The 142716-nt window shown below is 47.5% G+C and overlaps 3 protein-coding genes and 1 long non-coding RNA gene across 8 annotated transcripts; 2 read left to right on the top strand and 2 right to left on the bottom strand.

Moving 5' to 3' along the window:
- Window positions 1-6834: 6834 nt before the first annotated feature.
- MAGIX (MAGI family member, X-linked) lies at window positions 6835-41265 on the top strand. 4 transcript variants are annotated; one of them, XM_081845087.1, is made up of 10 exons: window positions 6835-7065; window positions 13706-13881; window positions 14008-14084; window positions 17985-18530; window positions 23790-24119; window positions 33210-33359; window positions 33608-33690; window positions 35744-35887; window positions 36664-36802; window positions 40065-41265. In XM_081845087.1, the coding sequence occupies exons 2-10, from the start codon at window positions 13817-13819 to the stop codon at window positions 40562-40564; spliced, it is 2034 nt and encodes a 677-aa protein (XP_081701213.1). In that variant the 5' UTR covers window positions 6835-7065; window positions 13706-13816; the 3' UTR covers window positions 40565-41265. The 4 variants fall into 4 exon arrangements, with proteins under 4 accessions (XP_081701213.1, XP_081701215.1, XP_081701214.1 ...); XM_081845089.1 differs by lacking the exon at window positions 17985-18530; XM_081845088.1 differs by lacking the exons at window positions 6835-7065; window positions 13706-13881; window positions 14008-14084 and adding an exon at window positions 37498-37612 and having other exon boundaries at window positions 16734-18530; window positions 40065-40201.
- On the bottom strand, window positions 30594-32855 carry LOC309332620. Its single transcript, XR_014152252.1, has 2 exons — window positions 32047-32855; window positions 30594-31785 (listed from the first exon to the last, which is right to left on the bottom strand). It is a non-coding gene; the product is annotated as an uncharacterized lncRNA (long non-coding RNA).
- A 19049-nt stretch (window positions 41266-60314) lies between the features above and the next one.
- Window positions 60315-87505, top strand: PLP2 (proteolipid protein 2). The gene is made up of 5 exons (XM_081845699.1): window positions 60315-60495; window positions 73228-73383; window positions 82894-82989; window positions 84478-84568; window positions 86785-87505. Exons 1-5 carry the CDS (start codon window positions 60406-60408, stop codon window positions 86802-86804), a joined length of 453 nt encoding a protein of 150 aa, XP_081701825.1. The 5' UTR covers window positions 60315-60405; the 3' UTR covers window positions 86805-87505.
- A 4187-nt stretch (window positions 87506-91692) lies between these two features.
- PRICKLE3 (prickle planar cell polarity protein 3) lies at window positions 91693-136488 on the bottom strand. 2 transcript variants are annotated; one of them, XM_081845083.1, is made up of 9 exons: window positions 136342-136488; window positions 126138-126223; window positions 124049-124232; window positions 118774-118887; window positions 110078-110215; window positions 107072-107275; window positions 104943-105129; window positions 94309-94824; window positions 91693-93196 (listed from the first exon to the last, which is right to left on the bottom strand). In XM_081845083.1, exons 1-9 carry the CDS (start codon window positions 136381-136383, stop codon window positions 92544-92546), a joined length of 2124 nt encoding a protein of 707 aa, XP_081701209.1. In that variant the 5' UTR covers window positions 136384-136488; the 3' UTR covers window positions 91693-92543. The 2 variants fall into 2 exon arrangements, with proteins under 2 accessions (XP_081701209.1, XP_081701210.1); XM_081845084.1 differs by lacking the exon at window positions 136342-136488 and adding an exon at window positions 132062-132752.
- Between the last annotated feature and the right edge of the window lie 6228 nt (window positions 136489-142716).

The following is a 142716-nucleotide window of genomic DNA, read 5'->3' as shown; positions in this document are numbered from 1 at the left end:
ACCAACGTCATTCTGGATCTACAGAAAAGAGATCTTGTAAGAGGTTTGCAGGTAAAGCAGAGCAACAAAGCTCCAGCAAAGTGCATAAGCTGTATTACTGAGAAGGCTGTAAAACCTTCATTTCCACGTTGTGCAGAACAAAGAAGCAACAAAGTGCTTGACATAGTGCACACTGACATATGTGGACCCATGAATGTTCCCTCACTGGGAAAGAATAGATATATTTTAATATTTCTGGATGACTTTTCAAGATTTTGTGTTGTATATTTCCTCAAAGAGAAGAGTGAGACAGTGGACAAGCTCCAGGAATACATTGCCATGGTCAAGAATAAATTCCAAAGAGCTCCAGCTGTGCTAATGAGCGACAATGGAGGTGAGTACTGCTCAAAATGAAATGCAGGCTCTCCTGGCCAAGGAAGGAATTGCACATGTAACCACAATTCCTTACACACCACAGCAGAATGCCATTGCTGAGAGAAAGTTTAGGTCCATTATGGACATGACAAGGTGCATGCTAAAGGATGCATGTTTGCCACAGAAGCTGTGGGCCGAAGGAGTGTACACGTCGGTCTATTTGCAGAATAGACTGCCAACTAAAGGTGCAGAGCGCACACCATTTGAACTTTGGCATGGGAAAGCTCCCAATCTGTCGCACATACGTGTGTTTGGAAGTCCGTGTTACTTCCACGTGCCCAAGGAACACAGACACAAGCTTGACTCCAGGGCAAAAGCAGGTATCCTTGTGGGATACGCCTCTGGAGGCAAAGGATATAGAATTATGGACTTACAAACTGGTAAGACAAATGCATACCATGCGGTTTATGTTGATGAATATGGAAAGGTAGACACTAAGAACACTGTTGTGGATTCTTCAGATGAGTCAGAAAGGACTCAAGAGTTTGTATATTTCCCTTTTGAGACCCCACAAAGTACTAATCTGCCTTCGAGTGTTACAGCGCCCCCTACAGGCGACGCACCAGAAGACGCAGAGGACCAGAACCCTGGCGGCACCAGAGACGAAGATGAGGACTCAGATGGGGACATGCCTGCGTTGGAGGAGGATGAGGAAGCTGATGCGGTCGCAGAACCAGAGGTCAGGCGCTCGTCCAGAACCAACAAAGGTGTCCCACCATTACGGTTGTCCTACTTTGCAGGGTCGGCGTTTCCACAAGAACCTTCCACTTGGGAAGAGATACAGGAGATGCCAGCTGCAGAAGCCAGTCTCTGGAGGAAGGCCGCGCAGGAGGAGATGGATGCACTGCATCAGAACAAGACCTGGACACTCACTGAGCTGCCTCCCGGTAAGAAGGCCATTGGCAGTAAATGGGTTTTCAAGGTTAAGAAGGGGTCAGAAGGAGAAGTGCAGCGCTACAAAGCTAGACTTGTAGCACAGGGATTTTCACAGCATTTTGGTGAAGACTATGATGAAGTTTTTGCACCAACCGTGAGGTACAGCAGCGTAAGAATGCTTTTAAGCATTGCAGCCTCCAAGAAAATGAGAGTGAAACACATAGACATTGCTACCGCTTTTCTACACGGGCAGATTTCTGAAGAAATCTATATGAAACAGCCCAAAGGTTTTGTGAAACCACATGAGGCACATTTAGTGTGCAAACTGCAGAAAGGACTTTATGGACTTAAACAGGCTGCTAGAGCCTGGAACCAGAAGTTGCATAAAATGCTGACGCAACTTGGGTACAAGCAAGGCGACGCTGACAAGTGCTTGTACAGTAAGTCAAATAATGGACAATTCTCATATATCTTAGCATTTGTTGATGACCTGATTATTGCCACAGCAAGTGAGAAAGACTATACACAGATAGTAAAACACCTTAGCAAAGAGGTGGAGGTCAAGGAGCTAGGAGATGTCCAGTACTACCTCGGGATCCAGGTGGAAAGAGAAGAGGACGGCTCATTTCTTCTCAGCCAAAGACAGAAGATCCACGAGCTGATTGAGCACATGCAGATGCAAGACGCACATCCAGTTGCTACACCGATGGCTACTGACTTCCTGAAGAATCAGCAGGATTCGAAGCAGTTGCCAGACAACAATGACTACAGGTCGGCGATTGGTAAACTTTTGTATTTAGTTACCACATGTAGACCTGACTTAGCAAATGCTGTGGGGATTCTTAGCAGAAAAGTGAATTCTCCCACTGAGCATGATTGGGCAGGTGTAAAGAGGGTGGTGCGATATTTGAAGGGTACCATGAATTGTAAATTAAGGTTACCAGCCGTCAGAGACCCTAAGTTGGTTGGGTATACTGATGCGGATTGGGCTGGGGATAATGCTGATTATAAATCAACAAGTGGTCATGTTTTCATGTTTGGTGATGGACCTGTTTCATGGGGCAGTTATAAACAGAGCTGTGTAGCATTATCTTCCACAGAATCAGAATACGTTGCAGCAACAGAAGCCTGCAGAGAGATCGCCTGGCTTGATCAACTCATAAAGGACTTTGGGTTGGTGAGAAAAGGGCCTGTCAGCTTGCTAGAGGACAATCAAAGTTGCCTGAAGCTGACGCAGAGTGAGAAGTTCCTGGCCAGAACAAAACACATTGGGGTTAAATACCACTACATACGCCAGATGATCCAGGATGGACTTGTGGAACTATCCTACTGCAGCACCCAAGAGATGACTGCTGACATCCTGACGAAACCCCTACCAAGAGAGAGTTTCCAGAATCTACGTGTCAAGCTGGGACTCTGGGTGGTTGAATAAAGTTGTTTATGTTTTGTGTATGTTGTATTGCCTGAGAAGGGGTATGTGGGATGTAAACACAGGAGCAGTCAATGACAACATTCCTAGAGTGTACATGTTAGAACATGGGGAGGGATGTCTGTCCAGCAAGCAGGTAAACTTCCTGGGGACGGACTTCCTCCGCATGTGACCAGAGGTGGGTGTGGCCTCACCTGTGCAGGTAATGATAAAAGCACAGGGCAGGCAGCCACTCTCTCTCTTGCCTCTTGCCTCTTGCCTCTCTGCCATCTTCATCTTCTGAAGGAGCAACATGACCTCTTGGCTCCCAGCCAAGAGAGGACAGTAATATCTTGCTACAAGATAGATTCTAACTGCATGTAACCTTTTTAAGCCTGCCTACCTTCTGGGATCATATTGTGAACAGAACGTGAGTAAACTCTTTTATACTTTTATAAAGACTGTGTCGTGTCTTGTATTTTAAGAGGGAACAAAGGGGAAATTACCAGAGTAATTATTATAGAGGTTCTAGCGAACCTGTGCAAGCGTTACCGTTGCGAACTTAAAGGGGAATGTCTATAAACTCTGCTGATATTTTGGGAACTTGTTAGCACAAGTTGGATAAGGATATAATTAGTCAATATATCCTCTCCTGCACCCCAGAACATTCCCACAATCTCAAAATTCATTTTTGGGGTAGGAACCACACAAAGTTTCTAATGACCAGGTGATGTGCTGTTTCCCCCGGAGCTAAAATCTGCTTTCCAACTAATGCAAAAAGGCTTTCTAAATTGGTTACATGTGCATTTGCCATATCATGTTTTGGGGTTTATCCAATTCCCCCAATCTCTTCACTCCTCCTCTGGTTGGTTGTGAGGGATCTTAGAAGGAATGGGGGGGGGCCTCTCACCACTGTCCATGAAGCAGATGTCTAAATTTGCCTAATGAAGGGACATTTTATCATGCTTGGTGGACCTGTTTAAAAAAAGCTTTTTTAGCAAAACTGACTGGAAAAATTAGAGGAGTGTCAAACCAGAAGATTTATAGGGAATGGAAAATATTTGAAGAATATTTAAAATCGTACTGTATGAACAGTAAGATACTTGCAGAAATAGAGCCATACTGGTAAGCAAGAATTACATAAAATATAATATTGGATTATATGGATTAAATACACACACACACACACACACACACACACACACACACACAATGGTACCTCGGGTCAAGAACTTAATTCGTTCTGGAGGTCCATTCTTAACCTGAAACTGTTCTTAACCTGAAGCAGCACTTTAGCTAACGGGGCCTCCCGCTGCTGCAGCATGATTTCTGTTCTCATCCTGAAGCAAAGTTCTTAACCCGAGGTGAGAGCCAGTGTGGTGTAGTGGTTAAGAGCAGTGGACTCGTAATCTGGTGAACCGGGTTCGAGTCTCCGCTCCTCCACCTGCAGCTGCTGGGTGACCTTGGGCCAGTCACACCTCTCTGAAGTCTCTCAGCCCCACTCACCTCACAGATACAGATAGGTAGCCGTGTTGGTCTGCCATAGTCAAAACAAAACAAATTCCTTCCAGTAGCACCTTAAAGACCAACTAAGTCAGTTCTTGGTATGAGCTTTTCGTGTGCATGCACACTTCTTCAGATACCAGAAGAAGAAGTGTGCATGCACACGAAAGCTCATACCAAGAACTGACTTAGTTGGTCTTTAAGGTGCTACTGGAAGGAATTTGTTTTGTTTCACCTCACAGAGTGTTTGTTGTGGGGGAGGAAGGGAAAGGAGAATGTCAGCCGCTTTGAGACTCCTTCTGGTAGTGATAAAGCAGGATATCAAATCCAAACTCTTCTTCTTCTTCTTCTTAACCCGAGGTACTATTTCTGGGTTAGTGGAGTCTGTAACCTGAAGCATTTGTAACCCAAGGTACCACTGCAATATGAACCTGTGCAAGGAATACAGATAATCTAATTATCTGTATTCTAATCTAATCTGTAGTATAATGAGAATTATTGGAAGTTATATATTTTAATTTGTCATGTAAGTGTAATATATTGTATTTGTTTATGTTTATTTCTTTATGTTTTCATCTTTTATTGTTTCTAGCCATTTGTAGTGTTTTCTGTTTTGTATGTTATGTAATTCATGTATATTTGTCTATGTGAAAATTAATAAAGAAATTCTTTTTTAAAAAAAGCTTTAAAAATGTGATCCAAATGCACACATTGATACAGAAAAATTTGAAGGTTAATGTTCAACTGAAACCAGAACTCCTGCTGGGATTAATTAGTCCTGCTGGGACAAATAGTTATACAACTAGAAAAAAAGTATAAAAGATTACTGCAATATATGATCACAGTGGTGAGACTCTTTTATGCATAAACATGGAAGGACTTAATATTACCTACTAGGGAAGAATGGTTACTGAAATTAATGGATTTGACTGTGATGGCAAAGCTGACATGTTTAATTAGAGAAAAATCATTGTTGACATTTATTAATGATTGGAAGCCCCTTGTGCACTTCTTAAGTAAAAAGGAAAATGAGCTTGTAATATCTGGGTTTAAAGTCTGAAAAAAGGTTGGTTTATGGAAAGTAGGAGAGTTTGATGCTATTATGGAGCAAGGGGTTTGCATATATTTATAAAGCTGATAGACATGCAAGTCTTTTCTTTCTCTTTTCTTTTATTCCTTTTTATTTATTTTCTTTCTTTTAGTTCAGGCTTCCTCAACCTCGGCCCTCCAGATGTTTTGAGACTACAATTCCCATCTTCCCTGACCACTGGTCCTGCTAGCTAGGGATCATGGGAGTTGTAGGCCAAAAACATCTGGAAGGCCGAGGTTGAAGCCTGTTTTAGTTTTTATGTTTAAAAAATGTTTGGTATTTGATGTTAACTTTTGTATACTGCTTTTTCTTTGTTGGTTCTTCATGTGTTGATAAAAATAACTTTCAGTGAAGAAGAAAAAAGATCATTCATTCTGATTTGTTTGTTTCCCATTATTTGTGCTTTCCACACTTTTTAGTCCATTTTCCCCTTCACTTTTCACATTGCAAAAAGTCCATTTTTAAAACAGTGGATTTTTCATGCTAATATGGCAGAGTTCTTTCATCCCCATTAACTGCACAAACCTAAAGACCTGGTCACTTGAAGGCCTCCTGCAAAATAGTGATATATACTTCCTTTAAAAAAAAATTATTTTATTTTATTAACATATAAAACACATACATATACATTTACACAATACACGTACACAACACACTACCTAATTTTCATAACATAAAACATACCTACATTACTCTATGCCACAACTGCTGCTTGAATTTTACTAGCTAAAAAGTGGAAAACGCAAGAATTACCAGCTGTGGAAGAATGGCAGATGAAGATGATGGATTTTGCGGAGCTAGCTGACCTAACTGGAAGAGTCCATGACCAGAAGGAGGAGGAGTATCAGGAAGAATGGACAAAATTTAATGATTATTTAGTTAAAGTTGTTAAGTTAAACTAATTGGAAATAGCTTGCAGGTGTTTGATTGGCTTAGGATTTTATATAAGTTAAGTTTAATTTAGAATTGAAAAGATGTAAGGATGTTAAATGATTAAGTTTATAAGAACTCTGATTTGGAAAACCATTAAAAGGATACGCATTGAAATTCAACCAAGGGGAAGCGAGGAAGTCACTGAACAATGTTAATAAGTGTAATTTTAATAAGGTTATGATTTTTGTTTGTTTGCTTATAATTTTGTGAAAATCAATGAAAATATTTTTGGAAAACTAATAATAATAACCTTGCCGCCGTAGCTGCATACATAAATATTGGTCTGATCCTTCCTGTCCTTTACTTCCACCCAGCATCACAAAGCAACGCACGCAACGCGGGTCTGGGAAGCGGGAAATTAATTCGTGCTCGTACCCAAGAAAGCGTTTGCAACCCGAGGCCGCTGCTCACGACGCGCCCCCTAGAGGCTAGAAGACGCGCTGCAGCGACGGGGAGGGATGCGCGCAGGGTGCGGGGGGGGGGGGGGGCTCCTGTCCCACAGCCTTGCGGATTATCCTCTGCTGCGCTCTGCCATTGGCCAGCGTCTCTGTCTGTCTCTCTCTCCCCTCGCCCTCCGCATCACTTTCTGCCGGGCAGGAGGAGGAGGAGGAGGAGGAGGGTAGCAATTCGCGTTGCCTTGGCAACGGCCCATGGTCCCTCCTCTTGCTAACTGCTGCTATTTCGGGCAGCATCAGCATCCAAGGTTGCTCCCTAACCTCCTTGGCTCTGGCTGCTGCTGCTGCCGCCGCTGCTTGGCAGGGCCCGCCTGGGAGGTTAGGGGAGCCGAGGCCGGGGGCTGCTGCGAGCCAGAACAGCGCTGGCGGCGGGGGCATCCACAGAGGTAAGGAAAGGGCGCCCCCTCCTCTTCCTCCTCCTCCTCCTCCTCGCTTCTCTTCCCCCAGCATGGCGATGATGGATGGAGGATCAGCCCTTCTAAGAGGATTCCCGGGTCTACCCTGCAGGGGTGGGGAGGGAAGGGGTAGCGGGAGGACGAGGAGGAGATAAGTAGCCGGCCTGTAGTGCAGTGGGTTAAAGTTGGTTGTGGGGTTGTGGGGGGAGGGGGGAGAACCAGGTGGCTGCCTGCGGGGAGGGTGATGGATGGAGATGGGCTGGCTGGGGGTGGCTGCTGATGGGAGAGAAGGGATGAGAGCCAGGGGGGGGGCGGGGAGGCGGGAGCAGGTGAGTGGATGATGTCAAGAGATGGATAGGACCTGACAGCCGGGCCGGGGAGGGGTGCTGGGAACGAGCAGAGAAGGATGTGACAGGCCAGCGAAGAGACGGGTGACTCGTTGGGTGCTGAGTGGAAGTGACAGGGCACTTTCCGGCAGCGGGTTCAGTGGGCAGCAACCCCCCACCCCCACGAAACCACCTGCTTAGTACCTGCTGCAACCCCACTAACCAACAAGGGGGTTAACTAGGCAGACAGCTCTGGGTGGAGAGTGGGGGGTGGGGTGACCTTTACTCCAGGAGCATGGCCTTTATTCAGGTAAGGAGCAGATCCTGACATGGAGTGATGCTGGGATTTCCCACTCCATATCCTAGGATCCTTTAACTGCTGATCCTGGAACAAGGGAAAGAGAGGGGCTATGATTTTTCAGCAGAGCATTCACTCCCTGTTTCCATCCTTCCACCTGACTAAAGCTAAAGGTAAAGGGACCCCTGACCATTAGGTCCAGTCATGGCTGACTCTGGGGTTGCAGCGCTCATCTCGCTTTATTGGCCGAGGGAGCCGGCGTACAGCTTCCGGGTCATGTGGCCAGCAGGACTAAGCCGCTTCTGGTGAACCAGAGCAGCGCATGGAAACGCCGTTTACCTTCCCGCCGGAGCGGTACCTATTTATCTACTTGCACTTTTGACGTGCTTTCGAACTGCTAGGATGGCAGGAGCAGGGACCAAGCAACCTGAGCTCACCTCGTCATGGGGATTCGAACCGCTGACCTTCTGATCGGCAAGTCCTAGGCTCTGTGATTTATCCCACAGTGCCACCCGCGTCATGACTAGTTAGGTGCTAAACCCAATCTCTGTTTTCCACTGCTCAGAGTGTTTCCTTTCCTGGGTCTCCTGGGATCCAACTGCTTTCTAGAGTGTTCCCCTTATAAATTCTGACAGGAACCCCTTCCTTTTGCAGAGGTCCCAGGACCCAGCAGTAAAACTCTTTCTCCCCTCTCCACTTCCCCCAAAACAATTGCCTCAGTTCTGAAAAGGGACCAGTGATGTTTGCCCTTCGCATGATGATATATGACTCAAGAGGATGAAATCCAAATGCACTGTGGTGGTCTTGCAGGAGATGGTCTTTCTCTCTGAGCTCTCACCATACATTTGAAGTGCATTTAAATCGCACACACCCAAAAAACCATGGGAACTGTAGTTATTCCAAGGGTACTGGGAATTGTAGCTCTGTGAGGGGCGATCTACGTTTCCCAGGATTCTTGGGGGGGGGGTGTACATAGGTGATCAGCCAGTAAAATGGCAGATGTAGCACAGCACTGGTGAGAAGACATGCATGTTGAGACAAAATATTATTAGATGTAGTGTTGGAACTGATTGTTGTAGTAGCCACTAAAGAAAGAGATTTGTGATTTTAGATACAGATAGGTAGCCGTGTTGGTCTGCCATAGTCAAAACAAAACAAATTCCTTCCAGTAGCACCTTAAAGACCAACTAAGTCAGTTCTTGGTATGAGCTTTCGTGTGCATGCACACTTCTTCAGATACACAGACTGATTTTAGAATCACTGTAAAACTGATAACATTCAAGATACTGCAGTATTTGCTGTCAGAACCTCAGAGAGAATCTTAGAAATCAGGTATCAGTGCAGATATTATCCCATGGGTTCTAGAGACAGAGAAGAAGTGAATTTGTGTGTTATTGTTGTTTTACATGAATCAGCTATGTGGGGGTTTAATGCCCATTTTGCATCAAACATACTCTGGCCTCAGGCAGGCTTTCTAGTAACACATAACTCTTCAGCAAGCATTCTGCAGGGTAGTTCATACAGCTCTACTTTATGGGGATTCAAAATGGGCATTTAAATTTCAAATGGTTCAGTCTTAGTGGGTTCAACAATAGGTTGTTAATAATAATAATAATAATAATAATAATAATAATAATAATAATAATAATAATTTATTTATACCCCACCCATCTGGCTGGGTTTCCCCAGCCACTCTGAGTGGCTTCCAACAGAATATTAAAATACAATAGCCTGTTAAACATTAAAAGCTTCCCTAAACAGGGCTGCCTTTAGATATAAGGTTTAACCTTATAAATATAATAATATTACTTAGCCTATGAATAATTCCCATGCATTATCAGTAATCCTTACAACAGCCTTGTCCAGTAAAATTGTGTCATTATTATTCTCATATTGCCAGTGGGGTGGTACTTAACTGTGTTTTATGGCAGAGGTAGAAGAAGAAGAAGAGTTTGGATTTGATATCCCGCCTTTCACTCCCTTTAAGGAGTCTCAAAGCGGCTAACATTCTCCTTTCCCTTCCTCCCCCACAACAAACACTCTGTGAGGTGAGTGGGGCTGAGAGACTTCAGAGAAGTGTGACTGGCCTAAGGTCACCCAGCAGCTGCGTGTGGATGAGCGGGGAAGCGAACCCGGTTCACCAGATTAGGAGACTACCGCTCTTAACCACTACACCACACCTGAGCAAAATATTTCCAGGATCAGGGCTTTGTCTCATGGCCACACATGAGCTCTCTCAGAAGGTGATCTAACCAAAGATACCATCTACTACTGAGCATGCTCCAAAAAGAGATAGTAAGCCATTCAGAAAATATTGTCATATTGTATAAAACATAGCATGTTTTGTCTCTCATACTATATGTACTTTTACCATTTTAAATACTCCCCTCCAACTCCCTTCACACAAAAAACGTAGCCATTGGAATTTTGGCTTCTCCCAGACATGCTAGCTTTCAGTGTGCAGGGTTGAGAATTATTTCAGTGAGAGAGCAGTCCAGTCCTGACAAAAGTTTCCCACTTGACTCTGCTGATTGTACCGCCCCTTTCAGATGTTATTTCAGATGCGTAAAGGTAAAGGTAAAGGGACCCCTGACCATTAGGTCCAGTCGTGACCGACTCTGGGGTTGTGGCGCTCATCTCGCTTTATTGGCCGAGGGAGCCAGCGTACAGCGTACATGTGGCCAGCATGACTAAGCCGCTTCTGGCGAACCAGAGCAGCGCACGGAAACGCCGTTTACCTTCCCGCCGGAGCGGTACCTATTTATCTACTTGCACTTTGACATGCTTTTGAACTGCTAGGTTGGCAGGAGCAGGGACTGAGCAACGGGAGCTCACCCCGTTGCGGGGATTCAAACCGCCGACCTTCTGATCGGCAAGTCCTAGGCTCTGTGGATTAACCCACAGTGCCACCGGCGTCCCTCGATTTTAATGCGTAGAGAGGGGGAAAGTGAGATTGTGTGTACTCAGCTGTGCCACACTTTTCACAGGGCACTTCCAAATACCCTGTGTCAGGGGTTCAGGAGCAGAGACACAGGAGATGGAGCAAATGGAGAGTGAGGAGGAGGAATCCGAGGGGGGTGTAGGCAGTGACAGTGGTCAGAGAAATTCCACGAGTCTCTCCAGCGAATCGGAAGATTCACAGAGAGGAGCGCCGATGGCCAGGGCAAGGGGGGTGCCAAGGGGAAAACCCCAGAAGGAAGGGGCCAGCGGGGACTCCCTGAGCAGCAGTTGGAAATCAGGACCAGCTTCCCCACCAGAGCGCAGTGGGGGGGAGGAGTCCCAGGCATCGGGACCAGTGTTCTCACCACCAGAGAGAGGAGATGAGTCAGGAGTGACCACGCCTCCATCGGAGAGCGGGGAAACGGTCAAGGGGAAAGTCACCGGCTGGGCGCGTGCGCCAAGTTCAAATGTACAGGCGAGCGGCACAGCAGGTAGCCCGGATAGGGAGCCAGGTCCTAAAGCCCGCCGGAAGGAAGGGCAAGACTCAGGGGGGTCAGCGTCAGAAGAGTCCAGGAAGGAGGAAACCCCAGGGGGCAGAAGGACCCAGAGGAGGAAGGAACAGCGCAGGAGGTGGAGCCGGGCTAGGATCTTAAACTGGTGCGGAAGGGGTAGTGACTCAGAGGGGACTTCGCCGATCTAGAGCCAAGACGTAGGGCTGCACGCTCTGGGGTTTGAAATGGAAACTAAACTTCAATAAAGACTTTTGTACATTACATCAACCGGGCGTTGGTCCTCTGTGAGCTGGGACCTAGAGGCAGCTCTGACACCCTGTTTATTGAGCATTCATCCTGATTTGTTTACAGGGCGATTTGACAACACCCGCTATTTCATGAACAGTCTTTCTGGGTTTTTTGTGGGGAGGTTAGATGAGGTGGTCTCAAAACCTCTGAAGCGGTAACAGTGATAATGCCTCTGCAATTTGCCCCACCCCCAAAACAACTTGGGGAAATATAAGAAAAATGAGATAATAGTGCCTCTGCACTGGCCTTTCTGCACCAACAGCTTTGGAACAATTCCTGCTGTATGATATGCAACATAAACAAAAAGGATTTCCACATCTCCTCCTTACCCTTCTATTCAAGGAATGCTCTTCTCTGGTTGCTGCCTGCTCAGTGTTCAAAATTAGCCAGGTGCCAGGTGTATTTCGCACCTGACTATCGGCCATTGGAACCAAGTGAAGATTCCTGGTGCCAGGAGGGCACCTGACATCTCCACTGTCTGGAGATCCTTGGATCTGGACTGTTTTCACACACTAATACCCCATCCTGTCAAATTCTATCCATTATATTTTATCCACACAATCGGAATGAATTTCTGGAAAAAAACGCTTTTTCTGTGCAGTCTGTGTAGGAGCAGTCACTGTTAAGAAAAAGGGGTTGATATATATGTGAACTGTCATTGGATCAATTAACTTTTCTTCTTTAAGTGCTCAAAGCTCTTAACCGAGCTCAAGATTGTCATCAGAACAAGCCAGATGTTTAACTGATAATCACAATCAGACCATCATTTGAAAAATAAAACTTCAGAGCCATCTTGCCCCAAAATGGCAACTAGACATTCTGTTTTGGCAGCTACAACCTTGGTTTAAGGAGACATTTGGCGCCTACCTTATATATCTGAGTTTCTAACACTGTGTCTGCTGCATGTGGCAGCAAACAAAGCAAACATAGCAGCAATGGGTTTCATTTCTTCCTGCAACCCCACCTTTTCAAAATGTCCATCAGGCAGCTGCCTGCCACATGGCTGACAGGCAGCAAAATGTGCCAACAGGCCGTTGCCATGCTTGCCCCTGACACACACACCCCACACTTTTTTTAAAAAAGTAGTTGCTGACCTACCACTTCATGTGGCTGGCAGAGAGCAAAACAAAACAAGCAGAGCAGAGCAGCAAAAGGATGGCTCCTGCGCTTCACACCCACTTTCCAAAAACTGCTCCAGGGACAGGACCGCTGCTTGCTCCACAAGGCCAGCAGGCAGCAAAGCAAAGAGGAAGCAAACAGGCTGCAGCACTTCTTCTCCCTCTGCTTTTTAAAAAAGTCCCCTCCCATGGACAAGAAAGCTTCTCCCCTTTTCAATAAGCCCTTCCGTGTACATTTTCTTTTTCATGGTTTGATTCATTTTTTCTGAAACACTTTACAGTTGGGTTGATTTTACTGAGCGGAGTAATTTCAGGTTTCGTTTGTAATTGTTTATATTTGCGATATAAGGTAATGTAACAATACCAGTCTGATATGATTTCTTTTTTGTGCTCTTCGGCTATCTCAATCCCAGTTTTGTTGGTAATAACCTTGTAAATGTTGCAAACAAACAAATAAGCCATACCTTTCACTTCTCTGAAGGTAGAGGGCAGGGCAAGAACCTCCTCATATTCAGGAGAGTGTGTCACCAGGCTAGGCACAGACCACCTGCTTTATAGGGCAGCCTGTCAGGGGCTTGAGAAGCCCCCTCTTCCCCCTGCTTTTCTGTGGTTGCACAAACAAGAGCAGAACTCAAGGCGGGAATATCAAGCACTTGGCGGTCAGGAGAAAGTGTTCCCACAAGCACCCATTTGAAGCTGGACTAGCCAGAACCTCTCTTTCATGGGGCCTTTCAGTGCTCTCTGGGCCATGGGGACTCCACGCCACATCATCTTTCCCCAGCCACACTGCTTGGTGACCTTGCTTCACATCCTCCTTGAGTGCTTTTTGTTGAGCGACCCTTGCTTGCAACTTTCAAAGGTGGAATTTATACTCATTGCTCTGCCCATTTTTGCCTCTGGCCCTTTACACAACCGATGTGCGGCCCCTGGGAGATTGTACCAAAGGGAAGGTGGCCCTCCAGCTGAAAAAGGTTCCCCACCCTCTGATGTTATGGCTCTCACTGGGTGGTTTTCAGCTAAGCAGGCCTATTGGGGTTAAGGCGCCTCAATCACATTTATTTCAGTGGGTCTAGTCTGAGTAAAAACTTAGTCAATGCACAAACCATCCTGGAATCTGAGCTGTATGTCAACATTTGTGTCTTTGCACAGGACAAAGTGAGGCAACCTCTGGGGACCCTACGAAGCTCCCCTATTGGATGTGGGGGACTGAGCTTGGGTCCCCGGAGTGAGATCCCTGGCTGCGCTGACTGTGGGGCAGTCATGGGGGGTGCTGGCCCCCATGTCCACGACTGGGGTTCAGAGAGGATCGAGCCCTGTGGCATCAGGTCAGTCCAATGCGCTACTCATCCTCCACCTGAGAGGGCTGATCAACTGAAGTGGGGAGCGAGGGAATGGAGGAGTCTGCCATCCTGAGAAATACTCACCTCTTGTTGTTGTCCCCCTTCCAAAAGCTGCAGCACAAGACAAAGCCCCCAGGTGACTTGTGAGGCTCGTATTCCTGCAACAGAGACCACCCCAGCTGCAGGAGGTGAGTGTGGAGGGTTTTTGGGGTGTTGTTATAAATAGGACGCCCTACGGTGGGGATTGCAATTGGCAATTGATTTTAATGGGGTCCTTTTCAGCCCAGTAAGTGCAGAATGATCAGCAATATTGGCTCTCTAAGACCCCATCTGCATTGCACATTTAAAGCAACATTATAGCACTTTAAACAGTAATGGCTTCCTCCAAAGTAACCTGGAAACTGCACTTTCTTAAGGGTGCTAGGAGACCATTATGCCCCTCACAGAGATACAATTATCAGAGTGGGGGAACAATCAATCCCTCCTTTGTAGGAAACTCTGGAATTTGTTGCTCTTTGAGGGGAATAGGAATCGCCTAAAATTTCTCAACACTCTTAGCAAACTACAACTCGCAGGGTTCTTTGTGGGAAGCCATGATTGTTTGAAGTGATATGATACCAGACCCTCCGAGTGTCCCTCTTTTTCCAGGGACATCCCTGATTTAGAGAAGCCGTCCCGGTTTCCGATTTGATCCCAGAATATCTCACTTTTCCTTAGGATGTCCCTATTTTCATCGGAGAAATGTTGGAGGTTATGGAGTTTCCCAGCCCCCGAACTATCTGAAGGCAATCCTGTATAGGGAGGGATTTTTTAAATGTTTGATGTTTTATTATATTTTTATATATGTTGGAAGCTGCCCAGAGTATCTGGGGCAACCCAGTCAGATGTGTGGGGTATAAATAGTAAAAATTTCATAATGGAATGGGATGTCCCTATTTTCATCGGAGAAATGTTGGAGGGTATGTGATACTGCTTTGAATGTGATAGTGCAGATGGAGCCTTTTCCCACTCAAACCAAGATGGAGGCAAAGGACTGTATTCCCTCCACCTTGCAGGCTTTGGTAGAGCTCTTCCTTTTGAACCCGGGTCTGCAAAGTAGAACCTGTGTGTGAGAAACAAAATGCTTTCTTGAGACTTGCTCCTCCTAGTATATTTTAAATCGAGGAGTGAGCTTTGTTTTGTTTTTGATTCTTTTGTTTTTTGGGGGGGTTATCGCTTGTTTTTCCCCTCTGCGTGTTTTATTTGTTTTGAGGGGGTGTGTGGTTGCGGTTTTTTGTGGGGGGGGGGAGTCTAAGCATTGCCAGTTTTTCTTCTGTGAAATGGGTATGTCTGTGGTGCCCACAACCATTTCTTGGATTTTGGGTCCCTGTCCCCCCAAAGGCTGAGTGAGGACCTCTGCTTGAGAGCCTTCTCTTTACCATTTCCTTGTATCTTGGCTTCAATGTGATAATGAGGAGCTGAGGTGATTTAAGGAAGAGCACTGCCAAAGCCACTTCTGCTGCCCAAGCTGAAAGGAAGGACTTCGAATCCCTCACCTGCCTCTCAGCTTGGGAGAACATCAGGGCCTACTCTGGGAACCAGAAGTAAAGTGGATTGCAGGGGGTGGAGATTTGTCCCCTGTGTTTCCTGTTGCTGATCCCTGAGTTAGAGTTTGTGTGAATGCCACCATTAAGTCATGCTAGCAGGAGAACCTACTCTCCTCCAGTTGAAGCATTCTTGTCAATAACGGGTTGCCTGTGGCGAACAAGAATTCCCTGAAGCCTTTAGAAAAGACCGTGCACACATTTTTAAAGCACATCCATGGCAGGTTCTTTTCCTCTAATAATTCTGGGCCCTCTAGTTTAACCTCACAGGAGTCACAGTTCCCAGCGACCCTTAACAAGCTATTCCCAGAATTCTTTGAGGGAAAGAATGTGCTTCAAACGTCCAACAAGCCTTTGGACATCAGATATGACAGGCAGGCTAGGGAGACATTTTGTGGACTTGTGCGCAGGGCTGTGCCAGGGCTGAACTTTGCTGTATGTTCCAAAACGTAGTGTTGCCGTTCCTGCCCAGCTTCACCAAACGAAGCACTGTAGGGCTTTCTTAAGAACATGTGCCCATTGCACATGCTACAACGTGACCTCCTTGTCAGAGCTATGGCGGCTTCTCCTACCCTTGCAAAGTTTGTACACCCCAAATGTAACGGCCAGAATTGCAGCCTCTCTCCTGAAACACAGGCAAAAAGAGAGAGAAGCCTGAAACATTGAAAGTTTCATCTTGTGGAATAAAACCCATGCTTTTTGACTTAAAAAATATTTTTCTGGCAGTAGAGTCAAGACCAGGCATGGGCAAACTGGGCCCTCCAGATGTTTTGAGACTACAATTCCCATCATCTCTTATCACTGGTCCTGTTTGCTAGGGATGATGGGAGTTGTAGTCCTAAAACATCTGGAGGGCTGAGTTTACCTATGCCTGGTCAAGACGGTCTGTTTTAATGAAAGAGAACTGTCTGGGAACCATTCTGTAGAAGCATAGGTGCCAACTCCCTGGAGTCCCAAAGTGCCCAAGCACCCACAAAATTCCCCATGAAGGGACCGGGCACCCCCAAATTTCAGTCCCAAGGCCATGCACACTGCATGGCACCCACAGCCCCGGGCACCCATGGTGGCAGGGCCAAGCTGGCACTCCTGTGTAGAAGAATCATATCTGTTTATTACAACACAGCACAACTGCCGTATTTTTCGCTCCATAAGACGCACCAGACCACAAGTTTTTGGAGGAGGAAAACAAGAAAAGAAATATATTCTGAATCTCAGAAGCCAGAACAGCAAGAGGAATTGCTGCGCAGTAAAACAGCAATCCCTCTTGCTGTTCTGGCTTCTGTGATAGCTGCGCAGCCTGCATTCGCCCCATAAGATGCACACACATTTCCCCTTACTTTTTAGGAGGGAAAAAGTGAGTCTTATAGAGCAAAAAATACAGTACATTCCACATTATTTAGGATTATTTGGAACAGTTCCTTCATAGCCACAAATACGGCAATGTGTTGCAATCCCAAACCAGTGACCTCGAGCCTATCCCCAGGGGAAAATCACAACACCTCATCTTCAACTGTGGTCATGTCTGATGCTCCTGAGGAAGGATTAAAAATATCCAAGGTCTTTGTGGCAAGGGGAGAACTTCTCTGAACCCAAAGGGCCCCAATGAGATATCAGAGTAGGAAATCATGATATACCTGTTACCAATGTATCCAATTCTGTTTTGCAGTCAATGGGTATCTTGGCTCCTGCAACTGCTCCAAGCAGACGATTCCAGAATATTAGTCCTTCTAAATGTATGAATGGCTAGTTTATAACGAGTTTATGGCCTTGCATTCCATAGCAATGCCTCATCTTGCCTAGAGCTGAAATGGGTATTTGAAATTCACTGAAATTTCCAATTTCACCATTTTTACATGTGCATTTGGAATGTGACATTGTGCCTCTGAATTAGAACTGTTTAGATTTGCTGGCATCTCTTGGTGCTTTTGGCAGGCATTTCTTTGTTTATTTACACATATATACTTCGTTAAAACCAGCTCCACTAGATTATTAAAGCTGCTCATGACATACATCCATAATACAGTATAAAGAAATACGAAACCACATAAGCTGTCAGCTGTCAAATACTTAACACCACAGCATGCCATCTATCAAATGTTATTAAATACTAAATCCCATTACATGTCACTTACCAAATACAATCAGATACTAAATACTATTGCTTGCCAACCATCAAATACTAAATCCCATTGCTTATTAGCTGTTAAATATTATTGACTACTAAAAAAAAATAAATTAAAATGTTGCATGCCAGTTATTAAATGAAGTACTAAATACCATTACATGTCACCTAGTTCCAAATAATGCCAAGCAGCGTCAAATATCATAGGACGTCAAATGCAGATATCAAATATCGGGTGACTTGTTTGGCAAATGAATATTTGACTAGATTTCTGCAGAATCTGGAAGAGATTTTGTATGGCGGAAAATTTGTTTCAGCCCTAATCTTGGCACTGAAAGGTACTGTCTTGCTGCCTCTCTTTTATTTTCCTTCCACCTTTTCAGTGAATGTCGTAGTGGTGGTGGACGGGAACTGCATCCTGCAATATACCCATCGCCAGTCACCCTGCTCCTGCCTTTCTGATGGGGAGCCTCTCCTGTCCCGACGCCCTCCGCCAACGTATGGGGCTGTGCCCCCCAGCCCCACTGTCCCCAGGGGTCCAGCTTGCGGCCAAGAAGCTGGCCCGCCCCCATCCCGCAGGACCCGTGGACTCAGCGTCCGCTGTTGCACCAAAGCCTGCCTGGGCGACGAAGAAGAACATGCCGAGCGGCACCTCCACCGGGGGCCACCCTGCAGCCGCCTCACCCCAGTGCCCTTGCCCTGCAGCCCCTCTGGCCCGTGGTTTGGAGTGGGGTCTCTCAGTGGGGGCAGGCCGGGGGCTCGGGTGGTGAAGATTTGGGACCGACAGCGATGCCCCTTGCTGGAGGAAGGGGATGTCATTGCAAAGGTGAATGGGGCGGACGTGCGGGACCTGAGCCCGGGAGAAGTGGAAAGTGCCTTGCAGGAGCATACGCGGACAGGAGATGTGATCCTTCTGGTGGAAAGGAAAGGTGAGCCATGACAGCAGGCAGGGCCACCACGAGGTTTTGTCACAGCCCTGGGCAGATTCAAGTTTCCCACCATCCTCCCTCATCTTATCCACCTGCTGGGCATCTTGCTTCGCAACATTAGCGCATGAATGGCCAAGGGTTCGCCAGGATTATCTTGGTTTGCCAATTCCAACGGCTCCTATAGCAATGCTGTGCTTGTAACCCGTTGGAAATCGATAAAAAAATCAGACTGTCTGGCCAGAGTGGTGCATGCTCTAGTTATCTCTCGCTTGGACTACTGCAATGCGCTCTCTGTGGGGCTACCTTTGAAGGTGACCCAGAAACTACAACTAATCCAGAATGCGGCAGCTAGACTGGTGACTGGGAGCAGCCGCCGAGACCACATAACGTAGGTCTTGAAAGACCTACCTTGGCTCCCAGTACATTTCCGGTCACCAAAGTGTTGGTGCTGATCTTTAAAGCCCTAAACAGCCTTGGTCCAGTATACCTGAAGGAGCGTCTCCACCTCCATTGTTCTGCCCGGACCCTGCGGACCAGTGCTGAGGGCCTTCTGGCGGTTCCCTCACTGCGAGAAGCCAAGTTACAGGGAACCAGGCAGAGGGCCTTCTCGGTAGTGGCACCCTCCCTGTGGAACGCCCTCCCAGCAGATGTCAAAGAGAAAAATAACTTTTAGAAGACATCTGAAGGCAGCCCTGTTTAGGGAAGCTTTTAATGTTTAATAGGTTATTGTATTTTAGTGTTTTGTTGGCAGCCACCCAGAGTGGCTGGGGAAACCCAGCCAGATGGGCGGGGTATAAATAATAAATTATTATTATTAGTATTAGTATTAGTATTAGTATTAGTATTAGTATTAGTATTAGTATTAGTATTATTAGTATTAGTATTATTAGTATTATTAGTATTATTAGTATTATTAGTATTATTAGTATTATTAGTATTATTAGTATTAATTTTAAAAAACAACTTGCAGGACAACGGAAAGGGATTAGAAGCAAGGCACTCATCTATGAATGTCTGCCCTGCCCTCTGCTGCTGGTTGAGGTGCTCAGGTATGTCCTCAAAAATGCAGCAGACACCCCCCCCCCCGGTGTCTTTGTGCCCCTCCGCCAGGAAGAGAGGCCGTGGCTCTTCTTCCAAGAGTTTTGCCTCGCTGAGACAGGCGCTGCTCCTTCAGCAAGAGAGGCAGGTTCCGAGTTTGCCTTCATGGCTAACTTGGCCGCGGCAGCCAGGGAGCAGCATTTCGGGTCATTGGATGCTGTGTGACAGCAGGATAGAATTCAAAGCCCCTGTTGCATAAGAGGCAGTAGATAGACCTTAAATAAATGATTAAAATAAACAAATAGTTGTATTAATTTTTTTAAAAATCACGGAAATGTCTGCAAGCGTGAGATAATGGTGCTAATGATAATAATAAGCTGGTGTTGTCAAGTGACTTCAGTGCTAGCCGTGGGAGCAGGGTCCCTCAGTTCAAACTGGACCTGTAGTCACGAAACCATAGGATGGGGCAGAGCAGATACACACTTTATATGGCACTGAGTATCAGAGACTCTCCAAGTGTCCCTATTTTCCAGGGAAGTCCTTGATTTAGAGAAGCTGTCCCGGTTTCTAAATTGATCCCAGAATGTCCCCCTTTTCCTTAAAAAGGCAAAGGTAAAGGTACCCCTGACCGTTAGGTCCAGTTGCAGGTCATGTGGCCAGCATGACTAAGTTTTGGTAAACCAGAGCAGCTCACAGAAACACCGTTTACCTTCCCGCCAGAGTGGTACCTATTTATCTACTTGCACTTTTTGGCATGCTTTCGAACTGCTAGATTGGCAGGAGCAGGGACCGAGCAACGGGAGCTCACCCCGTCGCGGGGATTTGAACCGCCGACCTTCTGATCGGCAAGCCCAAGAGGCTCAGGAGTTTAGACCACAGCTCCACCCGAGTCCCTTTTCCTTAGAATGTCCCTATTTTCACTGGAGAAATGTTGGAGGGTATGGAGCTATCCGACTCCTGAACCACCTGAAGGCAATCCTGTAAAGGGAAGTTTTCTGAATGTTTAATGTTTTGTGGTGTTTTTATATATGTTGCAAGCCACCCAGAGTGGCTGGGGCAACCCAGTAAGATGTGTGGGGTATAAATAGTAAAATTATCATTATGGAATGGGACGTCCCTATTTCCATCAGAGAAATGTTTGAGGGTGTGAGTGCCACAGTATTATCTCCTCTCTCCCCTCCCCCAGTAGCAAATTCATGGCAGATGTTGATGGCAGATGCACTGGGTTGAAAGACCTGTTACTCAGGACTCAAGCAGGTATATGGTTGTTTAAGTGTGAAAAACCAGGGCTGACCCAAAACATGTTGCTGCCCAAAGCATAGCAGCAAATGGTGCACCTCACCCCCCACCCCTCCAAGTCAAAGTGTATAATACCCAAGGCAAGCTAAGTTAAAGATAAAAATGCAATGATAATACATTAGGGGATAATGAGGGGAGATGGTTTTGTTTGCAAGCTGAAACGATTGCACTGACGGAACGATCAGAAAAATGCAATGTTAAATTCTCTCGAAATGTACTTCCTGAGACGTTTCACCTCACTCCATCAAATGGTTGAGCTTGCCCTACAAACAACCAAATGATCTTTAACAAAAAAAAAAAAAACAACCCCAAACTTTTATACATGGAGTGAAGGGGGGGAATCAGAATCCTTTCTTACAATAAAGAGGGATCGCATATACAAACACTCCAGTCATAAATCCTTCTTAGGCCAAATCCTGTGTACCCTATTTTTCAACACAAGCCATAAGCCCATCAGGATGGGGCAGGGCAGGTGGTTAGGTATGTGGTATTATTATTATTATTATTATTATTATTATTATTATTATTATTATTGAAGTGCTGATTTCATGAATTTTTTTATTTTATTTTATAGATTTGCTATGTTTAGTTTTTTGTTCTGATATCATATTTGGCCACTGATGAAGACCTTTGTGCCAAAATGCGCTTGGTTTATGTTGCAATATAAAGTCCAGGATTTGGTGTGTTAAGGATTTGTTATTGGAGTGTTTAAGTAGGCACATCTATTGTGATTCATGTTTAGCGTATTTATAGCAGGAAGCCGCCATGTAAATCCTGCACTTGCAGTCTGTGGTTTAGAAAGTATGAGGCCACTGTTCCCTTAACCTCAAACACCATCTTAGCATAGGAATAACAATACAGTACCAGCTTGTTGTTGTAATGCTTGCAGAGATATTCTCTCTGTAAGTGCTATAAAAATGCTTTATTTGTGTATACAGGCAGCAGAGATCAGATCCAATATTTGATTGTAAGCCATCTTAATTTGATTGTGAGTGTTGACCTCACAGGCTTGTGGGAAAGGTGGGGCATAGATGTGGGAAATAAATAAACATCTTGCCTGTGGCACTTGCACCATCTCATTCCATGCACTAATCGCAATCGCAACCAATAGTGATTTCTGAAGGAGGCTCACATTTTCCCAGGTACAAAGTAGTAAATGCTCAGGAAATGAGACAGCCCCAAAGTAGCACCTTGAAAGAAAGATGTGCAGCGAGACCAATGAGAATTTGCTGGGCAAAAAAACCAAAAACCATCATCATCATCATCTGATTATACAGAAAGCATTGCAATTTTTTTTTCTTCTTAACTGAAGTTCAACAAATCTAAAAATGCTGACTTCAACATCTGATTCCCTCCCCCCAATCAACATTTGAATTTCAAACTCAATTTTTTACATCAACATTTGCAATTAAACTGTTTTGCTTAGCGTGTATGTGTTTTTTAACCTATTGAAGGATGGGATTTTTTTCCATGCTTGGGTAAATAAATGAATTATTTTAGTACAAAATGTATTAAATGCCACTGCACACTAACTGTTAGATACTGTCAGATATTGATTGGTACATGTAAGATGCTGTCAAAGCGCTGTCTCTTCCTGCATGTCAGCTGCCAAATACTGATGGATACTGTAAGTCTGACAGCTACTGAAAAGATCACTGGATGATGAACACTAATGTGGAATATCAAATATTCAGTGAGCGTGCATACATGCAGAGGGCTGTGATCTGAACAGGCATGAAGTCATAAACTTTGCTGAGACAGGCCTGGGTCTGGTCACTGTTAGATGGATTTAGATGAGTAGGAGAGGATATTCTATTTAATAACTACCCTTCCTTTTTTCATTTTTGTGAGCATGCAAATATCTATTTTAGCAGAGTTAAAATCACCATCCGTCCACAGCTTATCTCTAGAAGCTATTAGGACAAGGTTGCATAATCTTCTAGAACAATTATGATATCCAAGTTTGCTATAGGCAGGCTTGGATTATCTTTTTTCCTGTTTTATGTTTCCCTGTTAAGAAAGAAATCACTCTCAGACCATTTAGTAAACAAGAAAAATACAAGGTTTACTCACATCAAAAGTCTTGTCAGGATTCAACACATGCAGTCAGGCAGGCAACAATCCTTAAACATCCTAGAGTCCCTTGTGTGTGGCTGTTTAGCCACCATGCAATCTGTGATTTGCCTGCAGATCCACAGTCAGTACCTGGATGACAGACACTTGGGATCCACATAGATCCCACCTTAATTGAAGAAAAGTGGGCTATAAATGTAATGAAGGAACTCTTGCCTGTCAAAATTCACACAGGATAATTTTAGAGGTGCAAATTCATTTCAGCTGTAACAAAAAGACACTACCTCTAACAAAATGAATGTCATGCTTAGTTGCATTGTTGAAAGCCACGACCTGTTTTTTCCTAGCAATTTGCCAAATGGACAGACCAGTTACACACAAAAAATACCTGTAGCTGAAACAAATGTGAATTACCAGAAATAGGATGTGATTCTGATAGCTAGAAGTGGATATACAGTCATACCTCTTGTCACGTCAATCTCCGGTCGCATTTTTTCAGGATATGAACACGACGAACCCAGAAGTGTATACTTCTGGGTTTCGCCGCACACGTATGTGCAGAAGCGCTCTGCACATCTCACACATGCGCAGAAGTGCTCTGCGACCTCGTGCATGCACAGAAGCGCTCTATCGCGCCCGCACACATGCACAGAAGCGGTGCTCTAGTTGCGGACTTTTCGGGATGTGAACAGCACCCCAGAGGGAACGAGTCTGTAACTAGAGGTACCACTGTACAAGTTTGAGGTGAGGGCTTGCTAAGCACTGCAAACCCCAGAGAGACCACTGTGGTATGTGACAGGGTCTGGTGTCAATTCAGACCTAATCAACCCTACCTTCTTGTCCCTGCAGGTCATCATTCCCGGAGACATCCCCAGGAAAACTGCTCTTTCAGACGAGAACATCTCTTGCCTGATTCTTGCCACAACAAAGGAGTTTCCCGAGATACTCCTAACACTTGGGGTGCTCCTCCAGCTGACACTTTGGCTGTGACCAGTTTTGTGGGCCCCGAGCCCCGGGATGTACTTGTGTGTCCTGCTCGTTGTTCCCAGAGGCTGAGGAGGCCCCGGCCAGCGGGAGGGGCTGGGGAGCCCACAGGAGGTGTGGATGGCCCCAAAGAAGACCATGGATGCAACAGCGGTGTCGCTATAGCAACAGATGGAAGTGGAGCTGTGAGAGCAGGTGAGGCTGTGGGAAAAGGCACACCCCCTTGCAGCAGGGAAGAGCAGTGGTGACGGGTGCCCATTGGGACTGGTTGGGTGGAAGGGGAGGAGCCCAAACAGTAGGTGGAGCCAGGCAGAGCCAACTCATTCTGGCTTTGGCCCCATCCTCTTACCCACTGAGTTCCACAAAGTCAACACTGAGACTAAAGACTCAGATATACAGCTGCAAATAAAACGCTTTAAGTGTGTCTGAAGCGCAATATACAACGTGACACTAGACGGCGATGGTGAGCCTTATAGAAAATTCAATGTATTTTTAAAAACACTTTTAGAAAAAAAGCATTTTCAGAACGGTTTTTATATGTGTGTAAAAAAGGTAAAGGGACCCCTGACCATTAGGTCCAGTCGTGGCCGACTCGGGTTGCGGTGCTCATCTTGCTTTATTGGCCGAGGGAGCCGGCATACAGCTTCCGGGTCATGTGGCCAGCATGACTAAGCTGCTTCTGGCGAACCAGAGCAGCGCACGGAAACGCCATTTACCTTCCCGCCGGAGCAGTACCTTTTTATCTACTTGCACTTTGACGTGCTTTGAAACTGCTAGGTTGGCAGGAGCAGGGACCGAGCAACGGGAGCTCACCCCGTCGCGGGGATTCGAACCACCGACCTTCTGATTGGGAAGTCCTAGGCTCTCTGGTTTAACCCACAGTGCCACCCGCGTCCCACTATATGTATGTAGATTCCACCTAAAAAGGAGGATGCAAACCGGCAGAGCCACTCTCTGGGGTGACTGTAAGAAAGAAGGCAGGCAGGTGGGGGCTTGCTGAGGGCAGAAACATGTTGGTGGGGCCCCATTCACCATAATGGACCTATCTCTACTGAGGAATAGTTTGCGCCTACCACTGCCCCCACCATTCCAAATTGTGCATTCAGTCTGCTTCAAATGGGTTCTGTATATCTGAATGACATGTTTTAATGTGCTATTCATTTAAATGCCATATTTTTCGCTCTACAAGGGGAAGTGTGTGTGCGTCTTATGGAGCGAATGCAGGCTGCGCAGCTATCCCAGAAGCCAGAACAGCAAGAGGGATTGCTGCTTTCACTGCGCAGCGATCCTTCTTGCAGCGATCCCTCTTGCTGTTCTGGCTTCTGGGATTCAGAATATTTTTTTTCTTGTTTTCGTTCTCCAAAAACTAGGTGCGTCTTATGGTCTGGTGCGTCTTATAGAGTGAAAAATGCGGTAATTACTTTAATACAGAATCAGTAAAATAGCACGTTTGCTCTTTTATCTTTATTTTTTAAGCCCACTGTGTTGTTCTACCAATCCCTCAGGGTGGTTCACAACATGCCGAGAGCAAAGGTGAATGTAGGGGAATGTGGCCAGTTTGGGTGCACCGGGTGCAGAGCTTCTGGGCTGGGGGACCACAGCTATGACATCCAGCAGAAGGCAAGAGGCAGTGGGGCACCGGATGTTGGTGTCAGGCCGATTGAAATTTGAGACGCCAAGGTCCGCCGCTGCCAAGAGACATGGGAGAACACAAGATCGCAAAATCCCATGTCAAATTCAGCTGCTTAAAGGCAGCATGCTAAAGAAAATTAAATAACCTAAAAGCAGCCCAACCACATCGCCTCAAATTGAAATCAGCCATCCTCACTCTCTCTTGCTTCGAAAGGCAGCTGAAATAAAAAGCTGCCCCCCCTCTGAATCAGACTGAAAGTCAAAACACAGCAAGTCTTTGGGAGGGAGTGCCATTCAGAGCGTTCTGTGCTGCAAAGGGCCTTCTCAGAGCGGTCTGTGCCTTCTCCTCGTTGCCATCAGTCTAGTTGGGTAGAAAGGGGGGTTAAAACAGGGTCCCATCTAGAAGATATTGTACTGTGATCAATGGTAAAAGGCTGAACAGAAAACAGTGAATGAAGGGACGTGGGTGGTGCTGTGGTCTAAACTACTGAGCCTAGGGCTTGCCAATCGGAAGGTCGGTGGTTCGAATCCCTGTGATGGGGTGAGCTCCTGTTGCTTGGTCCCAGCTCCTGCCAACCTAGCAGTTCGAAAGCACGTCAAAGTGCAAGTAGATAAATAGGTACCGCTCCAGCGGGAAGGTAAACGGTGTTTCCATTCGCTGCTCTGGTTTCACCAGAAGTGGCTTAGTCATGCTGGCCACATGACCCGGAAAAACTGTCTGTGGACAAACGCCAGGTCCCTCAGCCAGTAAAGCGGGATGAGCGCCGCAACCCCAGAGTCGTTGTGACTAGACTTCACTGTCAGAGGTCCTTTATGCACTGAATAGAATCCCTATTCAGTGGAAACTTCCAAACTCCCCTTTGATTTGTGGGTCAGCAGACACAGCCTGTGCCTTTCCAAATTTCCCTGCTATTCAGTTTCAGAAAGCTGTACAGCTACAGTGTCAGATGCTATGGATTATGTGGACTGTTTCATACACCCTTTCTTTAGATCTTCCTGAGCATTTAAGGATCATGCCCCTCATCGAAACTACATCATACATTACACTGGAAGCCTACCAGGGCTATGTAGGGATTTAGGCTTTTAATGATGCCCATAGAAAGGAAAGGGTCAGAGTTCAGTGGTAGAGAATTGGCTTTACCTGCAGAAGCTACCAGGTTCAATCCTGGCCGTCTCCAGGTCTGAAACCCTGGAGCTGCGGCCAATCAGTGTAGACAATACTGACACAGTATGAGGCAGCGGTTTCCTGCACTCCTATAAAGGAACTGCTTACGTGAACATATGGATAAGGTCTGAAAACTAAAATTTATTGGATAATTTATTCAAAATAGGACAATGCGAAGAGTCACCCACAAAGCAGAATATGAAGCTTCTCCTGAACAAAAGTGTGGCAAGTGATCTCACACTTGCCAACATTAACACCAATATATAACTACAACTTGTTAATGTCTGCGTCCATGTGGGTGTGGGACGCGGATGGCACTGTGGGTTAAACCACAGAGCCTATCAGAAGGTCGGTGGTTCGAATCCCCGCGACGGGGTGAGCTCCCGTTGCTCGGTCCCTCCTCCTGCCAACCTAGCAGTTTGAAAGCACGTCAAAATGCAAGTAGATAAATAGGTACTGCTCCGGCGGGAAGGTAAATGGTATGGTTCACCAGAAGCGCCTTAGTCATGCTGGCCACATGACCCAGAAAATCTGTCTGCTGGCCACATGATCCAGAAAAACTGTCTGCGGACAAACGTCGGCTCCCTCAGCCAGTAAAGCAAGATGACCACCGCAACCCCAGTCGGCCAAGACTGGACCTAATGGTCAGGGGTCCCTTTACCTTTTACCATGGGGGTGTAACTCCTGGTTTGCCATCCCCGTTGGGCATATATATGTTACAGATTTTAAAACTGGTGCCATTTTCCAGCGTGTTTGGATGCACCTGACAAATGAGCCTGTTTGTCTTTAAGATGCCACAAAACCCTTTGATGGACTGATTTTGACATCCATTCCTTTTCCCCGCGGAACTCGGAGAACTCCAGCTCTTGGGTGCTGGGATCAGATAGCTAAGGATTGTCAGGCACCTTTTTCACAACTCCCAGAAACTGATATAAAAGCTTATGCAACAGTATAGACATACATTTTTGTCTCCTGTCTGCATAGAATAAAGGCAGAGTTCTCTCCTCCACAGTTCTTGATGGGGAAATGGCAGCTTCTGCTGCTTTTGAAGAAGCACCTGTCTCTCACACTGCCTTGCGCTTGGAGAAACTGGAGCAGGAACTGTTGTAAGTGGCGCAACCAGGAACTCTCATTGTACGCCCAGGGAACAAAATGTCCCTCGTGGCTCTGAACAGGTTAAGCTTCAGCCACTCCGCCCCCACCCCCAAAAGCCCTTGGCTTATCAGGCAAAGCCTTGTGCGGAGGAATTCCTGTGAAGGGGGCAGAGGAGAGGGGTGGGGAAGGGCTGCTGGAAAAGCAGGCGCAGCCTTGGGGTGGGAGGGTGGCAGTGGATTTTAACCCACTCCCCACTCTGCACCTGGACCTGGCCGCTTCCCTCCTGCATCTACCCTGAAAATGTTTGAGCAAGTCCAAACCTTCCTGCGCCATATCCAGGACTTCAAGCGTAAATACCTAACTCCTGCCTCCGCTTTCTGCTTTGTAGTCGAAGGATGGGAGGGAAGTGTTACCTTGTAGAAAGTGTGGCGGGGGTGCGCAGCGGGGAGGAATACTTAAAAGTGATTTAGTCTCTCCTGCCAAAGGGGGGGGGGGGGCTCTTTACTTATAAGGGTGAGACCGGGGTGTTGTGGTTTGTTGTGCGGGAGAGGAAGGAATTGGGCAGGTTGGGGTGGTTGCATATTGTTCACATTGCAAATGTGTGTGTATGGGTGATGTTTATCTGTAAGGAACCGGAGTCACGACTTTAGCCTTGCGAAAGCCCTTTGGTCTTTCTAGTTCAGGCAAGTCAACTAATTTTTTTGGGGGGGGGGGAGGTGAAGCTGAAGAGCCAGTGAGGGTGTTATGTGAACCCACCTAAGAATGGAGGATATGCTAGAGGCCAGATGAGACTGAAAGCTTTTTCGAGGGGGGAGTTGTGGGCATGGTGCCCATAGCATTTCTGACTTCTATCATTAAAGCTACATTGTTCAGCAGAATATGGCTTTGATGTGAACTTGGGTCTCGTCCACTTTCTCTTGGCAAAGTTCATCAGCATCACCTGTTGTGTGGATGAGAAAGCAGCCGGAACCATCCTGGAGAATCCCTTTAGTGTTTAAAGGTTGTATGAAGTTTGTACTGAAGACAAGAGAGAGAGTGACTGTGTCTTAGGTTGTGTGTGTGTACGTGCATATACTATGTGAATTAAGGACATGAAACCAATGGATTTGAGTTGCAAGAAAGGAGATCTATCAGGTATATCTTTCTGATAGTAAGAGCTGTTTGACAGTGGAGTTGTCTCCCTCAGGAAGTGATGGACTCTCTTTCCTTGGTGGTTTTTAAGCAGAGGATGAATGGCTTTAGCTGAGATTTCTGTAGTGCAGCGGGTTGGTCTAGATGACCCTCAGGGTCCCTTCCAACTCTGCAACTCTTCAGTTCTATGATTCCATGACATAAGTGTGTCTGCTTGTGAGAGAGCCCCAGCACTGAGTTAAATTTTCAGGTTCTGGCAAGTAAACATTGACTGGAACAACACCCAGGGCAGGGTATGTGGAAAGGGGAAGCACATTTTTGGAACATGCTTGTGTTTTTGTTTCAAAGGCAGCTCTTGTTTTCAGTATTTTGGGGAGAGAAGAACTACAGGTATGTTCACCTTTCCCCATACTCCACATCCTGTGTGCTCCCACTGCCTTTTTTTGAAGCTCCACACTCATGATGTGAGCCACAGTCCACACCAATCCTGTAGTTCATGGGTAAGCAAACTAAAGCCCGGGGGTTGGATCTGGCCCAATCACCTTCTAAATCCGGCCCGCGAATGTTCCGGGAATCAGCATGTTTTTACATGAGTAGAATGTGTGCTTTTATTTAAAATGCACCTCTGGGTTATTTGTGGGGCATAGGAATTTGTTCTTTTTTCCCCCTTCAAAATACAGTCCGGCCACTCACAAGGTCAAGTTTGCTTACCCCTGCTGTAGTTCCTTGGAAAACACAGCTTTTTAAGCCACATTCATTTTGTATTTAAGAATGGCACATACATTTTAGTCTACTCTGAGTGGGCAATTTAAGAAAACAAACAATATTTTTTGTTCCTGAAACACATTTTAACTTTTATCTCCCTATAAACTAGATAGTGTTCCAGCTATCCTGATTTCTTTCACTTTTCCCCAATCTGCTCTCCCAGGAACTGGACAAGACTGGAGGAATAGCCTTGTCACTCACCTGCTTTCCACCCCTTTCCCTGCCACCGTTGTGGCTGTCATCCCCAGGAGGACGGGGAGGGGGGTTGACCCTTCAAGGACATGCATGCGTAACCTTGCTGGTGCACACAGTATTGCACAGATTTTTTAAAAAGAAAAAAAAAGTCTTCAGGCATCAGTGAAGCTGCCAAGTCCCTCTCCTGTTCCTGCCAGTTTCGATGGAGAACAGAGAGTCCGATTGCATCTGGGTCAAGTCACATGGCAGTGGAGATCAGCATCCAGAGCAGGCAGATTGGGGAGAATCTTCTTCCACATAAGCTCAAGGGGATGTAAAGATATTTAAAGTGAGAAAAGCACGATTTGTGAGCTTTGGTGATGCAAGGGAAGATTCCCGAGTGATAAGTGAGGTGATTCAAAATGCATGTATGATTAGCAGCTTTGGGTGAGAAAATTTCCTGGCAGACTGAGACCAATGTTATTGGGCGGACGCAGTGCAATGCTAGACTATGGAACTCACTGCCACAACAGGCAGCAATGGCCAACTGGAATGTCTTTAAAATAGGCAGGTTCTTGAAGGAGAGGGCTATTGAAGGCTACTAGCCATGGGAGCTGTGTTCTGCCTCCCCTGCCAGAGTCATGATGCCTCTTTATACCAGTTACTGGGGGCCGTTCCATCGGTTAAGTTGTCTTGCTTCTAATGAATTTCTTTTTCTTTTGTTAAATCGTTTTTATTAATTTTCCAATAAAAAACATCCAATTAACATATCAAAACATAATCCAATAAAACTAAAAAACTAAAATAAAAAGGGTCAAATTATCTTCCAAATTATAATTATTAATTTTGGGGGGTTTCCCATAGTCTGGACCTTGAAGCATATTTCCAAATCTCGGCCCTGCCTCTCCTCGTTGTTTCCATATTTTCCACATCTCGATTTTAACGCTTTAAACTTCTCTGTCTCTGGCGCATCTGATGAATTTCTTAAGTGAATTCCCCTCTCGAACTCCCAGTCTGGCACTCAACTCATGTGACTTCATGGGCAGAAGATTCTGGTGTGGGGGCCATAATCCATGGGGCAGCTGGGTCATAGCTGCAGTCGTCTTCAGCTGGTGGTTTAGCACTCACTGCTGCTTCACAGCCTAACCCAAAGCAGGCCTGTATAAGGGAGTCATTGGCACACCCCACAATTGCCTAACCTTGATTCCCACAGGTTCAGGTTGGGGGGGTCACAAGTGTTATAAGAATTTTAAGGTCTTATATATAAAATGTTCATAAATGTACCAAGCAAACACGTATATAAATATATAAACCACATGTCTGAAGCAGCACGGGAAGACAGTCCTGAAACCATCTTAACTCCCAAACTGACCAAATGTTTCTCTGCAAGGAGGGGAGGAAATGGAAAAAAAAACCTTCCCATTGTCTCAGGAATTAAGTAATTACTATCTCAGAGGAATGGCCAAACTCCCAGAAAAGGCAATCAGATAAGGCATTATCAGATAACCTGGCAGACAGGAAAAACAACAACATTCAAATTTCTGTTGTAGACTGTCTTTTCTGTGATGTAGGTATGATGTTTGTGGGGGGTGTCTTGGGCTACACCCCTTCTGTGATGTATGTATGATGTATGGAGGGGTGGTCTGGAGCTCGATGGCAGGGAATTTCAAAATGAATATATAAGGCCTTGCACACCATTGTTCAAGGTCCTCCTCCTTTCCTGCGTGTGAGGGAGCACCCTGTTGCAACAGTTTAATAAAGATCAGGCTTACTAGCTGCTTTGCTTCTCAATATTCTCTGGTTGGTCTCTGTTAGTTTCTCCTACCGATAGAGAACCTACAAAAGGACTCTATTTGGGCTCTTGGGTACCCCATAAGGGAAAAGGAGCAGGTCTTTTTACTTACCGTATTTTTCGCTCTATAGGACGCACCAGACCACAAGACGCACCTAGTTTTTGGAAGAGGAAAACGATTAAAAAAATATTCTGAATATCAGAAGCCAGAACAGCAAGAGGGATCCCTGTGCAGTGAAAGTAGCAATCCCTCTTGCTGTTCTGGCTTCTCTGATAGCTGCGCAGCCTGCATTCACTCCATAAGATGCACACACATTTCCCCTTACTTTTTAGGAGGGAAAAAGTGAGTCTTATAGAGCAAAAAATACGGTATATCACAAGCAAGAGACCTCAGCCAGGAGATAGAAGCAAAACAGCGGCCTGTAGGCATGATCTTTGTTGCTGCAACAAGGCTTTCCAGTACCGTAGAGATGAAGCAGCCAGAAGCCCCGCGCAATGGTTACATCCGTATTTTAAAGTTTCCCAAAGTTTCCCATAATACCCCTCAGGATGCATCATCAAGACATCATAGGTATGTGACAGAAAAGGTTTGGCCTCAGGTAGAACCTGAGATCCAGGCTTGCCCCTGAGACTCAAATATAGTCTTTCACACATACGTGAGTTAAGTCAAATACACCCCTTTGTCTTGTTTTCATCCCACTACGGGGTGGGTAGGCATTGTGATTGAAATGGTTGTGATTGAGATGGTCTGACACTCATCATGGCAGGATATCATCTGCCATGACTCCTTGGGAAGGTCCTGCTGATGTTGGGATTATGGTGGGCTCACTAACCTCCCCTTAGACATCACCTGGGTCCTAAATGCCATTGGAACTGAGAAGATTGATACAACGATGTGATTTCTGATGAATTTCTAAAGTTTTCCTCCTGAGGCAGTACGTAGATACGTTTATCAGTGAATTGCTACATTTGGTAATAGGCAGCAGAGGCTCCTTTTCTTTGCCTTGTGCTGTGCTGTGGAGAGGCAAGGTTCATGGGAGGAGGTTTCTCACCCCACTTCCAATTCCAATAACAGCTACACCAGCAGCGCTGTGGCTGAAGAATGAGTCCCCAAATGGACCTTGGGGCTAATCGTGTCTCCTAGGTCTGAAAAAGTCAAGTAAGGTAAAGGTAAAGGGACCCCGGACCATTAGGTCCAGTTGTGGTTGACTCTGGGGTTGTGGCGCTCATCTCGCTTTACTGGCCAAGGGAGCCGGCATACAGCTTCCGTGTCATGTGGCCAGCATGACTAAGTAATGGTAAACACCATTTACCTTCCTGCCGGAGTGGTACCTATTTATCTACTTGCATTTTGACATGCTTTCAAACTGCTAGGTTGGCAGGAGCAGGGACTGAGCAACGGGAGCTCACCCCGTTGCGGGGATTCGAACCACCGACCTTCTGATCGGCAAGTCCTAGGCTCTGTGGTTTAGACCACAGCTCCAAAGAGTGGGAGGCCGTGCTTTGATCCATCTGCTCTCTCTCCTCCCAGCCAGCTCCCTGTTGCCCCATCCAGAAGAGGGTCCCTCTCATCAGGAAGATGGTGGGCTCTTAGCACGGCTATCCCACGGCGATGTCGGGGGCATCTTCCGGCAGGCGGGGAGCCGGGTGCGAATGAGGGTCCGGAACCGCAAGGATGCGGGTAAGCAATTGCAGTGGGCATTTGGGGGAGGGGATGGTGAGTGGCATAAAGTGAGGAGCAAAGGAGCCTGGGAAAGGTGAGCAAGGGTAGAAAATGGGGGTTGGTGGGAGCATTGTAGAAGGAGGCCTGAGGGAGGAGGAAGGGCAGGCGCAGAGGGATGGATGGATGGATGGAAGGAAGGAAGGAAGGAAGGAAGGAAGGAAGGGGAGAAAAGGTGACTCATGCTGACTCTTTCGATTCACTTCCAGGAGTTTCCAGCGATTTGAACACAGCTGATATTGATGTAGGCGAATGTCCCCGGAGCCCCACCTACCGCCTCTCCCAGCCCCAGGTATTGAAGACCCTGGGAATGGGTAGCTGGGGACCCTGGATGGGGAAGGGGCCTTCTGGGTGCTAGGTTTGAAAGGTGCTCAGAAGTGGGGGAAGATGGAGCTAGAGCGAAGGGTGAGTCAGGGCTGGCTGGCAGGTCTATGCCCCAGGCAAGGACTGGCCCTGCAACCCTTTTCCGATTCCACCCTTGGCGCCTTGCAATTATATCCCTGCTGGCCTGTGCCACTCAGTTTCTTGTGTCTGCAGTGACCTGTGGGCTCCATTGTCTTTGCCCGCTCCACTGTTGCTGCCTGTGAGAGATCCAGGATTGGTGGAGACTTCACTTTGCATAGGGGAAAGGCAGACCTATGGTTATTGTGAAGAAAAACGGTGTCGCTCAGTCAAGGAGCACATGCCTCCTGACAGTAGTTATAATAACCACAAATTAATGTAATAAAGATGGGGCAGGTCAGACAAACAGAAGTACCGTATTTTTCGCCCTATAGGGCGCACTGGCCCATAGGGCGACCTAGTTTTTTTTTGGGGGGGGGGGAATAAAGAAAAAAAAAAATTACCTCCTCCAGGCACGGGGCTGGGGCGGGGGAAGCCCAAGCTTCCCCCGACCCCAGCCCCCAGAACAGGCTGCTATCCGCAAGCCTTGGGAGCCCGGCGGGACCCCCGCCGGGCCCCCAAGGCTTGCGGATAGCTTCCTGAAGCCTGGAGAGCGAGAGGGGTCAGTGCGCACCGACCCCTCTCGCTCTCCAGGCTTCAGCGAAAGCCTGCATTCGCCCCATAGGACGCACACACATTTCCCCTTCATTTTTGGAGGGGAAAAAGTGCGTTCTATAGGGCGAAAAATATGGTACTTATTTATGCTACGACACAATGCAGTAATAGCCACCTTGGAGGGCTTTAAAGGGAGGTGAGAATGGCTACAGGTTGACCCGATGGCTTTGTTCTACCTCCAGGATGATGGGCAGGGAAGAGATGAGCTAGAAAATCTAGTACGTTGAGAGATGAAGTGACCTGATTGGGTGTTGTGCCACCCTAAACCATAGTCAGCTCATCTCTTTCAAGAATTGGACACAGTTCCTTATCCTGGGTCATATTTTACAAGGGATGCCTGCCCCTCACTTCCTTCTATCTGGGTTGTGAAAGAGAAAGCTTCTCTTGTGATACCTCTGCATCCTAATCTGTAGAAGAAAGGAGCAAATGGCTTCGTTTTAACATAATGACTCACGAGCCACTAAATTCTAGTTTGGATTAGGTTGCTGGGTGTCACCCTAATTCTGGTTCAGTTCTGAGCCAAGTGGGAACGCCGCCACAAGGTATGGCGATGCCTTGGCATTGGCCCCTCACACGTAACTGCACTGGTGACTTGCAGGTGTGAATGTACCATTGCAAACCTATTGCCACAGTCAGGCACCTTCCATCAACTCCTGCATTCAGGTGTCAACAGGCCCTTTAGATAGTTTTGAAAAAGGACTGGGGAAATTTGCAACTATTCACACCTGTTGCCCATGTGAACCAAGTGGAAGCAGCCGTGATCTAGGGCAGTATTCCTCTTTGAGTATCAGATGAGGGGAGGCTACAAGAAGGGGGATGATTACCACCCTCAAACCCTCCTTGTGAGCATAGGGGCCAACTCTATGGGGCTGATGACACCTCAGCTCCCCCCAAAAGTATGTGAGGACTGGGCTGCGATGGTGGAAAGCCCTGTCGGGACTCCCCACAGTGGTGGAGGACCCAACCAGGCCTTCCAACACACAATAAGCCCCCAAAGTCAGCCGTAACTTGGCGCATACACTTGTGAGCGCTCAAAAGCACCCATGGCTGCCGCAGTTGGAGACAGTTTGCTTCACTACAGAGATGGGGAAGCTGTGTCCCTGCAGATGTTGCTTGGCTGCAGCTCCCACCATCCCTGACTATTTATTGTGCTGGCTGGGGCTGATGGACTCCAACAACACCTGGAAGAGCCACTGCTTCCCTGCCCTTGCTGTACCCCATAGTCTGATACAATAACTCGGGGCAATCCTTATACCTGCCTTTGTGGTTTCTCGCTCTCTGCTCTTCAGGAGACTGGCCAATATTCTGTGGAGCTGCAACGAGGACCCAGCGGCTTTGGCTTCAGTTTGAGAGGCGGAAGTGAATATAACATGGACATCTATGTCTTGGCCCTCATGGAGGGTGGACCAGCCCAGCAGTGTGGCAAGATTCAGGTATGTGATGTGGTCTGGGAACACCCAGTGCTGCGAGCAAGTGTGAACCTGGCTGGTTCCTTGAATGCGAAACCACTAGGAGAGCCTCACCCCAGAACATGACAGAAATGTGGTTCTGCTCTAAAAATGAGATCTGTGAATCAGGTAGTGCCCAGTTACCATCACCCACGAACTTGCTAAGTACCCTTAAGCAAGACACTAATCCTCAACACACATTTTTCCCCCCACCAGGGATAATTATATTGGCCTACCAGACACACTTTAAAAAGAATACACAAGAATAATGCATGTGGAGCATTCTGAACACTCAAAAAGTGTTACTTTAATGCTGCAAAATGAGATTATCAGGTTCCCCTGAATGGGCACCAATATGTGTGTGTTCTGTGTGGAGCTGTGCATATTCTATATTCAGCATATTCTGCATTCAGCATTATTATTATTATTATTATTATTATTATTATTATTATTATACCCCACCCATCTGGCTGGGTTTCCCCAGCCACTCTAGGCAGCTTACAGCACATAGAAGATAGTAAAACATTAGACATTAAAAAATTCCCGCTATAGGGCTGCCTTCAGATGTCTTATAAAAGTCAGATAGTTGTTTATTTCCTTGACATCTGATGGGAAGGCGTTCCACAGGACGGGCGCCACTACCGAGAAGGCCCATTATTGTCATGCCTATCCAATGGGTGGAAACACATTGTGAAATCTCCAGAACAAAGCAAAACCCCAGCCAGCTCTTGGCAGTGATGGTGAGTTTTACACCATGGCAGGTGAGCGACCAGCTGGTAGAGATCAACGGAGAGCCTACAGCAGGAATGACGCATGCTCAAGCTGTGGAGCACATCCGCAACGGGGGGAGCCGGATACGCCTGGTGCTGAAGAGGGGCAACGGGTTTGTTCCTGATTATGGTACGTCCATGGTCTTTTCTGCCCATCCCTCTCTTCCTCCACAGTAGAGATAGGTTCAAGCCGACCCCACGGTTAATGCAACACGTGAGAACTGATCACAGGGGAGATGGGATGGCTCAGGTGGAAATTTCAGGTGGAAATAGTCTGGCACGCTCCCTGCCCCACCAGCAAATTTTCCCCTGACCCTTAAGGGAGAGGAGGAAAACCACAATTAGTTTCTCTGTTTCTAGAGAGGTGCCGTAACCCAGGATGATAGGCCTTGTAATGGACTTCTCCCAGTTTCTTTAAAAATATGCTTACATGCTGCTTTTCTGAGCAAAGTCTGTCCAAAGGGGCTTACAACAATAAAAAGTATACATACTAACACTAAGGACAAAACAGATTTTCAAAACTCCCCGCCTTTTCTCTGCAGAGAGGCAGGTTCTGGGTCTGCAATATTCACCCCCTCTCTCCTCTTCTTTTTTCTTTCCTGCCCTGCCGTCCTTCGTCCGTCTGACCCACCATACACCACCCCGACCCACTCATGGTGTTGTCTGACCCCCCTCCCCCCCCCACTTCTCTCCCTAATCTGTGCCAACCTCACCTTAACCTTTTCTGGTCTGCTTTGCCTTCCTGGTCTGTGATGGCTCCATCCCCTACTCCCGGTCTGTGCTGGCCTTGTAACTTCCCTATCACTTCCTCTCTCTCCCCCAAAGTCTCCATCTGTCTCCGCCCCACAGGGCAGCCGCTGGCCAGTCTGGCTCTCTGCGTGACCAACTCCCCCCGGGGGGAGCCCTGCTTCTGCCTCGTGGGACGGGTCGAACATAAATGGTGGGTGTCCAGCCCCCAGCCGGACCAGCAGAACCACTCAGCCCAGTCCCTTTCTCTCCCATAGTCTCCCAGGGAATCATCCTCAAACAACAAGAGCAACGAGAACTTTGCAACAGGTGGAGCCACCTCTCCTTCTTCCCCTCACTTCCCACCACCACATTAGGACCCTTCCCTGGTCTCCCTGGTCCTGTTTCCCCAGCAGCACCCCAACAGACCTCCCCCCCCCAAGCCAAAGCTGTGTGTATTCTGCAGTTCTGCACAAGTACAGAAAAGGAGCAGAATTTTGGTATGAGCTGCATAATGCAGCCTCTTCAGACTCCCGGGCTGAAGACAGACGTGCCCTTTTCATAGCAAGGGGGCACGTGTGCATTCTGTCCAAACATTCTTCCATTTTGCAGGGCTGATTGCTAAAATAGCAGAAGCCAGCCGCGAGAAGTAGTGCTTGGTTGGTGGTTGTAATGTCACAGAGCCAATTCCCCGCTTGCAATCACTTGTTAAATTGCAAGTCTTGGCTGAGTGACACATTATAATTTCTCTTTTAATAGCAAATTCCTTACCCTTGGGGTTTTGAAGACCGTCTTTAAAGCATGCGGATAGTGCTTGCTAAAAAAAACCTTAAAAGGCAGATACTTCTGTGCCTTGCGGAGGCCATTGGCTAGTAGAAACAGAATAAATTATGCAATCTAAATATTCACGCTTGCATAATTCAGCTTTCACAGTGCAGAATTGTGATTTTTTCCCCGTGTGCCCTGGCCATAGCTACCATTGACTCTGGTTGCCTCCCCCATTTTCCATTTCTCACTGATTTGTCTGGAATTCCTCCTCCACATATTAGCACGTTGTGAAACGTTCTAGACCTGTCTATGTAATACTGGATTCCTCCCCAAACCTCTTTCCAACTTGCTGTACCCACCTAGCTCCTCCCCCGCCCCTAGAAGCCTCCCTCCAGCCCAGCTAGGACATACACAAACCGCCCAAGTGCCATGTTGCCAAGCTGGCCTGTGGTTGCCAAGCTGACCCCAAGGCAGAAGGAAAGCTTGGATAGGATCCTGCCTCTAGAAGCCCAAAGGGCAGGAAAGCAGCCTGGGAAGTGTGAGGACGCTTCCCAGGGTTTCTTGGAGGGAAGCCACAACAGCTGAACCACTTTAAACTGGTAGGGCAGAGAGGCCTCCTCAGTGGAAAACATTGCAGAGGCAAGTTCTCATACTCCTAGAGCCTAGATCTAATCTGGAGACCTCAAGGGGCAGTAGAAGAAACCCAAGGGAGCGCTCAGGGAGATCCCAGAAAACAGCAGATCTCTCCCCCCCCCAATAAAGCAGCCTTCCCCAATCTTGAGTACCCATATATTGTTTGTGGTGCTGTGGATTAAACCACAGAGCCTAGGACTTGCCCATTGGAAGGTCGGCGGTTTTAATCCCCGCGACGGAGCGAACTCCCGTTGCTCGGTCCCTGCTCCTGCCAACCTAGCAGTTCAAAAGTACGTCAAAGTACCTCCTGCGGGAAGGTAAACGGCGTTTCCGTGTGCTGCTCTGGTTCGCCACATGACCCGGAAGCTGTACGCTGGCTCCCTCGGCCAATAAAGCGGGATGAGCGCCGCAACCCCAGAGTCAGCCACAACTGGACCTAATGATCAGGGGTTCCTTTACCTTTTTACAACCCCCATCATCCCCAGCCAGCATGGCCGCATGGTCAAGGATGATGGGAGATGTAGTCCAACAACACCTGGGGACCAAAGGTCAAGGAAGGCTGCCCTAAGGTTTCAGAGATGAGGGGTCGTATCAGAGTATCCTGAGGGATGTGGATTCCTGGGCAGAATTCGACGCTGGAGCTCCACAGCGTTGCTCCAAGGCAAGCTTCCTCAAACGCAGCCCTCCAGATGTTTTGAGACTACAGTTCCCATCATCCCTGACCACTGGTCCTGCTAGCTATGGATCATGGGAGTTGTAGGCCAAAAACATCTGGAGCGCCGAGTTTGAGGAAGCCTGCTTCAAGGAGTATTTTTTAAATATAGCTGGTGATTATTTTAGGTAATGGAGAGGCAGCCGCATTCCACATTCTGTCCTGTCTCCACCCCACCAGTATCTGCCCGCCCTGGCGCTACCTGCCTGGCCTTGCCCAGAATGCCAGCATTTTGAAATCAAACCTTGGCAACTTTACCCCCAAGGCAGGGTGTAGCTTGGGATGAGAGGTTTTTCTTTTGTCTCCTTTCTTTTTCAAAACAAAACCTGCACTCCATGCAGCCCACCTTGCCTTATACCAGGCGTAGGCAAACTCGGCCCTGCAGATGTTTTGGGACTACAACTCCCATCATCCCTGACCACTGGTCCTGTTAGCTGAGGATCATGGGAGTTGTAGTCCCAAAACACCTGGAGGGCCGAAGTTTGCCTATGCCTGCTGAGGAAGGATGTCTTCAGGGTCTAATCTCTCCTGTTCTGTGTTTTTCTCCCCCCAGACCGAGAGTACAGTCAGAGCCCTGCCAGGTTGCAGCAGGCGCCGGAGACCGAGGACAAAGGCAGGCACCGGCACCGGAGAGCAAACCCGCCTGGGGGTCCCCAATATCTGGGTCAGCCCCCCTGTGACGGGGGCAGCCGGGAGGCATCGCCCAGCAACAAGCAGCGGCTCCAGCTCCAGCTCCCCAAAGCCCGCCAGCCTAGCTGGCCGCACCGCAGCTCCACCAAGGCTCCAGGGGAGGAAGACGAAGATGGAGAAGGGGGCTGGAGGCTGCGGGAGCAAGGGAAGGGCGTGGAGGGAGGAGGGGACAGCTGCAAGCTCCTCTCCCCCAGGCCGAGCAGGAAGCTGCGCTCAGACCTGGTCCCTGGTCCCTGGCTGGTGCCCAGCAAGGAGCGCCTGTCGCGGGCTCTCTGGGGCGTCTGCATGGGCCAGGGGGAGGAGGAAGAGCAAAAGGGGGACTCGGGAAGAGGGAAAAGCATGGAGGTGAAGAGGCGCAGCTAAACCCAGCACTCTTTGCGGCTCCACAACGCAGAACTACTCAGTGCCTGGGGCAATGGCCCTGTCCACCCCCATCCGGACTATGCAATATGATTTTCTTTTTTCCTTTCCTTTGCCCGCTCCCCGTATTCGTACTATGCAATGGCAGCTTCCGTCTTGCGCTCCCCGGCCCCCATCCATACTATGCAATGATTCAACACAAACACAAGCCTCCTTCCCCACCTTTCTTGGGATTCTGCAAGGCAATCTCCCGTTTTGCTGCTGCTTCTGCCGCTCCCAAGGACTGCGGTGGTAACATCCCTTATGCAACCCCCTACCCTGGGCAGTGCTACTGAAGCTGCGTTGTGAAGATCCCAGGGGGCGTTATGAGAAGTTTTCTCCAGGGAGAAGATCCATAATGGCAGACAGAAAATGGGCTTGCCTGCGATTGCCTACCCTGCAATGCCTAGCGCCAGAGGAGGGATGGTGGCCATGTCCCAGGGCAGTGGTGGCGAACCTGCGGCCTAATATGGGCAGCCAGGCCTATTTTATATATGATGTCAGGCACAGGAAACTTCAAACTATGGCTTACAGCGACAGAAGAAAGCACCAGGTTTTTAAAAGGTCAACTTTTGCCTGCAAAGGCAGGAATTGGAAGTGCACTTAGGGTACACTCCTTATTCTTCCTTTGTGGCCCCTGATCAAAATTTGTATGGGATTGTTCAGGAATGCAGGAGAGGATATGTTGTTTGATGATATCCTTTCCAACTTGTGTTTACAAGTTCTATAATTTAGCAGAGTAACATTCCCCTTTTAAACTTGCACAGCGGATGCGTTTGTTCAGGCTCGTTAAAGCCTCTAAAATAAGTTTCATTGGTAATTTCCCCTTTAGGCCCTCATAAAAAGATAGACATGACACAGTCTTCTTTAAATGTATAAAAAGAGTTTACTCACACATTCTGTTCACAAATGGATCCTAGAAGGCAGACTTAAGTTACAAAAGTAATATACAGCTGGAAACTATCCCATAAGGAGACAGCTCCTTTGTCCTCTCTTGGCTGCATCTTAGGCTAAGCAGATGTTGCTTCTTTGATTAATGTAGTCAGAGAGAGAGAGATGGCTGACCAGTCCTGCTCTTTTGTTACCTGGGCAGGTGAAGTGACGGCCACCTTTAGTCACATGCAGAGGAAGTCTGTCCCAGACTAGGAGAAACAGGAAGTTCCGACTGGCTGGTCCAGACATCCCCTTTTATGTCCACTCTAGGGATGTTGTACTTGACTGCTCTTGTGTTTCACATCCCACAATTTGTCTACTTGCACTGGCATGCTTTCGAACTGCTAGGTTGGCAGGAGCTGGGACAGAGCAATGGGAGCTCACCCCGTCATGGGGATTTGAACCACCGACCTTCCGATCAGCAAGCCCAAGAGGCTCAGTGGGTTAGACCACAGAGCCACCCGCATCCCTTCAAAATTAATATTACCAGACGTCAGGTGATTGACAGCAGGGTGGAGCTTGCCACTGTCAATGCGGCTGATGGAGGGGGCGTGTCACCTCTGGATCACCTGACACCAGGTGATTGACAGCTGCTGCGACTGGCCCTCCATCCACATCCATTGCTGCATCCAATGGGTCTCATTGGGACTTGGCACAAACCGAAGGTGCAACGCTGCCAACAACAAGCCCAGAATGTTCTGTGGGAGGCACACTGGAAGTCTGTCAGCAGTTAGTTAACGGGAAAGGGTTTCCCTGAGACTTGATCGTTTGAAAACCGCTGACTCAATGTTCCATTCACAAAATCCATTGAGGCTCGGTAGCAGTTAGATTGTTGGGGAGCCCAGGGTTCGAATCTCTGGGTGACCTTGGGCAACTAATTATCTTTCAACCTAACCTATCACTCAGGCTGGACACGGGTGGCACTGTGGGTTAAACCACAGAGCCTAGGACTTGCCGATCAGAAGGTCAGCGGTTTGAATCCCCGCGACGGGGTGAGCTCCCGTTGCTCAGTCCCAGCTCCTGCCAACCTAGCAGTTCGAAAGCACATCAAAGTGCAAGTAGATAAATAGGTACCGCTCGGGCGGGAAGGTAAACGGCATTTCCATGCGCTGCTCTGGTTTGCCAGAAGCGGCAGAGTCATGGTGGCCACATGACCCGGAAGCTGTACGCCGGCTCCCTCGGCCAATAAAGCGAGATGAGCGCCGCAACCCCAGAGTCGGCCACAACTGGACCTAATGGTCAGGGGTCCCTTTACCTTTACCTTTATCACTCAGGCTTGCTGTGAGGATGAAATAGCAGGGAGGAACTAGGTATGGTGCTTTGAGCTCCTTGGGTATAATTGCAACAGATTAACAAACAAACCCATTCCATAGTGACTCATCTACTAAGGAACCCCTAAGCACCTGTTGTTGTTTTTTTGAAAAGCCCACATGTTTCAGAGGATTCTATAGAATTACTTTAGGGCATGTAGTCAGTTACCCCACACAAGCAAAGCACATTGCTGGAACATGCCCAACACTCCTCCTTTGCAGGGAAGTTGACAGTTGGTTGGAGTGGGCAATTCAGGGGCAGCCTCTTCTGCCATGACTGATCTTCTCCCAGAAGACTCATGTGCTCTGAGGGAACCTCTGGAGCATGATTTGAAAACCACCGGTCTAGTGTCGCTTATCACATCACTTCCCATGACTGTGCAGTGTGGTCTGTGCCACTCTGCTGCTGAACCACCTCCCCTTCGCTGCCCCTTTGCCACAGTTCATTCTCCTTCTTCCCGCAGTCTGTGCAGTGGTCCACCAGCCTCACGGACCTTTCTACTCCACTGGTGCCTCAAGCCACCCTACGATTGCATGGGCTGGTGATCCTTGCCCAGCCGCTCAGAATGCAATGGTCCTCTTCACTCTGCTAGTGCCAACCATGGTGTGCATGAGAGCCCTCATGTGCTAAAACGCAGACTTCGCATGCCATACGGGATGCCTGTGGCTCAGAAGAGCCATGTATTTCTGTGCCATGTGCACACCCACACATGCCACCACCCATTGCTATGAAAAGAGTATAATATATAGATTCTTGTTAATTGGCGAAGGAAAATGTATTGTCCCAGGCAAGTTATTTCAGCTTCTCCTAATCAATCACGGGCACCGTTTGCTCCTACTAGTGAGCATTGTTTGGCCTTCTCTTCTGCAAAGGCACAGCAAACATGGGGTTGTTGTGTTGGTAAAGGATTGTGGGGTAAAGAAGTGAGACAGCACACTCCTAGGTTTTTTTTGCAGGTGGCGTGATGGAATAAAACGAGAGAAATTTACAATCTAAATTTCTCACTACTTTTTTTTTTAAAAAAACTGTGGTTTCACATTGCATCTCCTGTTTAGCTCTCAGTTCCTTCTCTGATATATATCTGTGCGCAGACACTTCACAGCATATCCGGAGGTGGTGCTAGCACAATCCTGGGGCACACAGGCCAAAATTGTGCCTTGTGTCACCACCCTTTGTCTGGGGAGGGTGGGGGGGTGGGAGGTCATACGCATTGCATGCTGTATGCAAAACATGAACTGACATGAAATGTGCATGTGTCCACAGGGTGCATTTGGATAAACTCTTGGCAGGGCTTCTGGCTTTATACAACACTGGGGAGGGGGATTCACATAAATGGGCACATGTAAGACAAACCCATGGGGAGATGCATGTCAAAGGCCATGGCACACCTAAGAAGCCCAGCCCCATTGCATTCAGGAGGCCTTCAGTGGACCCAGCATTCAAGCTTGAAACCCACCATGCAAAGCCCCAGAAGCTATCTTATCATGCAGTACTACCACCCACACAATGGGCAAAGAGGTGCTGGGTCACAATTCTTCCTGGAGAAGACCTCAGGATCAAAGTATCCTCCTGGCACCTATTTCCTGGTGCATTTTTAGGAGTGGGTCATCTCAGAGGTGAGAAGGAACGGCTCACTTCACGTGCTCAGAAGCATTCTGCAATCCCAACCCACAGTTTTAAGCAATGCATGACATGAGAGTCTTAAGGCTCTAGGACCTGCCCTGGTTGAACCCACACTTACAAGGACTGAAGTTGGTTCTTCTACTGTTCCACATGTGGAAATAGCTGGCTTTTGGCTCACCTGATAATTGTGCAGGTGCCATTTGGAGCCTTTTGGGTGTAGGTGGGAATGTCAGTGGCACAAGAAATTGCTTTAGATATTTCTGGCAGTGCAGTTATGCCATAGGAAATGTTCTTCTTTTTAAAAAAAATAAATAAAAATCTTATAAAATCTATCAATTAAAAGATTCTGATTTTGTTTTAAAAATTGCTTTTGGTTTATTGTCTTCGCTTCCTCAAACTCATAATTCATGATCAAGGTTCTGAACCCTTTTTAGGGATGCAAAAATCACTGCTTAGGCTTGGTGAACTCGCTGAATGAATCAAGAGCAATAAGGTGAGCTGTAGTTTGCAGAGGATAAGAAATCCCCCAATCCAGCTTCAATCCTGTGAAACAACAACAGCGACAACAACAACAACAACAGTTTTTATGTTATTATGTTTTAATATATGTTGGAAGCTGCCCAGAGTGACTGGGGCAACCCAGTTAGATGGGCAAGGTATACATAATAAGATTATTGTTATGGAATAGGACATCCCTATTTTCCTTGGAGAAATGTTGGAGGGTATGTAACTAGGCTTTGGGAAAGCGGTGGGAGGACTCTAGGACCCTGTCATCTTCCCAAAGCCCAGTGCCTCACCTGGCTTTCGCAATGAGGTATGAGGGCTGGGGCTGGGGGGCGTCAAATGTTGCCAAGGGCTGTCAAAAAGGCCCCAAGGGCCACATGTGGCCCTGAGACCACATGTTGCACCATCCTGGTCCAGACTAAAGAGTTGGCAAGGAAGTCAGAAGCCCTAAAGCATGGGTAGGCAAAGTAAGGCGGGAGAAAGGTTGTTTCCTGCTGCTCCAGAGAAGCGGACACGGAGCAATGGTTCCAAACTACAAGAAAGAAGATTCCACCTAAACATTAGGAATAACTTCCTGACAGTAAGAGCTGTTTGACAGTGGAATTTGCTGCCAAAGAGTGTGGTGGAGTCTCCTTCTTTGGAGGTCTTTAAGCAGAGGCTTGACAACCATATGTCAGGAGTGCTCTGATGGTGTTTCCTGCTTGGCAGGGGGTTGGACTCGATGGCCCTTGTGGTCTCCTCCAACTCTATGATTCTATGATTCTAAGGCCCGGGGGCCGGATCCGGCCCAATCACTTTCTCAATCCAGCCTACAGACGGTCCAGGAATCTATTTACATGAGTAGAGTGTGTCCTTTTACAGTCATACCTCGGGTTACAGACGCTTCGAGTTATGGACCGCTGAAACCCGAAAGTACTGGAACGGGTTATTTCCAGGCTTCGGCGGTCGCGCATGCGCAGAAGGCTAAATCATGCTTTGCGCATGCACAGAAGCACCGGATCATAACCCGCGCGTGCACAGACGTGCCACTGCGGGTTGTGAACGCTGCGGGTTGTGAACGTGCATCCCGCACAATCACATTCGCAACCCGAGCGCCCACTGTATTTAAAATGCATCTCTGGGTTATTTGTGGGGCCTGCCTGGTGTTTTTACATGAGCAGAATGTGTGCTTTTATTTAAAATGCATCTCTGGGTTATTTGTTGGGCATAGGAATTCATTCATTATATAATCCGGCCCCCCACAAGGTCTGAGGGACAGTGGACCGGCTCCCTGCTGAAAAAGATTGCTGGCCCCTGCCCTAAAGTGAAGATATGGAGAAGCGCTTCAGTTTCAACCTGCAGCCTGGAACACCCCATCGAAGGAAACACCACCTTACAAATCAGAACACAATTTCAATGGCCAGAGACAACTCCTGCTCTGCTGGTTAGATTGGTTTTCTAGGAAAGGCTCCTGCCTGCCACCTCATAAACTGGTTTATTCAGCATGAATTTCCATAGCCTTGGGAAGTACCATGTTGTTCCTTCCAACCCTAAAGGGTTCCCAGACGTCCTCGTTTCCCGGGGACAGTCCCTGGATTTGCAAATAAGTCACCAGACAAATTCCATCCCCAGAATGTCCCTGGATTTCATCTAATGTCCCTGGGAAACGCAGCAGCGGCGGTCTCACCAGCCCGGAGCAGTTGGCTCTGGCTGGCTTCAGGAGCTGCTCAGAAGTCCCCATATGATGGTGGTTCAGGGTCTCTAAGATGCAGCTGCCTCCACCTTCCCTGACCCCAGCAACTAAGCTGAGAAGGGAGGCTTCATGCTGCCTATCAGAACAGCCTCCCAACTCCGACTTGTGCAAGCAGGCGGGGCAGGGATCTCTCAGTTAGGCAGTGGGAAGCCTCCCTTCCCAGCTGAGGGATCCCCGTCCCCTCCCGCTTGCACGCAAGTAGGAATGGGATTGGGGCTGCTCCAATGGGAAGGGAGGTATCACGCTGCCAAAGCCTCGCCGCCACCGCTCTCGGCCCTCCTCCGCCTTCCATGCCTGACCCACTGCTTCCCCACCACCACCACCGAAGAACCAACAACTCAGGGGCTGCCCAGGCTCATGGAGAAAGGAGATAGAAGCCTCGGAGGAAGTGGCGCTTGAAGTCAAGGCAGCGGCCGCCCCTCTGCCACTGCCATAGCTGCAGCATCAACATCCCAAACGTGTATTTAGGAGTTCCCTTCCAGGACAGACTTTGCTCGTGTGCTCAAGACATCGATTCTATAAAACATATTTTGCTGCACTGTGCAAAATATGAGCAAGCCAGGGCTGAACTGATATTACCCTTGCTGGTACCTTTCCTGGGAAAATCAGAGGCTCACTATGTCAGGTTCCTACTGGAAGACCGGACAAACGCTAGAACATTAGCAGTGGCAAAGTTTTTATCGGTGGTTGCAAGAACCAATGATCCCTAACTTCAAGTCTGAAGTTTAACCTGGAAGTAGGCTGTCTGAATTGTGAATTGCTTTGTAACAATTTGTTGGGTCTCTGGACCGTAATAAAGATTGATTGATTGATTGATTGATTGATTGATTGATTGATTGATTGATTTAAAGTGTCCCCAGATTCATTGAAAAAAATCTGGTAACCTTATCCCAGAAATATATCTGAAGGGGATGCCTGCCAGGGGCCATCTTAGGCATATCTGGCACCGTGATGCAAAGATCCCTTTGGCGCCCCCCACCTCCACCCCCATGTTTCCCTCTGGGCGCGCAGCAGCTGGAGGGCAGCTCCTCCAGCAGGGCAGAGGCTCTGGGCACAGCACGGCATGGCAGAGGCGGGTGAGGGCACCGAGTTGATGCCAGGAGGTGCCGCGGCCAGACTCCACCTCTTCCCTGGCACCCTTCAGAACTTGGCGCCGTGGCGCTCCACTAGCCTCTATGGCTAAGACGGCCCTGATGCCTGCCCTGAAGCCCTCTGCTGCAGTGGCTGTCACAGATTTCAGGGGGACACAGATCCACTCGGCGCCACCAAGACAGCAGACTGTTTGAAACTGGCTGTGCAGGACACAGCAGAAACAACTCAGCCACTGCCTTGCCACTTGAAGTGCAGAGTACAATCTTAAACAAGAAAAAGAAGCCGCTCAGTCAGCACATATTTACCACCCAAGGATTAGTCCAATTAATCTATGAAGACCAATCCTTCCACTGTGTTCAGCCGTGTCCCTGATGCTTTGTTAGGGAGGTGGATCGATACTAGCTGGAGGTCAGACAGGCCCCCTCCCTGTTGAACTTCCAGCACTTGCTGAAGAATTCTTCTTTATTCCGGCAAGCATTTTAACAGAACTCAGATTATCATTTTAACTCAATTTTATATTCATTGTGCTGAGTTTTTTGTACACCGCCTTGAGGCACTGTAATTAGGCAGTGCATACATTGTCGAAACAAAATAGAATGAAGTGATCGGCTGATCTCTGCTCACTGGGTACTGCAGGATTTGACAACAACAACTCAATGTGTCTTAAACGTTGGAGAATCTCTCCCCTGCTTTCACAGGGTGACCTCTCAGAGGGAGGGAAAGGCAGACTGTTCAGAGCCAGATCTGATGGACTCATCTACACAGCTGCAAATAAGACGTTTTAAATGTGTTGTGAAGTGTAATACACAAATGTGATGTTAGGTGGCCACAGTGAGCTATGCAAATTTCAATATACTTTTCAAAACATTTTTTAAAAAAACACATTTTCACAGCGTTTTTTTATACGTGTGTAGATTCCACCTAGAGAAAGAGTAGGTCAGAGACAGGAGCTAGCCAAAGGTGAAAGCGCTTGGGGTGGCCCCTTTCTGGGAATTTGAGGATGGGTTAGTGGATCTACTTCCTGCTGTTAGGAGTCTTACATTGCTACCATTGCACTCCACTTTTAATTTTGTCAGTGAATCCACAACTATGGAAATGACAGCATAAATATCCAGTGCACTCTCACCCGTGGGAAACTAAATCCTGAACTGTAACTTCAGAGAAGTGAGTGTGTTCTGTTATTATTGCTGTTTTTAGGAGGGTTTGGGATGCCCAGGAACCAATGGCGTCTAAGTTTTAATGGCTAAGCTTTTGTGTCACTGGGGCAGTGAACTAATGAGAGGGGCAGAGGAGGAAGTTTAGTTGTTGGACACATTAACCATTAGGGAGAACCACATTTGAGATTAGGACTTTCCTAAAAAGTTAAAAAGACAGCCTCAGCTTGCTCCCCCACCTCTTCAGATCAGTTTTGTGGACTTGAGAGAGCTAGGTGTAAAATCTCATCTTGGTGTCATCTTCCCAGTTCAATCCCTACCCTGCCTCGCCCATTTGCTCTGCAGTGGAAAAATATTAACGCACCCATATATAGTACTAAGAATGCTTCCACTTGCAGGGCCCAAAGCAACTTGTGGTGAGAGCTTTAAATCAGGAGAATAAAAGATAGCTCAGTTGGTGAGAGTGCAGATTGATTTTGCCTGCCCTATGGCAGCTTTTAAGGTTGTTTTTTTACGGGGGGGGGGGCGATCTTGATCACCAATCTCTGGCATCTCATCTATTTTGCCCCTCTTACTGATACCCTGTGAACTCTTGCAATCCTTTCCCTACCTGCTTTTGTGAAATTTCATTCATCTTAGAAAACTGCCTAAGTAATTGGGCTTGGAGAGGGGGTTTGCAAGACATGGCCAACTCACACCTGCAAACAGTAAGAAGCAAGACGGGTAGCAAAAGATGTATTTTTTGCTCTATAAGACTCACTTTCTGCCTCCTAAAAAAGTAAGGGGAAATGTGTGTGCGTCTTATGGAGCGAATGCAGGCTGTGCAGCTATCCCAGAAGCCAGAACAGCAAGAGGGATTGCTGCTTTCACTGCGCAGTGATCCTCTTGCTGTTCTGGCTTCTGAGATTCAGAATATTTTTTTTCTTGTTTTCCTCCTCCAAAAACTAGGTGTGTCTTGTGGTCTGGTGCGTCTTATGGAGCAAAAAATACGGTACATCTGTTTTGTTGTACATGTGCTTGCCGCTGGGACAATGGTTTTGTCCAAGGGGCAAATAACTGCTTTGTTTTGCTTTTGCTAAGGACAAGATGATTGCATAATCATTTGAAGTGCTTGACAGGAAGATGAAGACAGACTTTGTAAACAACTAAACCATGTATCATCTTGACGTCAGTGTGTTGCATAGTAGTTATTGTCAGACTAGCACACATTCAAATCCCCACCAAGCCATGAAACTTCTTGCGTTGCCTTGAACCAGTCATAGTTTTGCAGCCTAACCTACCTCGCAGGCATGTTGTGAATAACCAGAGAGGGGACAGAATTATGTACACTCCCTTGAGCGCCTTGCAGGAAAGGTGAGATACAAATAAAATAAGAGTAATAATATTGTATGCTCTTAGTTCTTTGTAACCTTTTTTTCAATAGCTTATGACATATATTCTGCTCTTATGTGGCTGTCCCTGTGATCAAAGTGGCCAAGACGAAGTACAGCGGTACCTCGGGTTAAGTACTTAATTCGTTCCGGAGGTCCGTTCTTAACCTGAAACTGTTCTTAACCTGAAGCACCACCTTAGCTAATGGGGCCTCCTGCTGCTGCTGTGCTGCCAGAGCACGATTTCTGTTCTCATCCTGAAGCAAAGTTCTTAACCCAAGGTAATATTTCTGGGTTAGCAGTGTCTGTAACCTGAAGCGTATGTAACCTGAAGCGTATGTAACCCGAGGTACCACTGTAAATGGTCTTGTTTGGGATGCAGCCAGAAGAGGATTTGGAGGGCCAGACAGACAGTTTTTGAGGTTGCATTTGGCCCTGGGGCTTGAGGATTCCCACCCCTGCCAAAACATGGTCAGCCAGTATGAGTCCCAACACACCAGCATGCGCATGACATGCTTTTAACAGTGCAGAATTCTTTCTTCTGTGTAGCCCACAAACACAAACTAGATCTATTGCATATCTTTTGGTCCCCAAACAGCGCTTCTTGAGAAACTGGTTGCGATCCAAAAATAAAACCTTGTTGCGCATTGAGTCTGTATAGTGTGTCAGTTTGAAAACAGATGGAGGCAATCCCACCAATGGGGGGTTGAACCCCCACACCCTAAAGGCACTGGACACATACGGGAGAACGTTTTATAATTTTATTATTTATTAAATTTCTATACCGCCTTCATCTGAGGATCACAGGGCGGTTTACAATACAAAAACACAAAAATGCATCACATAGTAACAAACATAAACAATAACACCCAAAACCCTTTATAATTATAATTATTTAATATTTGAAGAGCCTGCTGGATGAGATCAATGGCCCGTCTAGTCCAGTATCCTGTCTTGCAGTGACCCAGCCAGCTGCCAAGATCAAAAGCACTCTTTTGAAAGCACACGAGACCATGTTGCATTTTCTTGGCAATTGCCCATCTACATGCCTAATCCATTTAACAGCACAATGTGACCATATTCCAAATTGCCTGGACAACACGGACATCTTTCTCCACTCAAGATGAAGTCCAGGGTCACTGTGGTCAGTTCCATGGCCAACTGCTCTGGGCATAGTCATTTAAGTATCTAGAAAAGGAAGGGTTGTCTCCTCTGCTTTTTCCAATTTCCTCGTGAGAGATGATCTGAAAACATTTGCGCGTACTTTATCTTCATCCGTTAACTAGCTGGTTAAAAGGCAGGTGACTAATCAACAAAAATGCTTGGCTAATCAACAAAAATGCTTTGCAGCACTCTGCAAAGACAGCTCCGTGTGATGCTCCCAGTGCCAGCTGCCAAATCCATACTGACTGCAGCAGCTAAGGAACAGCGAGCGGATGCCTCTGGGACTGTGTGGCAGATGGCACATTACAGCGCAGCCTCTGGGTGTAAATCAGGATAGAAACCGGCCTGCTGTTGATACATGGTGCAGCTCAGCCCTGCTTCATTCCACCCACATGTCCTCCGCTTTAGTTGTGTGAATTGGCCGTTACAGGATCAGAAGAGGGACCCACACAGGTCTTCCACTCTGAGCTCTGTGTTTCTTCTGTCTGTGCCGTTCTACTTTCGTTTCCTTTGCAACAGGCAAGCTACAGCATGCCAGCCCTGGCAGATTGCCGGTTCTTCCATGCCCCTCCCTTGCCAGAGTTGAGGGTTCCAGTGGAGTTCCAGGCAAGCGAGTTGGGACCCATCTGAGTCAAGGAGGAATGCAGTGCGGGGAATCCTGTTGGTCCTGGGAATGGAGAGTCCTGGAGGGAGTGTCTGAGGAACCAGCGCACCTAGGCTGAGTCATTGCACGGAGACAGGATTTAACAAGAGATGGGGCAAGGTTGTAGCTTTTTCCATTCTGCATAAATATACTGAAGTAGATACACATTCAGGGCCAACTGGCCTTGAGCTCAAAGGGGCCCTCAGATTTAGACACTTGTGGGTTTTCCTGCATTTGATATGTTTTGCAACATGTGTTTTTATGCACATCAGACTAAAATGTGATATTCACTGCTTAGAGATGCAAATTTATGCAAATAATGTAATTTGACAGAAGATATACTTTTTGTTATGTGATACAGATTTTTGTTAATTGCTATTGTTAACAATAATTGTTAATATATACTTTTTATTTGAAAATTCTGATGGCACAAGCTTAGATCATGATATACCAGTATATGTTCCTTTCTGATCAGCTGATTATATAAACAAACCTTCACTTCTGCAAAGGGGCCAGGTGTCTCTAAGAGGTCCTGCATACATTTGAGGCAATTGTGATGGTCATAAATTTCTGAAACTGTGATGGCCTGACCAGGGGGCTGCATATACACCATCCATTTAAAGCATACTCCAAGAAATCTGGGAATTGTAATTTCCCCCCTCTCAGAGCTACAATTCCCAGCACCCTTAAGAAACTGCAGTTATCAGAATTCTTTGGTATGTGTGCGCTTTAAATGTGCTTTAAATGCATAGTGTGTACACAGCCCAAGGGTGTGGTGTGGACTTGAGCCCAAGGTATTTTGTGCAAGGCTACAAATCTCCTGCCCTTTCACTTCTTTTAAACACTTAAAAATAAAATTAAAAACCCTTTGTTCACAAGGTGGCTGGGCACGTTACAAAGTACCGTGAGCTGTGACATCCCAGCCAACTACCAGAGATTCATACTTGTGGGGTCACTGGAAACTCATCTCTCTTATTCATGTCTTCATAGTACAAAAACACAGCTATAGAAGGTGAAGTCAGCAAAGTCCTGTTGTTATTTTTTTAAAAAATAAAATAAAATCATACATTACCCAAACCAAACAGAAAACATATGCTCTTCTGAGCACACTTTCCATAGTTACTCAGCAAAATGATACCACAATAACCATCTCTGTGACAGTTAATTAAAGCAGCTAATTTGCCAATTCTGCCCATCTAAAGTGATTTCTTCAGCCATTCTGGAGCATGTTAATGACTTCCAATGCTTCACTCCAACAATCTTGTCAGCCACTGAAAGATGTTTCGATAAGGGTCTTATCGCTACAAGCATCTGAATGTGTTTAAGGATCCTGTCTCACTTAATCCCAGTCTTCACAAGAAACGTGCCAAAGCTCTTTGACTCGTGGGTGCTCCAGCCACCATAGAGCTATAAACTCCCCATAATTTGGGTGTAATTACCAGCAACTGAGCAAAGTAGTTTTGTCATCAAGAGGGCTGTCTCAGGTGCTTTTAAACATACTGAAAGCTAAAGGTAAAGGACCCCTGACAGTTAAGTCCAGTCACAGACGACTCTGGGGTTGCGGCACTCATCTCGCTTTACAGGCTGAGGGAGCTGCCGTTTGTCCACAGACAGTTTTTCTGGGTCATGTGGCCAGCATGACTAAGCTGCTTCTGGCAAACCAGAGCAGCGCACGGAGACGGTGAGCTCCCGTTGCTTGATCCCTGTTCCTGCCAACCTAGCAATTCGAAAACACATCAAAGTACAAGTAGATAAATAGGTACCACTCCAGTGGGAAGGTAAACAGCGTTTCCGTGCGCTGCTCTGGTTTGCCAGAAGCGGCTTAGTCTTGCTGGCCACATGACCCGGAAGCTGTACGCCAGCTCCCTCGCCCAATAAAGCGAGATGAGCGCCGCAACCCCAGAGTCGGCCACAACTAGACCTAATGGATAGGGGTCTCTTTATCTTTACCTAATTTATTGACTGGAGGAGAAGGTTGTCCTCCTCAAGGTTTCCTAGAGCTGGTGGTGTTTGCGGTGTGTGTAACATGGTGCTCACAACTACTGCCCTGGTCAACTGTGCCGTAGCCTGTTGGCCAGCTGAGCTTACGCTTCTGGTTCCCACCTGCCAGAAGACTTCAACATACAGCTACGGGTTGAACAAGAGACTAGCGCAACATGCACAATGTATATTTAAAACACTAGTTTACCACTTTAAACAGTCGTGGCTTCCCCGAAATAATTCTGGGAGCTGTCATTCATTAAGGGTCCTGAGAGTTAATAGGAGACCCCTATTCTACTCACAGCACTACAATTATCAGAGTGGTCTGACACTCTATCCCTCTGCCCAGGGAACTATGGGAACTGTAGCTCTGTGAGGGAAATAGGGATCTCCTAACAACTCTCAGCACTCTTAATGAATTACAGCTCTGAGAATTCCGTGGGAGAAGCCATGACTCCTTAAAGTGGTGCCATAGCGTTTTCAATGTATGTCACGAGTATGGCCTAGATGTATTCTGATGGAGTACCGGGAAGTGTGTAGTGATTGTTGCTTCATGTATTGTGGGTTATTTATGTGTATGTATACTGTGACTAGGGTGTATCTGTACAGGTAGCACCTCTAGTGTGGAACACATCGTGCTCTTTCTGGAGTAGTTTGTCCACCTTTGGTCCCCACCCTGCACTCAGCTCTCACCTGTCGCTCCTAGAAGCTGTAAAGGTAAATGGGACGTGGGTGGCGCTGTGGTCTAAATGACTGACCCTCTTGGGCTTGCCAATCGGAAGGTCAGTGGTTCGAATTCGCGCAACGGGGTGAGCTCCTGTTGCTCTGGCCCAGCTTCTGCCAACCTAGCAGTTCAGAAGCATATCAGTGCAAGTAGATAAATAGGTACCACTGCAGTGGGAAGGTAAATGGCATTTCCATGCACTCTGGCTTCCATCATGGTGTCCCATTGTGCCAGAAGTGGTTTAGTCATGCTGGCCACAAGATCTGGAAAAGCTGTCTGCGGACAAACAGCGGCTCCCTCGGCCTGAAAGCGAGATGAGCACCGCACCTCATAGTCGCCTTTGACTGGACTTAACCATCCGGGGGTCCACCTTTACCTAGAAGCTGTTGGCATGCAACAGTGGCCACACCCCAGAAATAGCTTTGACTGGCCAGCTAAACCAGGTGAGGGTAGCCGATGGATCTCAAACCCTCATTGAGGTAGGGACTTCCCCTGCATGCAAAGACAGGCTTGGGCAGATTGAGTGGATGAAACCAATGGTGGGTCCAACGGTCAAGAAGGTGGTTTCTGCATGTGCTGCAGAAGGAAGTGAGGGGCAGGTGGGGCTCGTCCACCTGGGAAGGGAGCTCATCGAAGAGAAGGAAAACTCTGATCCTAAACCACTGCCTTGTGGGATATCTCTGGGAGAAGAAAAGGCTAAGGAGTAAACCCTACTCAGATCCAGAGTGGAGTCCCTAAGACAGTTGAATGGCATCTTGTGCGCCTCCTTCTGGCATCTCCTGCAGCCAAGCTGGTGCCAAACATATTGCTCTGCTTTCCTTTGGACCACACCCATGAGGCGGAGAGGGGTATTGTCCAGGGTTATGAAAAGCATGAGAGAAGACTCCTACGCTCATATCTCCAATAGGATTTCAATCTTTTCAACTGGCCACAACACTTGTGTCTTTAAGACAGGTAGTTTTTATTTGCGCAGACATTAGTTGATGATAATGTTTGTTAGCGGTGCCATACAGAGAAAAACATCACCTGCTGATTTCTGCAGTCCATCCATCATTTGGCAATCCTGCTCTCTAGTGAGGCAGTCAGGTGCTTAAGAGACACTGTAGAAATAATTGTTGCCTTGTTTCTTCTCTCCGGGGGACTGGCAAAGCGGCCAGATACCTGGACAAGAGCAATAGCCTAGAAATGAAGAGGTGGGAGAAGTATCATCTTCCCTGGCTGTCCCCGTTACGCCTGCAATTTCCTCCCAAAGGATGCACTTTGGGGAATAAGTGAAGTCCCATAATGTGGGAAAGTGCAAAAGAAAAATGGCCTAAATTCAAAAAGCATTTGGGACTTAGACACATTCACAGAACTGTTGAATTGCAAGGGACCCTGAGGGAATTAATTGCCCAACATGGGGCTCAAACCCACAACCCTGAGATTAACAGTCTCATGCTCTACAGGCTGATTTGAGTCACTCTTTAGCCAAAAGAGCCCCCAGAAGAGTTTAAAACAGAAATATGTGCAGTTGATATCCCAACGCCATAAAGTTCCATACATACACGCATAAACGCGCACACAGCTAAAAATGGTCCTGTGGGTTTGCCACCTCTCACTTCTTATTTTGCAAAATGAAATTAAAAATTAAGAATGGACCTCCAGAATGTATTAAGTTCTTAACCTGAGGCACCACTGTACGCTGTTTTAATTGAAGTCAGCAATTTAACACAATACAATGTATTTTGTTATATTCAGGAATATATAACTGTGGCGGCACAATTGCTGCTCGCGCCGCCACACCCGGGCCAGGGCGGCAGGGTGAGCACCCCACGGGGTGGCGCCTTGTCACCCTCCCAGATGTGGAACCCGGGGCGATCCACCCCCCACACTCCCGTTGCGACGCCACTGACTTGGGGACTTGGGGAGAGGAGAGGACTCAGTGGTGATGAATGAGCACCCCTTGTGACTGCTTTCTGGATTAGATTGCCTAAGGGTACAATCCTATATGCATTTGCCTGGAATAATTCCCACTGCACACAGTGGGATTTAGTTTCACATCAGGACGGGGGAGAAATTTTGATTCTGTTCTCATTTAAATCCAAGCCTGTAAAATTTACACTTTCTAAAACAATGTGAGAACCAACCTTTGAAATTCACACTCAACCAAATGTTGTGATGTGGTTCTCCAACCAACCAAAGTTTACAAAAATGCACAAAGGCAAAGTGTGCACCAAAAGGAAATATATTCCTGAATATAACAAAATACATTGTATTGTGTTAAATTGCTGACTTCAATTAAAACAGCGCACAGTGGTGCCTCAGATTAAGAACTTAATTCGTTCTGGAGGTCCATTCTTACCCTGAAACCGTTCTTAACCTGAAGCACCACTTTAGCTAATGGGGCCTCCTGCTGCCGCCGCGTCGCCGGAGCCTGATTTCTGTTCTCATCCTGAAGCAAAGTTCTTAACCCGAGGTAATATTTCTGGGTTAGCGGAGTCTGTAACCTGAAGCATATGTAAACTGAAGCGTATGTAACCCGAGGTACCACTGTACAACAAAATGTGAAATTTGCACTAAATAATAGCAATCACAAATTGCTGTAGAAATCTAGGGAGCTGAATTTACTACTGGAAAAAATGAGGAATTGAGAGATCTGCAACTGGAAGATCTTTCCATCTCTGCTTCCAGGTAAGCATGCACAGAATTGTGGTTGTTTGTCCTGTGCAAATTGGGAACTCAGACGCTTTTGCACGGGGGACGGGCGAAAATTGCACAGGGCTGCACCTGTAGAAATTACCACTCCTTTCCCACTATTAAAGATGCAGACACACGGTTCTTTTTTCCATCTAGCCCACTTCCCCACTGCTTCTCTGCCTTGTGTGGTGATGTTGGCTTCCTGTCTGAGGGCAGGAAGTGGAGTCAAGCTCTGTCAAATGCAAACATTTCCACCCTGTTTGACTAGATCCCGATTGATTTCCGTGTCACTCTGCCCTGCAGAAAACCCTGATAAAGTGTTGCTACCCACGTTGGTTAAACTGGCAAAGACTTTATATGGAGGCGTGGTGATTTAAAACTAGTACATTTTCAAAATATTGAAATAATCTGGAAAAAGAGAAAGAAAATATTATGAGTTTGCGGGGGGGGGCAGACCCCTCGTAACCTCTACATTCAATGGTTAGAATTTGAGCAAACTCATAAATTCAAGGGTCTAGCAAGGGCTAGAAATAATACAGGCTCTCTTCCTCTTTAGGCCAGTGTGGGGTGAGTTTTTGAAGAAATAAAAGGCTGATAATGGCCTGTTTTGTTTTATAACAGTAAAGGTAAAGGTAAAGGGACCCCTGACCATTAGGTCCAGTCGTGGCCGACTCTGGGGTTGCGGCACTCATCTCGCTTTATTGGCCGAGGGAGCCTGCGTACTGGTCATGTGGCCAGCAGGACTAAGCCGCTTCTGGCGAACCAGACCAGCGCACGGAAATGCCATTTACCTTCCCGCCGGAGTGGTACCTATTTATCTACTTGCACTTTGACATGCTTTCGAACTGCTAGGCTGGCAGGAGCAGGGACCAAGCAATGGGAGCTCACTCGGTCGCGGGGATTCGAACCGCCGACCTTCTGATCGGCAAGTCCTAGGCTCTGTGGTTTAACCCACAGCGCCACCTGCATCCCTTGATAATAGTAAGCCACTCGCAAAATATAAGACCTGCTGCCCTGTAGCTTCTGGGATAGGTTTACCATTGGCCTGATGTAAGCAACAGGAAAAAGTGCCTTTGTAGTGGGCTGTTCCACCTCTGGTGGGGGACAGTTGTGCACCTCTGGATAATTTGCCCACCTTTGGCCCCCATCCTGCCCTCAGCCCTCACCTGTGGCTCCTAGAAGCTGTTGGCATGCAAGCCATTGGGAGGCAGAGACATGAAATGGCATCAGAGGAGGGAAGAAAGGAAAGAGGGACAGAAGCCAGTGTTGTCCGCTGCACCCCTGACCATCATTCAAGGTACCAGTGGAATTTGCTGCCAAGGAGTGTGGTGGAGTCTCCTTCTTTGGAGGTCTTTAAGCAGAGGCTTAACAACCATATGTCAGGAGTGCTCTGATGGTGTTTCCTGCTTGGCAGGGGGTTGGACTCGATGGCCCTTGTGGTCTCTTCCAACTCTATGATTCTATGATTCTATGATTCTATTCTATGATTCTACCTTTGCCACAGCACACTGGTTGAAAACCACTGCCCTACACAAATCCAGAATGAAGTTCCTAAGGACTTGTATGCCTCCTTCCAGCAACTGCTGCAGCCAAGCTGGTGCCAAATGTATTACTATGCTTTCCTTTGGACCACGTCAGTGAGGGGGGTCTTGTCATCTGGGCAGTCCCAGGCTTGCACCCTTCCACTTTGGTGCTGCAAATGCAACAAAAATAATATGGGAGGCAGCAGTTATGAGTTATAAGTTAAACCTGATTGGCATGAAGTACAAGCACTACTAAAAGGGACGTGGGTGGCGCTGTGGGTTAAACTAGAGCCTAGGGCTTGCCGATCAGAAGGTCAGCAGTTTGAATCCCCGCGACAGGGTGAGCTCCCATTGCTCGGTCCCTGCTCCTGCCAACCTAGCAGTTCAAAAGCATGTCAAAGTACAAGTAGATAAATAGGTACCACTCCGGCGGGAAGGTAAATGACATTTCCGTGCGCTGGTCTGGTTCACCAGAAGCGGCTTAGTCATGCCGGCCACATGACGCGGAAGCTGTACGCCAGCTTCCTCGGCCAATAAAGCGAGATGAGCGCCACAACCCCAGAGTCGGTCACGACTGGACCTAATGGTCAGGGGTCCCTTTACCTTTTTAAGCTCTAGGCTATGGTTTTCCCAGTAGTGATGTATGGAAGTGAGAGCTGGACCATAAAGAAGGCCGATTGCCAAAGAATGGATGCTTTTGAATTATGGTGCTGGAGAAGACTCTTGAGAGTCCCATGGACTGCAAGAAGATCAAACCTCTCCATTCTTAAGGAAATCAGCACTGAGTGCTCACTGGAATGACAGATCCTGAAGCTGAGGCTCCAAGACTTTGGCCACTTCAAGAGAAGAGAAGACTCCCTGGAAAAGACCCTGATGTTGGGAAAGATGGAGGGCACAAGGAGACGGGGACGACAGAGGACGAGATGATTGGATAGTGTTCTCAAAGCTACAAACATGAGTCTGACCAAACTGCGGGAGGCAGTGGAAGACAGGAGTGCCTGGCGTGCTCTGGTCCATGGGGTCACGAAGAGGCGGACACGACTAAACGACTAATGACAAGTTGCTATTCTATAGGCGATTACTTCTCGTTTCAGGGATCTTCACGGTCATTTCTTTTGTTCTGTGTAATTTCTTGGTTCCGTGGCGGTCTTTTTTTCGCCGGCCCTCTTCCTCCGGCTGCCCTTAAAGAGGCAGCGGCGATTACCCAAGACGCCCTGCCCAGCCCGCCGCCGCCCCACCCCGCGGCCGCCCTGCCCGCCCTCCCTTGCCTGGCGGAGCCCGCGCTTGGCAGGAGGCTGCTGCCAAGAGCAGGAGCAGAGCCGCGGCGGGAAGCGAAAGCGACGTCTCCCCTTTCCGAGCCGGGGCGCCGCGCTGCCATGGAGTCGTCCAGCAACGCCGAAGGGTGCATGGGGCAATGCACCGGCTTCATGCGCACCCACAAGGGAATGATCCTGCTGGCCGAAATAGTAAGAGGGCGCGCACGGGCGGGAGGGAGGGATGGCGCGATCTGCAAAGGCGGGGGGGGGGCGCCCAGGGCAGGAGACGGGGGGGGGTCCCTAACTTCGCGGGACGGCGGACGCTGCGCTTTGCCCAGAAAACTTCTTTCTCGCGTTTCGGTAACCCGGCTCCCTCCGGACCCCACGTCCAGCAAATCGACGAAGTTCAGCTTTTCCAAAGTGGTTGGGAGGGATAAGTTGCAGCTGGGGCGCTCCAACATGCCTGTGTGGGTCGGGCGGAGTCTGCCCCCCACCTCCCACTTTATAAGTGGCTGGGCAAGAACAGGCGGTCACGTCCGTTAGTGGCGCCCGCCGACAGTTGTTGGCATGTGTGGCACCGGGCGGAGGGGCTTCCTTCGCCACCCAAACCTTCCCCAGTATCCTCGATGCCCGTGCCAGCCCGCTTCCCCGCGCTGGGGATGGAACCCAGGCGTCCGGGGTGGCCTCACCGGCCCCGCTGGAGATTGTGCCGGGCGGGGAAACGCCCTGACGGGGCAGACAGCGCAGCGCTGCCTCGGCCGAGGAAGAGTTAAGGAGGAGGGGCGGCGGACGTGTCTCCCGCGCGTCGTCGGGCCGCGGGTGGAGGAGGGTCACGGGACGGCTGCTGTCCAGGGGGAGAGAGGGAGGGACGGTGTTGGGAGACCGAGCGGGGCCCCCCGCAAGCCCAAAGGGGATGGATGAGCGAAGGGCAGTTGTCCCTTAAGTTTCTTCCAACGGCAGTGAGCCCTGGACGCCTGAAGCGCGTCGGTTTGCATTCGCTGCGCCCCGCTTTTCTCTTCCTGCCGCTCGCCGCGCTTTCCCTTCCTGTTCCCTGTTGCAGCTCGATCTCGCCCTGGCGCTTTGCTTTGCGCGAGTTCGGCATCGGGAAGCTCCGCGGGGCAGAGACCCATCGCTTGCTGCGTCCCCTGGGCAGGGCGAGCATAGGGAGCCAGACTGCAACAAGCCGGGCTTCCCGGGTCCTCTCCCCCCCCCCGCCCCCTTGATGCCTGCAGGTTTGGAAAAGCGGCGAGGCAGAGGAGGAAAAGGTGCTTTGCAGTCCCAGGCAGGTTCCTATCCCCGCGGCTGGCGGTTGTTCGACGGCCTTGGGGTGCCCAAGTCTGGCTGCTTGCCTCTCCCTGCCCGCGCAGGGCCTTGGTTTTGGGTGCGGCTGAGCGTGTGCCTCGCTGGTCGCCTCCCCGGAGCGCCGGGTGCGCGCATCGCGGGTGACTCACCGTTCCCCGTCTCTGGGCACAGTGTGTGTGTGTCTGGCACGGTAATGGGGAGTGTCTCTTTGCGGTTTGAATTTGCTAAACAGTTGCAAGCTTGTAGGACCATGTGGTCCTGGTCCACCTCCCTATGACATAGATGGGAAAGGATAGGTCCTCCCCACCCTTCTGAATAGCTGTATATTTATCCTCACTAGTTGTCCAGGGACTTAGTACAGCTTTTATTTTTCTGAAAATGGAGCTGAACTTGCACCACCCATCACACGGCCTCTTGCTTTCAGAGGGGTTCTTCTCGCTGAATTCTTGCTTCTCCTGCGGTTGTTCAAGGGGTACAAGTTTCTCCAGAAAAATAAAAGCAACAACCCTCTTGCTCTCTCATAACTTGCCCACAATAACTGCTTCCAAGTAAACTTGTTTTGGCAATGTAAGCCAGACCAAAGAAGCCGCGCAGCCTATTTCAATACCAGGGTTCAGCGCTGGAATATGTGGAAGGGATGAGAGTGTTTCTGAGCATGTGGGGTAATGGAGTCACACCCACACACCTGGGATTAGGGGGGTGGGCACAAGGTCTTTCAGACCAGAGGTTGGCACTACCAGGCAGCTTTGCTCTGTAGCTCTTGGGGGTCTTAAATTCCCCCCCTCCAAAAAAAATGCTTATTAAAAAGCCTCTAGACAAATCATTGGGGCAATAGGTCTATTAACAGCAAGACAAGGAAGTAGAGCTTCCACGTTCAGTGGCAGTAACGTCAGTGAATACCAGGAGCCAGCTGGCAGGAACCCTGAGCAACATACAGGGTAACGTTTTGCACTGGGGAAAGGCTGTCACTCTGTGGCTGAGCATCTGACCTGCATGCAGAAGGCCCGGGTTCAACCCCTGGCATCTACAGACAAAGCAGGGAGAGATCCTGAAGCCCTGGAGAGCTGCTGCCAGCCAGTGCAGGTGGTCAGAGGTCTGATTCAGTCGAAGGCACCTTGCTACGTTTCTGTGCAAATCCCACTTGTCTGTTCTTTACCTACCCCTGGAGAGTGACTTTTAGGAGTGGGGCAGGATCCTCCCTTAGTCTTTTCAAAGAGGGATAGGACAATATGGCTTCTGTCTCCATTATGGGTGTAGCCCTTTCTCTGCCATCTGTGGCAGAGACGTTGTTGCTCTCCCCCCTCCCTCTTTCACAAATCTTTGCCACCTCCATTAATAATTAACAGAAACCGTTTTTTCTCATTCAGTTTTTCAGCCCTGAGAATTGGAAGCAGAACCTGGACACCTTGAGTGCTAATATGAGTATTTTACCTTCACAAACTGAAGGATCTTAGGAATGTAGAAAACTGCCTCATGCAAAGTTTTGGTTGGTCCAAAAAGGATGTGCTTTAGCCAGCTTTTTAGACGTCTTTGTTCTAAGGGCTTAAAGCACAGTTGCGACTTCCCTCCTTTTGCATGATTCCTTGTTTGCCATGTTATCCTCACAACAACCCTGTGAGGTAGGGCTGAGGAGAGCGACTGGGCCAACAACTCTCACTGAGCTTCATGGCTGAGTTGGGTTTATAACTTGGGATTTTGCAGTCTTAATCCAACCCTCTGTAACCGCAGCACCACACGGATCCTGTGTTATGGAAACCAAACAGGAGATTGCTATTACTCAAATGCTGCAGGACCAATAATCTACTTTTTAATCTTAGAAGAGAGCATGCTCTTTAAGGCTTCAGGGCTGGGTGTTGTATCTGCGTGGGAATGACAGCGGGTTTTCCTTTTTTCAAAAAAGCGGGGCCTAGGAATAAATAGCAGGTCCCAACAAGGCCCACAAGGAAGGTGAAGAGAACAAGGGAAGGATTTATGCTTGCCTGTGCCGTGCTACGCCCTGTCACTCCCAAGGGCTCTGGGTGCAGGTGCGAGTGCTGCCTTGCCTTGTTTTTAAAATAGCAAGCAAAGACCACATGTTCATTGAGTCACTTTCTCTTTATCCATTGGAAGCCACAGTGGCTCCCATCTTTGTGGGATAAACAAAACAACACTCTCTGTGTCTGCCCCATTAAGGCCCAAATACAGAAGAGAATGTGGATTTGTTCCATATCAATTGAGTCCATATCAATAAGTCCTACTGCTTAGTCTCCGTACAGTTGCTGTGTCAGATTAGAACATGGGTAGGAAAACTAAGGTCTGGGGGCTGGATGCGGCCCAATCACCTTCTAAATCCTGCCTGTGCACAGTCCGGGAATCAGCATGCTTTTACATGAGTAGAATGTGTCCTTTTATTTAACATGCATCTCTGGGTTATTTGTGGGGCCTACCTGGTGTTTTTACATGAGTAGACTGTGTGCTTTTATTTAAAATGCATCTCTGGGTTATTTGTGGGGCATAGGAATTTGTTCATCCCCCCCCCCAAAAAAATAGTCTGGGCCCCCACAAGGTCTGGGGGACAGTGGACCAGCCCCCTGCTGAAAAAGTTTGCTGACCCCTGGATTAGAATCACGCTTTGCCTGTATTAAGTGTATTGTTTGGGGACGAGGAACTGGTGTGCTCTAGATGTTGCAGGACTGCATCTCCCATCATGTCTGAAGGTGGCCCCTGTTGGCTGGGGCTGATGGGAGTCAGAGTCCAGCTCTGCTTGCAGGGCTGGTTGAGAAGTTGGAATAACGTAGCAGCCTAATGTCGCCTAAAACCTGCTCCTGTTTCACTGGAGATGCCAGGCATTCAACAGGGGAGATTTTGCATGCCAAACAGATACTCTACCATTGACCGGTCCTATGGCCAATCATAGCATTGTAGAGTTGTAGAGTTGTAAAGGACCATGAGGGTCATCTACTTCAACCTCCAATCTCTGACCCAACTTGGGGCTTGAACCCATGGCCCTGTTCTCCCAACTGAGCCACCCCTTCTTATATATCAGGTTCCCCATCCCTGATATAGCCTGGCAAAGGAAAACTATTATTTTAGACCATTCAACCCATTCTTTACTTCTACCCAGTCTTTTGTTGACAGTGTCTTCTGAATGTATTCCTTGCCATGCTATATAGGTGACACACATTCAAGGATGGTTCTGAGACTGTGCAAGGCTGTCATTTGGGAATCGAAAGGAAATTGCTCCCGCTCAAGGTTGCAGTTAGGCGATTTCTGACTCTGGTCTTAGAAAATAAAAAAATTCCTTCCAGTAGCACCTTAAAGACCAACTAAATTAGTTCTAGGTATGAGCTTTCGTGTGCATGCACACTTCTTCAGATCTGAAGAAGTGTGCATGCACACGAAAGCTCATACCTAGAACTAACTTAGTTGGTCTTTAAGGTGCTACTGGAAGGAATTTTTTTATTTTGTTTTGACTATGGCAGACCAACACGGCTACCTATCTGTATCTGGTCTTAGAGTTCCTCCAGATCTCCTTTTGCTCTGTGCTTTCCAGACACAACTCCATACTTTAAAGCTCTGCAACCAAGTATGGTTTTGTTTTGTTTTGTTTTGTTTTGTTTTGTTTTGTTTTGTTTTGTTTTGTTTTGTTTTGTTTTGTTTTGTTTTGTTTTGTTTTGTTTTGTTTTGTTTGTCCTAGCGCTTTCCTCAGGAAAACCTATGTTTTGCTGTTGAACTGGAGCAAATGGCAAGCTGCAGAAAACGCACACCTCTCCAACATCTTTTAGTCATGTTTTGGGAGTGGGGGGAAAATTCCAACCAGCTTTACTAAGGACTAGTGAAACAGCAAACAGTGAACTATCTTTCAAGTTCCATAGAAATATCCTTCACGCCTTATGTTAAAAGGGGGGGGGGGGAGAGTGAAGGAAAATACATTCCTGGTAGAATAAATCTGAGAACCCCTGTCTGCAAATATCCACAAACTAATTTGGATCAGCAGTAGCTATTATTATACGTTACAGGAAAGTAGATTCTGTTATTAACAGACGTTATTAACATTATACATTACACAGTATTTTTCATCGTTTTGAGACTTGTGGGTTGAATTAGGTTAGTTAGTTAGAACAAGACGCACTCTCCCTTTTGGAAAATGTACAAGCATGTAGTTAATTCAGTTAGCATTCATTGGAACTAATGGGTTCCTTGTAATGCTGAGAGCAAATATGAAGATATTTGGCTGGTTCTTGGCCTACGAAACCTGGAGGGAAATCACAGGAGGGATGGAATCCACAGAAGCCAAATTGGGTAGTATAGCTTAGTAGTTGGAGGGCCTGTAATCTTCCCCCACTCACTGACACATTTCTATTATTTAAGCTAATTTCCCAGTCCTGTGATTCCCCTCCTCCTGTCAGGTAACTAAATTCAGAATTACCCAAAGTAGATAAATAAATGCAGGCACAAGCATTGATTCACTAGGGGTGGGTGGGGAGAACACTTTCAAATATCACAAAACTTCTGTTAGGACTAACTAAAAACCACACTGGTGTTTGAATGTCACCGTCTCCCATAGGGTTTGGCTTTGCTTTGGGGGTTTTTAAACCAGCCCACGCATCAGTATTTGAAAGCAGCTCAATGCGCAGGAGATAATGGCGACTGCCACTCAGTCGCAAGCTTCACTTGCTTATATCTATGCAACAAGCAGTGGTTGGTTGGCCTCATCTGATCAGGAGCTTATATCCGTTTCTGCACAGTTGGCAAGATAACTTCACTTGTCTGTTCCAAGCCCTTTAAAAAACCCATTTCCTTTTCTCTCTCAACTTTGCGCATGTAACAGCTCTGTATCCCGTGCCTGGGGTGGAGGACACACGTTTAATTCCTTTCCATGTGTTATGGGAAAACTCAACATATCCCACCTTTTTGCTGTAATTACAATGATTTGGCACATACAGGGGTTCCCTGGTGCTCAAAGCACCTCCCATACATTAGCTTGATAGTAATCCAACTGCTCCTGTGGATGAGATTGGTTTGGTGCCCTAAGGCAACCTGGTGAGTTCATGGCTCAGGGGGTGTTTTTAAACTGGGGACGGTCCCAGCTTGCATTCTTGGTTCATCTGTCAGGATTGTGCCTGAGGGGGTACATGTTTTCTGTCCTTGGCTGCTATCTGCTTATCTCCCGCTTGGACTACTGCAATGTGCTCTACGTGGGGCTACCTTTGAAGGTGACCAGAAACTACAACTAATCCAGAATGCGGCAGCTAGACTGGTGACTGGGAGCAGCTGCCGAGACCACATAACACCGGTCTTGAAAGACCTACATTGGCTCCCAGTACGTTTCCGGTCACAATTCAAAGTGTTGGTGCTGACCTTTAAAGCCCTAAATGGCCTCGGTCCAGTATACCTGAAGGAACATCATTCTACCTGGACACTGAGCTCCAGCGCTGAGGGCCTTCTGGTGGTTCCCTCACTGTGAGAAGCCAAGTTACAGGGAACCAGGCAGAGGGCCTTCTTGGTAGTGGCACCCGCTCTGTTGAACGCCCTCCCACCAGATGTCAAAGAGAACAACTACCAGACTTTTAGAAGGCATGTGAATGCAGCCCTGTTTAGGGAAGCTTTTAATGTTTGATGCATTACAGTATTTTAATATTTTGTTGGAAGCCACCCAGAGTGGCTGGGGAAGCCCAGCCAGATGGGCGGGGTATAAATAATAAATCACTGTATTATTATTATTGTTGTTGTTGTTGTTGTTGTTGTTGTTGTTGTTGTTGTTGTTATTATTATTATTATTATTATTATCCCTCTTCAGCTCTATCTTGTACCTTTCCTTTGATTCTGCCACCCCCTATTTTAGAAGTTCTGTCTGTGCTTCTGATTTTAACTCTTTGGCATTCCTCTTGGGCTCTTCCCATGGCAATTCTCTCCCCGCTCTTTATTTCTGGCCTGTGAAAGTGGAGGCCTGTTCCTTTACGTTTTTATTCTGGACCTTGGCATACTTGGCAGGAGGCTCCTAGTTTGTTTAGCTGTTGCCCCAGTGATTCCCTTCACACACACACACACACACACACACACACACACACACATATGCTGCTTCCGCCTGGCGCGCTAGCAACCCCAGTGTGCTGACGAACAGATTGGCCCTTTGTTTCCAAGGCCCACAACTGGAATGTCTAGCTGTAATTGTGTCTACCAGTTGCCACAGCTGGAACATCTCCTGCAAGTGCTCTTCCTTCGTTGGAGGAGAAGCCCTGTGCCCTCAGACATCTTTGGAGAATGCATGCCTAGGAGACCCATGTTACGGTAAATCCCTGGCATGTTTAGCTTAAAAACGTATTTGGTAGCAAGGCTGGGTGGTGGGTGGCGGGCAGGGAGACCCATGCTTGAGAACTGGAGAGGTAGAGACTCTGCCATCTATATATAGAGAGCACAAGTGAGTGAGACTCGAGGCCAAGGCATGCTTATTTTTCTCTCTAAGATCTGCCCGTAAATAGAATTCTAGTCCTTCAGGCTCTGGCAGGTTTATTTGCCACAAAGCAGATGGAAAACCCCTTGCCCCAAGGTACTTATGTAGCAACAATCCCCACTACACCCAGATATCCTTTGGGGTGTCCCTCTTTTTTAAAAAAAAATTATTAGCAATTTCAACATAACAAAGTATCAAAACATATCATATTCTTTATTTTCCCCCTTTTCCCCACCAAACCAAGGTTTCCCCATCAAACCTTCCCTCCCTCCCCCAGAGACTGCCCTCAGCTCCTCTCTCTGATTTCTCACCACATATTGCTTTCTGCATGTTAAAAAATTATACATATCCTTACATTATCTATCTGCCATGTTATCAACCAATAAATTTGTGGGTGTTTATTCAAAACATGACAAGGAGTTCAATTCATTCTGTTGTCTCTTTAGATAATTTGTAAAAAGCTCCCATTCTTCCTTAAAGTCACAGTTGTCCTTGTCCCGCAGTTTGTATGTCAATTTAGCCAACTCTGCATAGCTCAATTTTTCTTGCCATGGGATGTCCCTCTTGATACATTGACGTATGATAATAAATGGCTGCTAGATTATGTTACCAAGCTAGAAAACTTTTTCATCTTACATGCAGCATAATGTCACTTTGTAGCCTGCATTTGGGGTGGGTGGGTGGGTGGGTGGGTGGGTGTACACAGGCATACTGCCAGCTACAGTGGTACCTCAGGCTAAGTACTTAATTCGTTCAGGAGGTCCGTACTTAACCTGAAACTGTTCTTAACCTGAAGCACCACTTTAGCTAATGGGGCCTCCTGCTGCCGCTGCGCCGCTAGAGCACGATTTCTGTTCTCATCCTGAAGCAAAGTTCTTAACCTGAAGCACTATTTCCGGGTTAGCGGAGTCTGTAACCTGAAGCATATGTAAACTGAGGTATCACTGTGCTTGGAATGCAAGCAAATACAAATCTCTGGTTTTTGGTTTGGGGACTGGAAATCCACTAAGCTGTTAATTTCTCCTGGTACCCAACATGCTGGTTTCGCGCAGAGAAGCAAGGCCAGGTAGGGCCTGAGAGTGAGAAATCTAGTGTGCGTCCAAGCCACGCTTTTGACAGTCTGCCTTCAGCAATCTCTAAAGGCGCTCATCCCTTTCATGGGCTGTGAAAGTAGCTTCATGAATCAAATTCTTGGCAAGGAAAGCAGGCCCTGATGCCGTCGTGCACAACTCACTGACTCAGAGTTTCCCACCAATTTCCTTGGTTCGCCACCTTCCTTCCAAGATTGGTTCAGTTCCACCAAAGCCGATCTAAGTGAAATTGTGGAGAAATTCTTTCTGAAAGGCTGGAATGCCTGGTCAATGGAGCATGGTCACTTTTGGAGACAGAAGTTTGGCAGACTGGACCAAACATCTCCCATGTAGGGAAACCTGAGGTTAGGCTAAAAGGTAAAGGTAAAGGGACCCCTGACCATTAGGTCCAGTCAAGGACGACTCTGAGGTTGCAGCGCTCATCTCGCTTTATTGGCTGAGGGAGCCGGTGTACAGCTTCCGGGTCATGTGGCCAGCATGACTAAGCCGCTTCTGGCGAACCAGAGCAGCTCACGGAAACGCCGTTTACCTTCCCGCCGGAGCGGTACCTATTTATCTACTTGCACTTTGACATGCTTTTGAACTGCTAGGTTGGCAGGAGCAGGGACCGAGCAACGGGAGCTCACCCCGTTGCAGGGATTCGAACCACTGACCTTCTGATCGGCAAGCCCTAGGCTCTGTGGTTTAACCCACAGCGCCACCTCAGGTTAAGAACTTTGCTTCAGGACCTGCCAAGGAAACTGAAGAACATTTTCATGTATGAGACAACGGCAGCAAGAGTCTGAATAGCACAAGGATGGAAGAATGAAGAAATCCTGACCAAAGAACTGTGGCAAGAGAAACTGATGGATTTTGTGGAACTGGCGAAATTGACACAGAAATTGCGTGATAAGGACAACTGTGACTTTAAAGAAGAATGGGAACCTTTTAAAAAGTATTTAAAGAAACAACAAAATGAACTGGACTCCTTGGCAGGTTTTGAATAAACATACACAAATTTCTTATTGATAACATATAGACAGATAAATTGAGGATCTTTACGATTTTATAATATGCAGAGAATAACATGTGCTGAAAAAAACAGAGAGAGGAGCTGAGGGAATTCTGGGGGAGGGTGGGTTTTTCTTTGGGGGAGGGTGGAGGGAAAATAGGGGGAGAGAAATGATGGTGACATGTTTTTGGTAAATTGTTATGTTGAAATTTCTAATAAAACTATTTTTTAAAAAAGAAAGAACTTTGCTTCAGGATGAGAACAGAAATCGCGCACTGGAGCTAAAGTGGTGCTTCAGGTTAAGAACAGTTTTAGGTTAAGAACGGACCTCCAGAACGAATTAAGTTCTTAACCCAAGGTACCACTGTATAGAGGTGGTGGCCAAGGAGGGGGCAGATCCAGCCTTGCAGAAGCATGCTGCAGTCGTTGCTGCCACTGCAAGAGCAGCAGTGGACGGGGCATTCCTTGGAGGCGGGATCTGCTGTCCCTGTCAATCCTGCTGCCTGGGGCGGCTGCCTCACCTTGCCTCATGGTTGGAGCAGCCCTGTTGCCCAGGCATTCCAAGTGGCGCAGTCCCAAGAAGGCTGCTGAGTGTTTTGCATTTCTTTGCTTTCACACCGGAATTACTAACGGTTTATACTGAGTCTCAGCTAATCCTGCAACAATCCTAGTAATACCTGAGCAGGTATCAGAGAAATAAATTGTCTACTGCAACTATATACCAATATAATATTTTATATATATATATATATATATATATATATATATATATATATATATATTGTAATGGGATAAGGGGTTGCTTGTGCGTAAGCACCAAAACGCTCCCAGTTGCGTAGTTGGTTTTAAACTCTCCCCAACCGGACAGCCATAAGTTCGTGGCTGCCTTAATCACTGGCAGAATCCGTCAGTGGGCGTTTCCTGAACTTCTTCCAACATAAAAGTTCTTTGACAGAAAGTCTCCTCCTTGATTCCCTGCGCGACAGCTTTCTGCGCAGAGTGGGCGTTCCAAGGGGAGGTCCTGAGCTCTCACCGCTGGTCTCACTGGAAGCGTCTCTGGGTCTTACCTCCGACGCTGGCTCCTCCTCCCCTCCTTCTTCAGCAGAAGCCCTCCCTCTTTCCGGGCTGGTTCCCTCCTCAGCATCCGAGGGTCTCCCATATATAATTATTATTATTATTATTATTATTATTATTATTATTATTATTAACCCATCCATCTGGTTGGTTGCCCCAGCCACTCTGGACAACTTCCAACACATACAAAAACATCAAACATTAATAGTAACAATCTGATCCAATATAAAAAGTCACAATAACTTTAACATAAATTATATCAAAGAAAGCAACAATCAACAATCCATCAGAATCTAATAGTAAACAGTAAAATTAAACATCAGCAAATAATAATTAAACAGTTTACACTTATCAACCACAAGAAGGAATTACCAATCTATAATCAATGGTGACAGCAGTCACAAAATTAAAAGACGCCTGCTCCTTGGCAATGGCAAACCTAGACAGCATCTTAAAAAGCAGAGACATCACCTTGCCAACAAAGGTCCGTATAGTTAAAGCCATGGTTTTCCCAGTAGTGATGTATGGAAGTGAGAGCTGGACCATAAAGAAGGCTGATCGCCAAAGAATGGATGCTTTTGAACTATGGTGCTGGAGAAGACTCTTGAGAGTCCCATGGACTGCAAGAAGATCAAACCTATCCATTCTGAAGGAAATCAGCCCTGAGTGCTCACTGGAAGGACAGATCCTGAAGCTGAGGCTCCAATACTTTGGCCACCTCATGAGAAGAGAAGACTCCCTGGAAAAGACCCTGATGTTGGGAAAGATGGAGGGCACAAGGAGAAGGGGACGACAGAGGACGAGATGGTTGGACAGTGTTCTCGAAGCTACAAACTTGAGTCTGACCAAACTGTGGGAGGCAGTGGAAGACAGGAGTGCCTGGCGTGCTCTGGTCCATGGGGTCACGAAGAGGCGGACACGACTAAACGACTAAACAACAAAAATCAATGAAAACAATAGCAAGTCGCAGTGCATAAAATACCATGAAACATACAAAACCATATAAAAAGATCAAATTGAGAAACAAGGAAACACAACTTATAAAACTATTTTTAAAAAATAAAAAAAATATCCCTGAACTCCTCTCTTCCCAGCTGCTGGTCTGGGAAAGGCTTACAGGGCTGGAATATGGGGCAAAGCAGGTGGAAACGACATGGGGAAGAAAGTCTCTCTCCCCTCATAAAATGATATGTCATTATATTACCTGTTTACAACAACTAACTAGGGCTGCGTGATACCCGGTTTTCAACATTGTGATATATCACCATCTAAACATTATGATATATTGATCTATGCCGGGGTAGGAGTGAGGAGATTGCTCCACTGCGCAAGCAGAAATGCTCACACTGACCGAACAATCTCCTGAGCACGATGTTGAATTCCACCCACAGGCTCCATCAGTGGAGGGAGAATATAGCCGTTGTGGCTGCTGGCTGAGCAGTAATAGCAATAGGGGTACAGCAAAGGGAAATACCTGCCTGCCTAGCTAACAAGGGCTGTTGATATCTTTTTAGGCACCAGGCAAAATTATTTCTCTTTACTCAGGCCTTTGGCTGATTCTATGTCCTTTTAAATGTGTTTGTGGGAGGGAGCATTACTGGTTCGGCTTTGTTCTTGCTTTTATTATGTATTTTGTGTTCTCATTTTACATTTTTATGTTGTGAACCACCCTGCAATCGTCAACGGGCAGTATATATTATAATTTAATAATAATAATAATAATAATAATAATAATAATAATAATAATAAATTATTAATAATTATACAATATAATTATGTTATATAATATTAATATAATAATTATTAATAGTAATTATTATATTTTATTATTATTATTGCTGGAACAAGTAATTTTCAGTCCCAGGGTTTCACTTCTGAACCCCAACCTACAATATTAGATCTTTGAAAAATGCTTCATTTATGATTACTATTAAGTCTATTATTTGTACCCCACCCCACCTGACTGCCAGTTCTTCTCCCAGTGCTCGTCTTTGCCGCTCCTTTTCATGAGTTCTGCCCTTTGATGGCTCTTTTTCTCCTTTCTCTGCCAGATTGCGTGCATCCTCATCCTGATCTGTTATGGGGCCTCCGTGACACCGGGCTACTCGGGTTTAGCCTGCTTCATGCTCATTTACGGCATTGTCATCTTCATCTTCTTCATGTGTAACTTGCACCACCAGATCACTTTCATCCACTGGGGGTGGACGGTAAGCTTCTCTTCTGCCCCTGGCACTGGGGTGGGGCAGGGCATTCGCACAGCATGCCCAAAGGGCCTGGGAATGTGGGGCCCACGTCACTTTACAAGAGCTTTCCCCACCTGGGACTACAACTTCCATCATCCCCAGTCAGCATGCCCAAATCATCTGGATTGCGGGCGAGAGGGGGGCAGATTAGGTTGTGGTTCAAGGGGGGAGAGCAGCTTGCATGTGTCTGTTGCTTAAAAGTATAGAGCAGGCATAGGCAAACTTGGCCCTCCAGATGTCTTGGGACTACAACTCCCATCATCCCTGACCACTGGCAGGGCCTTGCAGAGCCAGGCAGGGGCCGGGCCAGGTAGATAATGTGCCCCCCTTTTTTTACCCTGGGGATAACTGAAGTCTTATAATTTTCACAAAAGTTATGCTGACAAATAATTTTATTTCAAGGTTTGAACCGTATTTGCATAGAAAGACAAAATGGAAAATATGGATATACAATAGTGCTTTTTAAAAATACATAGGGAAAAGGATTATTTTAAGTATTTACATTTTAAAATGCTTTCCTAGCTTTCTTTTCTACGAATTCTTGAATTTGGAAAAATCAAGCAACTTCGCCTTATCGTGTGTCAGGGGCTCAGGAGCTGAGGCACAGGGAAGATGGGAGATGGAGAGCGAGGGGGAGGAATCCAAACGGAGCGTAGGAGGGGACAGTGGTCCGAGGGATTCCATGAGCCTCTCCAGCGAATCGGAAGATTCACAGAGGGGAGCGCCAGTGGCCAGGGGCAGGGGGGTCCCAAGGGGAACGCCCCAGGAGCAAGGGGGCAGCAGGGACTCCCAGAGCAGTAGTTGGAAATCAGGACCAGCTTCCCCACCAGAGCAGAGTGGGGGGGAAGAGTCCCAGGCATCGGGGCCAGTGCTTTCCCCACCAGGGAGAGGAGACGAGGCAGAGTCTACCACGCCTCCCTCGGAGAGTCGGACAACGGAAGGGAGGTCAGATCCGGCCAGTGTCATGGAAGAGGGAAGCAGTGATAGAAGTAGTGTAACGGTTAGGAGAAAGGTCACTGGGTTGGCGCGAGAAGCAAGTTCAAATGTACAGGAGCGCGGGACAGCAGAGAGTGAGGATTGGGAACCGGGTCCTAAAGCACGCCGGAGGCAGGGGGAGGAGCTAAGCGACTCAGCGTCAGAAGAGTCCAGAAAGGGCAATGCCCCAGAGGGCAGGAGGACCCAGAGGAGAAGAGAGCAGCGCAGGAGGTGGAGCAGGGCTAGGATCTTAAACTGGTGTGGAAGGGGCGGAGACTCAGACGGGACTTCGCCAATCTAGAGTCTAGACGTAGGGCTGCACGCTCTGGCTTTGAAATGGAAATTAAACTTCAATAAAGACTTTTGTACATAGTATCAGCCTGGCGTTGGTCCTCTGTGAGCTGGGACCTAGAGGCAGCTCTGACAGTAAGTCCCGTCTCCATAAAAACCTTGCAGCGTGAGTGGACGCAGCGAGGGGCGAAGATTGGTGCTTCGCGAGCTCACGAAAGCAAGACAAGATGACTACCGAAGAACACATAACAGCCCTGCAAAACGCAGTGGCACAACTTAACGCGGAAATTCTAGCATCTAGGAAGAGGGAAGACGAAGCCGCTGCTGCCTACAAGGATCTGCAAATCAGATTGGAAATGTTGACTAAACAGGGGGCGCCGGGAACCAGACCAGAGGGGATTGGGCTGGGAAAGAGAGGAGGCAGCCTCGTGTCTCATTTCGATGGGAATCTGCAGCAGTATCCTAACTTCAGAGCAGACGTGATGTACGCGCTAGAGTTGCTGGAGAAGGACTTTAGAGATGAGCAGGAGAAAGTGGGTTTCATACTAACTCATCTCCACGGAGACGCTAAAGCGTGGCTGCGTAATCTGTGGCGAGACAAGGACCCAGCTCTCCAAGATGCAAAAGCCTTCCTTAAGGCGATGGACGCTTGTTTTTTATCAGCAATAGATGTGGATGTTGCCAGGAAAGAGATACATGGATTAAAACAAGGCAGAGCCACTGTGAGGCAATATCACTCCCGCTATTTTGCATTGGTCAACGCGCTGGGATGGGAGAAAGATTCAGCTGCCGTCAGGGACCTTTTTTGGGAGGGGTTGAATGGGGCTGTGAAAGACGAAATTGCAAGGGGGGAGAGACCCCAGAGCACTCAAGAAGTGGTCCAGAGGGCGTTGACGATTGGGGTGCGTCTGGAAGAACGTTCCTGGAGCAAAGACGAAGGATGTTGGGGACGCACGCCAGCAAGAGCACCTCCTCTTTTTCCCAGGGACACAGCGCGCGCTCAATCCACGCCTCCACTGGGAGGGGGAGAGGAGCCGATGGAGATAGGTGGTGCCAAGGCTCAGTCAGCAGCCAGAGCCCTAACGCCGGGAGCAGTCAAAACGAAGCCTCCTAGAGGGAACAGGAAGTGTTACATCTGTGACAGTGCTCAGCACATGGCGAAAGAGTGTCCCCAGAGGTTGCACAAGCACACTGCAGCCTCAGTGACAATTACAGAAGCAGTTCAGCAGCATGTACCACAGCAGGGAAACGACGGAGTCTGGCTGGAATCATAGGCACTGGGGCCCAGCCAGACGAGTCAGTGAAGCAGTCCCCAGAGATCTTACAGCCCACAGACCCCCTCCCACCCAAACCAGTGGTGCAGCTCACCGCAGCGCTCCAGCTTCCCAATGGCCTCACCATGGAAGTGCCTATTACCATTGACTCTGGCAACAATGCAGACTTTATAGGAGTGGATTTCATCACGCAACATGGCATAGCGCTCCTGCCTGCCACGATGCCCCTCAAAGTAGTGACAGTCGACGGCAGAGAGCTACTGGGGGGACAAGTGCTACAGCAAACGCCGCCAATGGTGATGCAAATTGGAAACCACCGCGAAGTCATCAGCTTCAATGTTACCCACCTGTCAGACACGCCCATAGTGTTGGGCATGAGTTGGCTGGACCAGCACAGTCCGGCATTAGCATGGTACCAGCGCCAATTGACTTTCAGCTCTTCCTACTGCGCAGCACACTGCATACTGCCCACCCAGGAAGATGAAGGGCCGGAAGATGGGCCACAGTTACACTTGGGCATGCTGCAAGCGGTACCCGACAAATACAGAGAATTCTTGGAGGTCTTCTGCGAGAAGGAGGCGGACAAACTACCCCCCCACAGACCATACGATTGCAAGATTGACCTCCTGCCGGGGGCGACGCTGCCGACTGGAAAACTGTATTCCATGTCTGAAGATGAACTGCAGGAACTCAGGGAGTTCATAGAACTCAACTTGAAGCGGGGATTCATCCGAGAATCCAAAGCGGTGGGGGGCAGCCCCGTGTTTTTTGTGAAGAAAAAAGACACGCCCCAAAAGAGGCTTGTAGTTGATTACCGGGTCATAAACTCGAGGACGAAGCCCACGGCGTTCCCCATGCCCAAGATCAATGACCTGCTGGCGACGGTGCGGAAGGGTCGCATCTTCACCAAGTTGGATCTGCGAGGGGCGTACAACCTTATACGCATGAGGGAGGGCGACGAGTGGAAGACGGCCATGTTTACGACTTTGGGCACCTACGAATACAGAGTTATGCCGTTTGGCTTGCAAAATGGCTCCCACTGTTTCCAAGCCTTCATGCATCACGTGTTGGCAGGGCTCCTCTACAAGAAGTGCGTCTGCTTCCTGGACAACATTCTGATCTTCTCGGAATCGCAGGAGGCTCACGAGAGAGATGTCAAGGAAGTCCTGCAGAGGCTACGGGAGCACAGACTTTACGCCAAACTGGAGAAGTGCCAGTTCGACATGACGGAGGTGGATTTCCTGGGCTACAAGCTGTCCGACAGGGGTCTCGCCATGGACAGCGCCAAGGTCCGCTCGGTGCTGGACTGGAAGAGCCCGCGCAATCGGAAGGAGGTCCAGAAGTTTGTCGGCTTCGCCAACTTTTATCGCAAGTTTATCAAGGGTTTCGCGATGCAAATGGCGGCCATCACAGACACCCTGAGCTCCAAGAAGAAGAAGTTCATCTGGACGGAGCAGGTGGAGAAGTCCTTTCAGGAGCTCAAGCGACTCTTCGCATCCGAAGAACAACTGCTACATGTGAACCCCAGCAAACCCATGAGGGTTGAAACGGACGCCTCCAACAGAGCCGTGGGGGCAGTCCTGTTGCAGCAAGATCCGCAAGGAAACTGGAGGCCGTGCGCTTTCGTCTCCAGGAAACTCAGCAAGTCGGAGCAGAACTACACCATCTGGGACAGGGAACTGCTGGCCATTCATGCAGCTTTCAAGGCGTGGCGGCACTTCCTCATCGGAGCCAAACACAGTGCAAGTTCACACGGACCACAAGAACCTGGAGTACTGGCGTACGACGCAGTTCCTGAACCAGAGACACATCCGATGGGCGGAGTTCTTTGCAGATTTCGACTTCAGAATAGAATACATCCCAGGAGACAGCAACATCATGGCGGATGCGCTATCCAGGAAGCCGCAGTATCTCGAGGCAGAGGCACTGGCGGCAGCCAAGCACATCTTCGCACCGAAAGCGTGGGCATGCGCCGCAGCCACGGTGGACCTGGACGCAGTACGTCGCGCGCTGCAGACAGACTCCTTCGCACGATCCAAGATGGAGGAGGTGCGAAGCGGCACAGCGAAGGACGACCAGTTTCAGATACGCGACGGACTGCTCATCCGCAAAGGGGCCCTCTACGTGCCGGGAGACGACCTCCGCGCGAAGGTACTGCAGCAGTTACACAACGCACCCAGCGCTGGGCACTTCGGCAAAGAGAAGACGGTGGAATTAGTAGCTAGAGACTTTTGGTGGCCCAAGATGAGGGGAGAAGTCGAGGATTACGTCAAGAGGTGCGACACATGCCAAAGAGCCAAACCAGTACACAGGCCGCCGGCGGGACTGCTGGAACCGCTACAGACGCCCCTTGAGCCGTGGGAGAAAGTGGCCCTGGACTTCGTCACTGATCTGCCCAGCTCGCGAGGCAAGACAGCGGTACTCGTGGTAGTGGACTTGTTCACCAAGATGGCCCACTTCATTCCTTGCGCGAAGGTGTCCACAGCGGAACAGACAGCCAAGATGTTCATAGACCACGTGTTCAAGGTGCACGGCCTACCACGGTCTATCCTGTCCGATCGGGGGCGCCAGTTCATCTCGAGTTTCTGGCAGAAGCTGATGGGCATCCTGAACGTCAAGGTCAACCTATCGTCGGCGAGACACCCGCAGACCAACGGACAAGCGGAGAGGGTCAACGCCATCATGCAGCAGTACCTGAGATGCTACATGAACCAGCAGCCCTCGACCTGGGTGGACTATCTACCGCTGGCCGAGTTTGCCTACAACAACACGAAGCACGTGTCCACGGGGGTGACACCGTTTTTCGCCAACAATGGGCAGCATCCCAGAACCTTCCCGGGGTTAGAGAAAGTGGGGGAGGGGGAGCCGCAGGGAGCTGAGGACTGGGCGGCAGAGTTACACGAGGTCCATGAACAGCTCCGAAGGCAGTTGGAGCTAGCTAAACACGCTTACAAAATGCAGGCAGACCGACACAGGAGAGTTGGTGAGGACATACGGGTGGGGGACTGGGTCTGGTTAGCAGCCCAGGCAGTGCCGGCCAGATCGTTAACTAAGAAGAAGCTCGGACACAAGCAGCTAGGGCCTTACCAAGTCGAGGCACAGATCAACCCAGTGGCCTTCCGGTTGACACTCCCGGAAGGATCCAGAATGCACCCGGTCTTTCATAGATCGGTGCTCACGCCTTATAAGGCACCTCACAGGTTCCAAGCACCAGGGACAGCTCCTAGCCCGCTCAGAGGCGCACCCACAAGGGGGGGGCCGCCGAGGGAGGAGCCGCTCAACGAGGTCACAGAGATCTTGGACTCGAGATGGGGGGAAGAGGGGGTTGAATATCTACTAGCCAGGGAAGGTACCCCGGCCAGCGCCAACAACTGGGTACCGTACTATGCGGTGGAGGAGCACTACCTCAAAGACGAGTTCCACGCACTGTACCCACACAGGCCCATGCCGGCGGATTATTTCGATGAATATCTTTTCACACCCACACTCTCAACCAGCACATTCCAGGGTTTCTCTTCAGCTGAAGAGGCGTCACAGGAGACCAGCTCCCCAGAGGGATCCCTCTCAGGGTTTGGTACAGGCGGATCTTATTGGTGGGAGGATCAACCTGAGGTGGGCTGGCGCAGAGAACTGCCGAGGGGACCATGGCACGCAGTGTCACCCCAGACAACAGAGGAAGGGGGGGCACCGGGCGAGTTGGGGGTAGATCCAGGTTTCGAACACACCTCCCAAGAGATGGAAGCAGAGGAGATCGCCGTCGACGGGACCATCGAGGACTCCCCGGACTTATCCGGCTGGCTGCACGCCACGGGGGAAGAACTGTACCCTGCACTCACCCCCACAACACTGGAGCACCCAGAACCCACACCGGAAGAAGGGGAGGGTGGAAGGGGGGGCTTTGAGGGGGGGATGGATGTCAGGGGCTCAGGAGCTGAGGCACAGGGAAGATGGGAGATGGAGAGCGAGGGGGAGGAATCCGAAGGGAGCGTAGGAGCGGACAGTGGTCCGAGGGATTCCATGAGCCTCTCCAGCGAATCGGAAGATTCACAGAAGGGAGCGCCAGTGGCCAGGGGCAGGGGGGTCCCAAGGGGAACGCCCCAGGAGCAAGGGGGCAGCAGGGACTCCCAGAGCAGTAGTTGGAAATCAGGACCAGCTTCCCCACCAGAGCAGAGTGGGGGGGAAGAGTCCCAGGCATCGGGGCCAGTGCTTTCCCCACCAGGGAGAGGAGACGAGGCAGAGTCTACCACGCCTCCCTCGGAGAGTCGGACAACGGAAGGGAGGTCAGATCCGGCCAGTGTCATGGAAGAGGGAAGCAGTGATAGAAGTAGTGTAACGGTTAGGAGAAAGGTCACTGGGTTGGCGCGAGAAGCAAGTTCAAATGTACAGGAGCGCGGGACAGCAGAGAGTGAGGATTGGGAACCGGGTCCTAAAGCACGCCGGAGGCAGGGGGAGGAGCTAAGCGACTCAGCATCAGAAGAGTCCAGAAAGGGCAATGCCCCAGAGGGCAGGAGGACCCAGAGGAGAAGAGAGCAGCGCAGGAGGTGGAGCAGGGCTAGGATCTTAAACTGGTGTGGAAGGGGCGGAGACTCAGACGGGACTTCGCCGATCTAGAGTCTAGACGTAGGGCTGCACGCTCTGGCTTTGAAATGGAAATTAAACTTCAATAAAGACTTTTGTACATAATATCAGCCTGGCATTGGTCTTCTGTGAGCTGGGACCTAGAGGCAGCTCTGACATCGTGGTTTATGTTTATCATTGCTAAACCATTTAGGCGTTCTTTGCGCCTCCACATTCGCCCCAGTGCATCCCCTGCGATTGTGAATATGCTGACCGAGGCCCCCTTTGGAATCGGAGGCCCGGGCCAAGTGGCCCATATGCCCCCCCCCCAGTCTGGGCCTGACCACTGATCCTGTTAGCTAGGGATGATGGGAGTTGTAGTCCCAAAACATCTGGTATCGGCTTTGTCCCTGCCCTGCTCCTTCCTCCAGTGTGCTGGATTGGAAACAAACCGGAGGCCGTGTTCAGGTTGCTTGTCAACCAGCACTCACGGGATGTCCCCCCAACTCAAGAACAACACTTTGCATACCAGTATGAAATCATTCTGCAGTTTGTCCCCCACTCCATGCTGACTGGCTGAGGGCAGGGAGTGACCATGATCCGAGCACTGTGCGCTGACCTGCAAACTAAGGCCTGGGGGCCGGATCCGGCCCAATCGCCTTCTAAATCTGACCTGCAGATGGTCTGGAAATCAGCGTGTTTTTACAGGAGTAGAATGTGTGCTTTTATTTAAAACGCATCTCTGGGTTATTTGTGGGGCATAGGAATTCGTTCATTTCCCCCCCAAAAAAATATAGTCTAGCCCCCCCTCCCCCCAAGATCTGAAGGACAGTAGACCGGCCCCCTGCTGAAAAAGTTTGCTGACCCCTGGCTTAAAGTGTGGGGTGGGGTGGGGAGGTTTTCCTTGTGGACAACCATGGGCGTAGCCAATATTTTTGTTGAGGGGGCAGGACTTTGTTGGGGGGGGGCAGAACCTATGTGATTGGTCAATTAGTTAAGTATTTCTGTTGTTTTACTTGATGGGGGGGCAGCTGCCTCCTCTCTTGGCTACGCTCATGTGGACAACCCTTCTGGGTGTAACTTGGCTAGTGGCAGTCAGGGCGAAAGAGGTGACTCTTGCTCTTGTAGAGTACGCTTCGTTCCAGCCATGCAAACTTCTGAAGTTTCTACGCACCAGCTCCCCATCTCCACCCAGGCAAGCAACAGACGTTGTTGTGGTTCACGGACACTTCCCAATGCCGGATTAAGCCCTGTGGAGGCCCCTAGGCAAGCAAGATTCTGCCCCACCCCCTTGTAAAGGCTCTCTGGTGGGATGGCATTGAACTAAGAAAGATTGATTGTACATTTCCTTCAAGATCAAATCAATATTATTTTGACCCATTGTCATGGTGCCCCGAAAAGGCATGGGACCCATAGACTGGTGCCTACTCGACCTATTTAGTAATCTGGTACTGACACTTTCCTACTAGCTGAGGAGAGTGTGGAGCAGGACCAGTGAGGGAGGTGGTCTGGGCATGGACTGGGAAGCTGATCGAGGGCCAGGCAGAGTCCTGGAGAATGGCATTGAGCCCCCAGACCTGAGGATTCCCACCGCTGGTTTGAAGCAATGAGCAAACTGGGCCACTGTGTCTATCTGTGCTAAGGGTTCTCCACTGAAACAAACCAAATTCTGCATTTTAAAATATCCTCCCTACATTGCGCTGAGTAGAACTGGGGAGGGCCACCTCCTGGCAACCCGTACAATGTGTTTGTATGTTCTTTACTTAGCTATTAGGGATGCGGGTGGTGCTGTGGTCTAAACCACTGAGCCCCTTGGGCTTGCCAATCGGAAGGTTGGCAGTTTGAATCCACGCAACAGGGTGAGCTCCCATTGCTCTGTCTCAGCTTCTGCCACCCTAGCAGTTTGAAAGCATACCAGTGCTAGCAAATAAATAGGTACCACTGCAGCAGGAAGTTAAACGGCGTTTCCGTGCGCTCTGGTTTCTGTCATGGTGTCCCATTGCGCCAGAAGCAGTTTATTCATGCTGGCCAAGGAAAGCTGTATGCGGACAAACGCCGGCTCCCTTGGCCTGAAAGCGAGATGAGCGCCGCAACCCCATAGTCTCCTTTGACTGGACTTTACCATCCAGGGGCCCTTTTCCCTTTTCCCTTTATAATTCGCTATTTAAAAAAAGCAAGGACCCTGTCCTCTTTTCTGTTGGACCACCTTAAGTCTCAAAAAAAACCCCATCTACCTTGAAGTTATGGTGGTATTAAAAATATGTGTCAAGGATTGGCTCAGAGGTAGGTGGTTGGCTCAGCTAATCCTGCTTTAACTTCTTTGATAACCCTAGTTCCAGTATTAACTTTTTTCTCCCTTTCTGTTGCCTCCTTTTAGGATTTCATAAGGGCTCTCATTGGGGCTGTTGCTTTCCTCATCACATCCCTTATCGTTCTCATAGGACACAGAGATGGAGCTGGCATCGCAGCTGCGGTACATAGAAGCTAACAAAAATCCATGGAGGGGAGGGAAAGGAAGCTGGAGTGCTGATTTGGCCAGCAGCAGGAATATGTAGGAATGTTGCTGTGAACGGGGAGACACGAGGCACATTTGGGCTTTGCTAGTTGGACTCCTGTAAGGATCTCCTCTACACCCATTTAGCAGGCCCCTTTGAGAAAGATACAATAAGAGGGCTCTCTGCAGGCACAGCTATATTAAGGTTAGCAGATTTTTTTTCAATGAATCAGGGGACACTTTTCAACTTCAGTAGGAATGAATGGATTTTGTCAGGGAACTGATTTGTAAACCTGGGGACTGTCCCCGGGAAACGGGGATGTCTGGTAACCTTAAGCTATATGGCATGCATGCAGTAAGTGGGGAGATAAAAGTTGTTCATCCTTTCTCATAGCACTTTGTGGACATCCAACGAAGCTGAACTTTGGAAGGTTTAGGACAGATAAAAGAAAGTGTGCATTCAGACTATGGAAGCCACTCCCCAGGAGGCAGAGAAGGCCACCAATTTGGGTGACTTTAAAAGAGGATTAGACAAATTCGCAGCCCTAGCAGCAAGCAGTCTGGCTTAGTCTCCATGAACCAGTTGCCTCCTTCAGTATGTGGCAAATTAGCCAGCATGGACCACTGTCTTGTCAATATGCATGGGTAATCCCCAAATACTGTGCCCAATTGGCTGTGCAAGATCGCATGCCTCCGTACCCAAAAGAGATCACTATGTATGGTCCTTCAATGGTTTAAATTTGGAGGCTTTCTGAAACAATGCATGAATGATTGGCTGTGCCTCTGCACTGTGAATCCTGTATAAACACAACTGGGGCCCATTGTACTGCATACACATTATGCTTTCAAAGCATATTCAAAGCACATTCTTTCCCTCAAATAATTCTGGGCACTGAAGTTTAAGGGTTCCTGGGAGTTGTAACTCAGAAGGATAAACTGCACTTTGCAGGGTCTTCGAAGGTCCAGTGTGCACTACAGCTTTGTGTTGTGCTGGGTTTCCTCCTGTTGAGTTCTTGGGTCTTTTCTTCATCTCCCAAACACAAAGAAGTTAGCTTATGGCTTTTTCACTTTTGCAGTCACCATTTTGCCAAACAGGAGTCTGAAACAATGGATATATTGTTGGGTACTTTCAAGCCATGCTGATTTTTTTTGGTGAGCATGCGCTTTAAATCACTCCCACTTGAACTCAGTGGGACTTCAGAGAGCTTGACTTTGTCCAGCTCATGCCCCAAATAAATGCACAATCAGTGCAACCGAATCAAAATTGCCATGCCTCTTGGCGCAAGTAGCTACTTTAATTTAGAAGAAGCAAAATGAAGCTTGACAACCCAAATAGAGGAATATTCTACCAAAAGCAACTGCCAATAATAATATAAAAAGCCCACTTCCTACCTGGAGTACAACTGCAGAAATGTACTCTTAAAAGCAGATAGAGGCCCATACTAAACTTCCACTTCCTTCCGACAGGTGATTGGAATGCTGACAGGAATCCTTTTTGGCTACGATGCCTACACCATCTTACCAACCCTCAGGAAATCACATGCAGCAGCTCCCACTGGTAGGTCTTCTCTGTGCAAGGAAGAGTGTGATCCTGTGGCAATTGGCGACTCTTAGATGGCTTTTGCTTGGTGCATCAGTAATCAGCCAGCCAGCCAGACATAAGAGAACTTGCTAGCTAGTACACACACACGGTTGAGGGGTTTGCATGCTGAACGAGCCCAACTCTGTTTTGTTTCATTTGCAAGCCTTGGCCTTCCTCACTCAAGGCCCTGGCTGAGTTACCATTCAAGTTCTAACTGCTCAGAAGCTGGGTGCCCTTTCCTGTTTACTCTGTATGCAGTTCATTCCCATTGCCAGCGTGGTAGTTTGTGAGTACCATAAACACTGTGCTTTGATATGTTTCCCTAGCAGGGGCACCATGTAGAAGGGGCTGAGGGGGCCCCAAAATTTTCAAGCAGGTGACGAGGTCCCCTCAATATCCCACAGCCTACCCATGGCGGGTATGGGCCTCATTGGGCCTCCCCACAGCTGGAGCTTCCCTTTTAAAATGCAGTGGTACCTCAGGTTACAGACGCTTCAGGTTACAGACTCCGCTAACCCAGAAATAGCACCTCGAGTTAAGAATTTTGCTTCAGGATGAGAACAGAAATTGTGTGGCGGCAGAAGGAGGCCCCATTAGCTAAAGTGGTACCTCAGGTTAAGAAAAGTTTCATGTTAAGAACGGACCTCTGGAATGAATTAAGTTCTTAACCTGAGTTTGACACCAGAGCAAATTTCTCTTCGCTTTTACTGTGTGAGGTGATGTCCATGTTTGCAGACCTTCAAATTGTAGTTGTGATGGATTTGGGATTAGAACATGCAGTGAAACCAGATGATGGACAAGTCAGGCAAGGAAGAGAAGAGGGAAAACATTGTGAAATAGCAGCCAGGTCCTATTCAACAGTCCAGGAAAAAGGGAAGTTTTGCAAGTTGATCTTGTGATTTTGCAAGTCACACTGACTAATGTTTTTGCTGCTTACACCACTTGTCTAATCTCCCTTGTTGAAGGTTCACAGTTCCACTTGGGGGGCAGGAGCTATGTTTTGTATGGTATTACAGTCGTAGTGGCGAAGCCCCTCTTCTGCACTGCAAGGTGCAGTCATTTGTAGGTTGATTAATGTACCACTCACTTGACGGTGCCTTGTCTGTGTTTCTGCGATGGTTGTTCATTTGTTGTTGTTGTCTCACCCAGTCTACCAGATGTTTAACTGCTATATACAGCCTTAGAAATTAGCACCTTTTGCACCTGGCTTTCGACCAAGTGAAGATGCCTGGATTCCAGGATGGTGTCTGACATATCCACCACCTGGAGATGCATGCCTGGGGATCCTTGGATCTGGACTGTTTTCACACACTAATAGCCCTTCCTGTCAAATTCTATCTGTTATATTTTATCTGCCCAATCGGAATGAATTTCTGGAACCAAAATGCTTTTTCTGTGCAAGCTGAGCAGGAGCAGTCACAGTTAAGAAAAAGAGGTCGGAATAGGCCAATATCTATGTGGACTGTCCCTGGATCAAGTGCCTTTTCTTCTTTAAGTTCTCCAATCTCTTAACTGAGCTCAAGGTTGTCCTCTGAACCACTCAGATGTTTAACTGTGAACCAATCCCAGTCAGTCCCACATTTGAAAAATAATACTTTAAAGCTGTCTTGCCCCAAAATGGCAACTAGACATTCCGTTTTGGCAATTGTAACCTTGGTTTAGGGCAGGCACCCCCAAACTCAGCCCTCCAGATGTTTTGGGACTACAATTCCCATCATCCCTGACCACTGGTCCTGTTAGCTAGGGATGATGGGAGTTGTAGTCCAAAACATCTGGTGGGCTGAGTTTGGGGGTGCCTGGTTTAGGGAGACATTTGGCCCCTAGCTTATATATCTGAGTTTCTAACACTGGCTTATATTCTAATGCCATTCCCAGAAGACCCCCCATCTCCTTAAGTGTAACTAGATATACTCAAAGCACTTGACCAAATTGAATGGTCATTTGTGTTAAAGACACTGAAGATACTGAGTGTGAAGAATCACTTTCTTCATGTAGCAGCCATGCAAGTCAGTGGTGTGGTGTCTGCCTCTTTTGCCCTCCAGAGAAGACTGCCATCTCACTTCTTCGCACTATTAGTGATAGAGCTATTTTATCTTATATTATTTTCTGCCGATTTTGTTGTTCCTTGTTCTTTATCATTACTTGCTACATTGAAAACATGATGATTTTGGCATTTGTCTGCTCCTTTACAGGTCCTTCAGATGGGATCTGAAGACACGCCGTTCTCTTGCTTCCACATCATGACTAGGCCCCAATCCTGGACCCATCACCTTTAGTTTCCTGCTGGATCTCCTGGTAGAAAACTACCCCAGTCTATAAATTTGACAATGTCACCCCTCTCTTCTGGACGTCTCAGTGAGGTTCACCAATTTTTGAGAAAGATAATTCCACTCTTATTTCCGCCAACACTCTCTCCTATTTCTGACTCACCGTAATTGTGGAAAACAAAGGTAGCTTCTGTCAACTTGATAAAAGAATTATTGGCCCCCAATAAATGGGCTCATTGAGGGAGGACAGAGAGGGGAAGCTTCAAATCAATTTAGGGGCTCAAGCAGTTTACACAGTGGGCTGAGGGGGGAGTAAATGGGACCCCTGGATTCTATCTCCAGTTCTAGGAAATGTGGGGTGGAGAATGGAGTGGAAGAAACTCCACAGAATCATTTTAAGTGCCTTCCTTTTTCTGTGCCTCAGTTTCTCCTCATTTAAAATGGGGAGAGCGGACCAGAGGCTGGTGCTTGCATCTAGTTAGCTTATGCTCACTCTGGGGTCTCCAGCCTAAGAGATCACTATTTTTAAGAAACATAATAAAAAAAGCTTAGGGAGCGTGTGTTTTGATGACTCTAGAAGACAATGGACCTAGTTCCTTTGAATGTTGTTAAGAATTTATTAAACCACCTCGACTGCCAATTATAATGGAAGTGATTGCCTTTTTTATTGTTGAACTAACACTCAAACTTCATCTCTCCCAGGCAGCCTTCTGCCAACCTGCCCAATATGTATCTGTCTTCTCTCCTCCTTCCAGGCACATTTTGCTAAAGATATTCTTTACCTTTCACCTCACACCCAGTTACCCTGGCAACTTTCTGTCTGCCCTGCCCCAACATCCCTCTTAAATGGGCCATCAACACATTTCTGTCATGTTAGCCCCTCTATCCCAGGTGAGGCCCTGGCTTGGAAAAAGATTAGCCCAAATTTTTGCGCTGGACTGCAGTTTCCCCTTCAATTCCAAATGATCAAAATCCTACCATTTATTAATTTCTAGGATTTAGGGGGTTCCCCCCAAAAACTCACAACTATATAAATATATAAAGTCACTTCCCCCCACTCCTTGCACATCTGTGCTCCATGTTCTGCAATTCTGCATAAACAAAAATGTGGTTGCAAAGGTGTTTTGGAGTTGGGTGGGTGACACCTGCTGAAATTTTATATCGGGGGGGTCCTGAGTCATATCTTGGGGGGGGCAGCGAGTGAGGCTCCAATGCTCTGCTTAGCTTTATTTCCTCTTAGTTTATTGCTTCCACTCTAATGTAAAATGAGCAAACATTTCAGAATGGGGAAATAGATGCAAATATGCCCACTTTATACCGGTCACAGAATCTAGTTTCCTTGGAAGAAAACTTGGATTGCTTTGGTGTAGACCTTCTGGTTTTTATTTTGGTGTCATGCAAAGTGGTCATAGCCTTGATTATGGGCTCTGGGTGATATAGATATATATAGATATATATGCAAACAGGCAAAAGGGTACAGGTGCCTTTTGCTTCTAGGGGAATAAGGAGCTGTTGCATCACATTATCCTTAAGATTATATCAGAGAGAAGGGAGGAAGGGGGAGGTATGTTTTCCCTAGCCCACACTCACTTCTCTACAGTGGTGCCCCGCAAGACGAATGCCTCGCAAGACGAAAAACCCGCTAGACGAAAGGGTTTTCCGTTTTGGAGGTGCTTCGCAAGATGAATTTCCCTATGGGCTTGCTTTGCAAGACAAAAATGTCTTGCGAGTTTTTCCGACTTTTTTCCCCTCCCCCCCCTTTTTCTAAGCCGCTAAGCCGCTTATCTGCTTATCCGCTAAGCCGCTAAAAGCCGCTAATAGCGCTAAGCCGCTAAGCCGCTAATGGGCTTGCTTCGCAAGACGAAAAAACCGCTAGACGAAGAGACTCGCGGAAGGAATTATTTTCGTCTTGCGAGGCACCACATGCAGCTTGATTTTGTGTGTGTGTGCACGTGCTTGTTCAGTGAAACAAATGTTTTAAAACGCAAATAAAACATGGCTGAATTAGTACTAACATCTGCTTGCTCTTTTGAGTGCCTTTATAAACACTTCTGGCCACATACAGAATTTTCTGTACAGCCCACTGTAAGACTTTCCTTGCTGCCCTTTGAAAGAAATTCTGTTTTAAAGCACACGGTATCTAGCCCTTGTGAAGTGATAAAATTCTGATTATACAGATAAGGCACCATTCTGCAGGGGCCAAAATCACTGCACTCTGTGACTTATCCTTCTCTTCCTTCTCCCACCCACCGACCTTTTGTCTTGCGAGTTTTTCCGACTTTTTTCCCCTCCCCCCCCTTTTTCTAAGCCGCTAAGCCGCTTATCTGCTTATCCGCTAAGCCGCTAAAAGCCGCTAATAGCGCTAAGCCGCTAATGGGCTTGCTTCGCAAGACGAAAAAACCGCTAGACGAAGAGACTCGCGGAAGGAATTATTTTCGTCTTGCGAGGCACCACATGCAGCTTGATTTTGTGTGTGTGTGCACGTGCTTGTTCAGTGAAACAAATGTTTTAAAACGCAAATAAAACATGGCTGAATTAGTACTAACATCTGCTTGCTCTTTTGAGTGCCTTTATAAACACTTCTGGCCACATACAGAATTTTCTGTACAGCCCACTGTAAGACTTTCCTTGCTGCCCTTTGAAAGAAATTCTGTTTTAAAGCACACGGTATCTAGCCCTTGTGAAGTGATAAAATTCTGATTATACAGATAAGGCACCATTCTGCAGGGGCCAAAATCACTGCACTCTGTGACTTATCCTTCTCTTCCTTCTCCCACCCACCGACCTTCTTTCCCTCAGTCTAGTTTCTCTGCTGCCATGAGGGCCAGACGGAACAGCCAAATGTGGCCCCTGGAGGAGCTTGGCAGGGCTTCTGTTTTTTAAATCTCTAATTGCATTGGATTTTGTGCATGTGGTGGAAAGAGAAGTCTCCTAAAAGATCCCCTTCAGAAGGACAATCATGAGCTCTTTGCTTGTTCCCATCCCACTGAAGACCTCCTTTAAGTTGTTGCCATCTCAGAGGGGCCGTTCTACACTCATAAATGCTTGGGGCTAGGAAGTGATCCAAAGGTACTTTGCTGAAGTGAAGCAGACTCTACAGAATGCCTGAGACCAACTAAAAAAACAGATACGTGCTGTACACAGCACCCAAAAGGAAAAGTAGGAAGTGAAAGCGTTAACGAAGGCCAGGCCAGCTCTCCAATCCCCAAACTACCTACACAGGGGCTATCGTCAAGCTCCATGTTCTTTGATGACATGGTACAGTGGTACCTCAAGTTACAGATGCTTCAGGTTACAGACTCCGCTAACCCAGAAATAGTACCTCAGGTTAAGAACTTTGCTTCAGGTTGAGAACAGAAATCACGCAGTGGCGGCGCGGCAGCAGCAGAAGGCCCCATTAGCTAAAGTGGTGCTTCAGGTTAAGAACAGTTTCAGGTTAAGAACAGACCTCCAGAACAAATTAAGTTCTTAACCCAAGGTACCACTGTACATGCAGAGTATCATAAAAAAGAAGGCAACTCACAGGGTGCAGGAAACAGCAGCTACAGCACTGGATTTTGGGCCGGATCCATGTTCCACCATGAAGTTGGCAGAATAGCCTTGGTCATTCTTTGGGTTGTTTACTGGAAGACTAAATTGGCGTAATATTCTCATGCGTGCTCCTTTAGCAAACAGGAGACGAATGAAGATGATAAAATGTGCTCAGATAGAATGTGGGGCAGAGGGAACTCCAAAACGGCAACAACCTGGCTGCAAATTCAGCACTAATATGCCAGGGATGTTGGTTATAGCTGGGGCTATGAATCTGGAACAGGAGCATAAATAATAAACAAGGGGCTGCCCCCCTAGAAGGAGGGAAATTCTCCATGGAGGACTAAGTCTAACTTAGCAGCACACTGTGGCTATATTGAGCTTAACTCTTCTGCGTGAATGACTGTGCTTTATTTTTATCCTTAAACGCAAATGCCTTGAGAGCCAGCTCACACACCCAAGTGCTGTGTACACAAAATCTCCACTAAATAAATGGGTACAACCCTCCATTGAGTTGTTTGAAACTTTCTAATTACTTAGTGTCCTTAGTCTACAGCAGGGGTGTTCAAAGAGGGCCAGATTTGATGAAGTGAACATGCGTGAGGGCCGTGAGCTTCTTTTAGAATTGAAGTTGCTGAGGATTTTTTGGGAATTTTACCTCACAACATATACTGCCACGGGAGCCCGTTTAAATCGACCAGCGGGCCAGATTAGGTCCCTGAAACGGACTTTGGACATGCCTGGTCTACGGTAATTAAAGCTGAGTGTAAAACAGAAGAGGTGACTATAAAGGAACAAAGGATTTACTCCGCAGTAGCCTGCCATACAGAGAAAATTGCCTTGTACAGTTTTACCTCTGGATGCGAACGGGATCCGTTGCGGAGCCCCGTTCACATCCTGAAGTGAATGCAACCCGCGTCTGTGCGTGCGCGGGTTGCGATTCGCCGCTTCCGCGCATGCGTGTGACATCATTTTGAGCGTCTGCGCATGTGACAAAACCCGGAAGTAAGGCGCTCTGTTGCTTCCGGGTCGCCACGGAGCGCAACCCGAAAAGGCTTAACCAAAAGCGACTTCAGCCAGGGGTATGACTGTATGTTTAGGTTAGCTTCCAGGGGCTTCGTTATGAAACTAGTGAAGAGTGCACTGAAGTGTTTTGTCTGTTGCTCCTTGGTTCAAGACAGGGATGCAAGAAGTCACCATATCCCTCCTGCATAGAGGACCATTCTGCATGTTCGCTGCACAGCATCCTGCTTTCCTTGATTAAGGCCCAACATCCTGCGACGATCCACTGCAGCACACAAGTGTTTTCATATATTTTTATTTAAATTTCAATTAAATTAAATCCTCAATTAGAAAAAAACCCCACCCAAATTTTAAAAATTGCAAACTCAAGAGATGCACAAAGTGCAAGAAGACAGGACAGAGAAGAGTAGTTTGAGGTGGATCAAGAAGATCTGTTGCAGGCTTTGCCCTATAGAGGACACCTGGTGTCCATCTTCGATTGGGTGCAAACCTGTACCAGATGTAGAAAGGAGTTCACCCCCCACAACATATACACACACCAAACACCTGATCTATAGAGAAAAAAGCACCCAGAGCTTGAAAGCAGGCAATTAATAATGGCAACTTGAAAGTCAATGATCAACAAGGGTCAACCCAGGAGAGGTGAGATAAGTTCAGAGGTCACAGTGGAAAGGTCAAAAGCAAAGTTCAAGGGTTCCCAGGTAAGAGACTGCAGTTGGAAGTTCACAGGGCACAGTGCAGAGGTACAAAAGACCATCACTCCGAAGGTTCAAGACAGAAGGGTTAATTCATGTTCAAAAGGTCACAGTTGAGAGGTCAAAAGGCCACAATGGAAAAGAAACACAACCAAAGTTCAAAGACCACTAGAGAGAGGAGATAAGGTTCTTCACAGAAGGGTCACATCTAAAGATCAAAGGTCACCATGGAAAAGAGAGCACTCAAGGGTCCCTGAGGAAAGGTGAGGGGATTTCAATGGTTGCGATGGAGAGGTCACTTGAAGAGGATCCCTGGCAAGGGGTCGTGAGTCAAAGCAGTCATGGCGGACGGAGCAAAGGTCCGTGGTTCCAAGCCTAAATCCCGATTTCATACTTGGATTCTTGTGGCCAAAGTCCAGAAGGTGGAAGTCAGGTCTACGCAACGACGCAATTCTTGTCCCGGACCACACGCAGTCTTCGGCGCTGCCGCTTACGTATCGAGTCAGTGGGTGGCGTGGACTCTGTGGGGCTAGCTCCGCCTCGTAAATGAGGGGGCAGGGGTATCGGTTCCCCCAGAAAATAGCCTTCCTCCTCCGAGGAGGAATCGGAGGAATCGGAAGAGCTGAAGTCCCATCCCCGGGGCGGGTAACGCCGGTGCCAGGCAGGAAAAGCCCCCTCGGAAGCGGAGTAGGAGAGGCTCGCTCCTCTGCCCTCCGCTGCGCCTTTCCTTGGCGGCCGCCAGCCCTGGCTCCCCAGGTTGAGGGAGTTGTCCGAGGTGGAGCGAGGGTGTCCCCGGCTAACGCTTCCGTTCTGAAGCAGCTGGGCATCGACGGAGGTCTGCTTGAGACCAGGAGCACTGGGCTCCCCCGAGACCAGGGGCTCCCGGAAGCTAACTCGGGGTGCCCCTCCCCGGGCAAAGCTCGCCATCCCCAGCTCAGGCCCCTCGCTGGGTCGCAGCTGGGCAGATGCTTGGAGTTTGGAAGCTGAGCTGCTGCTCCAGTCTGGGATCTTGGAGGGGTGGATGCCCAGTTCCGGCATAGAATGGCGCAAGGGGGATGTGCGTTGGAAACATGGTCGCTTCTCAGTCCCTGGGGGAGGGGAGAAACAAGACTGTTAGAGAAAGAGGCCCGGTCTCCAAATAATAATGATAATGATAATGATAATGATAATGATAATGATGATGATGATGATGATAATAATAATAATAATAATACAGTGGTACCTCTGGATGTGAATGGGATCCGTTCCGGAGCCCTGTTCGCATCCTGAAGCGAACGCAACCCACGTCTGTGCGCCTGCACGGGTCGCGATTTGCTGCTTCCGCGCATGCGTGCGACGTCATTTTGAGCGTCTGCGCATGCGCGAGCAGTGAAACCCAGAAGTAACGCATTCCATTACTTCCGGGTCGATGCAGAGCACAACCTGAAAACACTCAACCCGAAGCTACTTCAACCCGAGGTATGACTGTAATAATAATAATAAAATTTTATTTATATCCCGCCCTCCCCAGCCGAAGCCAGGCTCAGAGCGGCTAACAACAGTAAAAATAACACAGTTTACAAAAAATCATAATCATTTAATTGAAATACATTCTAAAATCAATTCAGAGTCAAATTAATGGCAACCATTGGGCTAGAGTTCTATGAGGATTACAAAAGGAGGGGGGCTCAGACTGTGCCTTGGCCAAAGGCCAAGCAGAACAGCTCTGTCTTGCAGACCCTGCGGAAAGATATCAAGTCCCGCAGGGCCCTATTCTCTTGTGACAGAGCATTCCACCAGATCGGGGCCACGACTGAAAAAGCCCTGGCTCTGGTTGAGGCCAGCCTAACCTCCCTGTGGCCCTGGATCTCCAAGATGTTTTTATTTGAAGACCATAAGGTCCTCCGTGGGGCATACCAGGAGAGGCAGTCCCGTGGGTACAAGGGTCCTAGGCTGTATAGGGCTTTAAAGGTTAAAACCAGCACCTTAAACCTGACCCTGTACTCCACGGGGAGCCAGTGCAGCTGGTATAGCACCGGGTGAATGTGATCCCGCGGCGAGGACCCCGTAAGGAGTCTCGCCGCGGCTTTCTGCACCCGCTGGAGTTTCTGGGTCAGCCTCAAGGGAAGGCCTTCCCAAATAACATCCAGAAGTTTGTGGTGGTGATAAGATGCCACGTTCCCTCCCAAAAAATCCACCAACACACTTGGTTCTGCCTCACCTATTCCTGGCTCCTGGTCCATGGCTGGTGGTGGGCAAGTGGAAGTACCCCGAGAGGTGCATTTGACGGGCTCCTCACAACTCTGGCTGCAGCCTGAGCCGTTGCTATCTGGATCCGAGAGCTCCTCTGTTTCCGTCGGCACCTCTTCCCCTGCTCCAGATAAGCCGCTCCAGCTCCTTCGGATCCTCGGGGCCGAACTAGCAGGTGCCGGCTGCCCTCCAAAGGAAATGGAGCGGGCGACGTGGGAGGAGGAGGGCGAGCGCTGGGCCTGAACCCGCCGTTGCTGCCAGCTGGCTCGCCGGGAGTCTTGGGAGCGGGCACTCTGGAAAGCCGAGTCGCAGGAGTCCGAGCCGTTGGGGTCCTCGCCCAGGCTGCAGGCCCGAGAGCAGAAGATCTGGCCCTGCTTGGGGAGGAAGGGCTTCCCCAGCAGGGGCTGGTGGCAGCGGGAGCAGCTGAAGCAAGCATCTGTGGCATGCCAGTGCTGGCCCTCGTAGGTCATCTGGCCCTGGTCAATGCCTGCAGGGAAAGGAAAAGGCCAAACCAGGGGACAGGTCAGTGCTTCATTACTACACAAGCACACAATCAAAGATCTGGGGACAGGGTGGATAAAAATCAGTGATTTTAGGGACTTCCGGTTAGCGCCATCGCTCAATGGCGGATTTCCCTCGGAGCTCCTGAGGGGAATCGGCTCCGCGGGTTCGGGTCCCGCAGCTACGGCGAAGCGGGGACCCTTAAAAGTCACAGGCACGAAGCCTGTGAACCGGAGACTCGTGGGCACCGTTTGCGCCCCCCGAAGCTGCGAAGAAGCCTTTTTAAAGGCTTTGGCATGGCAGCGGGTGTGTGGCGTGGAGCTGAGAGTCGCTCGTACCCAGCCTGCGGAGTGAAGCCGCGTCGCCATTGACGGAGAGCGCTGACTTCTTCTTCTTTTAATTTGGAACAAAAGAAACTACCATCCGTGAGTAGGACAAAAATTTAAGGACTAATTGGGAGCTAAAGTCATTGAATTTGGATACCGAAACGGAAAAGGGCTAAAAGGGAAGTCTACCTTTCCGCTCTGCAGTAAGATCAAAGCAAAGAATTACTAAGCTTTAACTTTGAAGTTCTCTTTGAAAACTAAATCATCGATCAAAAGACTGGGACCCTTCCCCCCCCGCGGGCAGGAGTGGGGGGAAGAGACTGTATTTTAAATTGCTTCAAATTGCCTGCCTTTATAGAAGGAAAAAATTTATTCCACTGTGCTCTGACCCTGGAGCGGACTGCTGGAGAGGGAAGCTGGCTGTTGACTGTTACTGAGCTAAAGTTACAAAGTTGTCTTAAACTGTATTTTAAAAAGATACACTCTTGCTAGAACTGTTGGGACTTTGTTTCAATCTGCCAAGGACCAATATTGTGGCCTTTTGAGAACTTTTGTGAAACTTTGAAGGCTTTGGGAACTGTTCTGAATGCTTTGGGAATATTTTACATGAAAGAGTGTCTCCATTTTAAAACTGTAAAGAGAAGAATAGTTACTTTCGCCCTCTGGAGGAGTTTGGCTTAACTACAGCCATAGAGTGGAACTTAGTTTGCAGCTGAGAAAAGGGAGATATGACTGTGGGAATGACCTTGACTGTAAGATACGGTTATGGCAAGTGACCAAGACAAAGGAGAGTCACAGGAAAAAATTCTGAGGTCTGGTAAACAATACGGAACTGACTCTCTCATGAAAAGGAGGCCCTCTACATCTGGAGCCTCTGGGGCAGCTGCTATTCCACAAGAAAAGACAAAAGTCATGTCAGAGGAGGCACTCTCGAAACTGCTGGGAAAAATAAATGAATCTTTAGACCAGCTAAAAAAGGAAGGTGCAGAATTAAAAAAGCAAAGTGCTGAAACAAGTAAACAAGTTGCTGAATCCAGTAAACAAGTTGCTGAAACAAATAAAACAGTAGCAGAGATCTCAGGAAAAATCGACATTAATACTAAAAGTATAATTGAACTTGGAAATAAAGTGAATTCTAACACAGAATATATCGGAAAGCTACTTGAGGAATCATCCACCATCAGGAAGATAGCCGAGGAAGCTAAAGAGATTGCAATCGCAACTGACGAAAGGTTCCCACCGGTCATCAAGAAGTTGGGGGACCATGATTTGGCGCTCTCGATGATTGAGATGCAGAGGAAGGAGAGGAATTTAAGGATCAGAGCAATACCTGAGAGTGAAGGAGACAACCTGGTGGACTATCTAACAAAAGAGTTTTCGGAGTTTTGGCAAAAGGATTTGGAGAAGGAAGAATTTAAGATAGAGAGTGCATTCAGACTTGGTACACGGCAAAGAAGGAATAAACCAAGAGACTGTTTGGTAACGTTAAGATCAAAAGAAGAGAGGGATAAAATCTTGGATTTGCACTACCAGAGAACTCTACAAATTGAGGATTCCTTCGTGGAAATTTTCAAGGACATTCCGAAGCAAATTTTGGATGCTAGAAGTCAGTTCCAGAACTTGGTGGTGTTACTTAAAAGGAACAGCGTACCATTCAGGTGGGAATTTCCTCAAGGCTTACCTTTTAAGTAGAAGGGAAAGAAAAGGAAAATAAAGACGGCGGAAGACAAAGACAAGTTCTTACATCAACACGAAGATCTCTGCAAGGGGGCGGAATCGGGACAAGACTATCCTGGAGGAGGAACCTTGGACAAAGACAATTTACCACACAGATTGAAACCACCGACAGAGGAAGAAGAACTACTAGGAGCAGTAGGAGGAGAAGATAAATAGACTGATCATGGCTCTGCAACTTCTAAGTTGGAATTGTAACGGTCTAAACATTCCCCGGAAGAGAAAAAATGTTTTTCACATATTAAAAAAAGAACAATTGGACTTGATTTGTTTACAAGAAACTCATGTGACGAGGTTACACAGGAAATTACTTATTAATAAAAGACTGGGACAAGAATTTATTTCATCAGACAAAGTAAAAAAAAGAGGAGTGGTAATATATGCAAAGGAAAAATTGCAACCGAAATTAAAATTTAAAGATGAACAAGGAAGATATTTGGCAATTGAAATTCAAGTTCAAGGAGAGAAATTTTTGATTGTGGGAATTTACGCACCAAATGAGGGGAAAGTTGAATTTTTTAAGAAGCTGCATGAGATACTGATGGACTATATGGACATAAACTTAGTATTGATGGGAGATATGAATGGAGTAGTATCGACCAATATGGACAAAGCTCAAAGACAGGTAGTTACAAAAGATGGAAGACTGCCAAATTTTTTTTTTTGAAATGACTGACAATATGGATTTAGTGGACATCTGGAGAACACTACACCCACTTGAAAGAGAGGGAACTTTCTATTCTGAAGCTAAAATGACATGGACTAGAATTGACCAAATATGGGTTACTAGAGGAATGGCACCTAAGATAAAAAAAGTTGAAATCTGCCCAAAGACTTACTCCGACCACAATGCGGTAAAGATGGTGATGAAGTTAACAACAACTGGTACCTTCAGATGGAGGATGAATGACACCCTATTCAGAGATGAAGAAGTTTGTAAAAAGGCTCAGAAAACTCTAAAAGATTATTTTGAAATTAACATGAGGACCAATGTAGAAAAAAGAATTATCTGGGACGCAAGCAAAGCAGTGATGAGAGGATTCTTGATACAACAGAATGCAATTAAAAAGAAAAGCCAGAATGAAAAGAAAGAGAAAATCTTGGAAAAGATAAAAGAGGGAGAAAGGAAATTGAGATCAAAGCCAAAATCACAGGATATCCTGAAAGAAATTAAATTATATCAGACACAATATATGGAGCTGATGAATCAAGAAATAGAGTGGAAAATCAAGCAAATGAGACACAAGACCTTTGAATCAGCTGATAAATGTGGTAAACTGCTGGCTTGGCAAATAAAAAAGAGACAAAAATTGAATACAGTTACAAATTTAGAAGTGGATGGAAAGAACATTTATAAACCAACAGAAATTAGGGATTGCTTCCAGAAATATTTTAAACAATTGTATAAACAAGGTCCTCAGAGAGATATGGATATAGAACAGTTTTTGGAGAAAAATGGACTGAAAAAGATTTCTCAGGAAAGTAAAAGGATTTTGAATCAGAAAATAACAGAGCAAGAAATAGAAGGTGCCATTCAAAATATGGCATTGGGCAAATCTCGAGGACCGGATGGATTGACTTCTAAATACTATAAGATTTTGAAAGAGTGGTTAATACAACCTTTGAAAGAAGTATGCAACGAAATTTTGGAGGGAAAGAAGGCACCAGATACGTGGAAAGAGGCTTTCATCACACTTATACCGAAGACTGAGACAGAAAAGACTCAACTTAAAAACTACCGCCCAATCTCCTTATTAAATGTGGATTACAAAATTTTTGCTGACATTTTAGCGAAAAGGTTGAAAGTAGTTTTGATGGAGGAGATACATAGGGACCAAGCAGGCTTTCTCCCGAGAAGACATTTATCAGATAATGTAAGGAACATAGTTGATATTTTGGAAAAACTGGAAGTGAACATTAATACTAAAGCTGTTCTGATATTTGTGGACGCTGAGAAAGCCTTTGATAATATTTCGTGGAGTTTTATGATAAAGAATCTTCGGGGGATGGGGGTTGGTCAAGGGTTTGAAAATGGTATAAGTGTGATATATTTTGAACAAAAAGCAAAACTAATTGTAAACAATGTGGTTACAGAAGAACTTCCTATAGAAAAAGGGACACGTCAGGGATGCCCAATCTCTCCATTACTTTTTATATCGGTCCTGGAGGTTTTGCTGAACATGATTAGAAAGGACCAGTTGGTTAAAGGAATACAGGTCGGAGCTAAACAATATAAATTGAGAGCATTTGCAGATGATTTAGTACTTACATTGCAAGAGCCTGAATCTAGTACCAAAAGAGTATTAGAATTAATTCAAGAGTTTGGTCAAGTAGCAGGATTTAAACTAAACAAGTCTAAAACGAAGGTTTTGGAGAAAAATCTAACAGTATTGGAGAAAGAAAAGTTTCAGAATGAGACAGGGTTAACTGTGGTTAAGAAAGTGAAATATTTGGGGATAAATATGACATCTAAAAATTTGAATTTATTTAAAGATAATTACGAGAAAACCTGGATGGAAGTAAAAAAAGACTTAGAAATTTGGTCAAATATGAAGTTTTCCTTGTTGGGTCGAATTTCAGTTATAAAAATGAATGTATTGCCTAGAATGTTGTTTTTGTTCCAAACATTGCAAATAGTGGATAAGATGGATTGTTTCAAGAAATGGCAGAAAGATATTTCTAAATTTGTCTGGCAGGGCAAGAAGCCTAGAATAAAATTTAAGATATTAACTGATGCGAAAGAAAGGGGCGGATTTGCCCTGCCAGACCTTAAACTGTACTATGAATCAGCAGCTTTCTGCTGGTTGAAAGAATGGCTACTTCTGGAGAATACTGACATTTTGGATTTAGAAGGTTTTGACAATTTTTTTGGATGGCATGCATACCTGTGGTACGACAAGGTAAAAGTTCACAAGGGTTTTAAAAATCATATTGTCAGGAAAGCATTATATAATGTCTGGATTAGATACAAAGATTTGTTGGAAAGTAAAACTCCAAGGTGGTTGTCGCCAATGGAGGCAAAAGCTGTTAAAAAACTAAATATGGAGGTCAATTGGCCGAGATATTGGGAAATTTTGGAGCAAGAGGGAGACAGATTGAAATTGCAAAGTTTTGAGAAGTTAAAAGGGAAAGTGAGAGACTGGCTTCATTACTATCAGATAATGGAAGTCTTTAAATTAGACAGGAAAGTTGGCTTCCAGGTGGGAAAATCAAAATTAGAAACTGAATTATTAGAGCCTAGTACTAAGAATTTGTCAAGAATGTATAATTTGCTGTTGAAATGGAACACACAAGATGAAATGGTTAAATCTGCAATGATTAAATGGGCGCAGGACATTGGTCATGACATTATGTTTGCTGACTGGGAAAAGTTATGGACCACCGGGATGAAATTTACGGCATGTAATGCCTTGAGAGAAAATATTATGAAAATGATTTATAGGTGGTACAGTGGTGCCTCGCAAGACGAAATTAATTCGTTCCGCAAGTTTTTTCTTCTTGCGAGTTTTTCGTCTTGCGAAGCACGGTTTCCCATAGGAATGCATTGAAAATCAATTAATGCGTTCCTAGGGAGACCGCCTTCAGACCAGGTCCGGGGACAGTCTGTCCCCGGACCTCTTCTGAGGGCTGGCGGGGGGAGAAGGACTTTTCTCCCCACCGCCAGCCTTCAGAACAGCCTTCTAAAGGCTGGCGGTGGGAAGAAAAGCCCTTCTCCCGCCGCCAGCCTTCAGAAGAGTTCCTGCAGGGCTGCCTAGGCTGCGGATAGCAGCCTGCTGTCCGGCGCGAGGGGCGCTCTGAAGCAGAGCGCCCCTCGCGCGGGGCAGACATTCGCAGCTTGGGGAGCCCTGCAGGACTTCCCCGCAGGGCTCTCCAAGCTGCGGATAGCAGGCTGCTGCCCTGCACGAGGGGCGCTTTGCTTCAGAGCGCCCCTCGCGCGGGGCAGACATTCGCAGCTTGGGGAGCCCTGCAGGACTTCCCCGCAGGGCTCTCCAAGCTGCGGATAGCAGGCTGCTGCCCCGCACGAGGGGCGCTCTGCTTCAGAGCGCCCCTCACGTGGGGCAGACATTCGCAACTTGGGGAGCCCTGCAGGACTTCCCCGCAGGGCTCTCCAAGCTGCGGATAGCAGGCTGCTGCCCCGCACGAGGGGCGCTTTGCTTCAGAGCGCCCCTCGCGCGGGGCAGACATTCGCAGCTTGGGGAGCCCTGCAGGACTTCCCCGCAGGGCTCTCCAAGCTGCGGATAGCAGGCTGCTGCCCCGCACGAGGGGCGCTCTGCTTCAGAGCGCCCCTCACGTGGGGCAGACATTCGCAACTTGGGGAGCCCTGCAGGACTTCCCCGCAGGGCTCTCCAAGCTGCGGATAGGGGCAGCAGGCTGCTATCTGCAGCTTGGAGAGCCCTGCGGGGAACTCTTCTGAAGGCTGGCGGGGGAGAAGGGCTTTTCTTCCCACTGCCAGCCTTCAGAACAGCCTTCTGAATGTTGGCGGTGGGGAGGAAAACCTTCCTCCAACCGCAAGTCTTCAAGACAGGTCCGGGAACAGAGGAGAAGCGCTGCCGCCTTCCCCTCTGTTCCCGGACCTGTCCTGAAGGCTTGCGGTGGGAGGAGGGCTTTCCTCCCCACCGCCAACATTCAGAAAGCTGTTCTGAATGTTGGCGGTGGGGAGGAAAAACCCTCCTCCCACCGCAAGCCCCGGGGACAGTGGGGAAGCGCAGCGCGCCTTCTCCTCTGTTCCCGGACCTCCCACCGCAAGCCTTCAGGACAGGTCCAGGAACAGAGGAGAAGGCGCGCTGCGCTTCCCCACTGTCCCTGGAGATTTCCCTATGGGCTTTCGTCTTGCGAAGCAAGCCCATAGGGAAATTCGTCTTGCGAAGCCGCTAAAAATCGGAAAACCCTTTCGTCTTGCGGGTTTTTCGTTTAGCGAGGCATTCGTCTTGCGGGGCACCACTGTACATGACCCCAGTCAAACTTGCAAAAATCTATCATTTGCCCGAGAATAAATGTTGGAAGTGTAAAGAAACAGAAGGAACATTCTTTCACCTTTGGTGGACGTGCCCAAGGATTAAGGCTTTCTGGGAACTGATCTATAATGAACTGAAAAAGGTACTTAAGTACACTTTCCCTAAGAAACCAGAGGCCTTTCTCCTGGGCATGGTCGGCCAATTGGTGTTAAAGAAGGATAGAACCTTTTTTATGTATGCTACAACAGCAGCAAGAATACTCATCGCAAAGTACTGGAAGACACAAGACCTACCCACCGTGGAAGAGTGGCAGACGAAAGTGATTGACTATATGGGATTGGCAGAGATGACGAGCAGAATCCGAGACCAGGGAAGAGCAACGGCGGAAGAAGATTGGACAAAATTTAAAGACTATTTAAAGAAATACTCAAAAATTAGTGAATGCTAGATTGATGTTAAATGAGAAAAATAGGGGTTAACAGCGATAATGGTTAAGTTAAAGAAAATGAGTGTTATTATAATTAAGTTGAAAGTAAGGGAGGGATTTGTTAATTAATTAATTCGACACGAGAATGCAGAAAGGGGAGGTATGAGGAAGTCGGGAGAGTAAGGAATATGAAATTAAGAGTGTGAAATTATACATGTTGTATGTTTTTCTATTGTCATGTTTTGTGTGTTATGATAAAAAGCTATGGAAAATTTAATAAAAATTATTCATAAAAAAATAAAATAAAAATCAGTGATTTTAAAAAATAAAAACAAAATCAGATTTTTTTTATTTACATCAGTTTTTTTTTAAAAAAATCAGATTTTTTAAAATAAAATGCTTTTGGAGGAAAAATCTTTCTAAAGAAAGTTTTCCATTTAAGTTACATTATAGTCCAAAGGCTATTCATCTGGAAATAAAGATTTGTTTTAAGTTTTTCATGTGTGCTAAAACTCAGTCTAAGTTTTTTTTAAAAAACAACAACAAATGTTTAACCACATCAGTTAGCAAACATAGATACATATGCTATCATGTTACTGTTTTAGTTAAATAAATTGTTATTAAGGAAATGATTATTCTTCTCCTTCCAATAAAGTACAGCAGAAAAGTTGTCCAAATATACAGTTAACTTATTAAACCTCACAATAATTTCATAATTATCTATGTATTTCTAATAGTATAACCATATCTGTAATTTTGGATATAACTGTAAAAACTACTCTGAAAATTTATTATTCCAAAAATGAAACCTTCATCAGGTTGTAAATATTAAGATTATACCAGCAAGAATGAATCTTTCTGTTAAAAAAATGATTTAAATCAAGTCTTACTGCCTAATGATTTAAATTAAGTCTTACTGACTAATGATTTAAATTGTGATTTACAATGTGATTTAAATTGAGATTTAAAACATGATTTAAATTGATTTGATTTAAATCAAATCTGCCCTATCTGGGAATCATGTCATCTCTGGGCTGGGAGCAAAGGTGAGTTTCGGGGGAGTGCGACAGGTTTTTGCCTGCCCTGGGCACTGAGAGCTCACCACAACAATGACAAACATTGCAAGGTGAGAGGCGCCAAATTTTGGCATCTCACGAGCGCTGCTGAAATTCCATGTTCTGGAGACAAACCTTGCCTTCCTTCCCCGTAAAGCATAAAGGTAAAGGGAACCCTGACCGTTAGGTCCAGTCGTGGCCGACTCTGGGGTTGCGACGCTCATCTCGCTTTATTGGCCGAGGGAGCTGGCATACAGCTTCCGGGTCATGTGGCAAGCATGACTAAGCCGCTTCTGGCGAACCAGAGCAGTGCACGTAAACGCCGTTTACCTTCCCGCCGGAGTGGTACCTACCGTATTTTTCGCACCATAGGATGCACCGGACAATAGGACGCACCTTGTTTTAGAGGGGGGAGAACAAGAAAAAAATTTCTCCCCCTCTCTGCCCAGCGCCCCTTCAGCGAATTTTCCCCCTCTTGTTTTCCCGCTCTAAAACAAGGTGCCGTTTAAGGTGCGTTCAGGCGGCTACCTTGGAAGCCTGGAGAGCGAGAGGGGTCGGTGTGCACCGTCCCCTCTCGCTCTCCAGGCTTCAGGTTCCTTTCGACCTTCTCTTTGGGGCTGGCAGGGGGAAGCCCACCACCAGCCCCAAAGAGTAGGTCAGGGAGCAGCGGAAAGGCGCAGCGGAGAGGCTGCTGCCACAGTCGCGCGTCACCTCTCCAGCCGGGAGAGGGTCGCGGGGCTATGGCTCCTGCAGGGCTCCCCACGCTGCGGATGTCTGCCCGGCGTGAGGGGCGCTCTGTTTCAGGGCGCAGCTCGCTCCGAGCGGCAGGTTGCTATCCGCAGCGTGGGGAGCCCTGCGGGGAACTCCTGCAGGGCTCCCCACGCTGCGGATGTCTGCCTGGCGCGAGGGGCGTCCTTCGCGCCGGGCGGCAGGCTGCTATCCCCCTGCTATCCCCCTATCCGCAGCGAGGGGAGCCCTGCGGTGAACTCCAGCAGGGCTCCCCACGCTGCGGATGTCTGCCCGGCGCGAGGGGCGCTCTGCTTCAGGGCGCCCCTTGCACCGGGGGCAGGCTGCTATCCGCAGCGTGGGGAGCCCTGCGGGGAACTCCTGCTGTGGATGTCTGCCCGGCGCGAGGGGCGCTCTGCTTCAGGGCGCCCCTCGTGCCAGACGGCAGGCTGCTATCCGCAGCATGGGGAGCCCTGTGGGGAGCTCCTGCAGGGCTCCCCTCGCTGCGGATGTCTGCCCGGCGCGAGGGGCGCTCTGCGTGGAGAGCCCTGCGGGGAACTCCCTCAGGGCTGCCTAGGCTGCGGGGGTGTTCCCGAAGCGCCAGGCGCTCTGATTTCAGCGCGCCCAGCACTCCGGGAAGCAGACTGCACCCGCATCCCATGTGAAGCATAGCCTGATCCAATTATCTGATAATTCATAAAAAGGAACCCACAAATGGCCCCCCAGGAGAACCCTCTTCCCAAACTCCCCCCTTGCCCAGTGCCCATCTCATCTATTGCCCCATTTCTTACAAAAAGTCCACCTGGAAACCTTAGTTCTGGAAGCCAAATAAACTGTGCAGAAAGCACCCGCCTATTCAAAATAGCTCTGGGCATCCATACCAATGTGCTCGCCACAGGCGTCACAGTACTCTGCGTAGAGGCTCTCATAGCAGCGGCAGCAGTAGGGGCGGCTCTGGCGCATGATGTACCGCTGCCCACCCAGCGCCTCCTCGCACTCGAAGCAGCAGAAATGGCGCATGTGCCAGTGGCGGCCTTCAGCCTCTGTGCATTCATCTGCAAAGATAATCTGTTGGGCAGGGCAAGAAAGGGAGCCACAAGTCAGAGGGGAGGGAAGTAAACAGAAGGCAGACGCCTGCAGCCCTTTGTGGGGAATCCCACTCACACGCAACACAACAACTTTGAGCAACTCAGACAAGTGAGCCAAGGGGCAAAGAGGAAAATGTGGGGGAGGGGAGCCTAACGGCATTAAGCCAACCAGAAAATCCCTTCTGGAACTCAAGGCACAGCAAACAGTTACTGCCTCTTCATGAAGTAACGTCCCAGGAGAGCTATATCAAGTGCCCTTACTGAACATGTAGAAATCTGCTCTGCCAGGGAGGTTTGGGAACCTGAAATACACATCTCTTTCCCTTTGGTTCCTCCCTGGAAGTGGTTTACAATAATAAAAACGACAGGTATTTTTAAAAAAATCAGCATTACTAAAACCAAGAATGAAACAGTCATAGAAATAAAAACAGACTCCAAATTCCAATGACATGATTATGATCCATCAAGGAAAGAAGGGCAAATATGACTTGAGTCTTGAAGGCTTTCCCAAAAGGCAAGGTTGCAGAAATGGGATGGCAGGTGTAGATACTAGATGAGTTAAGCCAAAAAGTCCCTTATTTTAAGATTAAGAAGAGTCCAGCTGGATCAGGCCAAAGGCCCACCCTAGCAGAACCCGAGCTCAGCAGCTCTATCCCAACTTGTAACTCTCAACTAATGGTATTCAGAGGCTGACTTCCTCTGATAATGGAGGTTTTATCCTCCATGAATTGGTCAAAACCCCTTTATAGCCAACACTGTAAAAGGCTACACTTTCACTACACTTTCTAGGGAGATGTAGTTCCAATTTCACGCTTTTGTGCTTTATATTTACATTGGTTTTCATTGTAAGCCACCCAGAAATGTTGTGGAGTGGCATAAAAATGCCATAAGTAAGCAAAAAAGTGTGTGTGTGTGTGTGTGTGTGTGTGTGTGTGTGTACCCATATATATATATGGGTACAAAAATACCCAGGAGGACACTTGTTCCTCTTCGCCCCTTCTCAGCTTTCCCTTCCGTCATAATAACTAATGACATCCAGGGGTGGTGAACCAGTGCCCAATTTTTGCTTTTAAAACTAAAAACTAGTCATCACCCCCCTGTCCCACAGTCATATCTCCTAACATTCTGCGTTGGGTTAAATCATTTAAAACTGAAATAGAAATTTGCTTTTTGACTCAGCAAAACTAGGTCTGATCAACATCTGGCATAAAAGCATGCGACCTGGTGCACAATTTGGAGAAGAAATCTCAAAACGTGTGTGTGTGTGTGAGCACGTGTGTATCAGGACTGCCATCTTTCAAAAAGTGAAAATCTGGACCGGCATGGGTTGCCATACGTATGGATTTTCCCAGGCATTTTAGAATAGAATAGAATAGAATTTATTATTTATACCCCGGCCATCTGGCTGGGTTTCCCTAGCCACTCTGGGCGGCTTCCAACAGAGTATTAAAATACAGTGGTCTGTTAAACATTAAAAGCTTCCCTAAACAGGGCTGCCTTCAGATGTCTTTTAAAAGTCTGGTAGTTGTTCTCTTTGACATCTGGTGGGATGGTGTTCCACAGGGCGGGTGCCACTACTGAGAAGGCCCTCTGCCTGGTTCCCTGTAACTTGGCTTCTCATAGCGAGGGAACAGCCAGAAGGCCCTCGGCGCTGGACCTCAGTGTCCGGGCAGAATGATGGGGGTGGAGACGCTCCTTCAGGTATACAGGACCGAGGCCGTTTAGGGCTTTAAAGGTCAGCACCAACACTTTTTTGTTTTTTGCCGATTTCTGCCCAGACACTGCTTCCGACTGCAGTATTCTGGGTATCTCTAGGAAATTCCAGATTTATGGCAACCCTAGTATCTATCCACCCACCAACCCATCCATCCATCCAATATCCCCACCCTGTGGCCTTCAGAGTGTCTGCCACAAACCCTCACCTCATCGCAGGCCTCACATCGCGGTTTGAGGCGCTCGGCGTGGTGACGCCCACAGTAGATCTTGCCACCTTGGTAGAAGTAGATGAGGTCAACGAGGAGCTCCCGGCAGGTGGTGCAAACAAAGCACTGTGGGTGCCAGCAGGCGCCATGCCCAGCCCGGCTGGCAAAGACCGCAATGTCCCCACCACAGATCTGCTTCCCGCACTGCCAAGGGAAGAGAAACCAAGAGCACTTAAGACTTACATATCACTTTGCAAAGGGTTTGAAGCACCACACATACGTTACAGAAGCCACAGGTTCTCTATCTCTGCTTTAAACCCAAACTGTCCAAGGCAGGGGTCACCTTTCGAGACTTTTAATTCAAGGTGCTGCTTATTCGCCAGAGTGCCATAAATCAGACAAGGCCCTAACCATGCTACTGTTTTCTCCCATATAACCCTATGAGACTAGAGGCCTTCAGAGAGGGGCATTTCCTCTTCAGAAATAAGACTCCCCAAGGCTCACGGCAGGGCCTCCTCAGGGGTGGCACCACAACTGTCACCCTCCATTAGGAAGCCATGTTTCTTCCAGGGCTGCTCACAAAAACAGTTTGGTTTACACAGGAAGCTTTAAGAGGGTGAGCATGCTCTGAAATGACCTTGTTGCTGCTCTATTGCTTTTGTGCACAGTTTGTGTTTCTAAACATTTCTTGTTTCATTTGAGAATTTTCGCTGAAAGGCAATCAACAAGATTTAAATAAAAAAGAGAAGAACAGAGCCCAGGGCTGGGATTTTTGTGTGTATTAAAAGAGCCAAGTACCTCATCTGAACACTAGATGTTGCTGTTGCTCCTCCAATGTATTTTAACTCTCCTCTTGTACCAGGAGCCAAAATTCAAAATTTCCATGTGAGAGGTGCAACTCACAGCCCACATATTTCCTCTTCCAAATTTTTTAGAGACCAACCCTTCCTGTGTATCACAGAATGCAAATACAGTGGAACAGAGCTACCTTCATAACTTTCTTGGGCAATTGCCACGTGTGTGTGTGTGCGCGCGCGTACACACACACACAGAATCCAGGAGCCATAACACACTGCCTACTGCAGCGTCTGCCAGCGTGGTGCCCTCCAGTTGCAGCAACACGAACAGAAGGCTGGAAGGAGGCTCTCGCCAGCGCACTGTAGCAGCTGTCAGAAATCCCAGCTGCTACAATAGTCCAGGTTCACAACAAGGAGTGAATCAGAGCCATGCCAACAATTCTTATCTCCGACATGCAGAGATGGGTGGAGAATGGAGCTCTTTACCAACACACAATGGCCCAGGAATGACCCGGAATAGAAGCAAGGGTGTGTTCTGGGATCACCCTGGAATTTGCTGCCCTTGCCAACAGATCACAACCCTGATTCAATTTCCAGTGAAGCAACCTCAGCATCGAAAGAGCAACTTGTGCAAGCCCCACTCGCGTAGAATTCCCTAGAGCACCAGCACTGCTGGCATGGGAAGGAACAGCATGAATCAAGAGACCAGCCTAAGTAGCGCTTTCACGCATGAAGACAGAGATGCTGGCCCTGAGCACCAGGAAAGACCATTCACACCACACAAATTGGGCCTAAGTATGGACGTGGGTGGCGCTGTGGTCTAAACCACTGAGCCTTGGGCTTGCCGATCGGAAGGTCGGCGGTTCGAATCCCCACGACGGGGTGAGCTCCCGTTGCTCGGCCCCAGCTCCTGCCAACCAGCAGTTCAAAAGCACATCAAAGTGCAAGTAGATAAATAGGTACCGCTCTGGCGGGAGGGTAAATGGCATTTCCGTGTGCTGCTCTGGTTTGCCAGAAGCAGCTTAGTCATGCTGGCCACATGACCCAGAAAAACTGTCTGTGGACAAATGTCGGCTCCCTCGGCCAGTAATGCGAGATGAGCGCCGCAACCCCACAGTTGTTCGCAACCGGACTTAACTGTCAGGGGTCCTTTACCTTTTTGTCTTTATGAATCTAATTATGAAGCCCAACTGATAAGATCTGAACTTCTGGATTCAGGTTCAGCCGCAGTGGATTTAACAAGCCACCAGAGGTTTGTAATGGCTTCTACACATTGAGCTGAACCCTGAGAATCTGCTGTTGCGAGTGCTAAACTAGACATTGGATGGAATATTTTTGTTTAGTTAACATGTCTCCCTCTAAAAACCAGTATGGGGCGGAAGCAAGAAAAAATCCTGACGAAAGAAGAATGGCAGACAAAATTAATGGACTACGCAGAATTAGATAAAATGACAGGAAGGATTCGAAAGCTGCGGGATCAGAGATTTGCAGAAGATTGGAAAAAATATATGAACTATTTGAAGAGCAATTGTAATCAACAAATTACGCTAATAGGACTACAAGAAGTTTTGTAAGGAAATATATGTGAAATATTGCAAAATAGAGAAAGAAGAGAAATTAGTCATAAGATTTAAAGGTAATAGTGAAATTAAGAAATGTATATTAAGTGATTAGATTGGAAAATTTTCAGATGTGACTGATGGAAGTCCAAAAAAATTGTATAAGATGTAAAAGTATGTTTAATTATTTGAAAATGATATGTTAAAAATAATTTAAAAAATATTTAAAAAAAGAAACCAGTATGGGGCAGAGGAGGAGGCCACAATTTGAAGGGCAAGAGTGACCGCTTCTCCCTGCTCCCCTCCCCTCGGCCCAAGTACGCCACGTCTGGAGACGCCAGCTGGGCAAAGTCGACCCAGGGAGTGTGGAATGCATGGTGAGAAGTGGCAAGCAGAAAAAGGGCTAAGCAAGTTTCTCCCACCTGCCACTTACCCTCTCCAAAATCCCAGACCCTCTGTGCTGCTGCTGCTGCTGCTGCTGCTTTCTCGATGTTCAGCAGCGTACTGGGCTGCCAGCCCCACTGGTCTTCTGCCAGATATCTAGCTTGGCTCTGAGGACTTCTCTGTGTTCAGTCTCCCAACCATTCTTCAACCCTGCCCTGGTTCTCAAACTGTGTTGACACTGGCAGTGCCAGAGTGAGGCCCAATACCTGCTCACAAATGGCTCCGGTTATGGTGACGGGGAAGAGGCGGACAGTCCCACGTCCCAGGTTCTCTCGCTTTCGTTGCTGTGAGAATAACTTCAGTTCTTTCGCTTCTTCCTCTTCCAGAGAGCTGCAATACTGAGCCTGTGCAGAGATTTTTTGGGGAGAGGGGAGAGAAGAGTTAGTCAATGAGGGCCCAAAGCAATACTGTCAAGATGTCTTCTCGTCTTTGGGGCAGGGTGTCTGCTGCTGTTCCAGAGGCGCTTTGCCTATGTCCCCAAAAGGGAGCCCCCAAAGAAAAAGACATGTTGTAATTAAAACCAAGACCAAAAAAAGAGGACTCAGCTCCTTAGCTCTCACTCTGGTTCCAGGCCTGGGGCACAAAGATCAAAGGCGGCAGCAACAAGTAGAGCCACACAGCCCTGCAGCCAGGCAGTGACCCGAGGGAAGGTGAAACTTTATAAGAAGGAAAATAAATAAAATGTTTGCCCTGCAAGGATGAAACCGCACAGCACGTCAAAGCGGGAAAGAGATGTCAGTGCATATCTGAAGGTCTTTTTCCAGACTATGTCTTAACACTGAGAATTCACCATGGTTACCCATACAATCTGCAAATGGAGGTGGGTGGGATTCAGATAGCGCTGCCTCCACCATCAAAACTGTCCCTGGAAAATCGTATTTTTCCTGCACTGAAGCTGCAAATTGCTAAGAAAACATAATTTGCCCCTTTTGGAATGATGCTGTTATTATTTACAAAGCACCACCGACGTAACATGGAGATTTACAGAGTTAACATTAAGAAGCAAGGCAGGGCTCTGCCCCGATGGGCTTACCATCTTAACTATTGTACAGCATCTAATGGTGTCTGTGACACAGCAGCAGGGGAATTGGTGCAAGTGGACTCTCTCAGCGCCATTTTGAAGTGTCTGCCTTCTTTCCCATTCCCATTCCCAAGTGCAGATTGTGATAGAGTTCACCTTCAGCTTTTGACAATGACAGGGGGGTTTTTTTGAGGGGGGCGGGAGAGATTCTGAATTTCACTCTCAGCTTGTGTCCCCCTAACAGCCATCGCCTCAATCACAGGTGTGTCTTACTTTTTGAAACCCAAACTTGGTTTTTAGTCCCCGTTTAAAAATGTGGTGAGAGTCAAAGTGGGAACTCTAGGCCAGGTCCTGGAGGTAAATAAACTACAGAGGCCACCTTAGCCCCCCTCCATCCCTTCCATCCTGATTGGCTGCCAATGGACGGACGTGGGAAATCTCTATAGAAATCTCTTGGGTTGCACAGCGCTGCAGTTCCCATCAAATACTGGCCTACCTGTCTTGTCCTTGCCCCACCCTCCTTCCCTACCTGGGGGAACCCACCAGATACTCAGCCTTGGGCTCCAGCCAACCATTGCCCCAGGACAAGGCACACCCTTGGAATGGCAGCCCAGCTTTGTTAACCTGGCACCTGTGGGATGAGGACTGCAGTCCTTGCCTGGCACTAGCCGGCCTTCCCAAAATCCCTTGGCAAAGGGCCATGTTGTTTTATAGCTCCCTGAATGAGGAAATCACTACTGTACCCTTGTTTCCAGAATGCTAAATGGCATCATCGGGCATCTTCCAGCCCTCCCATTACAAGGAAGGATAAACCGCAGTCCCCACAGCTGGTTTCTCTAATACTAATCAGGATCTTTATCTGATCCTTTCCCCCCCCCCTCCCCATCATCATCATCTTGGGAAGGTTTGAGAGCCCTAATCTTTATCAATCTCTCCGTGTGCAGAAACTCTTCCAGTTCCCTCATCTCCCTGTGTTTGCCAGCCTTGTTCCTTTGGTTTCAGAGAAAGGACCCACAAAGTGTTTGGGGGAAAGCAAAAGCGAGGTCTATACAGGGTGGAGAGGGCACAGGCCTCCAAAGACGCCATTTTTGTAGGAGTCAGGTGCCTCTTTGCTGCGAAATAATCCCAGCGCCACCCTTATCAGAACTTCCAATATGAACGAGAAGTGGTTTTCTAGCGTAACACCAAATACAGAGGATTTTCACCTCAGAGTCGCTAAGGGATAGCAATGCCACTCCACGCCCGTAGGAATCATGGCCAGTGGCAGCTTTCTTACCAGAAGTTCAGGTGCCAACTTTTCCCTCCTACCTCTACAAATCTCACAGAGTCCTAAAGTTTAAGGTGTTTCTGCATTTTGTGTGTCTACACCAGGGATGGGGAACGTGAAACCCTCCAGATGTTGCTGGATTACAACAGGGGTCGGTGAGGTGTACCTCACCTGGGCCGGTTCACTCCAGTGGAGATCCCTCTGTGGGCCGGATTGCGTGTGTGTGAGCGCGCGCCCACAATTTCCGGCGTCTGCATCTGCGCAGACACAATTTCCGGCGTCTGCGCATGCGCAAATGAGATTTCTGGCACCGCAGAAGCAAGTCCCCATGCCATGCTGGTTTAGCACAGTGCGTGGGGTCTTACCGAGCAGGTGGCTCATGGGCCAGTTAAACAACCGCCATGGGCCTGAGGTTGCCTACCCCGGACTACAACCACCATCATCCCTGGCTATCGGCGATGCTGGTTGGGGTTGATGGAGGCCACCACAAATTCCTCACTACCGATGTAAATGGAGAACCATCCACTCACAAGGTGAAGCCAGGTCAACACCACCTGGCAGCCTATCAAATCCAGACAATTAACGGACAGAGCACCAGTTCCTGATAACAGGCAAGTATAAAGAGAGCCCAAGCCTGCCCATACCTGGTGGTTTGAATACAAGCACAATGGAGAAAAGAAGACCATCTTCCAATATCTAAAGGGCTGTCACATGGAAGATGCAGCAAGCTTGTTTTCTGCTGCTCTGGAGGTCAGGACTCAAACTCATGGCTTCAAGTCACAAGAAAAGAGACCGAAGGTACATTCTTCCACCTTTGGTGGACATGCCCAAGGATTAAGACTTTCTGGGAGATGATCTATAATGAAATGAAAAAGGTATTTAAGTATACCTTTTAGAAGAAACCAGAGGCCTTTCTCCTGGGCATGGTCGGCCAATTGGTGCCAAAGAAGGACAGAACTTTCTTTATGTATGCAACAACAGCAGCAAGAATACTCATCGCGAAGTATTGGAAAATACAAGATTTACCCACCCGGGAATGGCAGATGAAAGTGATGGACTATATGGAATTGGCGGAAATGACTGGCAGAATCCGAGACCAAGGTGAAGAGTCGGTGGAAGAAGATTGGAAAAAATTTAAAGTCTATCTACAGAAACATTGTAAAATTAAGGAATGTTAGAAGGTTGTTGGAATGAAGTAATGTGGTTTTAGCAGAAATGATATAAGGATTAGGTTAAAATTGACTTCTTAATCTGTGAAAGACGTGAATAACAGTATATCAAGATAAATTTTTAGGATAAAAACAAAGTTGGAAAGGATTTGCTGAAACATCTAATTGAACTAGAATACAAAAAAGGGAGGTGTGAGGAGGTCAAGGAAATAAGCAGATGAAAAATAAGTTACGGGAAGGTTTGGTTTGGTTTTTGTTCGCATTTTTCTGTGTTTTTTTCCCCTTCTTTTTTCCCTCTCTATTTTTTGTCTGTTTGTATCTATTGTGATGTATTGCTTTGTTTTTTCATGCCTAATTTAGTGTTTTCTTTTTGTAACCTCTAAAACTGGAATAAATATTATTTTTAAAAAAAAAGAAAAGAAAAGAGATTCTGGCTAAAAATCAGGATAAACTTTCTGACGGTAAGAGTTGTTTGACAGTGGAACGGACTCCCACAAAAGGTGTCAGACTCTCCTTCCTTGGAGATTTTTAAGCAGAGGTTGGATGGCCACCTGTCGTGGATGTTTTAGCTGAGATTCCTGTATTGCAGGGGGTTGGACTAGATGACCTTTGGGGGGATCCCTTGCCACTCTACAATTCACCCAAGCAAACCAGCACACGTGTGCCCGTAATATCACAAAAACAGCCAGGTGAAGACCCCAGGCTCCTAGCAAGCGAAAAGAGAGGATACAAATAAAATAAAAACAAAAGCCTGCGCAAACAGCATTTTACATTTCCAGTCAGTTAATGGTCACTACGCACCATCTGTCCGCGTCCCCATCATAAGCCAGCCCTTCCCCACAACTGTGGGGAAAGTGTTTTGCTGGCGACGTCCTTAGCTGTGCATTGTGCAGACCTGGCCTAGCAATTTCGAGCAGCGAGGCTGCGAAATGGCATTGTGCTGCGCCTCTCCTTTGGAGAGCACTTAGCCTAATCATTAATCCAGCCCCCTGGGAGCAACACACAAGAGCCTTGTGAATGGGAAGGGCAAAGGTATTTAGCACAGCAACCTTCATCCGATTACAATCTGAAGTGGAGGAGACCCCCCCAGGCCACAGATCTCCCCCTCCTTCACTCTTTCCCTGCATACATACAATCAGCGCTGGGAATGCTCAGCAGCACTGTTCAAGTGTGGAAACTGTTTCCCCTCCTAAGACATGCGTAGGCAAACTAAGGCCGGGGGGCCAGATCTGACCCAATCGCCTTCTCAATCTTGCCCGCGGACGGTCTGGGAATCAGCGTATTTTTACATGAGTAGAATGTGTCCTTTTATTTAAAATGCATCTCTGGGTTATTTGTGGGGCCTGCCTGGTGTTTTTACATGACTAGAATGTGTGCTTTTATTTTAAATGCATCTCTGGGTTATTTGAGGGGCATAGGAATTTGTTTATATATTTTTTTCAAAATACAGTCCGGCCCCCCACAAGGTCTGAGGGACAGTGGGCCAGCCCCCTGCTGAAAAAGTTTGCTGACCCCTGAAGACCTCTAGTTTTCATTAAACAATTCTAGCCCTTCTTGAGACGTAGTATGTGAACCACGCTTCATGAAAAGTGTCCAAAGTGAGGGGGCAAGGGCTGGGGAGGGAACACATCTGTGTGACTTGCATAGTTTTTACATTCTGAAAAGCTCAAATTCCCCTTGATGAAAGATCTGGATTACCTTAGTGAATAATTTTTAAAAAGGAAAGCAGTGGGGAAACAGACTACATGAAGTGCTGTGCGTTAATTAGCAGAACACACAGGACCCGTTTGGAGAAGAATGCCTGCTTTTTTCTACCCTGATTATCAGCCTGTCACACACAGAGAGATTAATCCCAGTAGTGCAGATTGCAAACAGAGAGCAAGAGGGAACACACTGCCTGCAGAGCAGATACCTGCTGATGACTGAAGACAGGAGGACAAAAGCAACACACAGAAAGTGAGAAGGCAAAAAATATATAAAAAATAAAAATCTCCACCTCAAGCAAGCAAACAAAACAAACACAACCACCCTGGGGAAATTCCTTTCCCATTCTATAGTTGGCAATTGTTAAACCTGCTGCCCTCCAGATATCTTGCTGGACTCCAGTTCTTATCAGCCCCGACCAGTATAGATGGGAGTTGTAGTCTAGCAACGTACAGAAGGTCACTAGTTTGCCACCTCTGTGGGCTCTTGGTGTGCATGAAAGGATCTATAAACTCCCCCCATGCCAAACGGATGGCAAGCCCAAGTTGGGGAAAGGGGGGGGGGGGAGATCTCGAAAAATGAAGTTTGGAAAGAGAATAGGACTGTTGTTGTTGTTGTTGTTGTTGTTGTTGTTGTTGTTGTTATTATTATTATTATTATTTCATGGAATTTATATACCACTTGATTGTAAAAAATCAACACACCACCCCCAAAGTATTTTATAAAAAAGATAAAAGCAAGAAAAAATTACAACAGTACTTTAAAAACATACCAAAGGTTAAAATTCAAAAATACGTTAACATCAGCATTTCAAAGCAGCTGGTAAAAAGGTAAAGGACCCCTGACAGTTGAGTCCAGTCGTGAATGACTCTGGGATTGCTGCGCTCATCTCGCTTTACTGGCAGAGGGAGCCGGCGTTTGTCCGCCCTTTTTCCTGGTCATGAGGCCAGCATGACTAAGCTGCTTCTGGCAAACCAGAGCAGCACACGGAAATGCCGTTTACTTTCCCGCCGGAGCGGTACCTATTTATCTACTTGCAATTTGATGTGCTTTCGAACTGCTAGGTTGGCAGGAGCTGGGACCGAGCAACGGGAGCTCACCCCGTCACGGGAATTCGAACCACCGACCTTCCGATCGGCAAGCCCTAGGCTCAGTGGTTTAACCCACAGCACCACTTGTGTAGACTTGCCTAAATGAGGATGTTTTTAGCTGGCGCTGCCACATTAAAAAGATCAAATTCTCACGAATATGGAATGGGTATTAATGTGGCACCTGTAGGATAAGAAGCTCAAAAGCAATAGGTATGGGGAGATAAGCACCCCCACGTGCATTCCCTAACATGTGAGGGAGAAGTGTGCCAAACCCCTAGACTAGCCCAGCCTGCAGCCCCCAGCTATCCAGCAGTCCCACATACAACATTAATAATAAAGAATGGTACACATAGAAGCCTCTTCCTTGTGATTAAGAACCCTGGACTGCTAATAGAAGCCTTTTGCAAACTTGCTCTATAAGGTCTTAAAGTTTGGATTTGGACGAGCCCTCTAGGGGGATTTTCTACAGCCGTGGGGCAGCCACCAAGGCCTCTTGCTGTTCAAACACAGTGCCTGGATTGTGACAGTCACAAAGGTGCTCTCAGTAGATCTGAAAAGGCAAAGATGAAAAGCAGAGAAAGCAGTTTCTGAGGTATGCAGGCCTGAAGGCCATAAGGGCTTTATAAATCAAAAGTCGCATACAGAATTGAGTCCTGAAAGTCATGTGAAGCCGATGCAGACATTGATGTGCTCCCAGCAATTTGCCCCAGCCAGGACTTTGCACGGAGACCTCCAGGCAGTCATCAAGGGCAGCCCCACATAGGAGGGCACTGCCGCCTTTGAATGAATGAATGAACAAATGAACAAAGGAATGAATGAGAGTTGCCAGCTCCTAGTCAAAGAAAATGAATGTTAATTTAAAACAAAAAAGTCTACCCTGCTTTTCTACTGTATGGGGAAGTTTTTAACATTCTATTATGTTTTTGTATATGCTGGAAGCCGCCCAGAGTGGCTGGGGCAACCCAGTCAGGTGGACGGACTACAAATAATAAAATGATTATTAAAAAATATATCATTATCAATGCACTCAAAGCGATTAATAAACATACTAAACCAGCAATAAGGAAACAGCAGACACAGAGAGAAAATCTGCAACAATACGTGTCTGAAGAAAACTTTCCGAAACCCACCTCACAAACGGAAAGAAAGGGAGCCTGTTCATAGCTGTCAACTTACAGATTTGAAAATAAAGGACCAGCAGCCTGGAAAATAAGGGATCAGCAGCCAAAATAAGGGATCAGCAGCCAAAATAAGGGATCAACAATTACTTTGATAAGATACATATTTTGTTGCGTGCAAATGGCTTTAGATACCTATTAGGTCCATAAATTACCATATAGCATATATTCAACACAAAAAAGCAACAATTTGTTGTTGACAAAGGACAGCTGGACATAGAAAGGGCCCCATTACCTCCAGTAGCTTATTTAAGGGACATGCAGTGGGACCATGGCGCTGGGATAAGGGACTGTCCCGCCAAATAAGGGACGCTTGATAGCTATGAGCCTGTTTGATCTCACCAGGGAGGGAGTTCCATAAATGTGAGGCAACAACACCAAAAAGGCCCTGTCCCCAGCGCCTGCCAGCTGTATTTCTAAAAGTAGTGGACTAAACAGCAGGGCCTCAGTTGCAGCCTTCAATGATGGAGCTTGCAAAATGTACCTCTGGTCACCACCCACAGGGTTACCCGTAATCAACCTGTTGGCCTACAGATGTTGTTTGACTACAATGCCCATCATCCCCAGCCAGCACTGGATGGGACTGATGACAGTCGTCATTTGACCCCAGTTTACAGCATCCTTTTGAATTCTGCTGCAAAATCTGTACAGTGGTACCTCAGGTTACAGACGCTTCAGGTTACAGACTCTGCTAACCCAGAAATAGTACCTCAGGTTAAGAACTTTGCTTCAGGATGAGAATAGAAATTGTGTGGCGGTGGCACAGCGGCAGCAGGAGGCCCCATTAGCTAAAGTGGTGCTTCAGGTTAAGAACAGTTTCAGGTTAAGAACAAACCTCCAGAACGAATTAAGTTCTTAACCCGAGGTACTGCCAATACGACCCCTCTGAACTCGCAAGCACACCCATTCCCTCTTAAATCATCCTGTTCCTTCTCAGTGTGAAATAATAAAATGTGTCCAGTTCTGGGCACCACAGTTCAAGAAGGACACGGACAAACTGGAACGTGTCCAGAGGAGGGCAACCAAAATGGTCAAAGGCCTGGAAACGATGCCTTATGAGGAACGGCTAAGGGAGCTGGGCATGTTTAGCCTGGAGAAGAGGAGGTTAAGGGGTGATATGATAGCCATGTTCAAATATATAAAAGGATGTCACATAGAGGAGGGAGAAAGGTTGTTTTCTGCTGCTCCAGAGAAGCGGACACGGAGCAATGGCTCCAAACTACAAGAAAGAAGATTCCACCTAAACATTAGGAAGAACTTCCTGACAGTAAGAGCTGTTTGACAGTGGAATTTGCTGCCAAGGAGTGTGGTGGAGTCTCCTTCTTTGGAGGTCTTTAAGCAGAGGCTTGACAACCATATGTCAGGAGTGCTCTGATGGTGTTTCCTGCTTGGCAGGGGGTTGGACTCGATGGCCCTTGTGGTCTCTTCCAACTCTATGATTCTATGATTCTATGATTCTATGCCCTTCTCACCTCGCTGTCATGGGGGGGAAGCTGGTGGAGCAGCTGGCGAATGCGGTACCGTTCCCCAGGGCTGTTGACGTAGGGGACTTTGTCCTCTGGGAGGCAGCTGAAGAACTGATAGACCTGGAGGTAAAGAGAGCCATTAGTGGGTCAAATAGGGGAGACCAGAAGTGAGGCTCACAAGGGCTAGAGTCCTGCTGCCCAGCAGCCCAAACAGAGGCCTTCTGCTCCGTCTCCAAGTTTTCCAGGAGTCCAAGGAAGGCAAGTTCTTTACAGGAATGTTCAAAATGTGGAAGCGAATTTGGATTGACACGGTGATCTCCTTCAGGCTACATCAGGCATGGCCAAACTCCAGCTGTTTTGGAACTGCAACTTCCATCATCCCTAGCTAATAGGACCAGTAGTCAGGGATGATGGGAACTGTAGTCCCCAAACAGCTGGAGGGCCAAGTTTGGCCATGCCTGGGCTACATTCATACCACATGTTTAAAGCAAAATGATGCCCCTTTAAACAGCCATGGCTTCCCCCCAAAGGATCCTGGGAAGTGTAGTTTGCTAAGGGTACTGAGAGTTGTTAGAAGATGCCCTATTGCCCTCACAGAGGCACAGTTCCAGGAGTGGTTTAACAATTAGTCCTTCTTCACAGGGAACTCTGAGAATTGTAGCTCTATAAGGAGAATGGGACTCCTAGCAACTCTCCAAACAGTGCACAGGGAGAGCTACTCAGGTGTATGGGATAGAAACCACTCTGAGCTCATAAGCTCAGCACATGGCCTCAGAAAAAGCACTCTCTCTTGGTCAACATGTCCCATGGGTTCTCCTGATAATCACCAAGATAAGCAGGGTAAACACCTTATACAATGAAAGCAATGGAAAGTCTTAAAGAAATGTTTCCCAGTAATCAGCTTAAAACAAGAGCTGTGCTAATCAGATTACAGCCTGGCCTTGCTGAAGTGATCAGATTTCACAACACACCCCCTACAAAAAAAGGCAGCAACTAGTTTGTAATTAAATTGACACCACCTCTTTTTAAAAACTTCCTACCATTTTGTTCTGAACAATCCTCAACTTTATTAAGGTAAAGATCAAATCAAATGACTTCCTTTAAAATAAAAAGTGCACTGATTATCCTAGCCTGAAAATTTTAGAACATCAGTTGACCCAGTAAATTGCTTCTGAAATTTAGAATATCACTTGATCCACTGATTTCAATGGGACCTAAGTACAACTAAATGAATCTGCAATTCTGTGCTCCTCACCTGAGAGTAGATCCCATTGAATTCAATGGGGCACACTTCTGAATACACTCCTATGGGGTTGCACTGCTAGTCTGGATCCAACCCAATGTCATCTTTGCTCTGGGGATGAGTGGAGGGACTGAATTTGCATCTTACAGAAGTAGTTTTTCTCCTCACTAGAAATGTGTCCCTGAATGCATTCTATTAGTCCCCTTCTCAATACACAAAAATTGCTGCCATTCATTATTATGGGTTAGTGAGAGAAGGAAAACACTTGCGACAAAAGGAAAAAACAACCCTTTGTACGTTTATTTGGAACATTTATATACTGCTTTTCAACAATGAGCTCTCAGTGAAAAATTCTTACCCTTTGCAACAGGACTTCACTCCCACTGTGAGCCCCCTAAATCTCTTCTGGGGGTTCCCCTCCAGCCCCCCAGAACAGATTTGAGGAGGGTCCAGGGTGTGTGTGGTGGGAGAAGAAGTGAGGAAAGTCTCGTTGCACTAGTGGGAATCCTTGCACTGACAGGTCAAGGGATTTTGATCCCCCACACAGCCCATCATAGTTCGCACGTCACAGTAAGCCAGGAATAATCCACGGCTTATTGTCTAAGTGAATTGCAGCTGCCTTTCTCCTTACTGCTTGTGATGGAAGGAAACAAACCAAGATCCCTGGCTTGGCATTACATCTGAACTAGAAATTGTGGTTTGCTTTGTCCCAACGAACTATGATCTGTACTGAAGATTTGCTCCAGTTTATTGATTGTCATTTGTTGATATGAAACAGACCACAATCCTTGGCTGGGTTTAATTGTTTTCTCCGGATGCGAGCAAAGAAGAGATAAACAGTCCAGGTAGGTGCATTACAGTAAACCATTCACTGATTTACCATGACGTGTGAACATGTTCAGAATGATTAGTATTTGCTAGTTATTAATGGCCCTAACTTACTAATGTCTGTTCATTTCAGTGGGTCTACGCTGAGCAGAACCTCCTCGGTTCCATTCCCCACGCGGTCAAAAAAATGCACTGGTTGACTTTAAGGAGATTAGACAAGTTGGATGTTATTACAGAGTACAGTGGTACCTCGGGATGCGAATGGGATCCGTTCTGGAGCCCCGTTCACATCCTGAAGCGAACGCAACCCGCGTCTGCACATCTGTGGGTCGCGTTTCATCGCTTCCGTGCATGCACATGACGTCATTTTGATCATCTGCGCATGCACGCGCGGTGAAACTCGGAAGTAGCGCGCTCCGTTACTTCCAGGTCGCCGCGGAGCACAACCCAAAAATACTTAACTTGAAGCACATTTATCCCCAGGTATGACTGTAAGAGTTTTAAATAAGTTTTTTAAGCTGATAGACGGAGAATGGGAAGTCTGTTCTTTTTCTTTCTTTTAGTTTTTCTATTAAAAAATGCTTGATATTTGATGTTATTTCTGTATATTGCTTTTTCTTTGTTTTTCGAGCTTTAATAAAAAATAGCTTTTGGGGGGAAAAGTTCTCTGGGTGACTTTGGGCCAGTCATCATCTCTCAGCCTAGCCTACCTAACAGGGTTATTGTGAGGGTGAACTTGAGGGTAAGGATTTATGCTGCCAAAGGTAGGCGATAAATACCGTATTTTTCGCCCCATAGGACGCACTTTTTCCCCTCCAAAAATGAAGGGGAAATGTGGGGGCGGCAGCCTGCAGCCCAAAGCACGTGGAGCCCTCCGGAGGGTGCCCCGTGCTTCGGGCAGTTGTGCGCAAGGCTTGGGGCGGCAGCCGCAGCTGGGGGGGGAAAATAATTTTTTAAAATATTCATCCCCCCCCAAAAAAACGAGGTGCGTCCTATGGGCCGGTGCACCCTATAGGACGAAAAATACGGTATATAACGAATGTCCTTCCCAAGTGCTTTCCTGACTGCACTTTCCTTTTCACCTGTTCCTTTTTAAAATATATATATATTTATTTATTTATTTTTCCAGAAAAAGAAGAAACATCAAAACAATACAAAACAACAAAAGCAATCACCAATATACATCAAAAAGAAAAAAAGAGAAAAAAAAATAAAAATAAAAACTCCAATTTTTAAATTCATATTTACAAAAACTTTCTTTCTTGACTTCCTCACGCCTCCCTTTTTTGTGTTCCTCTTTGTCCAGTCAGATACAGCAAATCCTTACCCTCCTTCAAAACTCATTTCTAATTATTATAATCACTTCTATTATGTCTCCGATCTTTCCTCCTTATAATTAAGCACCTTTAACATATTGTTTACTTTTAACATAATATAGCCTTATTCTTTCACCCTTTTCCAATTACGTTTTTGCATACTTTTTTAACACTGTATCACTAATGCCACATTATTTTCATATCCAACATCATTTTAACATTCATAAACTTTGCAGTGTTTCTGCAGGTAGTTCTTCCTTTTCACCTGTTCCTAAGGGAAGGGGTTCTCCCTCCGTTCCGTTGTATGAAATGAGGGGAAAGGGGTGGGGCGATTCCCCCTCCCTCTCCAGACCAAATGACCCTGAAATGTCTTGAGTGGGTGGACAGAGGACTGGGCTCTTCCTAGAAGATTTTCCTGGTGAACCTGGAGCCTGAGGAATTCTACCCTCCAGGGCAGCTGCCTGCACTCCCTACCAGGTCGAATTGGCTCCTGTCTGGCGGTGGATCTAATTTAACTCCTTAAGGAGAACGGGAATCCTGGATCCCAAAGGCCAGCGTTTGTGTCTCGGTGTGGTTATTTACTATAGTCACCAGCCTCTGCTTTTCCCTCCCCCTTCTAACAACCAGCCTTAATAACACAAAGAGAACAGCTTGTAGTTTAAAGGGTATTATTATAATCTTAGATTATCATGACGCGGCCAAGGGTGTAGCAAGGCTTCTGGGTCAGAAAGGCCCAGAGGGGTTCATAAGAACTGCCTCCTCTCGACTTAGCAGGGCTCCAACAGCACAGAGCATATATTTTTCTCCTTCTGGAATTTACCAATTACTTCCTCACTTATCTCCGTGACCTCCTTCAAAGAGAAAAGCTACGTGACATGAAACTGCAGCTTTGAAGGCCTCCAATTTACGCTACAGACTTAAACTAGCTTTGGAAGTCCTTCCCTGCTCTTCCTGGGAACTCTGGGAACTGTAGTTCCAAATTGGATGGGAAGGGAAGGGCATCTGACGTTGCTCAGGACACGCACCAAACTATGGCCCCCCACCTGTGGATAGTGTGTGTGTGTGTTGGGGGAGCCATGACAGTCACACTGGGACAAAACTGAGACCAAAGTAGACAGTTTTGCATTTGAGGACACAAAACCCTAAGATATAAACATGACAAAAAAATTACCATAATTTTCCATCTATAAGACGCCCCCGTGTATAACACGCCCCCTATTTTGGGGGACTCAAATTTAAGAAAATGGGGGAGATGGCACAGAATTGTTCAGCTTTCTTTGCGGAGGATTGCCCAGGGATGTTGAGCTTTTTTTAGGGGGGATCACCCGCACGTGTTGCAAAATCCACCTTCCGTCTGTCCCACCACCGGAAGAAGCTGCCAATCACCCGCCCAACTGCCGGAGCATCAGCCAATCAACAACACCTTTGATGCAGCAACCAATAACACGCACAGTAGCCACTGACAGCTGCAGCAGCAACCAATCAAACGTCCACCCTATGCACTACCAATGTATAAGATGACCCCCACTTTTTAGCATGATTTTAAAAGAAAAAACTGTAGTCTTATACTCGGAAAAGTACGGTGATTCAATAATAAGCCTATTATTTGTTTGCAAATAATTTTAAAGATATAGTCATACCTTGGGTTACCGATGCTTCAGGTTGCGGACCGCCGAAACCCGGAAGTACCAGAACTTGTTACTTCTGGGTTTTGGCGGTCGCACATGCGCAGAAGCGCCGAATCGCAACCCGTGTGTGCGCAGACACGCCGCTGCGAGTTGCGGAGGCTGCAGGTTGTGAACGTGCATCCCACACAGATCACATTCGCAACCCGAGCGTCCACTGTACAGAAGTTCCAATCCTGGATCCCAAACAGACCCTGCTCTAGGGTTACCTGCTCAGGCTTGAGTCCTGGGGGCACCCAGGCATACTCCTCAGAGGCGCAGCCAGAGTCGTCGTCTGAGATTGAGTGGCGCTGGAAGTCAGAGATGAGGCGGCACATCATCCTCTCCAGGTCGACAGGCACCATGCGCACCGCATGCTCCTCCCTTGGGCACTTGCAGTGTTGGCAGATCTTCCTGCAGAGGAAGGGAAACGTAATGTCTCCAGGGATACAGTCCCCGAACACCAACTAGACCCTGAGACAACCAAGCTGCCCAGCAAAGCTCTACTGCTGCCTCAAGATCCTCAACGCTTTGCCATAACTCGCCCGCCTGTTGAGCCCTAAGAGACACAACCCTGACAAATATAAAAGGTGCACCAAGTCTACACGGAGGCAGAGACCTCAAATGTCGCTGTGACCACCAGTTTTAAGGGAAAAACAGGATGTTTGAGTAGCCGAATAACAAGATAGGTTCAAACTTGATGGTGTGAAGAAAGCAGGGTGGTGGTGGGGGACCACTGTGCTAATTCATCCTTAAAGGTAAAGGTAAAGGGACCCCTGACTGTTAAGTCTAGTCGTGGCCGACTCTGGGGTTGCGGCGCTCATCTCGCTTTACTGGCCGAGGGAGCCGGCATACAGCTTCTGGGTCGTGTGGCCAGCATGACTAAGCCACTTCTGGCGAACCAGAGCAGCACACGGAAACGCCGTTTACCTTCCTGCCAGAGTGGTACCTATTTTACTTTGACATGCTTTCGAACTGCTATGTTGGCAGCAGCTGGGACCGAGCAATGGGAGCTCACCCCGTCGCGGGGATTCGAACTGTCGACCTTCTGATCGGCAAGTCCTAGGCTCTGTGGTTTAACCTGCCCCACTCCTTCATGCAAATCCCCCAAGGGCGGCTTCCAGTGCAAGTTCCCATGTTTGTTGTGTTTTACCACGGCCCCTGCAATGCAAATGACACAGACCACACTTACTTCCCGTGAATCGCCCACCCCTAATCGCACTGTTAAGCACAAGTTCATCATGAGAATTTCTCCAGCCCCACAAAACGGGAATGCAGGAGTGGGGCGAAAGGGCCCCAATGGCAGGCTGTGCTATTCCTGCAAAACGGGGCCATCAGCTCATTAAAGAGAGAGGAAGGGGAGAGATTCCTGCCTGCCCTGTCTTACAGTCTCTGCGGGCAGCAAGACCACAGCGAGGCAACTGCGTGACAAGTGCCTGGAAATGAACGAGGACAATGAAAGATGCAGGGTGGGGGCTACGCCAGGGCGGGGGCAGGGGTGGGCGGAAATGAAGTGAGTGATGGAAAGAGACAGAAAGGAAAGGCTCTTCCACTCCACTGCTTTCCTGCTGCAATTCAATTTTTTGGGGGGGAGGCTGGATGTGAAAAAGAGAGAAAAATGAGTCTGGAGTGATGTGTCTGCAAGAGGAAGACATGAATGCGAAGAGAGAGGCAAGGGACAAATGAGAGCTACGAATAAGGATGTGGAATAAGGAGAATCCATAGTGACAGGAGGAAAGGGGGGAAGGTTTTAACTTGCTTATCTAGATTTCTGTTCAGAAAGGCTTGAGGGGCAGCAGGCAGGGCGCTAAGTACAAGACGGGAGGGATGAAAGGCGGGCAAGACAGAGCGAATCAAATCAGAAAGGTAGAAAAGGAGGAAAGAGATGCACAGCCTGCAGTTTCTCCTCTTGTTCAGAAATCCATCCTGCCGTCTTCAATGGGACTTACTCCCTAGGAAGGAGATGGCAGCCCGAAAGGCTGTGGATCCACAAGGGTTTCGATCCAACTGTGTTTCTCTGCCCATAGAAGGCTCTTGAATCCAGCGGAGGCTTCCATGGACAGCTGGGGGAGAGGCCATTTTTTGCTTATTCCCTCCTTCTGCAGCCCACCTCCCCATATGTGCTCCAGGGGGTTGGGGAGCCTTCGAAGCAGCATGGGAGATGTCAAGTGAGAGAAGGGACGCCCTCATGGCAAAGGAGGGCGACACAGCACAAATAATCCCTAGAGGTCCAATAAACAGGGAGACAGTTGGGGAGGGGCAGATCTCATAGAGGATGGAGGGAGATTTGATGGAGGGAGGGGCAGCACATTCTCCTACCTCCATCCATGCACTAGGAAGCCTGGGCACTGCTCTCCGCACCTCTGACACGGTTGGCCCCGGTCAGGGTCCTCCACCTCAGGCAGCTGTTGTGGGACAGAGGGACAAGAAGTCAGCAGCAGAAACATCAGTAGCACCAACATCCACCAATATCACCAGATAATACCCTGTACAGCCTGTATCGGGAAGCTGTTAATGCTCGATATTTGACTATATTTTTATAGTTGCTGTAAGCCTCCCAGAGTGGCTGGGGGGACCCAACCAGATAGGAGGGGCATAAATAATAAAATTGTTAGTATTATTGTGACAGTGCACACTCCTACCCGGAAGCCAGCATCTATCCATCACAACAATACAAACACAACACGTAGGCTCATAGTTAGTAGAGAATATAGAACAGAATAATTATATCATTCAAATTATAGGAATAAGCCAATCAAAGTTCTTATGTACAATATAACAGAGTGGTAGCGAGGACGGTCAAGCCCTGTGTTCAAAACAGATGTCTAAGGACAGTCTCACAATAGTCTTTCAAAAGTTTCAGTGGAAGACATCTCAAAAGCCTCAAAAGGACAGTGTCTCCAGAATGATACTACTGTTTTGTAATACTCTTCATCAACTGGAAAGAAGATACAAGGCATACAACTGATGAATGATAACAAAACTGAGCTACTTCAGTAGTATTGGATTATTCCTATAATTTGAATGATATCATAATTCTATTACATATTCTCTACTATTAGCCTACAACTCAGGCTTTCAGAGGATCTCCTGGGTGTTGTGGCTTTCCCAGTCGCCAAGACCATGTTAAAAACTAGGCTGTGGGACATAGATCACCAGGAACTAATCTCAGCTGCGGAAAAAACATGCTCCCCTCTTTATTTTCGACTCTCTTGGGCGCAGGAATTTAATCTTAATTATTTACAATTTTTGTTTAATCCGCAAGATTAATTCTAATCCTTCTAACTTCCTTTGGGGCAGGTTTGTGGGTTTGGCAGAAGGAGATAGGATCTGCCCATGCGATGCCCACCAGGTGGAAACTCTAGCTCACATGGCCCTTAACTGTAAAATGTATGATGATCTCCGCCAACAATTTCTAGACCATCTATGTATTCCAACATGGAAACCAGAGACGGAGGTTATGCGCTTCTTATTACAGGGGAGAGACCAGGAGCTCACCAAGACAGTAGCTAAGTTCCTCTATTTGATTTTTTGTCGCCGAAGATCCTGCCCTTGCTGGAAACCCACAGAGATGAGGCGGATTGCTTGCCTCTTCTGCCCTTTGGCAGGTGACTGTGCTGTTGGGGTGGTGACGAGATCGCACTGGCCTAGCTATTTTAAATGTATTCTGAATGTTCTTAGGTGATGCCAATAAAGGTTACTTGACTTGACTTGACTATTAGCCTACGTGTTGTGTTTGTATTGTTGTGACTGGTTCTTATTGCAACACAGGGGTTTGTTTTTGGTTCAGCATCTACCCATTCACCAGGTGTGTCACCAGGTCTGCCAATCCCGCCAGCACACCCTCATCGCTATGGTTTGCACCCGTTGATTGCGATCAATATGCAACCCCCATTTCCACCAGTATTGACACCAGCTCTGTCCATCTGCTCCCATCGGTCAGGAATCCTGAATAACCAGGAATCGACAACCACACACCGGTTTCCTATTGACACCAGCTATACACACCTTTGTGACTGTTCCCATCTTCGACCATATATTTTGGTAATTTGCTATGCATTTGTACGGACAGCGGCTAAGAAAGCGGTAACTAAATTTTACATGATGGTTCCTGAGATCAAGGAACTCTGGTTTAAAACACAGATTTCAAAACTGCACTGATTTTTTTTGGGGGGGGGTTTCTTAGAATTCTCAGGCAATGCTGGGTACAAGGCAGCTAGGAGAAGATATTCAGCATTTATTTGTTAATTACTGTGTTTATATCAGCATCATTTCTCCATGGAGCAAAAGTTGGTGCGCGTGGCCCTGCGCCTCCTCATTTTATTCTCACAACAACCCTGTGAGCTGGGTTAGGCTAAGATATACTGACTGGCCCAAGGTGAGCTTCATGGCAGAACCCACTCTGTGGCTGCTGCACTGTCTCTCGGAACAAGGGTCTGCCGTTGCAAAGCAGATCTCATGAAGCCTGCCCCTCAAACCTTCAGGCAGCAGCATCTTAAGCTTAGAGACATTTCTACAAGGTCCCCTGACTGTGGCCCCAGTGACAGGGGCCTGTACCAACATGGGCAGGTGCTTCCAAAATCAGGACGCCCGCGCATATTTGTTAATGGCAATATATTCCCTCACACCGATCCTCTTCAGAAAGTGGTGTTGGGGGATGAGTGCTCAGACCCCTGGGCTCTCACTTGTGGGGTGCCTCAGGGTTCTGTCCTCTCCCCCATGCTTTTCAACATCTACATGAAACCGCTGGGAGAGATCATCAGGGGGTTTGGGCTGGGTGTTCATCAGTATGCGGATGATACCCAGCTCTACCTCTCTTTCAAATCAGAACCAGTGAAGACAGTGAAAGTACTGTGTGAGTGCTTGGAGGCGGCTGGAGGATGGATGGATGGCGGCTAAAAGATTGAGGTTAAATCCTGACAACAGAAGTACTGTTTTTTGGGGGACAGGAGGTGGGCAGGTGTGGAGGACTCCCTGGTCCTGAATGGGGTAACTGTGCTCCTGAAGGACCAGGTGCACAGCCTGGGAGTCATTTTGGACTCGCAGCTGTCCATGGAGGCACAGGTCAATTCTGTGTCCAGGGCAGCTGTCTACCAGCTCCATCTGGTACGCAGGCTGAGACCCTACCTGCCCGCGGACTGTCTCGCCAGAGTGGTGCATGCTTCAGTTATCTCCCGCTTGGACTACTGCAATGCACTCTACGTGGGACTACCTTTGAAGGTGACCCGGAAACTACAACTAATCCAGAATGCGGCAGCTAGACTGGTGACTAGGAGTGGTCGCCGAGGCCACATAACACCGGTCTTGAAAGACCTACATTGGCTCCCAGTAGATTTCCGAGCCAGTTCAAAGTGTTGGTGTTGACCTTTAAAGCCCTAAACAGTCTCGGTCCAGTACACCTGAAGAAGCGTCTCTACCTCCATCATTCTACCCGGACACTGAGGTCCAGCGCCAAGGGCCTTCTGGCGGTTCCCTTGCTGTGAGAAGCCAAGTTACAGGGAACCAGGCAGAGGGCCTTCTCGGTAGTGGCACCTGCCCTGTGGAACACCCTCCCACCAGATGTCAAAGAGATAAACAACTACCAGACTTTTAGAAGACATCTACAGGCAGTCCTGTTTAGGGAAGTTTTTAATGTTTAATAGACTATTGTATTTTAACATTTGTTGGAAGCCGCCCAGAGTAGCTGGGGAAACCCAGCTAGATGGGCGGGGTATAAATAAATTATTATTATTATTATTATTATTATTATTATTATTATTATTATTACCCCTGACTGTTAACCGCAGCAGCTGGAGACTCGTGGGTGAAATCCTGTCTGCACTTTGGCCTAAAGAAGGATTTGTAAGGAAGCTAATTCCCGTCTGAGAGCAGCAAGGCACTGTGGGAGAAGCGTAACTTCATTTGGGTGCCGGAAGCCACCCACAGGCCAGGACCTGCCTCAGCTCAGTTCAGCAAGACATAAACAGGCCAGATGTTGGCTTCCTGCCACCGCAGGTGGCTGAGAAAGTGGGCAGCCTCAAAAAATAATAATTGGGGAGCGAAACAGGGTAAAAGTGGAAAGACCTCGATGCGGAACAAGAACTTTCCTAAGTCTCCCTTCCTGCCACTTTTCATCCGTCTTGGCTCTTTTCTTTGCGTCAATGAACAGCTAAGATGACACACCAGGAAAGGGGGGGGGAGAAGGTGCCAGGAGCCGCTCCCACTTCCCCCAAGGCAAGAATCGCTGAAGCAGTGCCTGGAAACTGGGCAGAAAAAAAAAACCCTTTGGAAAAAAAGGGCGAACCGAGCACGACAGAGTCAAGATGGAGGCAGTAGAAAAGGCGAGCTCCAGCGCCTCAGTGAGACATTCCTGGCACCCCTGGACCCCCCCCCCCAAGTCTGAAGTTTCACTTTTAACTACCTGCTGTCAACTCTCTATATTGTTCTCATTAAAAAAAAAAAAATGTGACCCATCTCAAGCTATGGAAAGGCAGCACGAAACTTTTAAAAATAAGGAAAAGCAAACTAGGGAACCATGATCTCTACCTGGCCAGAATTTTTACCCATCTACCAGAATTTCAGTCTTCAACTCTGTTGCCACAGCATAAAGATATAAAGCAAATGATCGTTTGTGTGTTAAACGCATGTGTTGTTATGAACAGAAGAGTGTGCCCTTCAGTTTTGAGAAGCACTCTGTATATGCTCAAAGGCTCTGCCGTTGCAGCAACTTTAAAAATGAGCTTGCCATCAGAAAGGAACTGTCTGTTCATAGAGAAACGAATGTGACCCTTTGATTCATATATAGATATAGATATAGATGATATAGATATATCTGCTCAGGAAAAGGCCCCCTAACCCATGCCCACAGAGGTAAGGTTTTTGGAACAAAAAGATGACAGCCACCACCAGGAACAAGCAAAACTGTGACCAAAACTTGTTCCGTGGTGCTGGAGAGATTGCACAGTATCCACAAGCAAGATGATTCTTTCCCCCTCACATCTGCCAACTGCTGCCGCTACCCATCCTCCTGCAGCTTAGAAGGGATTTCAAGGAAGGCGGAGATCTATTTCATCAGATGCAGCTTTGGGAAATCAAATCTGCCAGGGCTGACGTAATAAGCAATCTCCCCCCACCCCACCCTCCAAATCCCAGATTTGGGACACATCGTATACGACCCCTATGCTTTCTCCCACACAACAGTGGCTCCCTGTTCAAGAACCCCTTCACCCGCGCCACCCCCACCAGCCCTCTACCCACCCCATGGCCCAGCATGACCCCAAAATGCCTTAAATAATCCCAACGTTAACTGAAAGGGAAAGACTTCTCCTGATCCGTTATGGCAGGATTTGGGTCTGTGGCGCTCCCAGCTGCAGCGCTGCACCGAATTACGAATTGTAAAGACAGAGAACCCTATTGAACTCCTGCTCCTACACAATCTCTCTATCCTTTTCTCTTGCTCAATCTCAACCCGCCCACCAGCCCCATTCGACACCTACACACACAATTTTGTGAGTCTCTGGGCCCAATTTCACCTTGAGATTTGGATCTCTGCCCGCTGCCAATATCTTGTTCCAAAACTCACATCTACGTTCCAAGAAAAGTAGATGGAAAACAGAGAGGAGGAGTGGGACAGTTGGCAGGTGGCAATCATGTGGGGTCGAGCTTTATGCACCCACAAAAGGTGTCCACTGCAGCTGCCGAACTGCACCTGTCAACCACAAGCCCTCAGAACCAAACAAGAGGTGTGGACCTAACCTGGATTGCTCTATCCAGGTCAGCCAGGAGGCCAGTCAGAGAGTTAACAACCTGGTCCCCATTCACCCCAAGGCAGAGGCAAGGCAGGAAAACAACAGAAACCTCCACTCCCATGGACACCCCAACACTGGGACATGAGCACAACAAATTAAGGGCTACAGGTGAGCGTTCAACTAAGTCTTAATTAGTGTAGACCCACTGAAATTAAGTTAGACGCATTAATTGCTGAATACTGCCCTAGCTCTCCTGCTAAGGGTCTACAATAAGTCCACCTGAAGAAGGCCCTGAGATGACAGCATCTCCACATCTGTTGCCATGGCTACAGGGGAGCCTTCTCTTGACCAACACAACCTTCATATTTCTTACTGCTGGTGCATCATCTCCTTCTGGCCAGCTCCAGCGTAGGAACCTTTGCTGTATAATTGCCTCGGTTGTCTTCTTCAGGAACAGCACAAGGGTCCCCATCACCCCAAACCCAACCTTTACAGGCTTGATTTCTCATTTCCCACCTTATTTCCCTGCCTTTGCGTCCGGAGAGATCTCTGCCAGCTGCGATCTTCACTCCTTCAACTCCACGACTTTGGGGTTAGCTGCCGAAAAGTCACCTGCTCTCTTAAACACCTCCGCCCATTCTCTCTTTGCCCCTTAGGCCTTGGTTGGAGAACGCCCTCCCTCTCACAACACAACTCCCCACCTTTCTACCTCTTCTGGCAAACCCCACCTCTTCCATTAAGCCTTTGGTTTAACTCTTTAGTCCTCATCTCCAGACTCCAGCTGAAGAGAAGTTAATGGCACCAGTGGGAATTCCACTCCCCCCACAAGCTTTGCAGTCATTGGGGTGGGGATAGGGAATTTGCAGCTGGAGCAGGAAGAGATTAAATCGCCTCTTCCTGTGCTGCAGACCCCAACAACAGGGCAGGGTCGGATGTCTGTAATGAACTGCACACAGAGGCAATTTTAAACGTTACTTTGCCTGTTAATTCATTTAGTGTCAGCAGCATCATGGCACTTGACCAAGGGGATACAAAATGCTATAAGAACAACACAATCCATACATTGGGAAAACTCAGTGTCAGCCATAGTGGCAAGATTTAGGGACAGACGTATATCCTCTGCAAAATAGGAATTGAAGAGATGAAATCCTATAATTTTTGTAGAAGCTCCAGTAGCTCAGAGACCCACAGAAACCCTCGTGAGCCCTGGAAAAGACCCCAAAGCATTTTGGATCTCTTGGAGAGCCGCCATCAATCAGTGCGGACAATACGGGCCTAGATGGGCTAATGGCCTGATCCAGTAGAAGGAAAGTTCCTATGTACCTTGCCTATAACGTCTCAGGTTTCAGAGCACTGATATATCAAGACTATGGTTATATGCTAGATATAAAACAACTAAAGGCAGCGTTTCATAGGAATATGCAACATATCTAAATGTATTAAAATAAACACTTTCATATTCCCAGCCACCAACTGCTTCCCCACCTGCCCACAAATACAAAGGTTAGCATTGTCTCTGGTGTGGCCTTCAAGAAGGAAGTGGCCCCATGCAATATTCTATCCACATGGTGTTGCTGCTCAAATTTAGGACAGGGGTGGTATGTGCAAGCGAACGCTCTTGGTTATTGGTCATGATGGAACATAGGTGTGGAGGCTGTGCTTTAGAGATATGCAGGGACCAAACCATTGACACTGAAGTAAATTTGCTAAAGTCCTCAAGTAAGCGTACTTTACTCTTGCATGGCCCACTCCAGAAATTTCTTTTAAAGCCATAAGAATGCACACCCAGGACCCCTTAACACTAAAGGCAGCGGTAGGCAACATGGTACCCTATAGAAGTTGTTGAACTACAACTTCCATAATCCTTGACCACTGGCCATGATGGCCAGGGCTGATGTGCACTGTAGTCCAGCAACAATTGGAGGGTTACTCCAGAGATCAGGAATAGTCTGGTCCTTAAAATATGCTTTTGTTTAAGAACAGTCTTCCTGGATGAAACCAAAGCCTCTCTATAACATTCTTTGCAAGAATCCCAATATCTAGCAAGCACTGCCCAGTGCCTCATGAACACTTTTTGAGGATTCTGCAACACAGTACCCCATAGCACCTCATTAGGGCCTTATAGGGCCCTGGCACCCCAGAATAAGCCATTATAATCACCTTGGGTAATAGCTACAACAATTCTCATCAGAATTCCCTCAAGTCCCTCAACCACAGCTTAGTTTCTATAGGGTGTGCAAGGTCACACACACCAAACCAAGGAACACAGGAACTGACAGCGTTTTCTGCAGCAGCAGTCCTTCCATGAGCTGGGCAACACATTATCTCATAAGGCTCCATACTGCTCTAGAGAACATCTTACAATGTTTCTAGGCCTCAACCTTTCTCAGCATCTTCTCTGGTCCATAGAACGGAGGGGGAAGAGATCCTGGTGCCATATAACTCCTCTGAAATGCCTTGGGATGCCCATGCAATAAGTCCACAACACAGGGGCCCACTGAACCCTATATTGCCCAGAGTCCCGACATCTGTAGCAACCCTTTAATAACTCTTACAACACATACTCCCCATACCTCAGTGTCCCACTAAACACTTAGACCTTAACATCTAACCTATATTGCTTTCACAGCCATCTCCTGTAACTCAGTACCCCATAGCTTCTTCTGAGCACAGGAAAGGGAGACCCTTGCACCACATAGGTAAAGGTAAATGGACCCCTGACCATTAGGTCCAGTCGTGGCCAACTCTGGGGTTGTGGCACTCATCTCGCTTTATTGGCTGAGGGACGTACAGCTTCCAGGTCATGTGGGACTGAGCAATGGGATTCGAACCGCCGACCTTCTGATCGGCAAGTCCTAGGCTCAGTGGTTTAACCCACAGCACCACCTGCGTCCTGTACCACACAGTAGCTCCATAAAAAAGGTAAAGGACCCCTGACAGTTAAGTCCAGTCACGGATGACTCTGGGGTTGTGGTGCTCATCTCGCTTTACTGGCCGAGGAAGCCGACGTTTGTCTGCAGACAGTTTTTCTGGGTCACGTGGCCAGCATGACTAAGCCGCTTCTGGCGAAACCAGAGCAGCACACGGAAACGCCGTTTACCTTCCCGCCAGAGTGGTACCTATTTATCTACTTGCACTTTGGCGTGCTTTCAAACTGCTAGGTTGGCAGGAGCAGGGACCGAACAATGGGAGCTCACCCCGTCACTGGGATTCGAACAGCCGACCTTCCGATCGGCAAGCCCAAGGCTCAGTGGTTTACATCACAGCGCCACCTGTGTCCCCAAGTAGCTCCATAGAAAGCCTTATTTATGGTACAACAGTCCTTTTAAAACTCTCACAATATGTCAGTGCAAAAGATGCCTATGCCTGAAGTGGCTTTTTTTTTAGCAAGGCTGTGGTGACAGAGGTAAACCTTATTAACAAATTAAAAATTAGCACAATGCTGAGCCCAGATGGTACCCACCTAAAAGTTCTTGAAGTACTCAAATATGAAATTGCTGGTCTTTAACAAAAACATGCAATTTCTCCCTAGAATTGACCTCTGTACCTGAGGACTGGAAGGTGGCAAATATAAATCTATTTAAATAATAGTAATTGGGGGAATCTAGGAAATTACAAGCAAATTAGCCTAACATCTGTTCTGGGTAGATTTGCTGAAATTATTAAAGATAAGATTATCTATCAAGCATATAGAAGAACAAGCCTTTCTGAAGAAGAATCAGCATGGCTTCTGCAAAGGCAAATCCTGTCTCATTATCCTCCTAGAGTTCTTCAAAGGTGCCAACAAATCTTTGTAGAAGCTGTGTACTTGGGTTTTTATACGGTTTTCACAGCGTTTCTCACAAAATCCTAATTGCACTTAAACCTTATTGGGGTCTGAACTAGTGATGCCAGACCACAAAAGAGACTGTAAGGTTGTGAAGGATAGGTCAGTGAAAATGCTGTCTTGACATGTGGCAGCTGTGAAAAGGGTGAATTCCACCTTAGGGAATCATAAGGAAAGAAATTGAAAATAAAACTGTCAATACTGAAATGCCCTTACACAAGCCTATGGTAGAACTACACTGGGAATACGGGGTATAATTCAGGTTGCAAAAACTCAAAAGGATATTGTCGGGCTAGAAAGAATGCAGAAAAGTGCAATCCTAATGATCAGACGACTGGAGGGCAGTGTTTGGGGGTTGGAAAAAAAGGTGAGTAAGGGGTGGGGAGATAACACAGGTATATAAAATTAGACCTAGCACCGAGTCAGTGTATAGAAACAAGCTTTTCTCCCTCTATTATAAAATGAAGGGAGGGAGATTCGCGACAGACGAGAGGAAATTCTGCTTCCCACCCTGGAATGCGCTACCACAACACGTGGTAGTGACCACCTAGGTGGCTTTTTAAAATGGATCAGACAAATGCATGGAGAATAAATCGACCCACGGCCACTGGCCGCGACGGAGATCAGAAGCAGCCCGCCGGGGAAGAGCAGGCGCTGGAGAGGCCGGCTGCGCTCCGGTCCGGCTTGGGGGTCGCCTCCTGTAAGGCCTCGGGTCTGATCCGGCACAGAGGTCCCGATTCCCTCGGGGACAATTAGCCCTTGGGGAGAGGAAATGGGGGGAGCAACGCCCCTGAGGGACCCCCCTCTCCGCCCTCCGAAAACCCCTTCCCCCGATCCTGGGGTGCCTTTGGCCCGCCCGCCCCTTCCTGGCCAGCCAGCGCTGCACCGGCGCGGGCCTCGTCGGCGTCCCGGCAGGCTGGCTCCCCGCCTCCTCGCCTTCCCCGCCGCCTCCGCAGGGAGAAAGACTCACGGCTCGGGTGGATCGGCGCCGCCGCGACCCGCGCTGAAACATGGCCCCGATCCCGCCGTCTCCAGCGCCCGGGCGACGCGCCCACCTCCAGGCTCCCGCTTTGCGCCCGGGCGCGGCGGCGGCGGCGGCGGCGGCGTTGCTCTTCCCTCCCCAGGGGAGGAGGCGCTGCGCGCCGATCCCTCCCCGCCGCCCGACACCCGGGCCCGCCCCTTCGCCTGCCCGGCGACGCGCAAGGCTCCCGTCCCTCCTCCCCGCAGGATCGCCTTCTCCGCGGCGCGCCGCTCTCCTCCTACCGGCTTCTCCAGTTTGCTGCGGGAGTCGCGCAATGGCCAGTCTCTGCAGCCGGACAAGAGCGCAAAAGGATCCTCTGCGCGCGCGGTGGGGCGGCCTCCCGGGAAGAGGTCAGGGACCACCCGCCAGGCAGGATTGAACCCCCGAGTAGCAGGTGGCTTTGCATTGCGCCACCAAGCTGGCCGGGGCCCCTCCAGTCCCTCCAGCCCTGTCCACGCCGCTGTCACTTCCCATCCATCACCCTTCTTCGACCCCTTCCCCGCACCCTTTCTGTGCCCGCCGCTGTCACTTCCTATCAGCGCCATCCTTTTTACCTTCCTCTGGCCTCGCTGCCCCATTCTTCCTATCCAGACCCCCAGCCACTCCTTCACCCACCACCTTAGAACGAGGCACCTGCCCTCTTCCATCCATGCGTTTTTACGGGCCTCCTCGGCTCTTACCTACAGAATATTAAGATGTTTCGTTCAGTTTGATTACTTTAGCCACTGGCCCCTAACAACGTGCCACGCGGCACGACCGAATAGCTTATTTAAAACGCTGCTTTTCTCCTGCTTAATTTGCAACATGATGGTAAACAAATTCAGAGTCAAATTTTGCTATAAAACACACACACACAAAAACAGATAAAGGCATTTTAGAAGATATCCTAGCAAATTTCAATATATAGACCAGTAATTGATTTTTAGTGTACCTGGGAGAGAACTTCTTCTCCAGCTCTGTGACTGTGGACTCTAATAAACAAAGAGTGAGGGAGATCTAAGACAATTACTATCACGGTAGCACAAGTGAGACTTTTATGGAATCCTACCAAGTCTGGGCTGTTACCAAAGATGGCATCATTTGGAGACTTGCCAGTGTAAACTCTCTCCTGAAGCAATGTTTAAGTATATACTTCTAGCCCATATTTGTACTTGAGCATATTAAAACAAGGGAGCGAGCAAGCCTAGATTTGCTAATGGATGCCATTATAATTGTGAATAAAAACATCTTGGGAGTATAATTTTAAATTCCATCTTTGCAGCCTGCAGGTTACACTGGAGAAGATGGCAAATCCCTTCCTCTGCAGGAGATAAATCATATTTTGATATCACCTACTACTGTCATCACCAGCAGATTTGTTGGGCAGTATAATAGGTGGAACATTGGATTTGGATGGAGGATGGGAGACCTGGCTCCAAATCTCCACTGGGTGAACTTGGCCCCGTGAGCTTAGCTCATTACACTGTGAAAGCTGCGAGAAAAACCCTGAACTCCAGGAGGAGTAGCAGCAGGATATAGGTTGCATGCACACCATACAATTAAAACACCTCTCAAACAAGAATCCTGGGAGCTGAAGTTTGTTAAGGGTGCTGGGAATTGTTTCTCTGTTAGGGGTAAACTGCAGTGCCCAGAATTCTTTTGGGGGAGATGTGCCTTAAATGGGCTTTAAATGTACTGCATGTAAAAATACGTACATACAAACAAACAAACATACAACAAACTGGTGGACTCAATCTAACACAGAATTAAGCATGCTGTTTGAGACTAGCAGCCAATTAAGAGTGTAAAACACTATAAGGGACCAATGCTTATACAATAGTACCTCAGATTACAGATGCTTCAGGCTACATATGCTTCAGGTTACAGACTCTGCTAACCCAGAAATAGTACCTCGGATTAAGAACTTTGCTTCAGGATGAGAACAGAAATCATGTTCCGGCAGCACAGCAGCAGCAGGAGGCCCCATTAGCTAAAGTGGTGCTTCAGGTTAAGAACAGTTTCAGGTTAAGAACGGACCTCCGGAATGAATTAAGTATGTAACCCAAGGTACCACTGTATGTGCGATGTCAGTTCACAAAATGAATTGACCCTATATAGATGTTCTAGCTCCTTCCCACTTCTCCCTTCCCATCTAATGCACAAATCACACATTTTCCAGAGCTTGAAGGCAGGGATGCTAATCCACAAGAGAGTAATGGTAGTTATATTTGCGTACTCCTAATACCTCACCTTTATTCAGCACCTTTTTTACATGGCAGTTGGAAGTACTGTCTATAGTAGTTCATGTACATCCTATGTTCTCATAGCAAACTCAGTCATCCGACTGTGGATCATTGTGTATCTGTCATGGCACCATCCACTTATTAGAGGAGGCATCCCTAGGCTTGGATAAACCCAGAGGTCTGCAGAGGTACAAAAAAAAAAACCCTTCAGGAAAAAAGTTCTAAGTGGAGTGGGAGCCATCCCAAAACAGTCCAGTAGGGACTGAGCATGCTCAATGGCCCTGAACAGGGCTGCCTTCAGATGTCTTCTATATATCAGGTAGTTGTTTATCTCTTTAACATCTGGTGGGAGGGCGTTCTACAGGGCGGGTGCCACTACCAAGAAGGCCCTCTGCCTGGTTCCCTGTAGCTTTGCTTCTCATAGTGAAGGAACCACCAGAAGGCCCTCAGAGCTGGACCTCAACATCCGGGCAGAACGATGGGTTTGGAGACGCTTCTTCAGGTGTACTGGGCCGAAGCCATTTAGGGCTTTAAAGATCAACACCAAGACTTTGAATTGTGCTCGGAAACGTACTGGGAGCCAATGTAGGTCTTTCAAGGCCAGTGTTATGTGGTCTCGGCAGGCGCCCCCAGAATGGTGTATTCTGGAAAAGGGCACGGCTGGCTTTTGTTTGCAGTAAGCAGCAAATAAATAGAACAACAGTAACTGCATCTATGAATACAAGCAAATTTAGAAGAAGAAAAATCCAGTGTCAAGGAAGACTGGGGCTGGAAAGGGGAACCTGAAGCAGCTAGAGGAGGCACAGCAGGACAGTGGCATCAGGCTCTGCTCTGCTATTAGGCAGAGTGAGGCTACTGTCTCAGGAAATGGATGCATTTCCTAGTGAACTGCTCCATATCACACAATGTATGCCTTCATCCCTTGGGAACCCCCAAGCAGGGACAAAACTAGATTTTGTTTTGGCACCCCACAACTCACATTTGCACACCCTCCCGCAGGCTGGGAGCCTCAATGGCTGCCCTCTGGAGGCTTCGCCCAGGGTAAAAAAACCTGGCTAGCCCTCCTGTAGCTACGGTTCTGTCGCCAAGCACTTGGGGACCAGCACAGGCATCACAGAAGCCCCACCAATCCAACCGACAGTCTTTGGAAGAGGAAATTGCCCCATTGGGATTGCCTAGTTCTGAGCGGGGGTGGGGAACAGAGGAGGCCCTTTTCAGGCATGCGCTATTGCTAATTGGATAACTGCAGCAACTTCGAGCAGCAACTTCCAAGAGCAAATGAGTCACCGCCATAGATTAAATCATCACAGGTAATAATAAAAAATGTGTCAGTGGAATAATAGTTTGGGGAGCCCTGCCTGAGAGGGGGAGCCTCTCTGATAACCTACTTCCACCATGTGTTGGAAAGTGGAACTGCAAGCATAATAGTATGGCAGCCCACCAGGGTCTGGTTTACACCTGCAAGCTCATCACCCCTTCGGACCTTGCAAAGTGACAAATTAGCCAGGATAACAGATTAATAATCACAAATAGAACTTGCTTGTCACCTGATGCAAACATAAAACACTGTTTCCACATTTACAGCAGGTGCTAGAATGGGCTGACTGCAGGAAGATGAGATCCACAACTTTGAATGCTTCGAAGAATTATTATTATTATTATTATTATTATTATTATTATTATTATTATTATTATACCACATTAAACTCCATTGAGCCTGCAGGCAGAGAGACTGCCCCATCTTTTAATATAATATACATCTTTTAACATGCAATAATATAATTATATTATAGAGCCAGTGTGGTATAGTGGTGAAGAGCAGTAGTCTCGTAATCTGGGGAACCAGATTTGCTTTCCTGCTCCTCCACCTGCAGCTGCTGGGTGACCTTGGGCTAGTCACACTTCTCTGAAGTCTCTCAGCCCCACTCACCTCACAGAGTGTTTGTTGTGGGGGAGGAAGGGAAAGAAGAATGTTAGCCGCTTTGAGACTCCTTCGGGTAGTGATAAAGCGGGATATCAAATCCAAACTCTTCTTCTTCTTGTAGCCATTTTCTAAGGCTGCATACACACAATACCTTTAAAGCATATATTTCCCCCATCCAAGAACCCTGGGAATTGTGGTTTGTTATGGGTGCTCAGAATTGTAGCTCTGTGGGGAGTAAGCTACTGTTCCCCAGATTCTTTGGAGCAGTGTGTTTTATTCTTCTATGATGATCACCCGTAGACGAGTAAGATTGTCTTCCACAAACACGGTTTTAACAATGGGTCCGTAAGTGACTGTGGAGGCCAATTCTGGATCCACAAGTCCTTCCGCAGTGGGGACATTGGTTTCTGGGCGGGAGTTGATCACGGTGTGGATTTGCCAAGCATGCCTTCCTCTTAGCACGTTTCCCCCTTGCGTCCTGAGTTCGGGTTTTTTCAAAGCCCATGACACCTTTGGTAAAGGCTGTTCTGCAACTGGAGCACTCGTAGACCTGTGTTTCCCAGTTGTCAGTGTTCATACTACATTTTTTTAGATTTGCCTTGAGACAGTCTTTAAACCTCTTTTGTTGACCACCAGCATTACGCTTTCCATTTTTAAGTTCAGAATAGAGTAGTTGCTTTGGAAGACAATAATCAGGTCTCCACACAATATGACCAGACCAAGGAAGTTGATGTAGTATCATTGCTTCAACACTGGTAATCTTTGCTTCTTCCGGTACACTGGTATTAGTTCGCCTGTCTTCCCAAGTGATGTGTGCAGATGACAGCTTATTGAACAGAAGTTCGGAGGGGGCGGGTTGCAGGCAGAGGGAAATTAAACAGGTCAAGCGCATTAGGTAGGAGGATGCATCTTCATTCCCAACAACGTACAGTGGTACCTCAGGTTAAGAACTTAATTCGTTCCGGAGGTCCATTCTTAACCTGAAACTGTTCTTAACCTGAAGCACAACTTTAGCTAATGGGGCCTCCTGCTGCCACCGCGTCGCCGGAGCACAATTTCTGTTCTCATCCTGAAGTAAAATTCTTAACCCGAGGTACTATTTCTGGGTTAGCAGAGTCTGTAACCTGAAGCGTATGTAACCTGAAGCGTATGTAACCCGAGGTACCACTGTACAAATGCAGCTTGAAACGGAGTGAGGACAACAACTTCGCTGTTTTAAGCCACTAACGCGCACACAACTTTTCATAAGAAGCAACAGGGTGGAAGCAGGATTTATTTATGTACTGTGGCTTCCATTATGTGGAAGAACACAGAAGTGTGTGCACAACATCTCATTGCTAACACTGATGGGAAAAGCAGACTCGAGTGAGGAAGCCCTGTTTCAAGGCATCGTGTCTCCAATTTTTCCTCAAGATGGTGCCGTTGTCGTCATCACCTATCACAGCAAACACATTTCACAGGGCGTGCCACCAAAGTGTTTGTGGGCGGCCCCTCTTCATTTATAGTTCCAACTTCATTGTTTCCCAAATATAAGGGAAAGAAAGATCGCTTCCTCAAGCACCTGCCAAAGAGTGGAGAAAAGTGTGTTCTGGAGGAGAGAGATGCATCAAATTATCACCGTTATTTATACTGTGCTTATCAGGCATCATACAAATATTAAAACAGACGTGGTTTTGCCCTCAGGTTTACAATCAAATAAAACACAAAGGGAAAAAGGAATTAGGAAGCTAGAGGAATAACAGGACAAATGGCCATCAAGAAAAAAGAAGAAAGATCGTGAAGAAAAAAAGCAAGAATGAAAACTAAGCATGAATTTTCAATAACTTCTTAAATGAGGAAAAGATGTGAGCTACTCAGATTGATGGTGGAAGATTTAGATTTATTAGCAGTGGAATATATGAACTATAAAGTCCTCCATTCAAATCTCACCTCAGCTATGAATTTGCTTAGGTTAGGGTGCCCATGGGCACCAGTGTGCCCACCAGGGCCTCCTATGGTGCTCACAAGAGGTGCCCACAATATGGCCACATTTCACTGGGTGCCAGGATTGGACACTCCCTTAGCAGAATGAGCAGGAGCGCTCCCAAATGCAGCAGGACTGGCATGCCAAATGTTGAAGTCCTGGAAGTACTAAATATATTTTAACATTTACCAGAGTCAAAAGCGACCTAACTGCTT

The sequence above is a fragment of the Podarcis erhardii genome, assembly GCF_964252035.2.
Source record: "Podarcis erhardii genome assembly, chromosome: 17".
In the NCBI taxonomy this organism is placed as follows: domain Eukaryota; kingdom Metazoa; phylum Chordata; class Lepidosauria; order Squamata; family Lacertidae; genus Podarcis; species Podarcis erhardii.
Note: the sequence above shows the minus strand (reverse complement) of the source record. Positions and strands in the feature narration are given on the sequence as shown.

Excerpts from the sequence above, each read along its gene's own strand:
- MAGIX (XM_081845086.1), top strand. The coding sequence starts at position 17,783 with ATGCCAAGCAGCGTCAAATATCATAGGACGTCAAATGCAGATATCAAA. Across the intron at positions 33,360-33,607 it reads CCGGAACCGCAAGGATGCGG|GAGTTTCCAGCGATTTGAAC; the intron begins GTAAGCAATTGC and ends ATTCACTTCCAG. Across the intron at positions 35,888-36,663 it reads AGCAGTGTGGCAAGATTCAG|GTGAGCGACCAGCTGGTAGA; the intron begins GTATGTGATGTG and ends ACACCATGGCAG.
- PLP2 (XM_081845699.1), top strand. The coding sequence starts at position 60,406 with ATGGAGTCGTCCAGCAACGCCGAAGGGTGCATGGGGCAATGCACCGGC. Across the intron at positions 73,384-82,893 it reads TCATCCACTGGGGGTGGACG|GATTTCATAAGGGCTCTCAT; the intron begins GTAAGCTTCTCT and ends GCCTCCTTTTAG. Across the intron at positions 84,569-86,784 it reads ACATGCAGCAGCTCCCACTG|GTCCTTCAGATGGGATCTGA; the intron begins GTAGGTCTTCTC and ends GCTCCTTTACAG.
- PRICKLE3 (XM_081845083.1), bottom strand. The coding sequence starts at position 136,383 with ATGTTTCAGCGCGGGTCGCGGCGGCGCCGATCCACCCGAGCC. Across the intron at positions 107,276-110,077 it reads CCGGAGCCATTTGTGAGCAG|TGCGGGAAGCAGATCTGTGG; the intron begins GTATTGGGCCTC and ends TTCCCTTGGCAG. Across the intron at positions 93,197-94,308 it reads GGACCAGGAGCCAGGAATAG|GGACTGAGAAGCGACCATGT; the intron begins GTGAGGCAGAAC and ends CCCCTCCCCCAG.